The sequence below is a fragment of the Balaenoptera ricei genome, chromosome 5 (genome assembly GCF_028023285.1).
Source record: "Balaenoptera ricei isolate mBalRic1 chromosome 5, mBalRic1.hap2, whole genome shotgun sequence".
Classification (NCBI taxonomy): Eukaryota; Metazoa; Chordata; class Mammalia; order Artiodactyla; family Balaenopteridae; genus Balaenoptera; species Balaenoptera ricei.
Window position 1 is genome coordinate 59469185 of NC_082643.1, and position 144179 is coordinate 59613363.

General features: G+C 32.0%; 1 protein-coding gene across 2 annotated transcripts; it reads left to right on the forward strand.

The window, feature by feature from the left end:
• The first annotated feature begins 10377 nt into the window (after positions 1-10377).
• Positions 10378-117560, forward strand: TECRL (trans-2,3-enoyl-CoA reductase like). 2 transcript variants are annotated; one of them, XM_059922912.1, is made up of 13 exons: positions 10378-10696; positions 45140-45191; positions 73570-73614; positions 78447-78550; positions 85619-85734; positions 90076-90181; positions 91436-91508; positions 94090-94122; positions 97108-97151; positions 107549-107606; positions 115494-115579; positions 116127-116172; positions 117048-117560. In XM_059922912.1, the coding sequence occupies exons 1-13, from the start codon at positions 10463-10465 to the stop codon at positions 117173-117175; spliced, it is 1125 nt and encodes a 374-aa protein (XP_059778895.1). In that variant the 5' UTR covers positions 10378-10462; the 3' UTR covers positions 117176-117560. The 2 variants fall into 2 exon arrangements, with proteins under 2 accessions (XP_059778895.1, XP_059778896.1); XM_059922913.1 differs by lacking the exon at positions 94090-94122 and having other exon boundaries at positions 117048-117558.
• Positions 117561-144179: the final 26619 nt, after the last annotated feature.

A 144179-nucleotide genomic window follows, 5' to 3' on the forward strand; every position in this document is an offset into this window, starting at 1 on the left:
GTAGTTACAAGGTTAAAGAGTAACAATAATAATATAAAGAACATCCTTAACCAAGATTTATCATTTTTTGACTTGTATAAATACATTTTATTTTCCTAAAACTATCTGAGATTTAGTTCCAAACATCAAGGCGCTTTCTTCCTAAATAATTCAGCATTTATTTCCCAAGTACACTTTCTTACATAATTATGTTAAAAATTATTCAACTTAGAACATTAACTATTTATACAAAGATATTATTTAATATACAGTTCAATGTGTCTTCAATTCTCTCAGATTCATCCTTTATAGCATTAACACAAATTTCTACCTTATCCTGCATCCAATTGAGAAGTAAATATTAATTATTGTTCATGTTTCTTTAGTCTTTCTTCATCTGAAACAGCTATTTAGTAATTCTTTTACATTGTAATTTTGAGGAATTTAGTTCAGATGTCTTATTTATTTTTATCTGATATTCCCTTATGATTAAAGTGAACAATTATTTTTGGAAGGAGTACTACAGAATTAATATAGCCTTCTCAGTATATCATATCAGGAGATACAAGATATCAGTTTATGGTATTTTGTTGATGTTAATATAGATCACTTATGGTGATGGCTCCCATATTTCTTCAATGAAACATTACCACTTTCCCTCTTTAATCTGTGATTATTTGATAGACACATTGAAACTATGTACATATCATGTTTTATTGTCCATTGAAGATTCTTGCCAGAAAAATTTTAATATAATGATAGCAAAATGGTGTTTTTGTGGTTCTCTTATTCCTTATTACTTGATATTCTACTGTAAAGAATTACCATTCTTCACTATTTATGTAATTGCATAGACCAATAAGAGAGGAGATACAATAAAAATCCTGTATTTTATATCTTTCTGATATATGATATTTCTTAATTCATCTATTGTCAGTACATTCTACCAGGGGACAGAAATGGCAGAGTTTGAGTATGACTCTTCTGTTTTCTTTTTCTTTTTTTTTTTTACTGGAGTATAGTTGCTTTACAATATTATGTTAGTTTCTGCTGTACAGCAAAGTGAATCAGCTATACATATACATATATTCCCTCTTTTTTGGATTTCCTTCCTATTTAGGTCACCACAGAGCATTGAGTAGAGTTCCCTGTGCTATAAAGTTAGTTCTCATTAGTTATCTATTTTATACATAGTAGTGTATATATGTCAATCCCAATCTCCCAATCCATCCCACCTCCTCCTTCCCCCCTTGGTATCCATACATTTGTTCTCTACAGAGTATGACTATTCTTGATTGGATGTTTCTTTGCTAATATAATCAAAGGAATATTCTGGTCCCACATATAATCTAACCCAATATTGATATTCACTGTACTTATTAACATAAAACTATATCTTACCCATTGTTTTATACCATCTTAAGCATAATTTTTATATTGCCATTCATTTGTACATTCATTAAATTTTTTTGAGCACCTTCCACACTACACACTAGGTATTGTGCTGTATTCTTTCAAAAACAGGTTAAGATAAATACCGATAGTTAAAGAAAATACAATTCCTTTAGAGAAACTGCATAATATACCAAATCAAAAGACAAAAGAACATGGCTCTGAGCATGGTGCAGTTTAATTTCCTTATATAGTAAACAGAAGGATCCTGTGATGGCCTACTTTAATCCTTAAGAAAATTGTGTAATTCTGGGTATCACTATGGCCCAAGTAAATTCCAGAATGGCTAGGATGTAGGAATGGCAGGAAAATTGACTCATGGTGCAAATTTAGAGTGAATTGAAGTCAGAGAAGCAGAAGCCTATATATATATGTCAAGGGACATTATGTTTGTTATTTCATTAAGAGCAAGCTCCCCAAAGAGCAGCATCAATTGTTCTAAGATATCTCACTCACACACACACACACACACACACACACACACACACATGCATTTGTAAGCATAGATATACTCACACATAGATGATATTGTGTGTTTGCCATTGCAAAGTGTGTGTTTATCATTTTGCAGTCACATTTATATTTTGATACTATATACATATAGCTTGTTGAATGACTTTAACTATGCAATAACAAATAATAGATCCCTACATACGTATTTAGCTCTGTATGTGTATGTATGTGGCCATAAAAGGTGATGCTGGAAAGTGATTAAGAACTTGGACTGGTTTGTGACTATGCCACTTTTTGACTATTCACTTTGGTGAAGTTACTTATATTCTCTGTGCCTCTTTCTGCATCTACAATAAAAACTATATTATACAGTTGCTATGTGGATAAGCACTGAGTATATTGCCTGCACCATAATAAGCCTCACATGGTCACTGACTATTATTCTGTGAATACCGAATACTTCACTACAAGCATAACTTCTGCTGTTTTCTAAATAGATTAAACTATGTAAATCTTGTGGCATAAAATGTATAAAAATGAAAACAACATTACAACCCCAGAGAATCACCAGACAAGATAATATTTCAAATAGTGCTAGTCAACCTCTTTCCTTCAAGGTGAAAATGCACCTCAAACATCTCAGGTCATACTACTTAAATTATTTGAAATGTGCATGAAAAACCTAAATAAAAATAATATTATTGACTTTTAAATTATGAGGATGAAGAGTTAATACCCTCACTCTGTTTATACTGTCTCATTCTTATCTTTCTGATGTTTTTAAGTTTTCTTGAAAATCTATGAAACTAAAAAATGTGCTGGCCTCAATTCCCCAAGCCCAATGAAGAAAGAAGCTGTACATAATAAAAAATGAACACACTGAGTCCTTATTTCTCAAATGGAAAACTTTTTGTTTGACCATGATTTCCTCACAACTTACCAAAGTAGAGATAAAACTGCCTAGAAAATGTATGCATTTGCTTCTAAATATATAGACCCCAGGTATTTGGATTTTTTTTTTTTCAAGTTTTTCTTTCAACATTGAGAAAGGAACTCTGTAGTGCACACAGTTCATGGCAACAAATCCCTTATAGAGGAGGAATAGGCATGGCATCAGCTCCCAAAATAAAGGACAGCACTTGCCAACACACATCAGAGAACAACTGCAATCGCGTGGCAGACTCTGGGAAGGGCAAGCCTGAATGTCTGGAAACTCTCCAGGGATGAATCAGAGAACACAGGAGAGGGCACAGCCAACTGCCGTAATGAAAACATAGTGTGCAATCAAGAAAAAATGAAGAAGGCAGAGCTGAGTTAATAAAGACTGAGATTAAATGGTTTGTGGTGAGTTTGTAATTTATGTAAATGGCCCAAAGAAAACATTTTGGTAAATACTGAACTCAAAATTAAAAAAAAATAAAGACAAGTTAAATAGAAATACATGGTCTGCTTGAAACTGAATATGAAGTAAGTTCCATCTCCTTTGTACTTTTCCTTTTCTACAGATATTTTAATTTTACAAGAAACTTGAACCTTGTACACACAAGATGAGACTATGTTTTCCTCAATTTAAAAAAATGATTAAATCTCCGTTCAATTGATTCACTTTTCAGGAAACCATTTAGTTTCACCATAGTCTTAGTGAAATACAGAGACTTCCAATCCAGTCTAATTTATTAGTTACTAATAATGTATAGGATTTCACGGTTCATTTTCACAAACATTATTTTAATGGTACAATAATCTTGTGAGGGAAAGACTACTATGCAGATCTTATTTCTATTTGTTTTTTTATTATAGCTGATTTTAAACAGGGAGCAAACTTTTAAATATTACTTGGATATTATAGTTAGAAGGATCATTAGATATCATTCTGAGCATGCATTCATTTCGTGAATGATACAACCAGTATTAAGAGAGGTTTCCCAGTTTATCCAGTATCACACAGCAGACATTGGCAGAGTTAGACCAAGAATCTACATCTCTGAATTTAACTCCAGAGTTCTTTCCCCTACGTTTCAGCTACAGTCTTTTTTAATAGAACAACTATTATTTATCTATAATCTGAATGAATTTATTCATCATTAATTCTTATTGATGACTGTTTTAGATCAACTATCCTAATCTGTTGGTCAAAACTGTAAAACTGAAACTTTGTCATGGTAAAAACACCTGTTTTTCTCTCTTAATCCTTTCCTTTATTACAAGTAATTTATTTCATATAACCAAAATAAATACTCAATTATTATATAAAATGTTTCAATCATTATCTATTAGTTCAAATGGTAACATCAGTGGTTTTAATCACTTAGTCGTTTCAGGACTTTAAGAAGCTTGTGTAACAAATCAGGATATAAAACATTCTTTTGGGAAAACTCATATCCTCTGGAGACTCAGAAAATAATTTATTTTCATATTACTGAAGTCCTTTCTATCTGCCTTTAGCCTGCTGATTCAGAGCCCATTTCATAGTTCATTGGTATCACTAAAATTGAGAAAATTAGAGAAAAAAATAAGACTATATCAACTTTATAGAGGAAGAGGATGATAAATATACTTGCAGGTATTTTAAGGAGTCAATTGAACTAGGTTAGAAATCTGTCGGCCCATCAGTGTGGTAATTATGAGTAGATTTCATTTTCCAGTGACTGTTACCATTTAGATTTAGAAAAGTAGAGAAGAGGAATAATCTGAATGCTTGAGTAGGGTGATGGGGTAAAGAAAAGCATAGATCTGATTTTGGGAGGTATAAATCTGATTTTGGAGACAACACTGAGAATGTATGTTGTATGTGTATATTGAATGCCCTCCATTTTTCAGAAACTTCTCTATTTACTTTATATGCATTGTCTGACTATATTTCATAAGAGTCTTGTGAAATTCATAATGTTATCAAAATGTGACTGATAATGGAAAGCTTGACATCACATAGCTATTTAACTATTACAAGGAACTTCTTGAAACCATACTATTTCCACTAAAAATGTTATTTGCTAGACACATATTACTTGCTTATATATTTGCCTAGGTCCAAGTATAGTATGACTTGATGCTTATTTTAATATTCTGCTCCCACCTTAACTTCCTAAACTCTAATTCTTGGTACTTTATATATAAAATTTTCTTATGAACATTGACCAAAAAATATCCATGACAAGTGGTTTGTCTTTGGCTTCCTATTTCTTTCTCTTTCACCCAACTAACTCCAGGTTTAGTGTCTTTGAGGATTTACTCAGGTGAAAGTACAGATTAAAGACATAGGTCTTATCATGAAGTTTTTTCTATTATCAAAGGAGTCCAGTGACTACCTTATCGTGATGTCATTGATTAGTATCTCAACTTAAAGAGGAAAATTTATTCACATGATGATTTATTCATTCAACAAACAATGTTGAGTACTTAGTATATGCCAGGAATTATACTATGCCTTGAAGGTAGAGTGATGGACAAAATTAGATCTGATCTTTGCCTCATGAATTTTATGCTGTGGTGGTTAAATATCACAAATATGTTTGGATAATTACAATTTTCATTACTTGACTAAAGTATCAACAAAAAATGTAAATACAGAGAAATGAACTACTCTCCAGAAAAATGGCTGAGAACAATTTATCCAATGATGGGCATAATGTCCTTTCTTTTTACATTTTTGCCATTGATTCAGAGCAAAAGTGTATCAATTCTGTAAATTCCCAATATTATAATTTTATAAGGATATTCATTGTTAACATGGAGATGTTCACATTTAAGAAACTATGAGTTAGAAAATCCACAATGCAATTTTGGAAATACATGGAGTATCTATCATAAAAACTGAACTAAGAAGACCCTCAACATTGAAGAAGAAGAACAAAGTCAGATGGCCAACATTACCAGACATTAAGACTTATTATGAAGTTACCATAATAAGGATGATGTGGTGTTGGCAAAAGAATAGACAGATAGATCAGTGGAACAGAATAGACAGCCTAGAAATAGACCCACACAAGTATAATCAAGCAATTATAGGCAGGCCAATGGAGAAAGGATAGTCTTTCCAACAAATGGTACTGGGACAGCTTGAAACCCACATGCAAAAAGAAAATGAATCTATTCACAGACCTTATATCTTTCACATACATTAACTCAAAATGGATCATAGACATAAATGTAAAATGCAAAACCATACAATTTACAGAAAACAACACACCAAAAGCCCAGTCCATGAATGAGAAAAAGTGGTAAGTTGGACTTCATTAAAATTTAAAACCCTTGCTCTGCAAAAGATACTCTTAAGAGAATTAGAAAACAAGACAAACAGGTAGAAGGCATGTGGAAAACACATATCTGATAAAGGACTTATATCCAAAATACAAAAAGAACTCTCAAAAATCAACAGTAGGGGGAAAAAAAAGCAATTACAATATGGACAAGAGATCTGGACAGACACCTCACCAAAGACGTACACATGGCAAATAAGCATAAGGAAAGATGCTCTACATCATTTGTCATTAGAGAATTGCATATTTAAACAATGAGATACCACAACACACCTATTAGAATGGCCAAATTCCAGCAACAGTGATAATACCAAACACTGTAGAGGATGTGGCGCAACAGGAACTCTCATTCACTGCTGGTAGGAATGCAAAATGGTACAACCGTTTTGGAAGGCAGTCTGACAGTTTCATACAAAGCTAAACATAGGCCTACCATTGAATTAAGCAATCACTCTCTTAGTTCTTTACCCAAATAAATTGAAATTATACTCATACATAAACCTGAAAACAAATGTTCATGGCAACAACGAAGATGTCCTTCAATAGATGAATGAATAAGTAAACTGTGGTACATTCATATAATGGGGTATTATTCGGTGATTTTTAAAAAAGCTCTAATTTTAAATGCATATTGTTAAGTGAAAGAAGCCAGTCTGAAAACATTACATACTGTATGATTCCAACTAATGATATTCTGGAAAAGGCAAAACTACAAAGACAGTAAAAATATCAGTGGTTGCCAGGAATTTAGGAGGAGTGCAGAGAGGGATGGAAAGGTAGAATACAGGACATTCTCAGGTCAGTGAAACTATTCTGTATGTTGTTATCATGGTGGATACATGAATTTATCCATTTGTCAAAATCATAGAACTTTAGTTTAGTTTAGTCCTAAAACACCAAGACTAAAGTCTAAAATAAAGTATGGACTTTAATTCATAAATATCTATCAATATTGGTTCATCAATTGTAACAAATGTTTCACACTAATGCAAGATATTAATAATAGGATGTATAGTGTATTGGGAGGGAAGAGAATAAATACATGGGAACTCCGCACTTTTAATTGCCCAATTTTTGTTTGAACTAAAACTGCTCTAAAAATGTCTATTAATTATTTTAAATGATCTCATAAGAAGTAGCACTTCAAATGGAAAATAAACGGAAATGATATGCTTTCTGTCAAAAAGAAATGAAAAAAAAAAGAAATGAAAAATATGAGGATAAAGAAAAATGATATTGTAAGCCCCCCCTTCACATTTTACTGTAAGTAAATGCAATTGGAATAAAGATTCCTGTTTTATAGTGCATTGTTTTATAATAGTTTTCTATTATAAATATATTTAAACTGCAATCTAGTTTAAAGTGGTATGCCAGGTCTAGTATTAAACAAATAGTAATTCATGGTATTAATTTCATTATGATGTATTTAGCAATAATCTTAAAAGAACACCTTAGCATATATAAAACATTTTATTTTTAAAGCTACTTCAAAATACAAAATGAAAGAATGAATAGCATAATATCTGAAATGTTTTTTATTCTCTTCCAAAATTTTTAACTTAGGTGACCAGCACAGACAAAAATCTACAATTTTCTCCTTTTAAATAATGCCATTTTGCACCCATTTTTTCTTTCTCCATTCCTTTTTTTTTTTTTTTTTTTTGCATGTGTCGGTATATCTTTACTTCATACCTTTTACTTTAGAATAATTTTACAAAAACATTGAAAAGAAAGATTTTTGTGTAGTTTTTACTCAGTTTCCCCTATCTTAACATCTTGCATAACCTTGGTCAAAACTCAGAAATTAATATTGGTATAATACTATTAATTAAACTTCAGATGTTATTCTTATTTTACTGGATTTTCTATTCATTTATTTTCTCTTCCAGAAAACAATCAGGATACCACATTGCATTTTTATTCATGTCTTTACATAGTCTCTTTTGATCTGCCATAGTATCTCAATTTTTCCTCATTTTTTATATTCTTGACAGTTTGAGAGAATATTAGGTATTTTTGTAGAACGTCCCTCAATTTGTGTTTGTCTGATATTTTCTCATGGTTAGACTGAGGTAATGAACTTTTGGAAGAATACCCCAGAGGTGAAGTGCCCTCATCTCATGATATCAGTTGGTACATGATATCAGCATGACTCTTCATGGTGATATTAGACTTGGCCTCTAGGTTAAAATGCTATTTGCCTGCCAGGTTTTTCCACCATCAAGCTTCTATTTTCCACTTCCATTCATTGTGTTACTTAAGTGAAACCCACATTCAAGGGGAGATTTTTATATATAATTTGCAATTCTTGTGTATGAAAATTTCACCCCTTGTCCCAATTTATTTATCTATTATTTATTCAATCACCTATTTATAACAGTATGGACTCAGATATTTACACTGTTCTTTGAGTTAGAATATATTATCATCAGTATTTATGTTCTTACTTGAATTATTCCAGTGTTGGCAATGGGAGCTCTTGCAGTTTGGCACCTGTGTCCTTCAACTATTCCCTTTTATTTTTTTAAATAGAAACTATCTCTGAATATTATATTATATGGGTTGCACAGTTATGTTACCTTGCTATAATGTGCTAGTAGTTTACCTCAGCATGCAATTAATTTACATCATTCTGCCTACACCGTTAAGATACATTTATTGATCGATTATTTATTAGTTGATTATTTGTTTAATACATATGTATTAGGCACCTGCTGTGTGCCAGACACTGTTCTGAGCACTGTGGATAGATAAGAGGATGAGATCAGAGATATAAAAAAATGCTGATGATGCAGAGCCTTGTAGACCTTTTCAAAGGAATTTGGCTTTTTCATTACATAAAATAGGAATCCCCAAGCAGTGTGTTAAGCAGATAACTGCATTACCTGTTTTAATATAAGGATTGATCACTAGCTGCTTCCTTAAAAAGAGACTATAAATTGACAATACTGACAAAGGGAGGTCAGTTTGGAAAAGCAATACAGGTGAGATTGATGCTTTGAAGTTAGCTATGGAGATGGTGATAGGATTGTGTTCTGGGTTTCTGATGGATTAGATCTGAGGTGTGGGAGGAAGGGAAATGTTAAGGGTAATCCCAAGTTTAAAGTCCTGAACAACTGGGGTCATAAAATTGACAATGTGTGTGTGTGTGTGTGTGTGCACAAATATATATACACATACATCCCTGTCTTCTATTTTTAATAATAAATATTAGTGTGCTGGTGGTCTAGAGTATGAAAATGATAACTGAACAATGTGTAAGTGAATCTCCAGCACATAATGTGCAGTCCAAATTTTTAAAACTACATTATTTTATTTAATTATAAAAGTTAAGATTAGTTTCATGTAGATGTTTAGATTTCCCCCTCTACTATTGTAGCCATTTTCTTTTTCATGTTTTCATTGAAAATAACATCCCAGAATACTTTCCTGTAATATTCCTTTGAATCGGTGACACTATAGTTTGGATTTTTGTCAGTTGTTCCTTCACCAGATTTACAGGTCTCAGAGTACCTGGAATCTTTCACAAACCCTTCTTTCCAGTTTGTTTATCACTTAAAGTGTTCATTCTGAATTATTTGAATTTGCCATAACCTAGTTTTGTGAGAAATGTGATGTTCAGTACTGATTTTATATACAAACTTAATGATTTCCTTATGATGTAATGTGCATAAAAATGTTAAAATAAGGTTTATTTCCTTTTCCTTAAATTATAAAGTTCCTCTCTATATATTCCAGTCTCATAGATGATTTGCCATTTTTCTACTCCCTGTATGGAATGAAGAACTTGTCTGTTTTCTATCAGATGTATATGTGTGTATTCAAAACATGGCACAAATCTTTATCCTAGGCAGCATTTACCAAAAAATGTTGTTATGTAATAATGTACTAGGTATTTTAAAATCTAACTATAAGCAATATGCTAATTTTAAATACATCTACATGTGAATGTGTGAATAATAATATATGTGTTTAAAGATTAGTGTATCCAGAATTCAGAGATAAAACTCTTGTCTATTCTTTTCTTACTTTGGAATTTCAGATACTACTGGCCATATTAAGAAGCAGAGATAAAAGGAGAAAGCTAGAAATAATTTGAATGCTGGTCAAGTAATCTACATTGCAGCAATTCACAATAGTGTGTTATATATAGAAAGAGATCAGTCATTGTTTTCAAGCCTGCTAAATAAAACTGAACTCTTGGAATTGCATGCCACTTGACCTTTCCAGGTTTCACCAGCAGTATTTAACTTGTTTGAAGGGAACACACTTGCAAGTGTCTCCTGTTGACAAGACAGATTCTCCTGGTAGTTCACACAATGTTCAAAAGGCACAAGTTCCTTGCTTCAGAACGCAGGAGAGAATTAATTTCCCCAGGAGCTACACGGTCCATACTGAAGAATGACCTGAGAAATTTTCACTCTTTGTCGCAATTTATACTCGCAGCAGGCCCTCTAAGATCAACTCCAGCAGTTAAACATTCAAAAACTACTCACTTTGAGATTGAAATACTTGATGCTCAAACCAGAAAGCAGATATGTATTGTGGACAAGGTGAGTTTTATTTATTTATTTAAACTTCTCTTTTTTGCCCCAAAGATTATTGATCACTTGCTTAATGCTGATAAGACAATACCAAAATGTATCTCTGGATTTTAATATTAATTTTAAGATGAGTGGGATGGATACTTTATAATATACTTTAAAGTATACTTTATATACTTTGTTTCAGTAGAAAATATTCACTGAATTTTCATACTCAATTTAAATGGTACCTAATAATTATTAGGTTTTGGTTTTCCTCCTAACATTGGCCATTGGCAGGAGGTAAAATTTTAGTGCTCACCTTCTCAGCCTACATGACAAAATGTCTTTCTCTTCATGTACTTCCTTGCATATTCAAATTTTCATAGAGTCTTAATAGTGTTTGTAGAAAACAGCAAGCAAAAGGCCCCAAAGTTATTAAAAGTAATATTTAGCATATGTGATAAAATCTAGTCATTTGAAAATTATTTATAATCGATTTAACTGTCTTGAAATATAACCATTTCACTTTTTATGAAAAGTTAACTCATTTCAAAACTACAGTGTTAAAAAAAAAAACAAAAAACAAAAACAAAAACAAAAACAAAAACTACAGTGTTTAAGTTCTTAAAAAGAATGTCTTGCTTAATATGCTATTCCTCTATATTCATATCACATATCAATGTTTCACTAAGGAAAGATAAGATAAATATTTCCTAGGTTAAAAAATTAAAAAAACAAATATATGTGTGTATTGTAGATATACATGTATATGTACAATATTCTAGTCATTTTCAGTTTTTCTAAAGTTTGAAAAAACATTAGTATTTCAATTTATTATGAGAAAGATTGACATTTTTAATAAAACATATCTTTATTTTGCTTTACAGACAGGTTGAATAAGTTTTTTTTCTGTTGTTCTAAAATTAAAATTCAATCACTGATTCCATTTATCTATGCTCTAGCTGTGTTTCTAGATAAAAGGAAAAGAGAAGAAATTGTTTACTTGCTTCTAATTGCCAAGAAGATAATATATACTTTCTTATTTAGTAATTATAACACTATGACCAGCCTATTACTCGTGTAATATTAACATTTATTTACATATGGAAATGAAAAATACAGACCTTTTACAAGTTCATGCAAGTCATATGTGGACTATATGAAATTCAAAACCATTTCTTTGCAACTCTAAATCATATTCTTTTCTATAGTACCACTGGGGCCATGTATAAATGACAAATATGAATTATGTATAATAGACTTTTAAATTACAAACTTCAGGCATGTTACCATTTATTTTAAGTATCTCAGTAAAATGTACTTTTTATATCATACAGGAATAAGACAATTTTGTTTAATTGAAGTATAGTTGATTTACAATGTTGTGTTAGTTTCAGGTGTACAGCAATGTGAATCAGTTATACATATACATATACCCACTCTTTTTTATTTAGATTCTTTTCCCATATAGGCCATTACAGAGTACTGAATAGAGTTCCCTGTGCTACAAGGCAGGTTCTTATTAGTCACCTATTTTATAAATAGTAGTGTGTATATGTCAATCCCAATCTCCCAATTTATCCCTCCCCCCCATCCCCTGGTAACCATAAGTTTTTTTTCTACATCCATAGAATTTTAAAAATAAAATTATCATCCAGAGGTTGTTGATGTTTGCAGTTTCTCACTACTGAAAATTTAAAACTTACAAGGAAAATACAATGAAATGAAGGGGAATAAAACAATAAATGGAATAGATGTTATACTTGTCAAGGATTTCCAAAGACCAAAATTCTAAAATGAGGCTGGTTGTGTCTTTTCTGATATGTGTCTAAACGTTAACACAAAATCTACTTTGAAGTAATGAGAAAATGTTGGGCGCCTAATTATTTTCCTAGTACATTTAAAATTTCTGTTTTTGAGTTTTTATTTGAGGCTAAGACACGGAGCTTTACATTTTTAGGTATTAATTAAACTGCACAAAATTTAAGCATGCAGAAAGCCATCATTCTTTCGAGGTAAGGATTTGGTTACACTTGAACTTTAAGAGTCCTGGTAATTGCATCTCCAGTGGCAAACCTTTAGGGAAACTCAGTAGGCTAGCTAGAGGATTAATTTTGGATTCCTCACAGCCTTTATTGCACAATCAACACCATCTGATGTGCAACTTACTTCATCCAAATCTCTGACTTGTCAGCGGCACAAATTTTGTTTTGTCTTGTTTTAGCTTTGTAATTTGGTAAATTGTCTCATAATAATGGCAAGACATTTAAAAGAAAAAAAAATCTGGATCAGTTTACTTTTTTTTTGCTTAATGATTGTAAACATGAGAAAAATTTTGTTTGTTGTCCAATATATTGTTTTTTTCTTGGACAAATTAACAACTATATTAAGAGTAAGGTCATGTTAATTGCCTCTCATTAGACTTGGTTCTACCCAGTATACAAAAGAAGTGTTGCTTATAACTTAGTCCCTGTCTTTCAGTAACTATAATGTTATAAAGTAGTCAAAGTTCAAGGTCATATATTTTGGAACTAAGTATACCTGGACTGAATCCCTGCTACATCAGTCATATTTATCAAAGGCTTGGGAAAGTCACTGAATTGCTGATCCCCAGGACTCTTATTTAGAACATAGGTTAATAAAATCTATTTTGTAAGCCTAAAGTGAAGAGTAAGATATGTAACACATTTAGCATAGTGTCTTGAACGTAATAGGGAAAATAATTTTTTTAATTCAATAATCACTTGGAAAGAGAAATTTAATTTGCATACAAATCCAAGAAAAAATAAGTGATGAAACTTGTGATACTGGCACAGTCTGTAAATTTGACTTCTTGACAATTACCTATTGACATGATCTGGTATAATGCTTATGTTAGATATGAATTTTCAAATATGAGTAGGATGTATGTATTTTAGTAATATATGCTGATCTCATAAATTTTGCTTGCATCTAGATATTATAACTTTAACTTCAGAATGGACAAAGTATTTACTCAAGATATTCATAAGACAAAAACATTAAATGAATTCCTTGGATTAAAGAGAACATATTGAATCATGTTCTTTTACTTACAAACACACACACACACACACACACACACACACACACCCCAAAGAACCACAAATCCTTCTATTGCCTTCATTATCTTCTCCAGCTTCTATCCCATTTCTCTCCTTACTTTCATTGTGTTCATGTTGTCTGTACACATTTTCCTCTTCTCATTCTATACTGAACCCACTGTATTCAGGCATTTGCCTCTATCACTTCTCAGAATATGAACTTGCTGAGGTCACCAGTGAGGCAGTGATAAATACCTTGCTAAATCCAAAGGTCAGTTCTCATGCTTCACTTACTCAGTATATGGGCAATATTTGCCACTGCTAAGCACATCCTTCTCCTGAAAACATGTTTGCTATTTGAGTTCCAGAATAACACACACATTTTTAAAAAACCCACATCATTGGCTTCTCCCTTTTCTCTTGCTGCTTCTTCATTATTTGACTTATTAGGTGTGGACTGTCACCAACTCAGTCATCAGGACTTTTCCACATCTTTAATCATTTACTTTATGGAATCCTATAGCTTTAAATATCATCTGCATATTCATGACTCATAAACATAAAACTACAGCTTATTCTTTTCCCCTGAAATACAAATCCATTTATCTATGTACGTATCTATCTGTGTATTTATCTATGTATCTATGTATTCATCCATCTATCTATCCATCTATTTGGATGTTTACTAGGCATTTCAAACAGTGTATCTAAAACTGAGCACTTTGTCTTCCCAAAAAAAATTTTCTACGGAGTTTTCCAAATCAACAAGTAGCAACTACATCTTTCAAATAGCTCAAACCAAACACTTAGAGGCATCATGACTCATCTCTTAATCTCAAAGCCCACATACAATCCATCTTCATGGTGATACTTTCAAATATATCCAAACTGACAAATTTTCACCACCTCTAATGCCCGCACTCCTAAATCTTTCCTCTGCTCTGTCCTTAGTGCATTCAATATATTCTCTACATAGCAACCAGAACTAGCCTGTTAAAATCATATCAGATAATATCATTCCCTACTCAGAACTAGTCAGTGTCTTCCTTTAGGTCTTTACTTACCTGTCACTTTTTCCTTGGGGCCCTTCCTGACTACCTGTGTAAAATTGCAAAATCTGCCAGTATCCTCTATTACTCTTCCCTGTTCTACTTCTTTACTAACACTTACCACTATTTAACATACTGCTTATTTTCCTTTTTTTAATTTTGGTTATTATTTGGCCTACCCCTATTATGCCAGTTTCACAAAATCTGGGCTTTGGGTATTTTCACTCCTGTATCTCCAACATTTAAAACAGTGCTTGGCCCAAAGAAAGTGTTTAACCAATATTTACTGAATAAATCGATGCCTGTTCAAGGGATATATGGATTTGACAATGCACTCATGTTTAGCAGCGACAGTTTCTGGATGGAGAAGTATGATATTTGAAAGTACTTTTTACTATTTTCTAAATCTAATTATAAATAAAATAAATGTAAATATATTCACATAAAAGGACATTTAATTAAATCATTCCACTGAATGCCCAAATTCCTCTTGGCTTGCTCCCAACAAAAATGTATAGAATTCAACTTTGTACTGTGTATAATTTACTAACAAATAGTCATGTTCTGATTACAAAGGCTAAACAAGCTCTTCATAAAGAAGGAAATGCAGATGGGAATATTTAACTGACGTAGTTATTTCTCATGAATAATTAAAATAATATAACTATAAAGAATGATGAAAATGGAGAGCAGATTTTTAAAAAAATATTAAATATCATCTTAATTATTTTTTGGAACATCAAAAATGTATATGAAAAATACATTTTAAAAATTTAACAGTGTAAAATGGAATAATTTACAGTTGCTAACTATTCCTGTCTCACTTCTATTTTTTTTTTTTTTTTAATTAATTTATTTATTTATGGCTGTGTTGGGTCTTCGTTTCTGTGCGAGGGCTTTCTCCAGTTGCGGCAAGCAGGGGCCACTCTTCATCGCGGTGCGCGGGCCTCTCACTGTTGCGGCCTCTCTTGTTGCGGAGCACAGGCTCCAGACGCGCAGGCTCAGTAGTTGTGGCTCACGGGCCCAGTTGCTCCGCGGCATGTGGGATCTTCCCAGACCAGGGCTCGAACCCGTGTTCCCTGCATTGGCAGGCAGACTCCCAACCACTGCGCCACCAGGGAAGCCCCTCACTTCTATTTTTAAAATGTCAGAAGCTTATCTAGTGACAAGTGGATGATTCAAGAGCAAGGAAAGAACTCTAAAATGCTAGGGTTGATAAACATTTCCAATACCATCACATTCTTTTTTCTTTAATCTTTTCTTCAAGGAACTTGACCTCAAGAGCCCTCTATCACCTATATACTCTAAGTAAAAATTCTCAAAAGTTTTTTAAAGGCTTCTTATGAATAAAATAAAGTACTCAATAATTCTCCTATCCTTTTAATGATAAAAATACCAATGTTCACCAGAAAACTGTAAAGAGAATTATAGGGTAGTAAGACATAAAAACTGTACTTTCAATACTTCAGTTAGAAAATTTGAGAATTCTTAATGTCTGAGTTTGCCACTTTTAATATTTCACCTTGCGCATGCGATTTAGCATATTTATGCCTTAATTTGCTCATCTGTAAAAAGAGAATAGCACCTGCCTTAAAATGGCCTAATGGCAGTTTTCAGAATTTCATGTATAAGCAAGTAACAATATCTTCTTTCTCTTCCATTACTCCTCTTCTTTCTCCTTCTCTTCTGTTTTTTATTCCTCTTTTCCTCCTCTATTTTGTTACTCTCTTCTTCCCATACCAGTCCCCTTTCTTCTCTCCACCCCCATCCCCTTCATCCTATTTCTTATGATGCAGCATGATATAATTGAAAGTTTATGACCTTTGGATTTACATAGACTACAATTTTAATATAAGTCTGGCCCGCTTTTTCTTTTTCCTTGGATATGGTCCAATACCTCTGCCCCTTATTATCTTTTTCTATATAAGGATTTAGATATTATTATTCTTCCCCTGTGTAGATGAAGAAAAGGTGGCACAGAGACTTGAAAAGAAGAACTTAGTGTGTGTTAGAACCAAGCTTTGAACCTGGCTAATACACATTCTCTGCCTTGCTCTTAACTATTATACACTATAATGTGAAAGATTAATGACCTCCGTTAGTCAAAATTCTCATGTTCTGTTTAATTTCATGATTGCGGCATCTGACTTCCAATACAATGTGTTTCAGGACAGAGGTAGGAAGGATCTTAAGCATTCTATTTTATATATATAAATATAAAATAGCATTAGTTCATATTCAAACCTAGAAATTAAAAATATTTTAAATTCCTTTTAATAATAAAGACAAAATGTGCTCAAATTTTTACATCATTAAAAATTAAGAAATTAAAATAAATAGTTCCTCCCAAAAGAGGTAATTAATATAATCATTTTCTATGAACCCAGAGGATCCCCAATGTCAACCTCTCTTTTATATATACTTGAGAATTCCATAATACAGCATGTGGTTCTAATTTCAAAAAAATCAGTGTTTAATATTATCTGCTCTGATTTATATTTCTCTCAGAAAAGGTGGACCTATTATATATATTTGGTCACAATATATAGTCCAAATATATAATGTGATGAGAGACAATGTGGTAAAATTGTTTATGCTCTGAAGTCAGACATATTTGTGTCTGCATTTGAGCTTTGCAAATCATTAATTGCTTACCACCTTAACATATTACTTAACTACTCTGAGTCTTGGTTTTCCAAGTAGGGTAAATCACAAATCAAAGTAGGGTAAATATCTATCTTCCAGGAGTATCTAAGGATTTTATATTTGTATGCAAAATGTAGCACCTTGTCTGCCACATGGTTATTTTTCTGCTAATGAACATTGTATTTTAGATAGTGGCAATATATTTTAAAATATTATTATTACATTAAAGTGGGAAAATAACTGAATTGATACTTTTCTATTATGACTATAAAAATTTAGGCATTTTTAAATGATAGTTACTATTATCCCTTTCTGAAATGGTTAGGAAGCATTAGAATTAGAAAGCATAGTTACAGGGACCCATCTTTGTAACATCAGTTTCTAGAATTCTATAACCAACTCTCATACTCCAAATAATATGCATTGGTTACTTATACTATGTTATACCATGAAAGATACCAATGGAAATACAAACATTGCATGTCAATTTAATAGTACAGAAAAAAATAAATATACTCTAGATACCTATTCATGAGTGGCATTTACAAAACTAATATATAGTATTACATATAATCAACTAAATTATGTCTATATTTTTCTACTTTCCAATTGTATCACCATCTAAGAAAACTGTTTTTGTTTACAGTTAAGCTAAGAAGATGTCATTTCTATCTCCTAATATATAAGATGCAATGATACTCCATTTAGAAGGTCAACATAGATGAGTAAGTTTTGGAGGATGCCTCTAGAAAGAAAATAGTCAAAACTTATCAGATTCAGTCATTCTCCCATTTTCTATTTTGACATTTTATAGTATCACAATCAAGTATTTATTAGTTCAAAAGATATTTGTTGAGAGATGTGTTCAATGTTTTATTACCTGTTTGAGATAACGCATTAACATAAACAGATACAATTCCTATCTTCATAGATTTTATTCTCTCCTGTGGAAGACAAATAGTGTAGAAGTAATTTTAGGTGCAAAGATATCTACATTGTGAGAGGAAAAACGAGGTAATTTGGGGTGGTAAACAAAGGAAGATAACCTGGTCTGTGGAACAGAAAAATCTCCCTGGAGAAACGGTGTTTATGTGTGGCCCAGATGAATAAGATGAAGAGAAGTAGGAGGATATGACAGACACTTAGGAGATAGAAATAACAGGACATGTTGTTTGGTTGTCAAGAATGAGGGACACGAAGGATGTAACTATGATGTTAAATTGCTGTTTGAGCAACTGTAGATCCTGAGGATGCTATAATTTACTGCATTTTTTTTTGTGGATTCTTATGTTTGTTATTAGTTTTCTTTCCTATTATTTTTCAGACAAGTAGAGAAGCAGAGAGGAAACAAACACTCAGTTTTCTTCATTTTAAGTTGGAGATCTTTGTGAGATAATCAGTAGGCTTTTGATTGTGAAGATCTAGAACTCAGGAAGGTGGTCATAATGAACTATGTTGACTTGGGAATTAAAAACATACAGGAGGGGCTTCCCTGGTGGCGCAGTGGTTGAGAATCTGCCTGCTAGTGCAGGGGACACGGGTTCGAGCCCTGGTCTGGGAAGATCCCACATGCCGCGGAGCAACTGGGCCCGTGAGCCACAACTACTGAGCCTGCGCGTCTGGAGCCTGTGCTCCTCAACAAGAGAGGCTGCGACAGTGAGAGGCCCGCGCACCGCGATGAAGAGTGGCCCCCGCTCGCCGCAACTAGAGAAAGCCTTCGCACAGAAACGAAGACCCAACAAAGCCAAAAATAAATAAATAAATAAAAAACAAAAACAAAAACATATAGGTGGTCTGCATTTCTCTAATAACTATACTTGAATAAAAATTTTAAAAAATACAGGTGGCCTCTGCAGCCATTGGAGTAGAGAAGATAAAATTAAGAGAGAACAATAAGATGGATGGGAAGGGAAAAGAATCAACTATAGAAACCTGAGGAATTCTAAAATGTAAAGATTTCAAATAAAGAAGAGATGAAAAAGGAAACTAAGGAGAAGGCCCCAGAGCGTTAGAAGAAATATGGCACATGTTATGTTACAGAAGCTTAAGAAAAAATATTTGAGTAAGAAGTGAGAGATCAGTAGAGTCAAAAGCAGCTAAGAAACAGAGAAATACTATAAGTATCCCTTGAATCGAATGCTGCAGCGTTCATTGTTGAATTTAATGAGACCACTTTAGGTACAGTGACTTGGGGGGAAATCTAGTCTAGAATGGGGATGACAAGCAATGGAGAATAAGAAATTTGAGTTTCCTGGAAGGCCCTTCTTTTGTAGGTAGGAGTCTTGAAAAACAAACTTGTCCCAAACTCTTCATTCTTTAACTCTATTCTGACTCTTAGGTAAGCCGATTCACATATTTGGGATTATCTCCTACCTTTTCTTTATTACTCCATGTTTCAATATTCTATAATACTCATTAGTCCCAAAGAGTCTTGGAATTGGCATTTCTTTCAGTTTTGATCAAATTTGATTCCTCTGCCTGCAGTGTTCTGTCACAGTCTTATGTCTAATTCATGTTCATTCTTCATTGTCCAACTGAGATGGCAACCCTTTCGTGTGCCAGTATTATCCCCTATAAGCAGATGTGTTCTTTGTCCCAGTAATATCAATAATTGGTTGAAATCTCCATTATGTACATTATATAATCTAGTAGCTGGGAATGAGCATTGGTACCTGTCATAACAATTTGAAAGAGTAATTTTGTGCTTGTTCAATCAAATAATCTTTTTAAAATTAGGATTTATTTGGTGTATCAGTATTTTTTTTTTTTAGCAATTTATTTTCATTGTATTTTACAAATGTATTAGTTCACAACAAAATAGAAATTTTTCCAAAATTATACTTTACCCTACATAGTTTGGGAAGCACTAAACTAGAAGACATGAAAATGACCTTTTCAACACTGCCACGATTCAAGCAGATCAAATGACCTAAATGCTCTTGTACAATAAATGTACCTTGGATGCAAAATTAGAACATGCCATATTCATGCTCCTCTTGGATTTCATTCTAAAGATTGCATTTTCTTGAAAGGCAAAGTATCAATAAAGTAATAACTCTCAAAGTTTGTGTTGTAAATATAGAACAAAACATAACTAAAATGACACATTTTTAGACAAATGAAAGTGAATGATATCTCCCTTGGAAATTTAAAATGAATCATATTTCCCTTGGAAATTTAAAGATGAGGTGAAAAAAGAAAGCTAACCATTAAAGGAAGAAAATTAGGAGGGTTATATTGTGCAATCAAAATAGAACCTGTTGGGACTTCCCTGGCAGTCCAGTGGTTAAGACTTTGCCTTCCAATGCAGTGGGTGTGGGTTCGACCCCTGGTGGGGGAGCTAAGATCCCACATGCCTCGCAGCCAAAATACCAAAACATAAAATGGAAGAAATATTGTAACAAATTCAATAAAGACTTTAAAAATGGTCCACATCAAAAAAAAAAAAAAAAAAAAGAACCTGTTTCCTATTAATTCAAGACTGAATGAAGAAAGTTAATAGTTGGAATCACATGTTTAAAAAATACATAAGACTTAGACAATATTTTCCATGTAAAGAACGTAGCTGTGAAGTGTTGTGAATTGGTGACTATATCCTAGATAGACATGTAAAGGTGAGAAGGTTATGTGTACTTTGTTATTCAAATTAGACAAAGAGCTACTGTATTTTAGGTTACATGGGGTTGAAAATTAAACACATTTCTTTACCCTGATATGCATGAGTCAAATTGGAAAGAGAGATTACACATTTTAAAACAAATTTTATAATATGGCAAAAAGCATAGGAGAGTTTAATACAAATTATACTAAGAAGGTTGGGGAAAGAATACTTTTATCTAACAGAGGTTTAGGCATGAGGATGACAAAGCTGAATTCATTGGAAGGAGGGACTCAAAAAGATCTTTAAAAATATGTAGTACAATACGTTCCCACATGTGGGGTAGAAAAAACATCCTCTCAGAAAAATAATTAGCATAACAAAGGCAAAGAGACAGAAAAGTAACAAGCAAGGTTTCTGGCCAGATGTAAATAAGTCCATGGTGTGATGCTGCAGAACTCAGTGAACTGAGAATAGTTGGTATGAGTGGGACTGATGGTAGGGGGCCTACATGCCTTGCAAAGGCATCTGGACTATTTAATTCTCTTTCAAACCAGAGGGGTAATGTTTTCAGATCTGCCATTCAGAAAATTAAATCTGGCAACCATGTGGAAGACAGAATTAATATTAGAAAGACTGAAGACAGAGAGTTCAGTAAAACTGGGAAGCGAATCTTTTGTGAGTCTGTTCAGGACCAACACATTGGGAGGCAACATGACATCAGAGGATCTGCATAGGCTTTGAGGATACTCAGTCACTTCTCACACTTAACCAGCTTGTGACATTGGGCAATGACTTTGTTTTCTTTGCCCTTATATTTTACTGACACAAGTTATCTCATTGGAGGCACCTGAACAAATACCACCTTCCATGAGGGATTTCCACTAGGAAATGGCTAAGGCCCAGAGCCTTGAATAAAGTAGGCTAACAAAATTTACAAATTTAATAATACTAGGAGAATTCTCAAATCAGCTAAATATACTAAAGAACTATAAAATGAAGGAAGGTTTAACAAAATGTTTACATTGTAATAAAAGTATTAAAGTTAAATTATTTTTTTTTGTATGTATGTGTGTATCATCAAAGTTTGAGGAATAAGTATAAAATAATTCAAATTAAATATAAATCATTGGGCACATCTTTAGGATACATTTGAATCTTTAAGTAAATATACTATATATATGTATATATATATATGTATTTCTAATTTAGTCTTTACTGAATACCAAGTATATAACAAAACAGAATAATTATGTAATGAATATACAGTAGTTTCTATCAAATATAGTTACAGCCCACATAGGTTAGACAAATATATGTATCCAGGTTCAATAGAATAGAATCTGGTATTACAGGTGAAAGGAATATTCCATTGCCATTTTATTTCAGTTTAATTTTGTTCTCCTGGGATTTTGCTTTTTGGATTTGTAATGAATTTATCAAATTAACATTTGTTAAGTGGAGCACATGGTGCCAGATGGTAAGCTGAGATTCAACAACACACCAGAGAGAAACTGAAATTGAGTTTCATACTCACAGGTCCTGGAGGAAGTATCCAGCAGGCTTCAAGGGACTACACTGCTGAGTACAGACAGAGAGAGACAGGACCTGGACACATGCCTTCCTTATGGTCCATGAATGGAGTGCTTTGGGGTTTCTGGGCTAAGGCCAGATTGGCCAATTCAAACCAAAAGAGTGGGGTTTTGGTAATACCTGTGGCAGTCTTATCTAAGGAGCATATAAGGAGGAGGCCTTGGCAGGCAGGTGAAACTGTGATCATAAGAGCAGTTGGGGAGTCATATCAGAAACTTACATTTACTTGTGACTTTGAGGGCTGCTATTAAGGGCATTCTTGTCTGAGGGGCAGGGCAGTTTAAGGTCACTGCAGGCTGGTTGGTCAAACAATAGTGAAGCCAGGCAGCAATATCATGGAGTGGCTTAGCTAAAGTACAAAACCTGAAGATGTGCCTGCTGTACTAATTATCAGAAAGTTCACAATGAAGCAATTCTTAGTTCTTTCACAATCTAACTGTTCAAACAAAAAAGATAAAGACTGTGCTTACAAAATGTGTTTCTGGGAAATATTTTTGGTGTGACCTTTTTATGTTTTTATTAGATTTTTTTAAAGAAATTAAAGGAAATTTATTTTAAGCATGTACCTTGTCCAGATTAACATTTTACTGTACCTTTTGGTAGCCTGACAAAGAACTATCAAAATCATTACCGAATTTGTTGCCATGGTCTTAATGTTACTAAAATATAACAGACTTTTAAAAAATTGTTCCTTTTACTGACCTCAGTGCTCAAAGTTATCTAGTGACAATTTTCCTTTCTGTAACTATTCCTCGTAAGTATTTAACAAATGAGCAATAATTTAAGACAACGTTAAGAAATAAATATTCCATTTTTAAAATATATTTTAAATTAGCTAAAGGCTTAAGGGAGAGGGGACTGAAGAGGCAATATTGCAGCAAGTGGAAACTGATGTTTATATCACATTAAGATTTTTAATATCCTCATGACGCATGTTTTTTGGAATGTGTGTGCTTCCTTGAGGCCTTCAGTTTGCATTAGTATTAGAAATTAATACTAATAAGAGTGATGAAATTTATATTTTTGCTAGAATTTGTATAATGGCAGTATCTAAGCTCCACATGGTCCTAAATTATACATAAATGTAAGTGATCTTAGATTTATGTATATTTACATTGCATCTTACTTTCTGCTGTAAAAGCTATGTTTTTTGCATGGCTACATGATATGAGCTCAAAGGTTTGGAGGCAATCATTGTTTGAAGTGATATTACCCTTAAAATGTTTTCAGTTGACTATTATCAAGTACCTACAAGAATATCTTGCAGGGGCATAATCCTAGAACAGCACCTGCCTTCCATTTCTCTCCTCCCCTCCTTCCTACTTTTCCTTCTTCCCTGTTTTTCTTCATATACGTTGAAGAAACCAGCCTTCCAGTTGGTAGGCCCTTTAATAGACACTAGGAACATCAGCATAGAAACAAATCCAAACCACAAAAAATCTGTTCCCTCCTCTTCCAATGTTCACCATATTGTAATGGATAATTACATGTAAATAGTTCAACACAAGATAATATAACCTAAGCTAAGCTAGAGGTAAGAACAAGGTGCTGAGCACAAATGGATGATTTTTTTTTCTTCTATTGAAGAAAGCGGCTTTAGAAATCTCTTCCAGTTACAAGGAGTCCCAGCACACTGAAGGATCATCCTGGGGATGGCTCAAACAGTAAAGGGCAATCTCCTAAAGTAGAAATTATCTCCTCTAAATGCCTTACATCCTCGGCCTTTCAGGCTTTAACTGAAAGCATATTGCTATAAGCACACCTCTGGAGAATTTAGGAAGGAAGGCAAAGATGAACTCCCTACCTACTTAAGAATTTCAAATGTGCACACTTTTCAGGCTCCATACCATTAGTATACTATATTTTATTAGTGAATTTTTAAACTGACAGTCATTAAATAATTTTCAATCCCTGTTGATCTACTGGGATTCAACTAAGTAACCTGAGCCCACCAGTCTGTCACCACATAAAGCCTATGAATGTCACACAGATTTATTTTTCTATGAGAAGTTAGTTCTCTTTTAGACAGATTTATTTTGAACTGCCTACTACATCTAGCTAACATATATTTTATTTCAGAATTGATCTTACTCTTAAACCAAGGAATGCTGTACTTCTGCCTTCTTATAAACTCATCATTCTAACATCATATTGTAAAAAGACTGAATTAATTATTACCTCTCCTTTTTTTCTTATTGTAGTTTAAGTTTTCTCATTACACATTTTTACTGCCTCCCAAATAACCATGTAATATTACTTCATGTTGGGTGTCTCTGAATTGTAATTATTGGTTATTTGATTTTTTAAAAAAAATCAAAATGTGATGTAGTTAGTAATTTCTTTTTGCAAGACATTTGATGAATTACTGCCTAACTGAGCCCTTTAGTTGTCAATACTAATCTGTGTGCCATTAAATATATATTTATTATCTGCTTCTCATAAACTTTATTTAATAAAATTCTGTAATAGTCTGAATTTAATTTAATTGCAACTTTAACATAGAATCCTGAGGCCATCATTCAGATATAGGCTACTACTTTTTTTTTTTAACATCTTTATTGGAGTATAATTGCTTTACAATGGTGTGTTAGTTTCTGCTTTAAAACAAAGTGAATCAGTTATACATATACATATGTTCCCATATCTCTTCCCTCTTCCATCTCCCTCTCTCCCACCCTCCCCATCCCACCTCTCTAGGTGGTCACAAAGCACTGAGCTGATCTTCCTGTGCTATGCGGCTGCTTCCCACTAGCTATCTATTTTACATTTGGTAGTGTATATATGTCCATGACACTCTCTCACCCTGTCACATCTTACCCCTCCCCCTCCCCATATCCTCAAGTCCATTCTCTAGTAGGTCTGTGTCTTTATTCCCATCTTGCCACTAGGTTCTTCATGACCTTTTTAAAATTTTTTCCTTATATTCCATATATATGTGTTAGCATACTGTATTTGTTTTTCTCTTTCTGACTTACTTCACTCTGTATGACAGACTCTAACTCCATCCACCTCACTACAAATAGCTCCATTTCATTTCTTTTTATGGCTGAGTAATATTCCATTGTATATATGTGCCACATTTTCTTTATCCATTCACCCGATGATGGACACTTAGGTTGCTTCCATGTCCTGGCTATTGTAAATAGAGCTGCAATGAATATTTTGGTACATGACTCTTTTTGAATTATGGTTTTCTCAGGGTATATGCCCAGTAGTGGGATTGCTGGGTCGTATGGTAGTTCTATTTGTAGTTTTTTAAGGAACCTCCATACTGTACTCCATAGTGGCTGTATCAATTTACATTCCCACCAACAGTGCAAGAGTGTTCCCTTTTCTCCACACCCTCTCCAGCATTTATTGTTTCTAGATTTTTTGATGATGGCCATTCTGACCGGTGTGAGATGATATCTCACTGTAGTTTTGATTTGCATTTCTCTAATGATTAATGATGTTGAGCATTCTTTCATGTGTCTGTTGGCAATCTGAATATCTTCTTTGGAGAAATGTCTGTTTAGGTCTTCTGCCCATTTTTGGATTGGGTTGTTTGTTTTTTTTGCTATTGAGCTGCATGAGCTGCTTGTAAATCTTGGAGATTAATCCTTTGTCAGTTGCTTCATTTGCAAATATTTTCTCCCATTCTGAGGGTTGTCTTTTGTTTTGTTTATGGTTTCCTTTGCTGTGCAAAAGTTTTTAAGTTTCATTAGGTCCCATTTGTTTATTTTTATTTCCATTTCTCTAGGAGGTGGGTCAGAAAGGATCTTGCTGTGATTTATGTCATACAGTGCTCTGCCTATGTTTTCCTCTAAGAGTTTGATAGTGTCTGGCCTTACACTTAGGTTTTTAGTCCATTTTGAGTTTATTTTTGTGTATGGTGTCAGGGAGTGTTCTAATTTCATACTTTTACATGTACCTGTCCAGTTTTCCCAGCACCACTTATTGAAGAGGCTGTCTTTTCTCCACTGTATATGCTTGCCTCCTTTATCAAAGATAAGGTGACCATATGTGCATTGGTTTATCTCTGGGCTTTCTATCCTGTTCCATTGATCTATGTTTCTGTTTTTGTGCCAGTACCAAACTGTCTTGATTACTGTAGCTTTGTAATATAGTCTGAAGTCAGGGAGCCTGATTCCCCCGGCTCCATTTTTCGTTCTCAAGATTGCTTTGGCTATTCGGGGTCTTTTGTGTTTCCATACAAATTGTGAAATTTTTTGTTCTAGTTCTGTGAAAAATGCCAGTGGTAGTTTGATAGGGATTGCATTGAATCTGTAGATTGTTTTGGGTAGTAGAGTCATTTTCACAATGTTGATTCTTCCAATCCAAGAACATGGTATATCTCTCCATCTATTTTTATCATCTATAATTTCTTTCATCAGTGTCTTATAATTTTCTGCATACAGGTCTTTGGTCTCCTTAGGTAGGTTTATTCCTAGATATTTTATTCTTTCTGTTGCAATGGTAAATGGGAGTGTTTTCTTAATTTCACTTTCAGATTTTTCATCAGTGTATAGGAATGCAAGAGATTTCTGTGCATTAATTTTGTATCCTGCTACTTTACCAAATTCATTGATTAGCTCTAGGAGTTTTCTGGTAGCATCTTTAGGGTTCTCTATGTATAGTATCATGTCATCTGCAAACAGTTACAGCTTTACTTCTTCTTTTCCTATTTGGATTCCTTTTATTTCTTTTTCTTCTCTGATTGCTGTGGCTAACACTTCCAAAACTATGTTGAATAATAGTGGTGAGAGTGGGCAACCTTGTCTTGTTCCTGATCTTAGTGGAAATGGTTTCAGCTTTTCACCATTGAGGACAATGTTGTCTGTGGGTTTGTCATATATGGCCTTTATTATGTTGAGGAAAGTTCCCTCTATGCCTACTTTCTGCAGGGATTTTATCATAAATGGGTGTTGAATTTTGTCGAAAGCTTTCTCTGCATCTGTTGAGATGATCATATGGTTTTTCTCCTTCAATTTGTTAATATGATGTATCACATTGATTGATTTGCGTATATTGAAGAATCCTTGCATTCCCGGAATAAACCCCGCTTGATCATGGTGTATGATCTTTTTAATGTGCTGTTACTACTTTTTTATAGATAGAAAAGTTTCAAAAAGCTCTCACTCTAAAATCCCTGAGAAACTACTTTTATCTAAAGAGCTATTTTATGTAGAATTCTTTTAACTCTTGACATGATAAGAACACAAACAGCAAGTATAGCCACAAACCCTGAGGTGTTGATTGCTAAAATAAAACTGGCTTTATTTCAAACTGGGAAGAAAGAAATCAAATAGGTTTTTTTGTAATTATAAATAAATAGATCCATAAATTTACTCATTTGCTTTTACTTTTCAATTGGCATTTCTGGCATTGTATAGACATAATGTCTTCCTAGGTCTTTGTTGATAATAGAATTCAATAACTTAATGCTCCATGTCATAGTTTAAGTATGTAAGTACAATTTGGCTAAAATACCTAATTTTCTAGTTAACTGATATTGAGGCTATTCTGTATTATAATAGAAAAAATCTGGACTCAAAGGTTAGCTTTGCTGTTGTACAGAAACACACCCATTTCCCCTTTACCTGATTATGGCTCTTCTATTTACACATACTACTCATCACTAAAATGATGCATAATGTGTATGTGATGGAATGTGTAATTTTTCCATATCTGCTCATTGCCTCAAAGTTATTCATTTGGAGGTTAAAGAGGCCAACAATCAGCAAGTGATTGCAACATGATCAAAGTGTCCCCATCAATAGAGAATTCACCTATGAATATAATTCTTTAATGAACTGATGGAGAAAGTCTCACCTTAGCCAGTTTATCAAGCTGCTGACTCTCTAGAATCTCTCCCTGTTTTTACTACATGCAATCAATCAGTAAATCACTTCATTCCATACACAATATATCTCCTTACTGAACTGTACCCATCCTAGTTTAAATTACCATCATCTCTAACATACGGACTGATCTACACTCTACATGATTCTTCACTGAACACCCACAGTATATGTAGCAAAACAGAGTAAATATACTATATACACTAAAAATATACTATTTCTATCAGATGTAGTTACAGCCCACAGAGTTTCCACAATATTGCCAGGTGAAATAGAATTTGGCATTTGTTATTGCAGGTGAAATAGTTTTGTTATTGCATTATCACTTTGTCACCTAGAGTCTGTTCAATTTACAGAAGCCAGAAAACATATGTCCAGAGGTAGAATTCCTTACCTGTAAAATACTTCTTATTCTTGTGTTGTGGTGTATTTAATGAAAACATTTTACATTTAAAACTGTCAATTGGGACTACAAATTCTGTGCTTGCCTTTTCTACATTTAAGCCTGTGAGATGAGTGTACTCTAGAAGCCTATGCCCTGCATAACTACTGAAGACTAATTTTTCTAGTTTCAAAAGAAACTGATAAAAGTTTCAAAAAAATGTTAACTGTACAACAATGAAGAGAACGATAATGTTATCGTGCCTAATAGCTACCACTTCTGGACCATGAGGAACAGAGACTAAACTGCCTGACATATGCAGTGGGGAAGGAATATTGATTATTATTTGCTATCATGATTTTATGGACACTATATATATGATCACACTGGTGATAGAGGTAACTTTGTAATTCATGTAACAAAATAGTTGATCTTCTATTTATTTAATAGCTGATGAGCTGACTATATTTTATTTCTGTCATGTGCCTAGGAAACTAATGTCTTTCTTGGTCAATGAAGGAAAGCCTATGTCTTATGTAAAGCAGGGAAAATGAATTATATTTCTATTCTGTCTCCCCAACCTGAAAAAAACTAAATTATCTGGCCTCCCTCTCTTCTCTCTTCCCTCCCTCTCTTCTCTCTCTCTCTCTCTCCCTCTCTCTCTATCTAGCATGTATAAAATAATGTTTGAAATATATATGTAACATTATATCTATATACCTATATCTATCTATCATGAGAGTAAAATAACATGCATTGTGTATTCTTACTTAAGACACACAGAGAAACAATGGAAATAGTGCCTGGTTTTATGGAATATTCTAGAATATTCTAGATAATAAAATTTTAATCATTTTGGACACTGACTTTCGAAGCATTAAAAGCATTTTTGGTTTCTCAACATCCATGGGTAGGAAGTGGGCTCTTGGAGAGCAGATACCTTGTCTTTTAGTTCATAGGTCTCTGAGTTGCATAAGTATATAATACCTCACCTCATTCAGACATCTTGGACATTGAGATTGATACCATAATTGAAAATAATTTTTCATTGCTTCTGTGAGGACATGGTGTTGTATTTTGAGTAAATGATAGGGGTGAGTAAAGGATACTCATGAGTAAAGGATAGGGGACCAACTAGTTGATCAGAAGGTAAATATTAAACTCTGGTAAATATTAGTATTGTTTATTAAGATTTTTTCTTGTTCTCACACAGAAACGTGGTAGAATTAAACTTGCCTACCTCTTCGAAGTAACGGATTTTGTTCTGTGAAATGGGAGTGAAAGACATGTATTTATTTCCTGAGGGAAGCTTTAAAAACCTAATCTAATTTCACTACCATTTTTCTCCCTAACTTTTGCCTTGGAAACAAGCAATGTTCCATATGTTGTCTGTTATGTCAATATAGATCCTAGACTAAGGAAAATGCAGAGTAGTTGCATCAGTCAACCTGTGATATACATGTAGTGCATGTGAAAACATAGCATATATTGTTTCAAACCAATGAGTTTTGCCACACAACCTAAACTATTCTGACAGGTGCATTCAATGAAACTTGAATTAAAGATGAGGTTCATGATTTTGTCATTTCAATATTAGTGATCCTTTCATCATTAGAAAAATATAACAAAGAGAAAGAGAGAGAGGAAAAACAGTTATACATATATATATGTATATATATACATATATATATGTAATGTTTCCTCTTCCATTTAAAACTGTAGGATTACAGTAAGGCAGGACTACTCAAACTAAAAAGCTTCTTCATGGTAAAGAAAACCATCAATAAAATGTAAAGACAACCTATGAAATGGGAGAAAAATTTGCAAACCATATATCCAACAAGGGATTAATATCCAAAATATATAAGGAATTCATATACCTCAATAGCAAAAGAATAGATAACCCAACTTTAAAATAAACAAAGGATCTAAATAGAGATTTTTTCCAAAGACATACAGATGGCCAACAGGTACATGAAAAGATTTTCAATATCACTAGTCATCAGGAAAATGAAAATCAAAACCACCATATCACCTCAAACCTGTTACAATGGCTATCATCAAAACTACAAGAGATAATATGTGTTGGCCAGGATGTGAAGAAAAGGGAACCCCTGTGCACTAGTTGGTGGGAATGCAAATTGGCACAGACACTATGGAAAACAGTATGGATATTCCTCAAGAAATCGAAAATAGAACTACCATATAATCCAATAATTGAACTTTTGTGTATATATCCAATGGAAGTGAAATCATTATCTCAGAGATATCTGTACTCCCATGATTACAGCAGTATTATTTACAAAAGCCAAGTATTATTTACAAAAGCAGTATTATTTACAAAGTATTATTTCCAGTATTATGGAAATAACCTAAGTGTCTATCTACAGATGAATGGATAAAGAAAATATGTATATATATTGTGTATATATATATATTCATTGTATATATATTCAATGAAATATTAGTCAGCCTTTAAAAAGAAGGAAATTCTGTCATTTGCAACAATATGAATGAAACTAAAGGGCATTATGGTAAGAGAAATGTCAGACAGAGAAAAATAAATACTGCATGGTATCACTTATATGTGGATTTTGATTTTAAGTTAAACTCATAGAATCAGAGAGTAGAAAAGTGATTGCTGTTGGCTGGGGGTTGGAGGAAATAAAGAGAGGTTGTTAAAAGGGTATGAAATTTCAGTTATAAGATGAATAAGGCCAGAGGATCTATTGTATAACATGATGACTATAGCTGACACTACTGTATCGTATAGTTGAAATTTGCTGAGAGTACAACTTAAATGTTCTCACCAAAACCAAAAAAGTAAATATGTATGGTGATGGATGTGTTAATTAACTCACTGGGGGAGTTCTTTAATAATGTATACGTATATCAGGTCATCGTGTTGTACATTTTAAGTATCTTATCATTTAATTTTTAATTTTACCTCAATAAACCTGAAACAAATTTTAAATAAAATATTTTAATAAACAGGTACAGAAAACTGTAAAGTGGGTTAATAAAATATCTTATTATACAAAGAAGATAATTCAATAAATTGACTATATTAGATACTCCACCTATTCACTGGATATTAATTTCTTCAGTGAATGTTTAATGAGTGCTTAGTGTATTTCTAGTAGGAGATATTGAATAAAATAGGCAGCAGAAGGGGGATGATTCTAAATATAGGAGGTTGGATCAATAGAACTCTGAAATTTCTCAGATAATGAAGTTGAAAATTCATGGTTTATAAAAAAGATTCTAGTTTGAAAAACTCTTTGAATATTGGTGTCATTAATAGAATAGAAACAGTTCTTGGCTTAACCCACATAGCATTCAGTTCTGGATGTTTAAATTTGTGATCACTGTCAGATATCCATGTAAATGTATTAAATATCCAGTTGTATATATACGTTTGCAGCTATGAAAACAAGTTAGTGCTGGAGATATACACCTGAGGGTATGAAAATATATGGCATTCAAAGTCATGAGAATGCATTAGATCAGCTTTACAGATAAAGCATGTCTTATTTTTACCCAGGATGCAATGTAAAATGATGTAATGAAGGTATTGAAGCTTCATGGCTCATTTAATCATCAAACATTTTTTAGATTTTCAGGCATATTAATTAAATAATAAATTTTTCATTGTTCTAAGATGAAATATACTCAGAATTTGTTTAACTGTTGATGAATTTGTCCATGAACATGCAATACACAGTGAAATGTGAAAAGTAATGCTATCACTTTCAGTGGCTGGCACTCTGTAGTAGCATTTATGAGGGCAGTGAGCCAGTGATGCAGAAATAATTGTAGCATCTACCTCTGTGGTTTGATGTCAAACAACTAATTAATAATATAAACTTTCTAAAGTTGGTTTTTCTCCCTAATTATTTTTGCTTGAAACTCATTTCACGTTCTCCACATCTTAAAAACTGTAACATAAATCTTGAAGTAGCTAAAAAGAAGTTTATGACCATGACTTCAAAATTTGAAGTGATCGCTGATGTTTTGGAAGCCATTTTAAATCTACCTACCAAGGTTATAAGATATGGAGTCCTTCCACATCAATAGGTTTAATCTAGTTATCTAAAAAAAGTCCCACGACTTTTTGAACAAGTAAAATTTATTTTATAAAACAAGTAAGAGTGACCTTCAGTCTAGATTAAGCAATGACTCCAACTAATCAATGATGGACAATAACAAAGGTTTACTTCTCACTTGTGGCATGCCAGTGTGGATGAGCTATGGCTGTGCTCTGAGCTCTTTGTTCTGTAACCAGGTTGATGAAGCAGCTCTTGTCATTGTCCTTATCATGTCAGTTTCCAAGTAGAGTGAACAGAGAGGAGGCATCTTAGTTTCGACTGCTCTAAAAAGTGACATAGACGGGGTGGCTTTTAAACAACAGAAATTTACTTCTCAGTTCTGGAGGCTCGAAGTCCAAGATCAGGGTGCCAGCATGGTCAGGTTCTGGTTAGGATCCCCTTTTGGGTTGCAGACTGTCATACTCTTATTTTATTTAGAGGACTAAACGCTCTCTGGAGTTTCTTTCATAAGGGCACTAACTCCATCATGAAAGCTCCACCCTCATGTCATAATTACCTCCCAAAGACCCCCAGCTCCTAATAACATAACATTGTGGGTTAGGATTTCAGCATTTGGATTTTGGGACACACAAACATTCAGTCCATGGCAGTTGGTGAGCCAAACTCTGGCTTGTAAAGCTTCTGCTTGGACATTAAACATTTGTTTTCCTCTCATATTTCACTGGTCAATCTGTGTCAGGGCTGAGTTCAACATGGTAGAGATACCAATTATTCCCTCTAGAAGGCCTGCCCTGGGAAGGACAACAAGTATTTTGAGCAATTATAAATCTACCAGAGTAAGCAGAATCTTTGCAATGAAGTTATTTATTCCAAAATTCATATTCCAAACTTCATTCACTTTAATCATATATGGAGCCCCAATTTCTCATTCAAATTCTACTCACTGATTTACTTAGTTGAAACAATATTGAATGCCTGGTTTATAAGCAAAAAAGAGAAGTGACACTGTAGCAAGAGAATGAAGGGAAAAGTTAAGAAATGAGAGCCAGCTTCCAGAACAGGTACTTGTCATGGTAGAATTCAGTAGCTCCCAGATGGTTATGTGAAAGCTCATAATGCCTTTTAGGACCTAAGGCTTGAAATTGACATTGCCTCATCTGTCCACATTCACTGTACAAAGCAAGCCAAAGAGCCAAGTCCAACACAACGAGCATCACTTTCTAGAGAAGTGGAAATGATGAATAGAACAAATATTTGCTAAAATAACTAATACGCCACAGATATACAGTTTCTAAGAACCATTAAAATTATCCTTCTTTTGGTAGGGCAATAAATATAATATATTTTAGGAAGAAAATTATTCAAAGTGGATGGATTTAAATATTTGATGCATAAAGAGGTAGTTAAAATCCTACATTTCTAGAAAACTGGCCACCCATAATAACTCTTTTCCCAAGAGATACTGTGAATCTTAAACTGTGGATTTCCTTGAATCACCAGGGAAAAAACAACCTCATGTTTTAAGATCTTATGCAGTATAAAATTTTGGTTATATTTTTTGTTACTCTTTTTTGTTTTTTGTTGTTTTGGTTTCTGCTGAAATTCAGTTTAACTGCATTGTGCATCTTTCAAAAGCAAATACTAGGTATCTTGAATATTAAGGTTAAATATTTATGGAGTCATGAATAGTTTCAGATTTATTATAAAACTAAACATATGACATATTTCACAGTGGTACCATGTTAGTTTCATTTTTGCATATAGAATTTGACATTTGAATGTATTTTTTTAAAGTTAATTGACATATCTCTTTAACATCGTCAGTAGAAAAAAGCCAAAAATTAATTACACAACAGAGTTAACATCGCAGGTGATTTACAAACCTGATGCACATATTTAAAAAGTAAACATCACCCTTCTGAATTTGTTTGTAATCTGTACAATGAAATGATTGAGCGATAAATTTCTTTTCCTTGTCCTCCTTACATGATTAATGTTTTTAATAGTTCTTTACCACTTGAGAGAAAATACGCAATAACTTAGCAACTTAAAACAAAGGCCACTTATTTATCTCATTATTCTGTTATTTGGTGATTTAGCTTATAGTTGTTCAGCAGATCTGCTGATGTCTGCTGGGCTCAAGCCCGCTGCCAGGTAGCTGGGTGATTGATCTGGGAGTGAGCTCTAGGAAAGGGTGCAACAGGGCCATGTGTCTGTCATCACTGGGGAAGCTAACTCAGGCTTCTTTATGTGAGGGTGTTAGCAGAAAGAATAGAAATACATGGCCTGTCGAGTCTTAGATTCATGACTTGCACAGCTTCACTTTCAACACATGCTTTTGGTTAAATCAAATCATAAGGCTAGCTTAAATATAACGTCCGGGGAAATAAACTCTACTTCTTGATGGGAGGATCTGCAAAATATTGTGGCCAATTTTACAATCACCACAATAGTATAGAATAATGTATACTTTTATTACTAATAAATAGTATATACATATGTACATATATACAACACAGATTGATAGATACTACTAATACTGAGCCCATTATTACTTATCACTTTCATTGTTATTTTCACTATATTTGAGCCTTTATTCAAAATACATTTCATGGCACTTATAAGTTATAATTGAAGTATTCATAAACATCACCTTTTCCATTTACAACTAAAAGCAAAGCAACTTTGGTAAATGTTCTTGTCATTGTCACTGCAAATCAACAAATAGAAACCAATTATGTTTTAAGCAATAATTTTTCAATGGACTATAAATCCTTACTTCTTCCAAGACTTTTTATTCTGATTATCATTAGGCAATTATATCACTTAAATATGGCCCTGAAACATTTTACAGACTGCAATTAAGAAAATTCAAACTAGATTTAAGATATATCACATGGACTTTTTATTTCCCCTTTATCTGCATTTATATTTTGATGCACAGTATTATTGATGTAGAATATTTTTACTTATGGAAAAATCACGTTTTTCAAAGAAATGAATATAAATTAATTTGGATTATGCATAGATACATTAAGTCTTTTCCCTATGATTATGAAGCTGAATGATTAATCAGTAGGTAGTAGAATATCATTCATTTGTTAACTATTTTCTTCATATAGTTAATTTTCATGTAATAATATGTGTGACTATTTGGAAAGGAATATGATTGTCATTTGATCACTACAGGGTTTTTTTTGTTGTTGTTTTTTTCTTTTTAACATAACAAAAGACACCTCATTACTCTCATCACTTAGGAAGTTCCAAGGGTTTTAGGAGCCAGAAACAAGAGGAAGACAAAATATATATTTCTTAATATAAATCACAATTTCACACAAACCAAAAGAGTTTATAAGAACACATGAAATAACCCCCACTGCACACATACCTTTTATACCTTCTTGGTGGCAATTTGACTGACACAAAGATCTACCTACTTCATGACATATAAAAATAAGAAGCAAAGCTAGATATAGACTACACCTCATGACCAATGTTTGAGCCTCCTATATTACTTAGAAATTACCCAGATATCCAGAATTATACTTACCATTCATAATAGATTTTAAAGTTAACTAAGGGTCTTGGGAATTATATTTAAGCTGACATATTACAGAACTTAATTATTGTTGCTATCAAAAAGTTTGTCAGAATTGTACTTCGGTTTAAATAAGCATACAATTTTTTTCTTACTAGTTATCTATTCTATACACAGTAGTGTATCTATGTCAATCCCAATCTCCCAATTCATCACACCACCACCACCACCCCCACCGCTTTCTGCCCTTGGTGTCCATACATTTGTGTTCTATTTCTGCCCTGCAAACTGATTTATCTGTACCATTTTTCTAGGTTCCACATATATATGTTAATATACAATATTTGTTTTTCCCTTTCTGACATATGTCACTCTGTATGACAGTCTCTAGATCCACCCACGTCTCTACAAATGACCCAATTTCATTCCTTTTTATGGCTGAGTAATATTCCATTGTATATATGTACCACATCTTCTTTATCCATTCATCTGTTGATGGGCATTTAAGTTGTTTCCATGTCCTGGCTATTGTAAATGATGCTTCAGTGAACATTGTGGTACATGACTCTTTTTTAATTATGGTTTTCGCTGGGTATATGCCCAGTAGTGGGATTGCTGGGTCATATGGTAATTCTATTTATAGTTTTTGAAGGAACCTCCATACTGTTCTCCATAGTGGCTCTATCAATTTACATTCCCACCAACAGTGCAAGAGGGTTCCCTTTTCTCCACACACTCTCTAGCATTTGTTTATTGTAGATTTTCTGACGATGCCCATTCTAACTGGTGTGAGATGATACCTCATTGTAGTTTTGATTTGCATTTCTCTAATAATTAGTGATGTTGAGCAGCTTTTCATGTGCTTCTTGGCCATCTGTATATCTTTTCTGGAGAAATGTCTATTTACGTCTTCTGCCTATTTTTTGATTGGGTTGTTTTTTAAATATTGAGCTGCATGAGCTGATTATATATTTTGGAGATTAATCCTTTGTTTATTGATTCATTTGCAAATATTTTCTCCCATTCTGAAGGTTGTCTTTTCATCTTGTTTGCAGTTGCCTTTGCTTTGTAAGATCTTTTAAGTTTTATTAGGTCCCATTTGTTTATTTTTGTTTTTATTTCCATTACTCTAGGAGGTGGATCAAAAAAGCTCTTGCTGTGATTTATGTCAGAGTGTTCTTCCTATGTTTTCCTCTAAGAATTGTATAGTGTCCAGTCTTACATTTAGGTCTTTAATCCATTTTGAGTTTATTTTTGTGTATGGTGTTAGGGAGTGTTCTAATTTCATTCTTTTACATGTAGCTGTCCAGTTTTCCCAGCACCACTTATTGAAGAGACTGTCTTTTCTCCATTGTATATCCTTGCCTCCTTTGTCATAGATTAGTTGACCATAGGTGCATGGGTTTATCTCTGAGCTTCCTATCCTGTTCCATTGATCTATATTTCTGTTTCTGTGCCAGTACCATATTGTCTTGATTACTGTAGCATTGTAGTATAGTTTGAAGTCAGGGAGTCTGATTCCGCCAGCTCCGTTTTTTTCCCTCAAGACTGCTTTGGCTATTTGGGGTCTTTTGTATCTCCATACAAATTTTAAGATATTTTGTTCTAGTTTTGTAAAGATTGCCACTGGTAATTTGCTAGGGATTGCATTGAATCTGTAGATTGCTTTGGGTAGTATAGTCATTTTCACAATATTGATTCTTCCAATCCAAGAAAATGGTATATCTCTCCATCTGTTTGTGTCATCTTTGATTCCTTTCATCAGTGTCTTATAGTTTTCTGAGTACAAGTCTTTTACCTCCTTAGGTAGGTTTATTCCTGGGTATTTTATTCTTTTTGTTGCAATGGTAAATGGGAGTGTTTCCTTAATTTCTCTTTCAGATTTTTCATCATTAGAGTATAAGAATGCAAGAGATTTCTGTGCATTAATTTTGTATCCTGCAACTTTACCAAATTCATTGATTAGCTCTAGTAGTTTTCTGGTGGCATCTTTAGAATTCTCTATGTATAGTATCATGTCATCCAGAAACAAGAAAGGACACTACATAATGATCAAGGGATCAATCCAAGAAGAAGATATAACAATTATAAATATATATGTACCCATCATAGGAGCACCTCAATACATAAGGCAACTACGAACAGCTATAAAAGAGGAAATCGACAGTAACACAATAATAGTGAAGGACTTTAACACCTCACTTACACCAATGGACAGATCATCCAGACAAAAAATTAATAAGAAAACCCAAGCTTTAAAAGACAAAATAGACCAGATAGATATTTATAGGATATTCCATCCAAAAACAGCAGATTACACTTTCTTCTCAAGTGCACATGGAACATTCTCCAGGATAGATTACATCCTGGGTCACAAATCAAACCTTGGTAAATGTAAAAAAATTGAAATCATATCAAGCCTCTTTTCTGACCACAACACTTTGAGATTAGAAACCAATTACAGGGGAAAAAACGTAAAAAACACAAAAACATGGAGGCTAAACAATACGTTACTAAATAACCAAGAGATCACTGAATAAATCAAACGGGAAATCAAAAAATACCTAGAGACAAATGACAATGAAGACACGATGATCCAAAACCTATGGGAGGCAGCAAAAGCAGTTCTAAGAGGGAAGTTTATAGCTATACAAGTCTACCTCAAGAAACAAGAAAAATCCCAAATAAACAATCTAACCTTACACCTAAAGGAACTAGAGAAAGAAGAACAAACAAAACCCAAAGTTTGTAGAAGGAAAGAAATCATAAAGATCACACCTGAAATAAATGAAATAGAAACAAAGAAAACAGTAGGAAAGATCAATAAAACGTAAAGCTGGTTCTTTGAGAAGATAAACAAAATTGATAAACCTTTAGCCAGACTCATCAAGAAAAAGAGGGAGAGGACTCAAATCAATAAAATTAGAAATGAGAAAGGAGACATTACAACGGACACCACAGAAATACAAAGCATCATAAGAGACTACTACAAGCAACACTATGCCATTAAAATGGACAACCTGGAAGAAACTGACAAATACTTAGAAAGGTATAACCTTCCAAGACTGAACCAGGAAGAAATAGAAAATATGAACAGACCAATCACAATAATGAAATTGAAGCTGTGATTTAAAATCTTCCAACAAAAAAAAGTCCAGGACCAGATGGCTTCACAGGTGAATTCTATCAAACATTTAGAGAAGAGCTGACACCCATCCTTCTCAAACTCTTCCAAAAAATTGCAGAGGAAGGAACACTCCCAAACTCATTCTATGAGGCCACCATCACCCTGATACCAAAACCATACAAAGAACTACAAAAAAAGAAAATTACAGACCAATATCACTGATGAATATAGATGCAAAATTCCTCAACAAAATACTAGCAAACAGAATCCAACAACACATTAAAAGGATCATACACCATGATCAAGTGGGATTTATCCCAGGGATGCAAGGATTCTTCAGTGTACGCAACTCAATCAATGTGATACACCATATTAAGAAACTGAAGAATAAAAACCATATGATCATCTCAATAGATGCAGAAAAAGCTTTTGACAAAATTTAACACCAATTTATGATAAAAACTCTCCAGAAAGTGGACATAAAGGGAACCTACGTCAACATAATAAAGGCTATATAAGACAAACCCACAGCAAACATCATTCTCAATGGTGAAAAACTGAAAGCATTTCCTCTAAGATCAGGAACAAGACAAGGATGTCCACTCTTGCCACTATAATTTAACATAGTTTTGGAAGTCCTAGTCACGACAATCGGAGAAGAAAAAGAAATAAAAGGAATACAGTTGGAAGAGAAAAAGTAAAACTGATCATAGTGTTTTTAACAGATTGTTTTCTTAATGATTACTTATTAGTTTACCCATAGGTAATACTATTTTATTGGAAATAGTCCTTCAGTATTTATACAGAAACCACTTCATTTAAATAGGATTTGAGCTTCCTTATTTCAGTAATATCATGTTAAGTCTAAACTTTCCTGAATGCAAGGATTATTTTCTTGACCTCACAAACCTGCAATAGGAAAGCATAATCAAAGTCATCTAAGAAGTAATCATACACATTAATTTCACCAGGCTTTATTTTATTCTTAAATATATGCTTTTAATTTGTGGTCTTCATGATCCTCTCTAGTCCTAAAATATTCTCGCCTAGGGTATAAATCATACATGCTAAAAAATATTCCAGAAAGACTATTCACCATGGAAAATTGTGTGTTCTATAAAACCAGAATTATTTTCTACTTTAATAAAACATATTTCTTTTTCTTTCTTTATTTTGATAGGGTATCAATCTCTAGTTGCAATTTTTAATTTTCTTTCACATTTTCCATATGTTAGAATTTCAAGTCATAAGACAGAAAACAAGTGTATAGAAATAACCATTTATTCAATACATAATATATAAAGACTACCATTTTCATATTGAATAGAAATGAAATGGCTTTGCAATAAATACTATAAATAAATATTCTAGTCACTAAAGGACGTTTAATTTTATTGAAGGATTATAAAAATTAAATATTAGTTTTAGAGTGGTTACTGAGATTTTATTTATGTCTGCAATGTTGAAATAATATAATAACTATACAAAAATTATATACAATAAAATCAGATATTCAGTCATATTTTTCACCATATTTTCCCTCTACTCATATTTATTATATTTATATGAGATATATGTATATGTAATAAGAAAATAAATAATATCTAGGCTATACTCCTAAATAAAATTTATATTTACACATAATTTACTGGGGAGTAAAGTATTTATTTAAAAGCTTATTATTCAAGCTAGTGGGAAGCAGCTGCATAGCACAGGGAGATCAGCTCAGTGCTTTGTGACAACTTAGAGGGGTGGGATAGGGAGGGTGGGAGGGAGATGCAAGAGGGAGGGGATATGGGGATATATGTATACATATAGCTGATTCACTTTGTTATACAGAAGAAACTAACACAACATTGTAAAGCAACTATACTCCAATAAAGATGTTTTAAAAATTAGATAAATAAATAAATAAATTAAATTAAATCAATATCATCAGGGTAATGTTGTATTAAAACAATGTACAAATAGAGTTTTTCCAGTTATGAAACTTGAGGATAATAATAAAGGGTCTTTTTTTTTTTAAAAAAAGCATATTATTTCAGAAGAATACATTTTTGAAAATTTCTATGGTGAAAATTTTAAAGAATTTATTAATGTTTATTTTCTTTTTGAATTAAAAATGAATTGACCAAATGCATTATTGCAACATATAAAGAACCATTTGTTATGATACTAAAAATTGAAAAATATGTGTATATATGTACATATATTATTTTGACATAACAAAAACTCATTTTAAATAATCCAGTGTAGTATGTAAAGAAATAAAATTGATAGGCTAAAAAACAATTATCGAATTTCTTAAATAGTAAAGAAATCCAGTTAAATTTAAAACGTTTAAACCTTATTAAAACTGATATTTCTGCATATCTATCGTATCATGTCAATTTCATTCATAGCAAAAATTCTTGATATTCTATAAAATACCAAACATGTTTGGAATTTATAAGAATGTTTTCATATAGATTGCTTATTTGTATCTTAGTTACAATCTGAAGGTTATTCACTAGTAAAATAATATATTTTTACTCAGAAAACTTCCTGTCCATTCTGAGTAATGTATATGCAACTATATATTCTATGTGTCTTTTTGTTTTATGTATACTATATATTCTCTCTGTGTCTTTAGTAAACACATCTTTTTACAAAGTTCATTAACAATTTTTGGTTTGCACTTTGCAATTACTCTGTCAAACAAATTTCAAGTTGTTATTTTTCCTTACCATTTAATGTTCATTTCTCTAAGCAGGATAAACAGTATTCTGGAGGTATCTGTTCATTTTAAGGAGTTCCTGAGAAAGTTGCTAAAATATAGTTTTAAAAATTAGTAATAGTGCAAAAAAAAGTTTTTTGTGAAATACTGCAGTATCTTCACAGGGGGCAAATTCAAGCAAATCCTAAATTTCACTTGAATGTGAAAAGCTTTTTCTAAGTCCATCAACTTAAGTGTTGAATAAAGTAATGACGGCCCAAAATTCAACTATGATCAGTTGAAATTCAGAGGTAAATTTCTGTTTCAAACATCATTTACCTTGTGTACTTAACATTTTAAGATTAATTTCCTCTAATTAGAATGAAACATTAATGAGGATTTCAGATGACGGAATACTTATTTCTTCCATCTGCACAATTAATGGTGATTTATAAAAGTGAACACATTATTGTAATGATAGTTTGTCCTTTTTAAGAGGTAAAACTGGCTAAAAAGTAGAAGTTACTACGAATAAACTTCTTGATGAAGCTACAGAGTCATCAATTTAGTAATCAGAAAGTCCTATATGCTCTGTTAATTATCATCTTTTCCTCTCTTTGTGCTCTGAGTACAGCTAAAGTACTGAAAGAGTTGATCAAGCATAGTCTTGTGGCTAATTGAGCAACACTGTCTGAATCATTTAATGGTTAATTATATTCTTTTGTGCTGTATTTGACTAAAATTGCTCCAGAAAGGTCAGTTCTCAAAGATTTATGCAAAATCAACATTTTAACAAGTGAAAGTCCAATGTAATTTAAAAAAATAAAAAATAAATTTAAAACTTTGTGAGAAAGCTTTTAGTAACAACCCACTTCCCACATGTAGGTATTTTCAGGAGAACATAATCTTAGTCTTGAAAGTTTGTAAATTCAGAAAAAAATATGCATATGTAAATTAGAAGATTGTCATTTAATGTATGCTGGTTTGGGAAAAAAGCATACAGCTTTTCCATAGTAATCTACTTGTGAAACACTTCATATCAGATCAAGGAGCTTCTGTTTTCATGTGACTGCATTCACAGCTTTATTTTTGACTTCAACAAAAGTGACTTAACACTTCCTTATATGCTATATGTTGTGCTACATGTTGAAACACAAACTGCAATACACCAGATCATTGTTTTCAAGGACCTGATAGATTGTTGGAACCGCCAGCACGTAAACACAAGATTACGTGCCCTCATAAAGCGGAAGCTGAGCATATAGCAAATCCTAACAGAGGAGTTGTTAATCATGAAAATTATTATTTTTTAAAAATTATCTGGCCCTTGAAAAGACTGATGGACCGGTATTTGTTACTCTAGAGATAGCACGTGGATATTAGTCATCCCTGTCAGAGGACACAACATATAATAGTGCTTCATGATTAAGTAACAGTGAGATAAAGCAATGAACATTGTTAAAACACATCATCCCCTTTTAAAAATATAATTCAAATATTAAATTCAATAATCAAAATTAAAATGAAATATGACATGTTCAAGCAAATAAATTTATATTACCCTCTTTAAAAACTTTTTCAAATATTTCCTAACATCTTCCAGAAAAGGACAGTGCTATGAACAATTTAAAATTTCATAGTAACAGAATCATTTAGGGTTCTTTTGTTATTTAAAGCATAACATAAATGGAAATTAATATCATTTTTCAGTGCCCAAATCTTAGAACTTTCTTGTTAGTAAACTATATACATAGAAAAAATAAGAAAAAAATTCTGAATGGTATATCACACACTTGGTTATGGGAAGGAGTGGAATATAGTAAAAGAAATGTATTCATCATCATGCTTCTGATATATAAGACAATATTAAATATAATATAATAATGTAAATAAGAACTGCCTGGAGTGGCATCCCTTTATGCACTTTTTTTTTCATTTTGTCCTCCAAAATAGCCATAAGAAGATTTTTAGTGTAGCAAAAAATAAAATTATGTATGCAATATTCTGTACATGTTTAGAGAAAGGAAATAAATTTGACTTGCATGATCATGAAAACGTCTTTGATGTAGACTTTGAAGGATTGTTGGGTTTTTCATAAGCCAGTGAAGAATCAGAGGCAGAGGGGAATTTCAGTTTGCAAGTTTGATATGAACAAAATCAGAAAGTCAAAAACTACTGTGATGGCTTGAGGTGTTTGGATAAAGCTCTTATCCTCATGAATTTTCCTATTTAGATGAAGAAACATTTTTCCCTTATTCACTTTTCTAACATTAGAAAGAGGTAATTTTAGTAGATTAGGATCAAATAACAATAATATACTTAAAGATTCCAAAATAAAAAGGTATCTAACATAGATTTTTGATGGACCTATTATATTTTTGGATGGAAGTTTTAAAAACATAACTAACGACAGGGCTTAGATAGGATTTTTTTTTTTTCTTATAATATTTTGAAGTAAACATTTCCCTCTTTTGTCCATGTAAATCAATTTTATATTCCTGGCTTCCTCTGATAAACTCTTTTACTATATATTTTTTCTCTTTTTGCATTTACTCATACTTTTAATTGATAGTCTCATCAATTTGGAAACCAGAAATTGAATATTATGGGCAGAGAAAATTCAAAAATATATTTTGAGATAAAAATTTGGATGAACTCACATAATTACACTATTATTATTATATACAAATATAAAACTTTGGAAAAGCTATATTGATGAAAATGTTCAAGGTTGTCAAAGCAGTAGTGCCTAAAGAGCTAAAGAAAACAAGCAGGCTATTTTGTACTTATTTTACATTTTAAATATATTAAATTATGTTTTCTTCTTAAACAAATATATAGCAAACAAATGAACCCTTTTTCCTTATAATTCTCTCTATTTTCTTTTTCAGGTGACACAAAAATCTACTATTCATGATGTGAAACAAAAATTTCACAAAGCATGTAAGTGTTATATACAATTTTGAATTTATATTACAGTCTTTTTTTTCTCAAACTGGTTAAGATTTACCTATAAGAATAAGTTCAATATTATGATGGAAAGAGTGTGTGGAAATCATATTTTTACATGGAACTCAGAAATAATACTATGCTAAATACTTCTTCATTGTGAACATTTTCATATCTAACTTTCTAATTCACATTTTAATCTTCAACACTCTTTCAGTTTTTTATTTGAACTTTTTTCATACTAACAAGAAACTTCCTATATGTGAAAAGCATTAATCAATACAAGATATTTCTTTACATTTAAGCAAATATAGAGCAAAATTTTTACTTCAGTATTTATACTGGTCAAATATCTTCCACATAGGAATTCTTTAAACAATGCATTTAAATTGTTATTTAATTTTATTAATAGCTAAATTTAAGAGATCTCATTAAGAGATCTCCTATTACTATTTATCGGGAAATAATTATATAAGATTTCAATTTTTATTTTTACAACATTTCAATTAGTTTAGCTATAATTGTTAACATAGTGATAATGTCTATAATTATTAGGTAACAATTTTTAAGAAACTAAATTTTTAGAGCAGTTTTAGATTCACAGAAAAATTATGCAGAAAATACAGAGTTCCCATATACCCCTGCCCCACAGGGGTACAGCATTCTCCACCATAAACATACAGAGAAGTACATTTTTACACACCCCCAAACCTACATTGACACATCATTATTAACTAAAGTCCACAGTTTACATTAGGCTTCATTTTTGGTGTTGTACAGTCTGTGGATTTTGCTAAGGAGCATTTTCAATACTTTTGGATTTAGTTGAACAACATTTCTTTTCTGAAAATAGTTAAAGTTCACAATTTAATACATCAAATTGTTTAGCAATGCTTGAGAGTAAAATTGGTAGAACTGTTTTATTATTTTCATTATTTTATTTCAGGAAAAATGTAGACTATTTACTGAATACTTTTTGTGTATATGACATTATGCTAGGCATAATGAATAATCAAATGAAGATAGAAGACATCTTAGCTTTCAAAAACTTGCTCATGAAGAAGATTATATATATATATATATATATAAATAAAACCCAAGTAGTCAATGTATATAAAATTTATAAATATTTGGAGAAAGCTCTATTTAGAATTTTTAATAGGAACATAAAGCAGATACAGGATAAAATAGAATTATTTGAAATATGCTTAGCCAGTTTAAAATTCTTGAGGCAGGTGAGTTCTGATATTTTGCCATAAAGACATGTAGGATTTGGATATGCAGAAGAGAACCAGAAGTGCATTATAGTAGAGAAAAAAGACTAAAACAAGAGAAGTGCAGAGATCTGTCGGGATTAATTCTCTAACCTTTAGCTTAGTAATTAAATTCTCTGTATATTTATGCCAATATTTTCTAAATTATTGAAAACTCAAAATTTGTATCTTAGTACATAATATATGTGAAAGATGTTACCCTGGTTATTTCCACAAGTATTTCCAGTTTATTTACATTCTAAATGCATTTGTTTTGTTAAGCTAGCAATTGAATTTCCATCCTTTGAAAGACTTAGTAATTTTATCTAGTAAAGTGGTTTCAGAAAGTTTAGATTGTAGTAATAAGTGCGAAGACATTTGAAAAAGACTTTTTTACTATAAAGCCGAAAGATACAACAAAATTATTTCATGTAAGTTAATAATGACAATGTAAGAATATATTATTTCTATCACTGTCTGGAAACAAGGAAGTTAATCAAAAGCTAATGTATGTTTAGAAAGAATGTGCAATCACCTTGATGTGTGATATTATGACTCTTTTTATGTTAGTTTGTATCTACATATAGACATAATTATACAGTGACTTAAAATTTTAGAGCCAGTTCTACATTTATGTGGTCTACAGCCTTTTCTAGTAATTAGGAAAGTGAGGTGTAGTAGCTTGTGAAAAATCCTAGTAACATCCAGTTTCAGAACTGGACAGTTGAAAATATGACGATAATATGGTTAGTTTTAATACCTATATCAAGACTTAAGGATTTCTTGACCCCTATTATTTTATTCACTTTTTGAAGCACAGTTCTAAACTTTATCAGCTTTAAATAAATTGTAACTTTTTCTACTTTTTCAAAATTACCTTTACTTTAAAGTATACCCATCACTTAAAGAAAAATAATATTCAGAAGATCTTGTATTTATTATAGTGTATTTCAAAAACGTATTGGTCTTCAGGTTTTACAAAGTACAGAAACACAAAAACATTTTTTTCTGTATCACATTACAGAGAAATATCTAGAAATGAATTAAATCGGACATTATGCTTAATACATTCGCCAAATGGTGAAAGGAAATAAAAAATTATTGCTAAATCTAACAATATGTGACTGTATATATAATGGTAAAAAAAAATTATGTGTTGATTGCCTTAATATTTCATGTTTTTAGCATATTTTAAGATTGACCAATACTGAATAGTTTATTCAAATTCATAAATTATTTTAACAATAAAAATATATATTATATATGTAGTTTTATATCTACAGTTGTTTTATAACTACAGTTTTGTAACAGTAAGGTTTTTACAGTTACTTCTTTACTTTCTGACACCAAATCATTTTTTATTAAGATGTTTTGGATGATGTTTATTTTTAGGCCCTGGAGTTATAATAGGAATTGTTAATCTTGTAAAGAAAAAAAAAAATATATATATATATATATATCAGAAGACTAGGTTTCCTGAGGGGAAAATTCTCCCTACATGTCATTTATCTCTATCCTTTCTTCTCTTAGGTGTTCTGACTGAACTTGATTTCTTGTCTTCCTCCTATTTCTCTGACTTGTGTCAGTGTAACATTTTTCTTAGCTCTATTTTAGAACTTTCTTTACTGTGATTTTTCTTGTCCTATAAAGTGACTATCTTATGCTCTTCCACGGCTCATAATTTTTCAGTTCTGCTTTGTTATGAGTCATATTTTAGATTGCCCCGGTGACACCATAACAATCGGGCTGGTGAAGAGGTAGAACGGGGAGGAAACTACAGTCATAATATTAGCTGTTAAGGCAAAAGGGAAAGAGCAATGGTTTTCATGAAAAAGAGATACCTATAAAATTATAAATTATATATATGCATACACACACATAAATATATACTTTTGCCTATTTCTCCTCTTCTTATTTCATGTACCAAAATGGTAAAAAGCCCTCAGCTGCAAATCCTCCACTAGTCTTTCTTTATCTCCATCTATTTATTCATTAACACTTGTAATTATCATTCTTGTTTGTATCTTGAAGTCTCTCCTGGAGAGCTTCAGTGATTTTCATACTCATGTCTCTATATACCACACTCTAGTCATTCTCATCTTCTCACAAAGGTCTCACAGAAGAATTAAACCTTGCTTTGAAAACTGAGATGAAAAATAAAGAATTATACAAGTCCACGTGACACTCTGCCTAAAACTATGTGAATCTTTTTTAAGATTTCAAGAGACTTAAAAAAAACTTCCCGTATGTATACTATTACATATGCTAGTTGAGTAGGATTATCCTATTTCATGTTACTCAATTCAACACCTATTCCACATATTCTTTATTCCAAAAGTAATTTATTCCTCCCTTGGGATACAATATAACTTTAATAGAATAATAATCGTTACTATTTTTGGAAAATAATAGAACTCACAAAGAGCCACAACCATGTATTTATTTATTTATTTATTTATTTCAAATTCACTATATGTTTTTTATGAAAGTAACTACAAAGATTACTTTTATTTGAAAGTTGTAACATATTTTAGCTTTGTTTCTTTTTTTTTTTGGAATTTTTGAATTTTATTTTATTTATTTTTTTATACAGCAAGTTCTTATTAATTATCCATTTTATACATATTAGTGTATATATGTCAATCCCAATCTCCCAATTCATCATACCACCACCACTGCCCCCTTGCCACTTTCTCCCCTTGGTGTCCATACGTTTGTTCTCTACATCTGTGTCTCAATTTCTGCCCTGCAAACTGGTTCATCTGTACCATTTTTCTAGGTTCCACATATATGCATTAATATACGATATTTGTTTTTCTCTTTCTGACTTACTTCATTCTGTATGACAGTCTCTAGATTCATCCACGTCTCTACAAATGACCCAATTTCGTTCCTTTTTATGGCTGAGTAATATTCCATTGTATATATGTACCACATCTTCTTTATCCATTCGTCTGTCAATGGGCATTTAGGTTGCTTCCATGACCTGGCTATTGTAAATAGTGCTGCAATGAACATTGGGGTGCACATGTCTTTTTGAAATATGGTATTTGTTAATTTAAATCTGTAATGATGTACTCTATTTTGTGGGTTTAATTAATTAACAATCAAAATGTTTGCCAGAATAACAAATAAATTCCAGTAAACAAATTCTGCCTGAATGTTACAAGTTATTTTGTTATGCTTTATCATACTCAAAATTATTTAAATTCCTACAGTCTATATCTCCACAGAAGAGGGATGAATGTGCTAGTTGGCACTGATAAAATTATTATTTTATTTTAATAAAACTAATTTAAAGAATTCTCAAAGCAAAGGCCTAGTGAATGTATGCTTTAGGAACTGTGTCCTTGTTGAAAACCAAGGAATCTCTAACAGAAATTGGAAAAATACCATCGCTGTACAAAAGTTTATAGAGATAGTTTTCATATAAATTTTATTAAAACAACTTTTGTTCTAATTTTTTAAAACTGCTATAGGTTTTGTAGTTCAAATGGTTTGCAATCACAAGATAAGTTACCCCAAAAAGCATTCCAATATCATGCAGAATATCTAAAAAGAAAGTAGCCACCAAACAGTTATTATGAATGTCCACTTTTATGATTGTTTAGTGTAGGTAAATACCCTCATTATATAACTAAAACCATAGTTTTAAAGGTGATTGAGATGTAAATTCCAATGAATATTTCAAGAATATTGAATGAGATTCAATCTTTTTGCAGTGACAGATCATATAACATTTACTAAATAACTTCAAAGTTATATCAAAACATATTTTCAAAGTTTATATCAAAGCTTATACATAATTGACAAAATTAACTGTATGAGATTCTAACTCATGTAAGCATATGTACCAAACACTTGATGAATTGCTTCTAGATAATTCACCATAAATATTTTGGATCCTTATTTGAAACAAAGTTTTATTACTTTTTTATTTAGAAATTTTTAAGTAGTAAATGCTTTTTAGTGTTTCTAGCTCATATTTCTTATCAAAATATATTAGGATGCTGTGATATTGTGATTTATAATAAAATATATATATATATATATATTTGGTCTTCATCCCCTTTTTCTGGCACAGAGCTCCAAAAATCCTTGGAATTTCCTAAGTGATAACAGCAGTAAAGGTGTTTTTTGTCATGTTAATTAGGTGAATTTTGGACCACACCAAAAAATGGGGGTTGATTGTCAAGCTATAATTAGAGGGTTGCAACTCTCAGAGGGGCTGGAAATCGAATCAATTGTCAATGGACTGTGATTTACTCAATCATGTCCATGTAATGAAGCTTCCATAAAATCCCCAAAGGATGGGGTTCAGAGAGGTTGGTGAACAGGTGGAGATTTGGAGAGGGAGCCTGGACACTCTGTGATTTTTCCCCACACCTTGCCCTTTGCATCTCTTCCATCTGGCTGTTCCTGAGTTATATCCTTTTATAAGAAACCCATTATACAGTTAAGTACAATGTTTCTCTGAGTTCTGTGAGCTGCACTAGCAAATTAATTGAGCCCAAGGAGGGGGTCATGAGAACCTCTGAAGCCTCTGAAGTTGGTCAGAAGCGCAGGTTATAACCTGGACTTGCAACTGGCATCTGAAGTGTGGGGGGAGGGGTAGGGCAGTTTTGTAGGATTGAACATTTAACCTGTGGAACCTGATGCTATCTCCAGGTAGATAGCATTAGAAATGAATCAAATTGTAGGATACCACGGTGGTGTCCTGAGCATTGTTTGTTGGTGTAGGGAGGAACTCTGCCTTACCACACACTTGTTGCAGTTGGGTGCAGAAACCAAAATAGATGTTTAAAAATTAAATAAAGAAAACCATCAGAAATAATACCAGCATGAAATTAGAATAGCAATCTATGGAATTTTTCTATTCACAGAGTTTATATGGACTAGCAACATATTTGTCAAAATTGATAAACACTTGTATAAGCAAATTGGAGGAAACCATGAAGAAGGAAAAGGAAAGCTCTTTTCTTGTGACATTTGTCTTGTGGTTTATAATTCTAGCCAACATCAAAGTTCAGCACTTGCTATGAAATACTATGCCTTATAGTATCTTTGCATGTCAAGCTCTAGCTACCTTGCATTAACATTTATAATAATAAAAATAAATATAGTTAGCTTTTATCAAATACTTTATGTCATGAATCCCCTAAGATATTCCCATGTAGCAAATTTTAAAAAATATTCACAACACCTTTATAATCATCTAGTAGTAATATAATGTTCATTTTACAGATAAAAGTCTTAAAAAAATTATTAGGTAACTTGCCCAAGGTCATATAGCTAAGTGGCTGAGCTGGAATTTAAACTGGACTCTATACCCTGTACTCTAACCACTAACCTCCATTGCCTCTGTTTTACTGAGACATATATTTGTTAATTTCTTCAGGCAGAAATCCAAACAATACCTATTTATTTTACATGGGAAAGGCTATTGTTAATCCCCATTGGCAAGTAGGGAACTAGGTAGAAAGTTGGTTTTAGAAATTATGTAATAAATAGTAGTGCTATCAGTCTAAGCATAGTTCTCAATTTGTTATAACTGAAATCCCTGTCTAATGTCATATGACACCATAAGACCAACTACTAAATTAAAAACACCTATTAATATGAATAAAAGGAAGGAATGCAAATATGGCTTAAAATTGCTAATGGAATTTTCTACTGGGAAACTAATCTAAGAATTAGTAGTATATAAACTGAGGTGAAGAAAAAAAAAGAACTACAATCAGCTGAGGTGTAATTTGTACACTGACTCTAAGTCATAAAATTCATTTCTGAAAGAAAAATCATTTTGCCCATGACTTGCATGGTATCAATTAGTTGACAACATCATAAGAAGTTTCAATGATATTTGTAATCTATTGGACCACTTGTCTCTGCAGCTGTCAAAAAGAGCTCTGGGAAAAAAAGCAAGAGAAGGAACAATGGAATTAGCAATCCAGTTGTAGATTCAGCCAGATGAAGGGATATATAATTTATTGTGACAGTATAAATGCATATACATCTTTGCCAAAAGGTCAGGGGGATATAATCAATGCTAAACTTTGAAAGGCTCAAGGAGAGTAACTCCAAACAAAGATAACACAGTTGAAGGATTTATCACATATAGGATAAAATAATGAGCATTCTCCAGGCAATCTGAAAGGAGCCTCCAGGACAAGGCTGTAGAATTCCCTGATCTCTCAATAAAAGAAGCTAGAAAAATGATAAATGCCACCAAAGAAAGAAGTGCCAGAATGCTTTTCTTTAAAAAGCCCTCTACTGCTAATTCAAGAAGCAGCTAATATTCTTTCTCTAGTAGTTTCCTCAGGTAAAGGAATTATGAGCCTTGTCAATAAATTACACGGAGAAATGCAGTAATTTGGCAGCTTATTTATTCTTTGGTAACAGTCAAGGTTATATTCTGTGAAAGCTATGGGAATTAAGTGGCTATTTGCCTTCTAGAAATTTAATCACTAATAGGATCCTTTTACAAGTGGGCAGCAATATCACCAGTTTTTTCATGTTACATATATATTTCAAGACTGAGATAAGTTAATAATACTTGTCAATGCTGATGCTCTGGCCTTTGAAGAAATGCTAACAAATGTGCCACTGGACAAAGAGAAACTGGATTATATGGGCCCCCGTAAACTGAAAATAACAAAAGATATCCATCAGTTAGCTGTATTCCTGATGACCTTCAGAAAAAAAAATTTCAGGAAAAGAGAGTGAAATTTCATGAATCATATTTCACTCATTTTAAAATTTGACAGAATTTTCAAAATATCTCTTCTTCAGCATATTGTATGCTATTGTATTATTTACAATTTTATGCCACATACTTTTCTTTTTCTTCAGTATTAGAGAAAGAATCATTATAATTTTGAAGCCAGTGTATATGGTAATTTACAAAATTCTATTTCACAGATGTTTTCTGTTTCCACATGATTACCTCACAACATAATAGTTTAAATTGTTTCTGTTTTAAATTTTATCCTTAAAAAACACTTTTTGTTTGCTACTTGAGTAACAAAAGATAATTATTTAATTCAATTTAATTCATCAGATACTTATTAAGCAAGTTAAATAATCAGGAACTATGCTATACTACTAAAAAGGTGAATATTCATAGTCTAGCCATCAGGCCTTTCTAGCATGCAGAAACATGCACGTGTGCACGCACACACACACACACACACAAATTGAATAACCTTCTAATATTGATTAATACTGAATGTATTAGTTAGAAATTTCAAAAATTTTACCTTACATTAATGTTAATCAATATTATTGTTTATCCACAGATCCTCTCTTGATCCTCAAAAGTAGTTGACAGGATATTTCCACCTTTCTTTTTCTTAAGCAAATTTCAAAATAGGTCAACAACTTACAAGTTAATAAAGAGAAATGTTAAATCTTTTTTAAAAAGTGATGCTAGATGAAGGCTTCCATAATCTTGAAATTTCAGGAAAATTATAATTTACTTGCTCTTAAGATTGACATATTGAGATAAAAAATAAAACAACTAAATAATATATAATCCATCAACATATTAAGAGCTGCAAACATACTGAAACAATATCTTGAGAAGAAACTCTATTTCAGATCTATCTTATTATGCTATGTGATATGTACTGTAAGTCACAAAGTATAACAAAATGTTCAAAACATATTTTTATGATATGTTTTATGTTTTCTATTTTGAAAATCAACTAATGATGTAAAGAATAGTGCAATTTTGTTGTCTCTAAGTCTTCTTAGCTGACTTACAGGCCCTTGCCATATTTACATCTCTTGAATTTCTTACTTTAGCCAGTGATTACTTTGGGGTTTCAATCTAAACCACAGTATAAACCACTGGCACATATTAATATCCCAGGTATTGAAAATGGACCACTTCTCACTGTGGCTACTTTAAAATATTAGTCAAATTTACACTGCTGTATTCTTAATGTCATTGGATACTCAACATAAGTGTTGAGAATTCTGTTTATATTATGTGACAGGATTGTTTGCAGAATCTTAGGAAATCGAACAGTTAAAGGATGGCCATTCTGCCAGTCAAGGTTCAAGTAATAAAACTGTCATAACTAATAACAATTCAAAAAGTGCATGAGGTGTGATCCTGTGTAAATTGTTCTGTCTCTCATTATGATGCAGCATTTAAGCCTGTGTATTGCTTGCAGTGTCAGGGTTATTTTGATTCATCTTTCATGACATGCTGATGTTTCCTGAGTCTGATATTATGAAATATTTTATTTTATAATCCCCAAGCACCAAAATGGTTGGGTTAGCAATATTTGATCTTGAGCAAGTACCTATATTATAGATGCACCAACTATTAGAAGAGTTAGTCTATCGACAGCAAATTATTGATTCCCAGTTCATATTTGAATATGAGACTACGTGAGAACATTTAAATTTCAAAGAGATCCTTTTTCTTTTCTTTCTTTTTCTAAACTTTGTTTTGTTTTGTTTTCGGCGACTACTGTTTCTGATTAAGTTGTATTCATTAGCAGCATTATGGAAATAATGTATGATAAGTAATGTAAAAAAGCAAGGGAGCCTATTAAGACATAGCTTGAAGCAGCATTAGTCTTCTCTCTTCCCTGGGATTTTCTTCCTTAAGGAAATGTTCCAAAAGACTGGGAATGCATCACCGTGGAATTCTATGTAAACAATCTAAAAACAAGTACATGAGCTTTTAAAATGTTTTATTAATAATGCTTCATTATTGTAAGAAAATGTCATAAAGTGGTTTATTTATTCATATACATTTTCTCATCTATCTAGTTGGTGAAAAACAATTTCATTTTCCACATTCCACAAAACAGGTCATATTCAAATAGTTACTCAGATCCTGTTATAAATCTCTTGAAAATATAAATAATCTCACTGTTAAATTTAGATGTGCTAAATTATAGGACAATATTCTCTATAATCTCAAAAGATAGTAGTGTGCCAATGTCTCATTTTCATGTATGATTTTTTTGCTTAATTTGTATATCCTTTGTTGGCAAAACAACAGATTCAATGAATAAGATTATTTTTGCAAGATAATAATAGCTTCACTTTTTGCTATAATAAAATGATGAGTATACAAGATAAATTTCCAAAAATATGAAAATTTAAAAGAATAAAGCATTATCCACCTATTATTAACATTTTCACTAATATGATGCTGATATCTCTCTATGTCTATATACATAATTTCACGTATTTTACACATTGTTCTCTAATAGCTTTTTCTGTCAGCATATTTTCTAGATAAATTTTTGTGTAAATAGTTTATGATCTACATGGTCAATATTACTGGAGATATACTTTTGCTTGGATGAGCAATACACATTCTCTGGATACATACCTAACGGTTTCCATAATAAAGCAATATTATGTTTGTTTATTCAGCAATATTTGTTGAATGTTGAAAAATATTTATTGAACATTTACCATGTACTATGCATTGATGTATTCATTATTGATGTAATACATTATTCATTATGTATTCATGTTTGTGAACTTTAGTCATACTTGTAAGAATAATAAGCTCATTTGAAATCCTAATTTTGTATTGCAAAATTTACCCTCCTAATTTACAGACTCAAAACAGTACTTCAGAATGTCTTTTTTCCCTTTTCTCAATAACCCTGGCTATTCACAGATATCAATTTTTAGTAATTAAGGACTGGAAAAACAATTTCATTTAGTATTAGATTCCATGTATTGGATCACTAGAGAAGTTTTTCATACTCTTGTTTGTGATTTATATGTATTTTTTCTGGATATTGCCCATTCAAGGTCTTTACCCACATTTTTGTTTATTTAGATGTTTTTATTGCCTTAATAATATATGTCTTTATGAATTGGTGTACAGGCCACAGTCACTGTTTTTTATTTTCTTCTGGAAAAAAATAAATCTTATAAATCTAAATTTGCCAATTACATATTTCATATTTCCTGTTTTGTGTAGCTTAGAATTATTTTTTCATCCTCCAAACTTTAAAAATGTTATTGATGTTTTATTTTCACACTTGTAAGTTATGGTTTTGCTTTTACATAAAATATTTTTGGTATCTGGAATATATCCTGGTATACGGAATGGATATAGGATTCTCACCATTTCAATTGTCTTTGTCATTTTAAAAATTTTAGATTCTACTCACATATTATTAATAAATTTATATAGCTATTTTCTCTCATATAGATATTTTATATATTTTCTTTTTAAAATATCTAAATCTTAGATATTTAAATCTTAGAGAATTAATTCTACTTTAAAAATGTTCCCATGGTCATTTATTTTGTATCATGATTTCTCTGTTTTTCATTCATAATTCTCAGAAGATAACTTCTTGATATCACTTTCATTTATTTTTAGGGTTCTATAAATTTGAATTCTAAACATTTTCAGGGGCATAGTGTTTTACAAAATTATAATCCCAATATTTATATAAATCAGTAATATTTAATTTTTAATAGTTACCAAATATCACCCTGAATAGCACTCTTATCTTTTCACCATATAGTTTATTTTTTTAATAAATTTATTTATTTTTGGCTGCATTGGGTCTTCATTGCTGCGCACAGGCTTTCTCTAGTTGTGGCGAGCAGGGGCCACTCTTTGCCGCGGTGCAAGGGCCTCTCATTGCGGTGGCCTCTCCTGTTGTGGAGCACAGGCTCTAGGAGCACGGGTTTCAGTAGCTGCAGCAAGCAGGCTCATCAGTTGTGGCTTGCGGGCTCCAGAGCACTGGCTCAGCAGTTGTGGTGCATGGCTCAGTTGCTCCGCGGCATGTGGGATCTTCCTGGACCAGGGCTCAAACCAATGTCCCCTGCACTGGCAGGCGGATTCCCAACCACTGCGCTACCAGGGAAGCCCTCACCATATATTTTAATGAGTACTACTTCTCTCTTGAAATGAGTTAGAGTAAACTATTTGTCAAATAAAGCCACACTGAAACAGCTTTTATTCATAGTATCTAAATGATTATAGGGTAGCATTATGCGGTATTATATAAGTATTCTGTGCATTTTAATATACAGAACTTAGGGGTGTGTGTGTCTGTGTGTATGATTAGATGTTAGGGCAAGGCATATCATCAATTGAACATATTGTTAAAATATTTACCTTTTCCACCATAGAGCTGGGAAAGTATAGAGATGTTCCAAAGTCTTTTCAGAAAATTATCAAATGCATTTGTATGAATTAAGCAATCTTTCCTGGCTAACTTATTTAGTATAGACAAAAGATTTTCAGAAACCCCAAATAATGTATATATAATACAAATATATTATGATTAACACATTACTACTTGTTATATCTATATGTTCTTAACAAGAGAATATCTTAATTCCCTATTAAAGTATCACTTGAGTCTAAAAGCCTATCTTGGTCATTTCTGAGCTGTACCTAAATAATGTAGGAGAGTCAAAAGTAAAATGATTTAACCTAAAAAGAATATTTTAGATAGATATATCTATAGTATAATTTGAGGTTGACTGTATGTTCATCAAGCAAAATTCCTATATTTTGTCATAATCCACAGTACATCATTCATCTAGTTAACTTTTAAAATGTAAGTCATTAAATTTTCTTTCACATAAAACTTCACCTTCTGTAAGATTCATGTTATTCTAGTTTACTACCTTTCATTCTTCTTTGTTTCGTACTTACCTACATAACCTTTCTCTATTTTCTTTGATGGCTCTAGAATCTGACTAAAATTACACCTTCATTTGAAGTTCTGGCATTTCATTGAAAATTACATCTAAAATAATAACCATCCAGTATGCTAGTTCCAGAACTACTTGATTTTCTGTTATTTTCACTTCCACTCTGCTTTAGCTACTTACCCCCTTATCAATACCATTAGATTTGTCATTAGTTAGAAGTTAATTTCAATATTTGAAACTCTGAACAAGTCTCTTGACCATCTATTATTCTAAACATCTCACTCTTTTGCTTCAGGACTTCCAGTTTCTGGAACTCAGGGAGATACATAGTCTCTAGAACACCACCTGTCTTTGGATTTATCATCTAGCTTAACACTGCTTTTTTTTTTTTTTTTTTTTGTACTTTATCTAAACTGCTCTCTTTCTGGTTGATCCATATCAAATTCTTAGCTCCACTGTGCAATCCTCTCTCCACATCCTTAAAATAAATGAGATTTATTCCTTTAATCTCATTCTCCCTATATCTTCAAATGCTTCCTCTTTATTCTTTTATCAAGAATATCTGATGAAGCAACTGACAAAGGATTAATCTCCAAAGTTTAGAAGCAGCTCATGCAGCTCAATATCAAAAAAAACAAACAACCCAATCCAAAAATGAGCAGAAGACCTAAATAGACATTTCTCCAAAGAAGATATACAGATTGCCAACAGACACATGAAAGAATGCTCAACATCATTAATCATTAGAGAAATGTAAATCAAAACTACAATGAGATATCATCTCACACCGGTCAGAATGGCCATCATCAAAAAATCTAGAAACAATGAATGCTGGAAAGGGTGTGGAGAAAAGGGAACACTTTTGCACTGTTGGTGGGAATGTAAATTGATACAGCCACTATGGAGAACAGTATGGAGGTTCCTTAAAAAACTAAAAATAGAACTACCATACGACCGAGCAATCCCACGACTGAGCATATACCCTGAGAAAACCATAATTCAAAAAGGGACATGTACCAAAATGTTCATTGCAGCTCTATTTACAATAGCCAGGACATGGAAGCAACCTAAGTGTCCATCGACAGATGAATGGATAAAGAAGATGTGGCACATATATACAATGGAATATTACTCAGCCATAAAAAGAAATGAAATTGAGTTATTTGTAGTGAGGTGGATGGACCTAGAGTCTGTCATACAGAGTGAAGTCAGAAAGAGAAAAACAAACACCGTATGCTAACACATATATATGGAATCTAAGAAGAAAAAAAAAAAAGGTCATGAAGAACCTAGGGGCGAGATGGGAATAAAGACACAGACTTACTAGAGAATGGACTTGAGGATGCGGGGAGGGGGAAGGGTAAACTGTGACAAAGTGAGAGAGTGTCATGGACATATATACACTACCAAACGTAAAATAGATAGCTAGTGGGCAGCAGCTGCATAGCACAGGGAGATCAGCTCGGTGCTTTGTGACCACCTAGAGGGGTGGAATAGGGAGGGTGGGAGGGAGGGAGACGCAAGAGGGAAGAGATATGGGAACATATGTATATATATAACTGATTCACTTTGTTATAAAGCAGAAACTAACACACCATTGTAAAGCAATTATACTCCAATAAAGATGTTAAAAAATATATATCTGTATAAAATAGATAACTAATAAGAACCTGCTGTATAAAATACATAAATAAATTAAATTTTAAAAATAATAAAAAAGAATATCTCAACTTACAAACCACTTCTAGCAATACCACCACTCCTTCTTCTGTCCATCACTTAGCACTCACTTCAAAATAGTTTTCTTTGTCAGCATGCCAAAGACCTATGTAAGGTCACTGTCCGTTTCTTTTTTGCTGAGGCGGTGGATCCTTTTTGGTCATGTGTAACTTGAACTCTCAGTTGCATTTGACCTAATACACCGTTCTTCTCTTTGATTGTCTTCTTTTGTTTGTTTGATTTTAACTCTCTGCCCATTTGATTTTAAGATATTATATTTTTTTGTCATCTCTAACTTCTTGTTCCCAGACTCCTTTGAGGACCGCTCATCATTTTTTGGCCTCTTAAATATTCATTACTTCTCAGATTCTATCTTCAACAATTTCCCCTTTTAATTCTACATTTCTTTCTCTTATGTTCTCAACAATTCCCATGGCTTAGAAAACATCACTAATGAATAAATGAAATCAAAACTGTCTCCTTCTTAGAACTTTCAACTGTATATTAAACAGCCAATCTGGCATCTCAATATCTTGTACATATTGCAAACACCTAAAAGCAATTCATTAGAATTTTGACACATACGCCTGGGGGAATAGACTCAATCTGGAAACATTCAAGGTTTTTTCCAAGTCCTAAGAATTGGTGAAAACTGAAAAGAAGTAATCTTTGGGACAATATATAATAAAATGTACTTCATATTCAATCATCTTGTGATGTAAAAATGTCATTTAAAAAGTCCTAGGGTTTATTGACATGGAAGATTTTCACCTTATGAACTGCTTATCTGCCTAAACTGAAAACTGTGTTTGGATTTCTCAGTAATTGTAGTAGTTTGATAATGAGAAGTCATATATATCCTAAGCATTTTGTTCATATTTGAAGCTATTGGGTTTGGGGAATGACAAATTAATGTAAACTTTCCTAATCCCAAAAAAGGTGAAGTATCTCAATTATAAGAGCAACTATTTGTGTTTGTTTGTATATAGGTATGGCTGTGTAGGCATGTGTATATAAAGCCATATTACAAGTATATTTATTAAAATTCTTAGATTGTGTTCAGAAATTGCAGTGCGATTTTCTGAAAGGGGCCTCTGATTAATAAATAAATACTACTGAAAAAATTACAAATTTGATACCATTGGTATATTTGAAATCTGCAAATCACCGTAATTCTCATAACCACAGTCTAAGTCTTTGTAATTTTTAATCTAGATACCTGCATAGGCTCCTGTTGGATACATTTTCTCATATATTGACCTGCTCTAGTATCTTGTCCTTACTACCTAACTACCTCCAGCATCAGGTTCAAGCTTCTTATGGCACAGAAGATTCTCATAATGTCCTCATACTCTGCATGTATGTGTGTATGTTTATCTTGGTGGAGGCAAAGAAAAATCTATTTAATGTATAATTTGAGGTGTGGGGTGAGGAATGTTTCCTTGGTTTTGTCCCTGTTGAAGAGCAACTGTGTTTTGACTGTGACATTATTCATACTCTATTATTTATTTGCTCTATTTGTTTCTGTAACTCTAGTGAGTTCGTATATGATTGATAAATAGGAGAATTATATTAGCATAGTGTGAAATTTACAATTGTTCATACACATTTTTTATGAGCATGATCACTTTGCACCACTGAGAAACAGTAACTTACTGCAAAGTTAATAACATGAACACATGAAGAAGATGTAGGCAAATAGACACTGTATCACAGTATTTATTTCTTACCTGGCTCAATTTGCCCATGCACTCTGTCTTGGAAATGATTACCATCTATTTCCCCCTTATCTTTGTTAACTTCAGCAGTCACAAATCTTTCTTACACACTTCACATCTTTCAATTAGTTGTTAAGAGTTTTTGGTTATTTGCATGCATTGTCTTGTTGAAGTCTCAAAACATCCCTAAGAGTTAGATAACTTTGTTACCCCTCCTTTATTTGTTTTCAAAAAATTTTGCTTAACATATGAGAAAAATAGGATTCAGAAAGGTGACTTGCTCAAGATAAATAAGACAACTAGTAGATTATAGTCTCAGGATTTAAACCCAGTCAGTGTCCACAGACTTTGCAATTAACTAGTAACAAGACACTGATTCATTATACAGGGAAAATAATTTATTATAAATAACTAATATTACATTTTATTAAAACTCTGGTGCATATCTTCTGCCAATTATTCTTCAATAAGAGGCCATATGTTTATTCAAATCTTATAAATTCACACATTCCTCTGTGCCAGGTAATCTTCTAATCTCTCTATATAGTGGTAATACAAATGACTATAGCTACATATCCTGATGATGTTGCACAACAGTAAGGAGGAATGTATACTAAGCATCTTAATAGCTACATAAAATCATTTCAGATAGAAAGATCAAAAAGCAAGGTAATGGGAAAAAGTAACTGGGAAGTAGTACTGGGATCTGCTCATTCTGATAGTATCAGGGAAACCAGGGAAGTGATAGCATCAGAGGAAAACCATTCAAAAACTCAGATTCAGACACAGAGAATAGAATAGTTGAATATAACAAGGTTTAGCATTTTCTAAGTAGCGAAGTAGTTAATATCATTGATTAGGTGTGATCACAATTATGGATACTAGAATTGAGCCTAGAGAAAAATTTAAATGTGGGAGAAATAAAAAACTTATCATAGTGAAAATAGTAAGATAATTGTTGGGAAGTCCTTGGAGAATCAAAAATTATCTGAGCTAGAAATACTAACTTAATTAAATAGGAAGGAATGGTAGTGATGATGAGGAAGTAGGATGTTGGAAATATGTGTTTTGGAGGCAATGCATTTATTGGTGAGCATGAGACTCTGGGAAAGAGTGAGAGAGTAGACAGAGAATATTTGGATGAGTAGATCAAGGAACTAAAGGATAGGGAATTTAAGTGATATTAAAATCACCTACAATGGTACAATGGTAAATGAGTAGTGGTAAAGAGGTTGCTCTGAGTTAAGTCCTCAGTGACTTAGATGGAAATACCTGTGGATCATAGATGGCAACAAGAAGAAATAATGCTAGGTAGTAAAGTCTGTTGATAGGCATTACCTGAGGAGAATGGAGAAAAAATGTTTTGGATTTAATAGCAAGGAGGATTCCTAATATACTTTTAGGCACACAATTGGGTTTCGCATAAAGAATAAATACCAGTTGAAGAAGATGCAGAAAAGGTTTATATTAAAGTAAGAAGATTGAGGGATCTTTTGAGTGGAAGTTGTTGATTAAAAGTTGTTGCTGATGACAGACTATAAATGCCCTGAAGTACATTGGAGGAGTCTGAGAAAACATGGAGAAGTGGACAGTTAGGTCTGATTAGTTGTTGTACAAAGCCAAATTGGGAGAAGTATCACTCTGATGTTGGATGCTCTGAGACACTTGAACAACTAAATGATATCTAAAGTAAATGGGAGTATAGGCATGATGATCAATCCTGGTGGTTCCTTAGAAGTATGGTGGGTAATTACGTGAACAAACTGGTTATAAACTTAAACCAGGGAAGACAAAGAAATAGTTCAGTTGTACTCTGTATGCTCTTCTTCCTGTCCCACATTTTCTTGATTTGTGCCCTGTATTTTACTGTGAAATTGGCTTGTTACTTTATGTCTCTTGCTTTCATACTCTTTATTTTATAATTCTGAATATTTGTTTATGCAACTTCTAAATATTTTTAGAACCATGTCTGTTTTCCTACAGAAGGCTTGCTTTGTGGTTGCTGATTATACAGCATTATAACACTTTGTCTTTCTTATTTGAGAACTTTGTAATAGCAAACTCTCTAGCAGATGCATTTTCTTTTCAAGGTCAGCAAAATTATACACATTGGTTGATGCTGGTTTCAGTGTTAAAACTTGTTGTTGTTATTGGGTGTAAGATAGGAAATTGTTCTCTTATTTTTCAGATACATAAACACTATCACACATATTTTTACTGGTTTCCTTGATTCCATTTTAGCGTTTTCACTTAATTGTGTAGGTGGCATTTATAAGACTGCAAAGAAATGGTGTACAGGGAATAAAATGGTTCATTTATTTCTAGTGAAGTACTATAAGGAAGGAATCATTTCCCACAAATAAAACAACTGATTCAACAACATTAAATCACCAGAAAGTATTTTAGTACATCAAGGAAGGGTTTTGTATGATACTTGGTGTTTATTTCCAATGAAAAAAGAAACAGAATTCATGTGTTTGCCCTTTTGTTCAGGCTTTTAGGCTTTTACTGTTTGGAAAGAGTATAAAAGTACTACTAAAGCGATGTAGCTAAAGTGATAATTCAATGTACACAGGACATTCTGTAATGCTACCATGTTTCCTATTTAGCATTCCATGGCCTGGTCAATATTTCCTGTCCCTTAATTTTGTTACACATGAGAACTTCCCATTGGAGCAGGGCTCTTGCTGGACAGGAAAGGAGAAAGTTGTGTACATCTCTGGATGCCAGAATAAGGAAAATAGTTGGCCATTATTAAGAAAAAGTTTGGATTCCCAGATGTATAAAATTTTACTAATAAAACTGCTCAAAAATTTTAAAAACCTTTTATCAAAATCTGAGATTAACTACTATTTTTTACATCCTTCTTAAATTTTATAAGGTATTCAGAATGCTTAAATCCAAAGAATACTTTCCACTTTGTACATTATTGCTGTCCAGTATTTTGTTTTTGTATATGAATGTAAATTATTATTTATTTATCATTATTAATTTATATATTCAAATTATATAGATATTCTGCTATCTTATATAAAACATCTACTTATGTGCTAGTTTCTTTGCTCAATATTGTTTAGTTTATCTCATCTCAGTCCTAGAATCAGTTTCTTTTTCTCAAAGTTGGTCCTTTGGATGTTCGTCTACTAACAGACAACAAGGGTCTATTGATGGTAAGATTTGTCAGTCTAACTAATAATGTTACTATTTTATATTTCCTTTAAAAAATACTCCATTTGGAAGCTATTTGGACAATATCTCTTGTTGCCATCATTTTGAAATCTGTTCTCAGTCTAATTGCCCTTCATGAAATTTGAAAATATCAAAAAATGTGAGGTAATTAAAGACTCTGGATAAAATTGTATCTCTCCAGAGATTTACTTTTGCTTCCTCAGGCAGTAGGGCTGGACTTTGGAACTTACAGATCCCTTGAATCCAAACAAGTATTAAGATGATTCAAAATTCAGCTTCATTCCTTGTGAGAATTTGTGTTTCTGATTTGTCCTTATTTTGTGATACCGGTTGAAAAAGTGGGCTTTTACTAGGATTTCTCCTTGTTGATTGAGAATAAAATCTGCTTTTTTGTTTTCTCAGGCTTGTGAGTCTGTGCAAAGCCTTGCTCAGCTGTCTCTTTCAATATAAGCAGATATCCTGAGAGGAATGTGGCTTCAGTTGCTGGGCTCAGCTTTCTGGGATTCCCTTTCTCCCAGATATTAGCTTCATAATACTCCATTTTTATTATTAACTCTATGGAGATTTTGATAAAATATTTTGCCATACTGTCTTAGTTGTCCTCAATAGGAAGAATTGGGTAGAACATATAGTTTACTATTGCAGTTAATGTAATTCTTTGCATATGCTTAAGGATGTCTAATGTATGGAATATCATTCAATTTTCTATTTCTTTTAATGTTTTTTATATTCTCTTATTCCTTTTAATTTTCTACTTTTTGAGTAATTTCTTCTGGTTCATCTTCCAATTGACAAATTCTCTCTTCTGCCTTGTCTTATTGACTATGTCATCATTCCATTATATTTTTATTACTATAAAATTAACTTTGTTTTCTATAAATTTTATTTGGTATTTTATCAAATAAAACTCTAAATGTTTATGGTGCCATGTTCTTTTCTCATGTTTTTGATTCTTTATTTTACATCTTTACTCATTTTTTAATAAATTTAGGTGATTAAGTTTATGAGACACTTTATATATCCGATGCTCTCTGGACTTAATCTTGGTCTTTGATCATTTATTGTATTATATGCTGCATTTCAAATGTTTATTTTAAAAAGTACTGATGGAGCTTCCCTGGTGGCGCAGTGGTTGAGAATCTGCCTGCCAATGCAGGGGACACGGGTTCGAGCCCTGGTCTGGGAAGATCCCACATGCCGCGGAGCAACTGGGCCCGTGAGCCACAATTACTGAGCCTGCGCGTCTGGAGCCTGTGCTCCGCAACAAGAGAAGCCGCTGTAGTGAGAGGCCCGCGCACCGCGATGAAGAGTGGCCCCCACTTGCCACAACTAGAGAAAGCCCTCGCACAGAAACGAAGACCCAACACAGCCATAAATAAATAAATAAAAATTTAAAAAAAAATGTACTGGTGATTGAGTATATTAATTTGACTATTCATATCATAAACATACCTTGGAAGGTTTATTTATTATCCGTGTGAATACATTGAATCATGATCATGGAAATATAGTTTCCAACCAAATGCAATCATTGACTATGGAAAGTCACAAAACTAATTATCCCTAAATGGAATCCATAAGCTTTGTTATCTGCTATTTTAATTTGTTATTTTTAGGGAAATAACATATTTTCTACAAAGTTACATTTACTTCAGTGCATGTATTGAAGATACACACAGATATTGGAAGGTAAATGATTCAATGTATCTTTTTAATTTTCCACATATATTTCTCACCTGACCTTTCCTATTTTCTTCTAATTAGTTATATATTATGTGTTAATAAAGTCTCTGCCCATGAAATACTCCCATGCTTTTCTAGTACTCAGTCACTTCAGCCTTCTCTGAATTCCAATGTCTCTTAAAAATGACACTGTAAAATATGTTATTTGCATCATTCTGAGTCATCAGTTGTTTTCTCTTTAATTTATAAAATACTGAAGAATGGTAATCATGCCATATAGATTCTGATAGTGTATAAGTGTGCACTTAGTACATATTAAATATAATTTATAACATTGCAGTGCATTTCAATTCCTGCATAAACAAGACATAGATAAATGATAATACATTTGGCAAACTTGCAGTAAGTTTCCATCCAGAGAGACTCCACAGATTATTCAATACAAACAGTGATATGTCATTTAAACTATTTATAACTGACATGATTTTTTTGTCCTTTAAATTTGCTACTGAAATGTTTCAATTTCAAAGACATTAACATGCATAACAGAAAAAAAAGAGGAAACAAGAATTTACTTCAATGTTTATAGCAGCATTATTTACAGTTGCCAAGATATGCAAGCAACCTATGTGTCCATCAACAAATGAATGGATAAAGAAGATGTGATATAGATATATGCAATGGACTAATACTCAGCCATAGAAATGAATGAAATTTTGCCATATGCAGCAACATGGATGGACTTGGAGGGTATTATGCTAAGTGAAATAAGCCAAACAGAGAAAGAAAAGTACTGTATGATATCACTTCTCTGTGGAATCTAAAAACATACAACAAACTAGTGAATATAACTAAAAGGAAGCAGACTCACAGATATGGAGAACAAACTAGTGGTTACCAGTGGGGAGACAGAAAGGGAGAGGATCAACATAGGGGTAGAGGATTAAGAGGTATAAACTATTATATATAAAATAAGCTACAAGGATATATTGTACAACACAGGGAATATAGCCAATATTTTATAATAACTATCAATAGAGTACAACCTTTAAAAATTGCAAATCACTATATTGTACATTTGTATATAATATTGTACATCAACTATATGTCAATAAGAAATAAATAAATAAAATAAAAGTCCCAGTTAAGGCTTAGAACAATCAAGGGATTGAGGAATAAGAGTGGCTACGTATATTCATTTTCCTTTCCTTCACTTATTGTTTTCCTTTTACTACTCTTTGACATGCTATTTACTGATTTAAAAGAATCAGAAAAAAAAAAACATGGTATATTAGAAAGTTTAGTAAATTGAGAATTGAGAGGCTTGGGTGCTAGACCAGACTTAACCATTAAATCATTGATTTAATTTAGGCAAATAATTTCATCATACTTGGCCTTATTTTTTTCATTGTTATGATTAATAGTAGATATATTTTGAAGAATTTTACAGTATGAATATTCTATGATGAAAAATTTTGTCTGCTTATTATGCATAAAAGAATTATGCATGTTATGGGTAGTAGTTTATGCTTATTATGCCAGTCATTTTTCTTAATTTAATTTACCTTAAGCAAGGATTAAAACTATATATTATTAGGATGATTGACAAAACCTGATGCAAAGTTTCAGGTATTCATTTTTTTAATAATACGGAATTATTAATAAATGCTTTTTTGAGAAGTGATATGTATCTTAAAAGTTTTTCAGTCCACCTCCCCACCAAATAGAAGAATTTATGCCACATTATCTTTTAAATATTCGCATTACACATATCTATGAGAGGAAACCAGTGGTTAACCACTTTCAGTGAAATTCTTACCTTGCACAAATACTCTTTCTTCCAGTTAACCCTAAAGGTGTTTTTAATAGTCCTTGTCTTTATTCTGCTTAATAATTTTTCAGTATTTAAAAATTACTTTCATTTTCCCCTAAATCTTTTTCTTTAGATAAAATATATACAATGTTTCAGAATCATCTCATGAAAAGCAGCATTTCAAGACCAATCATCATGCTTGATGTTTTCTACAAATGGCCTCTTGCCTGTTATCTTTTCTTCAAAGTGTTGTGTATAGATGTATGTTCAAAACTCAGATCTGGTTTCATAGAATTTAAGCACAGGAGACTACTACCATCCCTCTTCTGGAAAATTAATTTCTTTATTTTACCTCGTGCTTATAGTTCCTTTAACTTATTTCTCATTACACTCTGGTTTTATTTGCTTGCCTTACAAGATCATCCTGAAATGGGATGCCATTTGAAATGCACTTAGCAGCTACTGGTTCACAATTGTTTTTCAATTACACTTGCAGTTATTTTAGTTCATTTCAGGAAATCATTTTAGATTAAATCAAGTTGATTTCATAAGTTTTAGAGATTTTTAAAAAATTGTTTCTTTCCTATAGGATTTTAATGGCCTTCTACTTATGTTTATTTTAGCATTTATAGTATTACTGTCATTTTCTGTGGTAAGAAAAAAGTCCACTGAAGGTGAAATGCAGTGTTCTATGCTCAGAAATTTACCATCAAAACCTCTTCATCAACTATTGATGATATCCTTCCTTTATTAATTTTCATATAGGGAATATCATTAAGAGATTTTGCATTATATTAACTTTTAGTACATATTCACATTATGCCAGACTTTATTATTCCAGATAGAATTCTAAATGGTTCCTTTGTATTAATGTCTTGTTATTCATCCATTCATATAACTATTTTTTCCATTTTTTAATATTTTTTAACCTTAAAATGAATCTGCATTGTTTTATATATATATACATATAGTCATTTTATATGACTATATGTATATATATACATATAGTTTTATATATATATAGTCATTTTATATGTGCATGTATTTGAAAAAAGTAAATATATATAATATATAACATATTTATATTACATATAAACACATTAATTATATATAGTTCACTTTTCAAATGGGTTATTGAAAATAACAATTAATACACTTTAAATTTATGATGCTACATTTTTGAGGCTTTATTACCTAAAGGTTTTGTTGACATGTGGCATATTTATTTTTCTGAACATTTCAAATGTATTTCCTAATATCCTGTATATATAAATTATTTAGAAAATATGGGCTTTCTTTGCTTCTTCCTCTCTGGAACTGTCATCTCCCAGATTAACTCTGACTGCAACACTTGTATCTAGTGGTAGGTCACAGTGAACAATCCAGACAAATTCACTTGTTTTCTCCTACGTGCAGTTATGGAATTTTGAGGCACTGATCTGAGCCACATAGAAACTTGTACAACATTGTTTTATCTTACTTCTGCTAAACTTTGAACACAGCCAGCTCTGCAGAGCATATTTTTAAGAACTGTATTCTATTTTTCTTTACTCTTCATCCCATCTCACCGCACCAGCCACAAAGCACCCAAGATATAAACAACAAAAATAAATCACTGCTTTCTTTCCCCAAACGTCTCTGTGGTCCGCTATGAATATTCCACCAAATTAATTAAGTGGTTTCTTTAATTAATCCTTAACTGCTCTCAGAATTTCTCCCTCCTAGTAGGACTGGTGATCAAGAAAATGGTAGAGGTTAGGGGGCAAGTTTTACCTAGAGTCTTATGTAAGGGAGTCAAGTTCTAGGTCATGAAGGATACTAATTATTTCTGAAAAGTTCCTCCAGTACTTTTTCTTCTAAATTTCTCCTCTTTCCGTATTAATATGACACATATGTTTCATTTAAGTATTCAATACCATGTGTAATCAAGAACTATCAAGAATAATTTTAATACCTTATAAACTATACCACACTAAATAATTTAATCTATGTATGCTTTAGTCTGTATGTTGTAACTACTAATTGGCTCTATATTTTCATATACACAAAGATAGAACACATGCCGTCAGTGAGTCAAGAATAAAATATTTCTCTATTGCTGACTTTTATCATTTCTAAAATTGAATATCTGGAAATATGAATGGTGCATTTCAGTGAAAATTTATACTGTTGATCAATATTCTATAAGAGGAATTCCAATCATAATAAAAATGATGGCAGTCAACATGTTCTTAGGTTAAAAGAAAGTAAGGACAGGCATCTGGCATATGTACTTGAGTGTATGTAGCTTATAACATATTTTAGATGATTTATATCCAGTATAATTTATATTATTGCCCTCTTCCTTTATCTTTCAAAATTTTAAAACAAATCTTTTTGAAGAAAGAAAATATTCAAACCTTTTAAATCTGTTTTATTTATCTTACAGGATTTAATTCAATCACTGATGCCAATTTTTATGAAAAAGCTCTATAATACAGAGCTTTAGGAAATGTATTTTATTTTATAATAAAATACAATATATATATTAGATCCATATGATTCAGAATAAAGAATGTGCATTAATCATATAAAAACACAAATGTATCTCTACAATTTAAGTTATTGAAACAAAAGTTCAAGAAACAATACTGAACCTCTCTATCCAGAGTTTATTCTAATAGATGATATCCAGTGCCATGACAATCCATTTCTGCTTTATTCTATTCTATTCCACTCCTTTATATAATGCTGAAAATAACATTAATTCTATTTTTCAACTTACTAATGGGTCACAACCAGCAGATTAGAAAACCCTATCTTATTAAAATAAATATATTTGAATTACATGCAGACATTACTTATTTAGGATGTTACTACATAGTGATATGAACACTTCCATTCATCAAGGATAGAACGCGAAGTCATGGCTAGAATATGACAGGAGTTACACAAGTCAAGTTCAACATCTTAAGTAATTTAAGATACTGGCAGATGCATTAGATCTACTACATAGTCATAATTCAGCTGTGAGCCAGTTGTCCAAGTTCAAATGTACTCAGCATTATAAATAATATTCTAGACCATTCATATATGCTAAAAAACCTTGTACAACATGGGTCCTTTATCCTTTATAAACTGTCTTTTTCTCTGCTGTTCTTCCAGCCTATTCCATCTCACCCCAAAAATCAGAGCATTTCAGAAATGTATGCTTTGTTCTTTGAAAAGATGACTGAAACTAATCTATAGCTTTAATAGGCAGTTATTAATTCTCTTTCACTAGGACACAGTGTTCAAAGATCGCAACCATTAAGTGCCGGGTTTATTTCATAAGTAGATTTATAGTTTATCCTTGTTGAGAGAGTTGGAAGGACATGGTTTTCCCTGAAGGTGTTCAGAGCTTCTAACTCCTCTGACTGATCATTGTGGATTCAGCCAGTATTGATTCATCTAGTTCATAGACAGATCTATTTGCCTAGAATGATAGAGTTAGTTTTGCATTGGCATTTCCACCATTAAAGGCATCATAAAGTGCTACTGAAAATGATGTCTTACATGAATATTGTTAAAATGGACAGAACTTGACAGCTTATGCACACTAATCATAAGTGCTCAATGACTATTTGTCAAATATAAATGGAATGTCATAAGTTTTGTCTTTTCTTCAATATCCATAATCGGAAACAATTAAAATTGTAGACATCTTTTTGCATTTGTTTCCATCATGCTTCTTTGGCAGCAGATTTTCAGTATGAATAATAAAGGTAGCTATTTATAAATACTTTTCAACAGATAATGTTAACATGCATTTCAGAACAACAAATGGCTATATAAATAATAACAATTATTAGTAAATACAAAATAAAAATAAAGTCTCTTTACCTGCATATTTTCTAATTAAAAAAAAATCAAATGTCAGAGTTAAATGTTTGTCTTCCTCATTTGCCTCGCTATTACTAAATTTTGTTTAGATATAAGCCTAAATAGCTTTTAACTTGTGATTACAAGTTTTGACTTATGAGTTTTTTTGTCCATGAGAACTTGCATGTATAGTTGTCTTTTTTGCAGTAAATTTAGAAAGAATTGATCCCAATAGTCTAGTTATGCCATGTTATCATTAATTACTCTGACACTTTAGAAAGTAATGTTTTGAGAATGAAATAACAACTGTGGAATATTCTTTTGATGATACTCCTCTTTTAATTTATTTTTTATTAACTGAATGTGCTTAAAATTGTACTTCAAAGTTAAGAATTAAATTTTCAATAGAGACTTTAAAATAGTAACATAGAATTCATTTTAAGAGAAAGTAATTATATTCTGGTAATTGTGAACCAACTTTTCTTTATGGCAGTGTGTAATAAAGGTATTTTGATTTTCCTAACCAGATAGAATTTTTAGTAATCTATGTATTACTAATAGTAGTATAAGTAGAAGATACTAAAGCGATGATTCTGCTATAATTAATATGCCCATAATACTAAAAGTCAATGGTATATATTATTCTGATTGAGTGCCTTACTTCTGATAGAGAAAATAACCCACTTTCATATGCTAATGTTAAATAAATCTTAAATGAAGTCAGAGTTCTCCAGTTTTAAATGAAGATGTTTAAGACTATTTTCTGAAGAATAATTTTCAAAAAGCACACAAGTCATAGGTCACTTATTTTAGAACATGTCCACAAATCGAATGCAACTACTTAAAAAGTCCCCAGATCAAAAAGCAGAAAACCACCACCCCTAAAGCTCCCATCATGCTTTCTTCCAGAACTATCCACAGTGCTTCTCAGCACCCTGCAAAGGATAACCACTATCTCCATTTCTGGCACTGGATGATCATTTTTATTCACTTCCTGAGATCTAATCTGTCTTCCGATGGAAACTATTGCTTTTAAAATGTGTTTAGGGCTTCCTGGTGGCACAGTGGTTAAGAATCCGCCTGCCAATGCAGGGGGCACGGTTCGAGCCCTGGTCCAGGAAGATCCCGCATGCCGCAGAGCCCATGCGCTACAACTACTGAGCCTGCTCTATAGAGCCCGCAAGCCACAACTACTGAGCCCACGTACCACAACTACTGAAGCCTGCACACCTAGAGCCTGTGCTCTGCAAGAGAAGCCACCGCAATTAGAAGCCCACACACCTCAATGAAGAGTAGCCCGCTCTCACCACAACTAGAGAAAGCCCCTAAGAAGTAATGAAGACCCAATGCAGCCATAAATAAATAAATAAATAAATAAATAAATAAATAAATACATACATACATACATACATACATACATTTATTTAAAAAATAAGTAAATAAAATGTGTTTACAACTGTGCTTACAATTAAATGTTATTTTTCATTGAATAGGTCCAAAGTGGTGCCCTTCTCGAGTGGGCCTGCAGCTAGAACGTGGTAAGAACCAATTTCACGAATCTATTTATTTAATTTAGAGTCCCTTTGTTGTCTCAATAGATAATATTTATTTATCACTTACTAAATGGCAGGTATTGTAATAAATACTTTAATTATATTATCTCATTTGATCCTCCCAAAAAGGTAGTGTTCCCCTCTTATAGGCAAGGAATTTTAGTCTCACAGAAATAAATTTCACACATTCACTGTCAGTGTGTATTGGAGACAGGATCTGAACTAACATCCTTCTGTCTCAAAAGCTTTTACTGCTATATTCCTGCAATCTACTGCTTCCTAATATATTCTCAGGGATACAGCTTAGCTCTGTTTCCTTTTTTTTCTATTTAAAAGCAGAATAATGGAGGTAAGGAGGAACAGAATGAATGAATTATAGGGAAAAGTATTGTATCCATTAATAACTCTCAAGTATTTCAAAATTTCAAACCCTATTCTCCATTCAGAAAATTTATAAATATACACACTAAAGCGAACCCTGCTTAGAATCATTGTTTTTGACATTGCATCAACTTGACCTTAAATTTGGACTTGTTAAATAAAAGCTGTGGATAGAATATAAATTTGGGAGGGATACTCAGTTCAGGTCCATGATAGTAAATCTACAAGAGGCATCTATTAAGGAATTTCAATATCTAAATTTTTCCATTCAATCGTGAACTGCATTTTATTTTTCTGCAGTTTTTGCTTTTCCTAATATTCAGGGTATCATTTCTTAGATATCACATTCACTTAAGGACAAATGATGATTTTCTTGGATTTCTCTAAGATATTCTGTTGTTTTCATTGTTATCTTAAATATTCCATCTTTCTATGAGACTTCTATGTTGAAAACATAGGAATCCATGTCATTCTTAAAAGTCACACTTTCTTAAGGTCTCACATTTTTCCAAACTCAGTTGTTCAAGACAAATTCCCATCTGGCTAGAGTTTAAAAGAGAATCATTGTCTTGTTTATTTTTGCCTCTGCAGGGCATAGTGTGTGCCAGGCACATAAATACCTTTCAACACACGGATACTGAAATAACATAAAATGAAATAGTGGTTTTGTTTTCTGAACTTGACTCTTATATAAAGAAAACTGAGAATGCCACAGGCGTCAATGTCAAATGTAACTTCAATTTGAAGGACACTATGTGGGACTGGGGGATTTCTGTTACTTCACCCTTTCTGGTGAATGTGACTTTTTACTTTCCCCTCGCTTATATACCTGGTTGAGTGTTCCAGGGTGTGATCTGAATAAAGTATAACTCTCCAAGTGTTCTTTGATAGGAATATGATGGCATATTTTTAAAAATGAATCAATGGATTTAGTAATACAAGCAGGACATGGTGCAAAGAAGAGGTTATTTACAGTAATGCAGAATTTTAAACCTGACTCTTCTACTTATGTTTAGAGTCTTCTTTTATAAAGTAGAGCTAATAAAGAACCTAACTTATGTTTTTTTGTGTGTGGGGGGGCGGTGGGGAGGTTTGTAAGTATTAAATACGATTATGTTTATAAAATGCTATAATGATTTGTACATGGTAGATGCTTCATTGAACATAGTTGTAACTATTAATATTAAGGAAAAAGACTTAACACCAAAACAAAGCAAGGCATGAATATTTACATTATAGTTGCTGCCAGAATATATTTGCCAGAATGACTGCACTATAAGTAATGATGCCATGTGAATTTAGAGTCCTTTACAGTTTCCTGACACAAAAGACTGCTAAAACACAAATAAAAGAGTGAGCGATTGATTTTTATGTGAAAAATAGCAAAGGTTTATTTAGCTCAGTGTTTCTGCTGAGCTGGGCTGGACTTGGCTTTGCTTGGCTAATCTCACTCAAATAGCTACAGTCAACTGGTGGGTTGTTGAAGACTGACCGTTTTAGGATGGCCACGACTACAGTCACTCCTCTCTGCTCTATACTTCATCAGAATATTCTGGACTTGTTATCATGGTGGCGTCAGAGGTGCAAATAAATGAGCACAAGCACTCAAGAATTCATGAGATTCAGGCTTAGAACTGGGATATGATCCCTTGTCCCACATTCTACTCATCAAAGCAAGACACTAGGCTAGCCTATATTCAAGGGGTGGGAAAATAGACACCAACTCTTAATAGAAGGAACTAAAAGTGATATTGCAAATGGTGTTGTTATGGTAATGGTGAATAATTGCAGTCATTATTGCAATAAATCTGTCATACAAACTGGTAACTAAAATGTGCTCTCTCTTATTACTGCGATTAATATACTTCATAATGTCCTGGAAGTACAGGGTTGAATTTCTAATTCTTAGAACCATTAGATTTGTTCAATAGAAAGTTGAAGCATGGGTAGAGTTGGTCCTTCTCTTCCCATCCCGGACTCCAACCATCCATACCCATTATACAACAGCCTTGACAAACCCGTAAGGTTAGAAGTATGCACCTTAGTGCCTGGCCCATTCTTGGGAGAAAATGCCCCCAAAAGATGTATTACTTGAGTTAATTCAGGCAGAAAATTCAGTGGTCTTAAATGGTCAAAGTATCATGTAGATGGATGGGCTTCCATTAGGCATGGTCTCCTGGGCCCACATATTCCTCTCCCACTGGAAAATTTAAGCCAGCAATTGTACAGTGACTCTTCCTAGTGAGACAGGCTGGAGCCTGGGATCCTTTGCTGCAGTGCTGCAATGCTTGCACCTGGACACACCTCTCCTCAAGCAACAGAATACAAATAAACTGTATGGGACTAAAAATAAATTCATGTATGTGCAGTTGGGACAAATTCTGGACGGAAGATACAAAGAGACCAAAAAACCCAACTGCTACTTTTGAAGAGCCTGGAGCAAACGCGGGGGGATCGGGAGCAAGAGCAGGGTACTACGCATGCCCCCTGCACACAACACCACCTAAGAGGTGGGCAAAACACCTAAGCCACCCCTCTGGCCCTATATCTGGACACACCCCTACCCTCACCCCATATAAGGGACAAGCACGCCCCCACCTCAGGGAGCAGGAAAGCAAGGAAATCTTTTGTTTGTTCTCTCTTCCCCCTGCTGTAGCAGGGGTCCCAATCAAACCTCACCTGAATTTCTTGTCTGGCCTCTGATCAATTTCTAGTGATTAAGGAGGCCAGACCCCTGGTCGGTAAAACTAGTGTCAATATATTGAAGCTCTGTATTCCTCTTTCTGACTCCTTCATGCAGATTTAAAGAATTTGTTATTAACTCAGGCCCACCTAGATGATCTCTTCTGAAGCCATATATCATAACCTAATCAAGGAAGTGATAGCCTATTATATTCATGTTGTATTTATCAAAATTAATATATAACAATTTTATATTTTTATCTTACGTTAAAATACCTATAATTGTAATTGTAAATCTATGTGTTGGATTTTGAAAATCATCTAATGATAGTCATAAATTAACATCTTACTCTTTCTTTCAATAATAGAGAATAAAATGAAACTTGTACACGACTGGAGATAATATAAATCACAAATAGATTAGCATAAACTATAATATAAATAAAAACAACAACAGCAACACTAATAGCAATATACTTGTGAGATAAATCCGTGTTGGTACATATAGATCTAATCTACTCATTTTTCTTTCTGTACAGTATACTATTGTTTAAATAAAACAGAATCTAGTTATCCATATCTCATTTATGAACACAAGATTTTTTACAATGTTTTGCTATTACAAACAGTGCTAAAAAGGACATCTTTGTACATATTTTTCAGGACACACTTGCCAGATTTACCTAGTGTTTATTTTTAAGAACATTTCCCTTACACATCTTCCGTACATGTTCTGTTTTTTTTCCTCCTATTTAATGAGAAATTCCTTCTCAGTAATCTTTGCGGTATATATGTCTTCTTACTTCAAAAGCCTGGAGTGCTAGAAATCTCAGTCTTAGTTTCCATCTTTTCTTTTCAAACTGAATGCATGAATAATCTCATCATGCCCCATGGCTTTAACTGTTAATGACTTTTAAATCATCTACAGAGCTACCCAACTACCTACTTGACAGCTCCCACTTGCAGGTCTAATAGATATCACACACTAAGTACACCCTAAACGGAATTTACATTTTCACCCCAAATCCCGCTCTTTCCTCAATCTTCTTCATGACAGTTAATGAGATTACAATGCACTTAAGTGCTCAGGTCAAAAATATAAGCACTGCCTGTATCTCACTGAATCCTTTTCTCTCAAGTTGAACCTGCTCTAAGTTCAAAATATGTCTGGGATTGATGAAATTTTAACATTTCCACCAGTGCCATCTTAATCCAAACAAACCTCATACCCTGATTGACGAAGTTTGACTTCCTCCTAAGTAATCTTGCTCCCTTTCTTCCCAGTTACCACACAGCACCCATAACCATCTTTTAAAAAGGTGAATCATGCCTATCCCCAGGTGCTTTGCAATGACTTTTAAAATCATTCTACTCCAAATAATTTATCTTATAATAAAATCATTTATAGAACAGTTGATATGTATATCTACTGGCACACAAAATTATACTTTAAAAATACCTTGTATCATAGTTGATTATATCACCTAATATTACATTTTCTCAGAACACAATATGATAGTAGCTAGTGGTAGTCTGTACTTTGTTTAAATAGCATTGGGAAACCACTGTGTATTTGAAAATTTGCCAGATATATTTTATAAAATGGGTTTATTCATGTTATCTTACTTTAAAGATCTACTGTAAATTGCAATTTCTATGTAAAATTCATCCTTAGCTTTCACTGGTTTCACGTTAAAATTATTTATCATTATGCCTTGAAATTGTATTAAAATGATATTTCCTTGTTGTTTAAGGTGGGCCCTTTTTGAAGGACTACATAACCATTCAAAGTGTTGCATCTTCCTCCATTGTCACACTTTATTTTACAGACCTAGGTCAACAAGTCAGTTGGACTACAGTAAGTATCGATTTGAAATGCAATAAACATGTCCCACATTTTGACGTAATTTATTGACATAGAGGACATTTTCTGTCAAATAAATTCACAGTGAAACAAAATATTGTACTAAAGGTATTTTAAATTTTCCATTCTTACTATGATCAGTGGTCAAATTTCCATTCAAGAATTGGAGAAATGAAAATACATGGTTGAAAGAAGGAGGATAAATCCCTTTTTAAATGTCACTCTATCTTATGACCGATGGCTTTCTGCTTTCCCTATGCTTTGTCAGTTACATAGTGTTTCTTCAACTTTTCTTTCTAAGAGCCTCGGGATAACGAAGACCCATTTGTTTGGAAAGAGGGGAGAGAGAATATTCAATAAAAAATGTTCCAAGGCAGTGGGGAGGACATTTTAAAGACTGAGAGTGAAGTAGTAAGCCTTCTTTGTGTTGTCAGGGGTGGGGCATTCTTTTGACTTTCTTGAAGGAGGTGTTTTCAAAGTGGTGGCAACTGAATCCAATAACATTAGAAGAATGAAGACCATATTAAAAAACAGGAGGAATAAGAAACATAAAATACTTGACACTACTTCACAAGTATTGACGTATTCATGAGTAACGGAATAGATGGATCTTCAGTAGAAAGAAGCTATGAAGCTATGTGATATTTAGTGACAGGCAGTGAAGGAGTTAATCTGATAAATAATTTTGACTAGTTCAATCATTCTATTATTCAATTAAATTAAACCTATTTTTATATTGTTCAGATTTTTAAAGTTTTTTCTGATTACATTCTATTTCATATTTGTGATATGATTACTTTTAATATTTTCTATTCAAAATGGCTTTCTTTGGCCAGCATAGTGCTTTGAGTTTTCCCTTTATAGTTAAACAATCAATTTTTAAAATTATTACAGACACAGGATAATTTATACATTGTTATTTAATTCTCAAAAGGAGAAATTCCAGTTTCCATTCATTAATCAAAATGTTGTCACATGCTTTACTTTTCCAGCAATTTCTCCTTTAACATACATTATCTTCCTGTATTTAGATAATTATTTTAGTGTGTTTGGTTAAATGGTTCCTTTAGTTTCCAAGATTTTCTGGGCCTTTGAGTACTAATTTGTTGCACTAAAAACTGAGTTTATAGTATCCTGAATCCTTGTGAAGTATATCATAATGTTTACAAAACAATCTACTAATACATACATCATATAAGCAAAGGGCTTAATGCTTAAATGTGATATCTACAGACCTTTGCTAAAAGAGATTTTAGACTAGCAGATTTTGATTTTCAAAGGTTAAAATATTCACAGAGTATTTGTCCACATTTATGATGAAAAGGGAATTCTGTCTACAGAAGTAGTATCAGAGTGAGCGACAATAACTGTGAGTTCATAAGAAATTCCAGCTGCAGCATTTGGATAAGCACTGAGGAGAACAAGTGCTAAGGTAGAATTCTATGACAATTGTACTAGAAAATTATAGCTTATTTGGGAAGAAAGTCATTTAGGTGACAAAGAGAACTCTGAAAATAGTCTGGATATTGTAAAATCAACCCTATGGTTCACACACTCTTTTGCTACAAATGAGTCAGTCCTATTAAATGCTAAAAATATACACATTATATTGCAATCACACCCACTTTATATCAACCAAATTATACAATAAAAGCAATATTTTACCACACATAACATTCTTGCACATTCATAAAATATTAAAATGTACTCCTATAATAAAAGCATTATCATAAGTATTCTTTTTGTGAGAAATAATCTCTTTAATTTAGCAAAGTCAAAATTAAGATTTTAATAATATTTTTCATGAAATAAGAGTTTGTTACAGAATACTGAGAAAATTCTTGCCTCATGGAACTTATTGGAAGACTTAGGAGAAAGGCTTATTATAATAATATAATAATCCCCATCATATAAATCCTATTAACTAAAGATCTTATTCAGTTTTCACCATTTTTATATTCATTCATGTGTGTATATAGTCCTATGCAATTTATCTCTTGCATAGATTCATGTATCCACCACCAAAATCAGATACAGAATTATTCATTCCCACAGAGGAACTCCCTCATATTACCCCTCTGTATTCACACACTCTTTTTCCTATCCTGGGGCAACGACCAATCTGTTTTTCAACTCTATATTTCTGTCATGTGGCAATTGCTATATAAACAGAATCAAATATTTTTTGATTGACGTTTATTTTTCTCTAAGCATAGTGCCCTTGGGATCCATCCTGGCTGTTGCATGTATATCAATACTTAGCTTCTTTTTATTGGTGAGTGTATGTATGTAACAGGGTTTGTTTAATTATTCACCCACTGACAGACATTTGAGTGGTTGTCAGTATTTTGCTGTTACAAATAAAGCTACTACCTATCTGAGTGTAGGTGTTGGTATGAACATAGTTTTTTATTTCTCTGGGACCACTGTTGAGTTTTAAGAGAACTTTTATATTCTACATACAAGTCCTTTGTCTGATACGTGGTTTGCAAATATTTTCTCTCAGTTTTAACTAATCTTTTCACCCTCTTAACAGGACTTTAGTTGCTGTACGAAAAGTTTTCAATTTTAATGCAACCTAATTTAGTAATGTTTTCTTTTAAGGATCTTGCCTTCACTATCATATGTAAGAAACTTTTGCCTAGCCTTAGGCCCAGGAGTTTTTCTTTTATGAGCTCTTCTAATAGTTTAATAGTTTCATATTTTACGTTTTAATCATAGTTTTTTATTATAAAGAATTATCTATTTTTTAATTGTCAAAATTAATGTTTATTTTTAATTTGCCTCATGTGTCCTATAATCTATTTTTGGCTTTTTTTTTTCTTACTCCATATGGATTAATTGTCATACTATCTTTTCTATTAGCCTCTCTGGTATTTTGGTAGTTATATCTTATTTTTCACTAACTCTAGTGATTACCCAAGAGATTACAATGTGCATCTTTAAAATATTAAATACTAATAAAAATTGTTTGTTTATTAATGTGAAAATACTTCACAGAGAGTTGAATACCTTTAAGGTATTTAGGCTCCTCTTGACTTTTCTATTACTGTGATATATTTTAATTATATACTTTAAAGTTAAAATCCACTACTATAATATCATGGGGCCAATCTTTATTTAGATTTATCCTTTTTACTGCAATTTCATTTTTCCTTCTAATACTGAGCTTACATCTGGTATCATTATCCTTCTTCCTTAAAAACACTTTTAATGCTTTATTCTGGTCCTGTCTTTGATGAGTTCTCTCAATTCTTGTTCATCTTAAAATGTATTTATTGAACTTATTTAACTTCTATTCTTAGAGAATACTTTTGCAGAAAAAAATACATGTTGGCAGTTATTTTTGTCCTTACTTCACAAAACTGCATTATTTTGACTTCTGACTCCCACTGTTTTTGTTGAAAAGTCTACTGTACTCAAGTCTTTTCCCTGGCTTATTTAAAATTCTACTTTTGTTTGATTATCAGAAGTTTGATTATGGTGTACATAGTTATGATTGTGGTTTTATTTATCCTGCTTTGGGTTTATGTGTTATCTGAGTCTATGGTTTGACATATATTTAATTTGAAAAATTAGCATAATCTTGTCATCTTTTGATTCTCTATTATTCTCTTTGTATTCTCCTTCTGGGATTCATATTATGTTTTCATACTTTTCTTTCCAGAGTTTTCAAATATCTGCCTAAATTCTCAACCGTTTATTTTTCTTTGAACATTAAAAGATTGTTTTCTAAATCTAACTGATAATTCTGTTATGTGAATCTTTAGTTCTCCTGTTTTCAATGTTCTTCGGTTATGGTCACAATATCTTCACTCCTTGTATACCTGCATATTTCTGACTTAGTGAATTTATGTGAATAAATTTAAAGATAACTTGAGGCCTAGGATGATGTTATTGTCTTTCAAAGATAATCTATCATTCTGCAGATGGACTAATGGCACTATTGTGTACAGGTCATCTCATTCCAATCCATGATTGAAATGATTTCAGACTGAGCTTCAGTATCTATGAAGACAGATCTATTTCTGCCTCATCTTCACTCCTAAATTGTAACTCTTTTAGATCCCAGCCCAAATCCTGGAGATTTTATAGAGCCACCTCTGTCTTTGAAAGATACCAAGCAATAATTTTTGTACTTCCATTCTCAGGCACCCTCAAAAGATTTGGTCTTTTTATCAGGCTGTTACCAAGCTTCATATCCCAGGTCAATCACTACTCTGGAGCTCCATTTAAAACATCTTGACCTTCTAATTCTTCAGTGACTCAGTAGCTCTTTGGAGCATGAAAAACATTTCGATCAATTTTTCTTGCTGATCTCATTAGGATGGTTTGTTTGAATAACATGGGAATAGAACTCTCCATTATATGTTATGCATATAATAGTTAATTTTTCTTTAAAAAAAAAACCCTTCTAGTATCATATTAGCTTCAATAGTATTCACTGAGTAAAAAGTGATATTACTACTGGGAAATGTTTTTGTAATTTTACTTAGTAGCTCTCCTATCTTTGGAAAATTAAGGTTGGCACTACTTTATTTTTGTCAGCAATTTCTAACAACTGTGAAATGTGCAATTTATTTTGCTTTTGACTGTCAATTGCTATTTTAGAAAATAAGTAAAGCCAACACCACCCTAATAATGACAGGACTAAAAAAAAATTTAAGGGAGAATGAAATACATTAAGTGCAGTCTGAGTACAAGGGTCTTAATCAGTTCACAACAACTGCAGCTGAATGTTTCAATTTATATTCTCTAAACAGCTTATTGCCTTCTTCCTTGTCAATTTAGACATATACCAATTTGAATATTCCACAGAAGTTCCAAAAATCCCAATTACATAGCTTGCCTAGTAGAAATAATGGTTTTTACATTTAAAGCAACACCTAAGTTTAAAACAGAGAACTTTCTATAAGGAGAAGCATGAAAATAACTTGATGTTAGAAATAAATTGGAATTTAAAAGTAGTATATATCTTCAAAGTAAAAAGAAAGTGCATCTGCTTATTTTGAATATAGAATCTCTATTAAACTTTTGGATTATGGAGTTCCCAGTCTTTGTAAATTCACCTGCTTTGCTTAGGCTGTATACCTGTAAATATATATGTTTGTATGTTTATTTTGGCTTTAGTCTTGTTTTTACTCTCTTTTGTGGTAGAAGAAGAGCAATTCCTGTTTCAGAAGTCTGTTGTATTAATATTTCTCTACATGGCTCTTGTTTTTCTTTACTCTAAATCTATTTTCTGATTACTTCCTAAATATAATCAAACATCTCTATTCCTTCTATCTGCACCCAAATAGACATTTTGCTTGAAAGATGCATTGTCTAAAAGTTATTTCTTATTATCCTCCAGTGCTTTCAGGTCCGGATGTATCCTTCATACTTTGGTACTCTTTTAACCCCCATGTTTCAGCATGAACAATATTTGTGATAAAATGCTGGGTCTTCTAGAACATATTATTGTAAGCTAGCAGGCTCCCCTGATTTTTTTTAGGAGATGATGGAGATAAGATTGTAGTTTAATTTTCTCTGATCCAAAAAAGTTTCATATTTGTGATAACATTTTTAATAACTTAATAAAGAGTGACATTTGGTCAGGTTAACTATTGTTTACAACACTTTTCATTTCTGACATATTACTATAGAACTTGCTCAAAATTGACTTGACTAGGTCAGAGGTATTGAAATAGATATTTTAAACTTTTTGTTGTAATAAAACAATCACTATCCTAATTATTCTAGAGTATTATTAACTAGATTCTATTATCAGACATTCAAAAGTGGTAAACATTTTTATTCCATATGTGAATAATTAGGAATGTTGTATGCCATAAATTAATATAGTCTCTTCTCTCAGTAAAAATGTTGCTTTAATACTGAATTTATCGGATGTTGCACTGTTCTTATCCTCACATAAACGTCTTTTTTGCCTCATGAGATAATAAATATCATTTAGAAAAAGTATAACTGAAGAAACCTGCATGTATAAATAGCTATTTATATGTGTGTATATATACATATATATGTAATTATATATGTATGTGCATATATCATATATCTTAACCATGTAGCTACACAAAATTCTCACCAGAGATAAGAGCATAATTAATAATCAATGTGAACACCTGTATTTTTGAGCAAAATGTGTACAACTTCAAGTTTCCTACCTTAGAAAAACGAGGAAAATTGGCAAAGACAAAGCAAAGTAGTAATGGCAGTCGAATTTATCATTGTCATGTTTGTATTCTTTCTCTTCTCTTTGAACACCTGTAGGGGAAATTATTTTCGCTTTTCTGTCTGAAATTTTCAGAATGTGACTTTAACCTGGTTTTAGCATCAAAACAAAACCAAATAACTGACAGTCACCAGATTCAGAAAACTATTAGAAAACAAGTCAATTATCTTTCTGCAATCACAAGGTCTCATTTTCAATTATCTTTCCAATTTTTATGATTGTCTCTCTGTAGATTGGATATCTCTCTCCACATACATGGCTGCCACTTAGCTCCAGAATTCAGAAGTCAATCTTATAAAACTACTCACTCAGACTCATTAGAATTAATCTAAAATTTCCAAAAGAGAGAAATTATTTCAATCTGAATAAGTGTCAAATCAACTGAGTTCAAAATGACATGGCCATAAAAAGATTAAAAGAAAGAAAGAGAAACTATTTCCCATTCCATTCAATGACAAAGACAGTTAACACAGAAGATTCATTTGTATGGGGCTGGAGAGACATGAGAAATGCATTTATGACTGTTTGATTAAATAAAAATTCCTGTGTACTATTTATGAAGAAATCATTATGTTCAATATTTTTAGTTAAATTAACCATTTATGATTGTCCTTTTCCTTAACACTTGGCTAATTCTTCCAAGGAAGACTTCTTGCTATTTGCGATAGCACTTAATTTAGTTCTTTTTCAAGAATAGATGCTCACCTGTCCATTTCACCAATTTACGTAGCAGGCTAAGTCTGTGGACATGCTTATTATGGTCCTAAGTAAATCTTAATCATATCTATAAAATGTACTGTTTAATCTAAATCACCTTCTTTTTTTAGGTATTTTTGGCTGAATACACAGGACCTCTGCTAATATATCTCCTCTTTTATTTGAGGATCCCATATATATATGACATGAAAGAGAGCTCTAGAAGATTACGTCACCCAGTGGTACAGTAAGTAATACATATACATGGAACATACAGATTAAGGAGGAGACAAACTAGTACACAGATATTATGCTAATAAATATTTTTTGTAAACGCAATTATAGTGGATTCAATTTTAGGGTAATATAATTTAGATAACAAGAAATAATGTATGCATGCCAATTTTTAAGTTTATAAACAGGAACTATTACTTAATATACTTAATACTTTAAGTATACCTTAAACAGAGGTAATTTCAATTAATTATGATCACAATCAACAAGAGAAAAGCTTAATATTACAAAGTTGAGAGGCCATATATAGGACTCAAAATATTAATACTTCTCTAAAAACATGGGCAACATTGCGTAGAAAAGAAATAATGACTGAACTAATGAACTGGAAGAAAAAGGTTTTAAAAATTACAAAATCAAATTTTACTTTTAACCAGGACAGTTATCAAAGCAGAATATATAACTATAGTTCTTCACGTATTGTGGAAATAGTCTCCCTTTCTCTCTCTCTCTCTTCATATCAAATAACAAATTAAAGAGAAAGAATAATCATTCAAGATGCTACAGTGACATGTAGAGTTAGCAATTTGTTAAAAAAAAAAAAAAAAAAAAAAGGAACCTGGGCAAATGACTAAACTCTAAGTGAATTAAGAAGCAAAATTCAGGTCATAAGGATGCCAGAAGACAGAGAATAATTTGACTCCTGGATTTCTCATCTCAGATTTGTCTTTCCTTCACTCTTAATTCTGTACTCCAGCCACAATTACCACCCTTCTTGCCCTGATACCTACCATGCCCTTACACACCATCCTTCTTCCTCCATCCTTCCTCCACTGCCTCCCTCCTCTTTATTTTTTCAAACTTCAAATAGAGCTCAATATTACTTAGTATTAGCCATTCCTATTCCTTCAATGAGAAATACGTTACTAAAATGTTTTTCCTTTATACAATTTATTACTTTAAAATTATATATTTACATAGTCATTTGTGTCCTTCCCTCTATAGAGTTTAATTTCTATAATGGGTGTCTTTTGGTGTTCAGTCAATTTTGCTGCTTAACGCATTACCTGATTTATAAAAAATACTCAATAGTAATGCTCTGAATGGATAAATACATGAACCAGTTACATGAAAATTTATTTTACATTAGGTACTTTTATAGTATAAAAACAGAGGAACCTGATCTGGATGTGAGTTTTGAGATGGGCTTTTCTATGAAAGTTATGTCTGAACTTTTTTCTTTGTTTTCTGAAGGGACATGTCAGATTTTAACTAGTAAATCTGAGGAATCTTCATATGGAAATTATCTGTGGTACATAGCAGTTTGATGCTTTGTAGGAGCAGAGAGAAAGCTAGTAGAGCAGAGGTACAGAGAAGCAAGGGGAGATTGGATCTCAGGGATCATAGTCAGGTCAGTACCTGGCAAGTTGTTCAGGGCCTTTTGGAATGTTAAAGCCTACCTTTCTTTTTCTTAAGTTAAGAGAATGCCTAATTCATTTAGAAAGAGTCTGGGGTGGAGTGTTCATAGGAGAATGTAATTGCCCTCATTTTTTAGATCAAATATATAATGTGTACCAGATATATATCACAGCATGAAAAAAGAACACTTTTTTTTTCCCCCAGCAGCATTCTCAAAGGAATTGACCGATAGTTGGTTATTATTCTTAAACACAAACACAGCATGTTTTGTAACATCTCAGTGATAAATGTATCTGTGCCACATTCTTCCTAAGGAGCAAATATGTTAAGTTTATATTAAATCATTCAGAGGAGATACACACAAACACATAAACTACTTTTGAAATTTAAGTGTCTAGTAGAGGTCAGGTCATCCCTCATATCTCACACTCCATCTAAAAAAACTCTAAAATCTTCTATTTTTTGCCTTTACTGAGCCCTTCTCAACTCCGGGAATCCTTCCACTGTGCCCTTTGCAATTCAAAGTCCACTGTTCGCAAAATTTCTTATATCGTCAACCTTTTATCTGAACATTGCCTTCATATTCTTCCTCAACAGAAACCTGGTACACTGCCTCCCTTGCAGCTCTATAAAGTGTCTTCTTTCACAGCCCTCATACCTTGAAACTTACTTGATGAAACATAAGATATTTTCAAATATTACATTTGGAAAAAAGAGACCCAAGCCTATTTATGGATGTTCAATTAGTTTAGTACTGGAAAGAGAAAGAGTTGATGTTTGAAGGGAAGTCAACCATAATTAAATAGAAAGAATATTTTGGAATGAAATCAAACTTGGTAAGTGCAAAGTCCAATAATGTGCAAAGTGGTATATATCCAGATATTAAGTCATAGCTAGCTGCTATGCTAATATCTATGCCCTAATGGTGTAATATAAATTAAATATGTGAACTAATTTAATCATAGTTTAAATTAAAATTTCTCATTCAGTTCTCTGCTACATTGCTGGGCATAAGATAATTTTTCTGCTTTCTTACAAAATGGAAAATTCTCCTACTCAGGTATTTATATAAATATTCTGCAAAAGAACCAACAAGTTAAGAGAGATGCTGATTCTCTTACCAGTCCTTTGAACCCACATGCAAACTTCTATATCAGGATGTTTGTTTTTGCTTCTCTTACTGTCTAGAAAGCTCTGTCCCCAAATATCTACACTTTGTTTTCTCACTTCTTTCAGAATTTGTCTATTGTTCTTAGATATACACATCACACAGAACATGTCTCTCCCATAATAGGTGCACAATTATATTTTTATGAATTAATGAATAATGATATATTCCCTAATGATTTAGCCAGGTTGGTTTGTTTTTATTTGATTAATTATTTGTTTTCCCTAAAGTCATTCTTGTTAATACCAGAAATCATTAATTCATTGTGTTTAATATAAACTTACAGTGTAGACTCAATGTTTGATTTTACATATTGTAAATGAAATGCTTATTTTTATGCTTAACCATTATATATTTAAGTATACAATCTTTAATTCTTATTGATTTTCTTGAATAACAATTATAGTTTTTGAAGTTTTACAGGTTTATTTATAATAAAATAGGTGTGTATTTTAATAGAAATATATTTTAAATATAAACAAGAAAACATGCTTCTATAAATCATATTTGACATTTACTTTTTAAATATTAGTTATATAAATGACAAGAAGAGGTGATACGTTAGAACAGCAACAAAAACAAAGCAACCAAAGCAACACATAATACTGCAATATGTTAGGCAGTCAAAGACCAAACATAAAACAAACTAAACAAAACAAAAGCTGCATTGACTCCATAGGAAAGGAAATTCGAACTTTTTCAGTCTATGGTACTTGCTAAAGGACAATCAGACAATGAAAAAAGTATTTTGAATATTATAAAATGTCAAATGCATTGTAAGTATCTTTTGAATACTTTTAAAGTTGTAAATTTTCTGCTTCAATCTTAAGCCATTTTGATATGAGCATATTTACAATTATTATATTGATATATATATTCCTTGGGCAGATGTGAACATACAGTTTATGACTGTTATTATGAAATATCATGAGAGTCATCAGAAATAAATTTATAGAAACTGTTGTTACAATACTTTTATTATTAAATAACTTTAGAAATTTTCTAGAATAAATAAAATAAAAATATCAAAAAAACTTGTGTTTTGGTTACCAGAAACAATATTTCCTGATAAATAGAAAGTTGTAGCATACAAATGAACCTATTTACAAAACAGAAATGAAGTCACAGATGTAGAAAACAAACTTATGATTACCAAGGGGGAAAAGTGGGGGAAGGATAAATTGAAAGATTGGCATTGACATATACACACTACTATGTATAAAATAGATAACTAATAAGAACCTACTGTATAGCACAGGGAACTCTATTCAATACTCTGTAATGATCTATATGGGAAAAGAATCTAATAAAGAGTGAATATATATGTATATGTATAACTGATTCACTTTGCTATACAGCAGAAACTAACACAACATTGTAAATCAACTATACTCCAGTAAAAATTAATTTTAAAAAAGATGTAACTTCAAAAATAAGAAAAAGGGACTTCCCTGGTGGTCCAATGGTTAAGACTTTGCCTTCCAATGTAGGGGATGTGAGTTCAATTCCTGGTCAGGGAGCTGAGATTCCACATGCCTCGAGGCCAAAAAACCAAAACATAAAGCAGAAGCAATATTGTAACAAATTCAATAAAGACTTTAAAAATGGTCCACATAAAAAAATAATAAAATAAAAAATAAAAATAAATAAGAAAAAGAAAGTTGTAGTAAACTAAAAAAAAAAAAAAAAATTAAAACATCTTATGTATAAGGTGACCCAGATTTTTGGAAGGGAATTTAATGTGTTTGTGTTTTATTCTCTTTCTAGCTTGGCCTGCTTCTGTCATTGTATACACTATATCCGATACCTTTTGGAAACCTTATTTGTTCACAAGGTTTCCGCAGGACATACACCTTTGAAAAATTTGATAAAGGTGGGAACTGATATGTTTTGTAATTTTAATTGTTATTGAGAAATTTTACATATTGGATCATCTGCATCATCATTAAATCATGTTTATTTCTCTCAAGCTTAGATTTTTCTATTCAGCTGTATCAGTATATCTTAAACATTCTGCCCCTGAAATGCCATTTCCTGAGCAATCTAGTTCATTGGAGCTGCCCTCAACCAATAACATCACATAAAATATTTGGCATGACCTTACGTTACAAGTTACATACTTTTAGGCACCTTTAATTTTGGAAATACTTAGCACTGAATTCAGATTAAGTGCCACTTGAAGAGGAAGAATCTCATATATAAACCCTCTTATAAATATACATTTGTGTGATTAAAATGATGATGCTACATCCTATATTTGTGATGGGTGTCAGTGTAATGACAATATCTTTGCTCTTCCCCAAAATGGTAAATACAAACGTTATTAACCATCAATTAACTATCAAGAAAACGGGAAATGTTCTGGAACATTAAAATGGAAATGTACATTAGATAACATGGTGCAATTCAGTTTTCCAATTCAAATTAAAATTTATTTTAATTTATTTTCCAATTTAAAATTTAGTTTCAGAATGAATTATTTCTTTACTAAAATATTCCTGAGTTTTAGCAAATATCTGTTTTCTAAAAATTTCAACAAGCAGACATTCTACTGTTGTCATTATAATGAAACAGTAAACTCTAGAACTTTTACAAACCTCAAAAAATCATTTAGACTAGCTTCTCTTTCGAGAGAAGGTATTAAAATTCGTCATGTAAGATCAGCATCATAGCCTAGTACACCTAAAACCAGGCCATTTCCCTCTATAATCAATCAAGAAACATTACTACTAATGATTAAATAATTCATTCTTTTATTCATTTACTGTTGGAAAATAGCTATTTATTATTTTTATTACTTCACTCCTATTTACTACTTGATAGACAAAAGCTATTCTTGAAAAATCTTCATACAATACATTGTTACATTTCTCTATATCCTAAATACTCATTTATATTAACAAGTGTTGAGCAAAGAAATGCATTTTCTTAGTGATATCAAATAGGTACTTTTAAAATGCTACTTTACTGAATGAAGAAGCATTCCATTTAACTAGCTTAGAAAATTTATAACAGTTTTTATACCAAAATGCTGCAGTGTGGCATATAAATGTATGGGGTGACTTCAAATGATGCGATATATATTATATATATATATTCCCTAACTTTTATTTTGTTTTATTTGTAGAGTTGTGCCTTTTATTGGGGATTCACTTCTTGGATTGCCTACTACATTAATCACCCACGGTATACACCACCATGTATGTAGAAATTATTCTTAACTATACCCATACTAAATTGCCAACATCAAAACTCTGTTCTAAACTACATAGAGATGATGAACGACATGGAACATATAAAGGAATAAGAAAATAATGAAAAAATGTCAATTTTAAATTGCTTTCATAATACTCCATTAAATTTTTATGTAGGCTTAAAAGACCATATTTGACTGACATATTTTGATTTATTTTCTTTCCATAGAAACTCTAGCAAAAAATGTAAGTTGATTATAAACCTTCAAAATGACAGATAGTAAAATGAAAGAGGAAAGATGAAAAAGAAACATGCCATATGATCACATAATCATGTACAACCATCAGGATTTTTAAAATAAATAATTAAATTATTCTTTTAATTATAACTTCAAAAGAAAAAAATAGAGGCTTTTTTTCCTGTGGCATATTGTTCCCTATTTATAACTTTATTAAATCTTGTCCCTTGACTCAGATGAAGCAATTTAGTGAACTGCACACTGGAACCAAATCTAAATCCTCAATTCCTAATCTTGGGGGAAACATACCTGTCCTGATCAAAGAATTCCATTTCTTTTATCTTCTGTGGACCTTTCTCTTCTCAGCTTTTACTGCAGCTCACAAGGCACACACAGCAGAGCCCTAGTGTTATGTGTTGACATTTCATATTTAACTGAGAGTTATTTTTTTGTGGTCTATTTCTAGTTTATAAAGTTTGAAAATAAATGGATATAAATGATGTATTCAAGCTTTATTTTAGATTTTATAAAATAACATAAACCTTAAAGACATTAAAATAAATTAATATCTTTTCTTGAAGCACTGACACAGAGAATTACATTATTCAGGGTTTTTGCCAAAATCAGCAAATCTAGTTCAGCAATCACAGTAAATGATTGCAATGTTCAGAACTTTAACTCTTCTAAATACTAACAAATTAACTATGAATATTGAAGGAGAAAATTTCCTGATCTCACAAAACTCTAACTGATTTTTAAAAATATTTTAACAAAAGATGTACATTCTAACTTTAGAACATGAACAGAAAATTTTTTTTAAAGATATTTTTTATCCATAGTATGTTTAAACAGAGGAGCCTCTGAAAAATGCTACATTCTTATAACTGATACAAAATAATAGAGGTTAACTGTGTTAATATATGCAAAATATTTATGGAAAACTTATTGTTTGTCAAGAACTGCAAAATTGCTATTTCTTTTGTAATTAGAAACAATATTATTAGGTAGGTGTTAATATTCCCCACTATATATTAGGAAAATAAGGCTCTGAAAGTTTACTTTTACTGTGCTTAAGACTCTTAAATGAATATGATGTAAGTAGGACTCAAACAATGTGAAAATATATAGAGCATTACAATACCTATTCCAAGTGGAGAGTGAATATCATCTACAGGCACTGCATGCTTTGCATGGCTCTGATATGCATGGATTTCAGTTTTTATGGTTTATTTAAATAATACCAGCCCCTAAAACCATGCTTCAAATTCAGTTACCACATATGCTAATTGCAATTGCACAAAGTACAAATTTTGCAGCTAGCTCTTTAGTCCACATATCACTCTATAAATAACGGATGCACATCATGGTCAGTGACATCTGATGGTGGTTGATAACTGCACGTCTCTTATTCATTTCACTCACAACCAGCAAATAACTGGAACAATTGTGGAGTCTGGGAGGTCCAAGATCAAGGTGCTGGCAGATGGGGTTCCCTGGTGGGGACTCTCTTCCTGACTTGCAGATTGCTCCCTTCTGTGTGCTCACGTGGTGGAGAGAGAGAAAGCAAGCTCTCTGGCATCTCTTCTATTAAGGACACTAATTCCCATCAAAAGGGCCTTAACCTCATGACCTCATCTAAACTTAATTACTTCCCAAAAGCTCCGTCTCTAAACACCATTATATTGAAGGTTGTGGTTTCAACATCTAAATGTTGGGAGGCACCATTCAGTCTATAGCAATAGTGGTGGGGGGCCTAGGATAATTAGCCCACATTGCAGGCAAATAATGGGATCTAATTTGTCATGTGATTATGACATTTGTTAGGTTTTATTTTTTCCTTAGAATTTCACTTTTCTGCTAAATGCTACAAAAAGTTCGATCCTTGCATTCATTATCTCTGCCTAAGATTTTTAAAGATTGTTCTTCCCCTTTTATAACTCTTTGATTAGAATTTATAGATTAAAATTTTTGATTATATATTAGATTGTAAATGCTGTTCCTTCAAAGTAGAACTAGTACAAACTACACTATCTTTATTTTTTAAATTAATTTTATTGAAGTATAGTTGATTTACAATGTTGTGTTAGTTTCCACTGTGCAGCAAAGTGAATCAGTTATACACATACCTGTATCCACACTTTTTTAGATTCTATTCCCTTATAGGTCATTACAGAGTATTGAGTAGAATTCCCTGTGCTATACAGTATGTTCTTATTAGTTATGTATTTTATATATAGTAGTGTATATATGTCAATCCCAATCTCCCAATTTATCCCTCCCCCCATTCCCCCTAGGTAACCATAAGTATGTTTTCTACATCTGTGACTCTATTTCTGTTTTGTAAATAGGCTTATATGTGGAATCCAAAAAGAAAAAAAAAGGTACAAACTACATTATCTTTAGATGAGATGAACTAAACCTGAAAACATAGATAAGTACAAAAATTTTAAACAAAAATTTTAAAACTAGATACTTAAAAACCTATTCCTAAATAACTATTGAATCTAAAAGTAAAAATACTAACATTACAGCAAAGACTATGACAAAGTGACAAAAGAGTAAACAGTACACATCAAAGCTTTTTTTAGCCAAGTAGTTACAATCTTATTAAATAATCATATTTAAGGAAAATGAAACAAACATACTAATTAAACAAGTTAAAAATTCCTTTATATTAAAACACTGTACTCAAACTATATGCCGCGTTAAGTTCAGGTACTTAAGAGTTGTAGAATAGTTGAGCCAATTTTTAAATTATTTCCCTTGAAAATTTTCTTTAAAACCTGAATGCTTACAATGTAATCTTCCTTCATTTCATCCTTACAATTAGAAGAAAGAAAGAAACAGTGGTTGTATTTTTTATGTGTGTTTAATTTTTTCATCATATTTTTCTGTGCTTTCACTTTGTATATGTTCTTTTGACTTACATACTCAAGTGTTTAATTCAGGATATTTTGTCCTTACTACAGATATGATAATTAATTTTCCGTTATTTTTATGTTGTCATAATTTACATTGTGCTTTGCCCTTTACATCAACTGGGTTTTTTTTTTCACCTCTTTCTGTATTCTCTGCATTAACAATTTCACGTTTTTTATAGCCCTGTTCTCAACAGATTTGACTGCACAAAATAAACAGCATCTGCACATTTACACAAAGTACTTAAATGAAAAACAACATATTGGTATCTATTTCCAACACATATACCATTAGGGAGGTCACTTTACATACTTGAACAATATTTAAAATAAATAAGAAAAATATATCATAATTGGACTGCCCAATGGCAAGAATATTCCATTAACCATAAACTGGAATGCATATGTTCAGGAAGTTTAATAGAAAAATATTTAGTATCAAAAACATTCAAGGAAAAATGACCTACATTTTTGCCTATCTAAATCTGAAATATTATACAAATTATAAAAACATTATAGGAAGTTTTAATGGTGTCTAACATTTTTTTCTAGAAAGTTTGTTTCAAATTATATTATCTGCAACTTTTTTTGGAAATAAATATAAAAATACTTTAAAATTACACTCTTTGGCCCAGTACCTTTTTATCACATCATTATTTATTCTCACTAAAAAATGAAAACAAGGCATATCTTCACAGTCTTGATGCATGAAATGTTCTGAACCCTCTCATCCTTGTGTTAATATCTATTCATCTTTTTAGATAAAAGTTCAGTCATGTATGCAAAGTTCTCCCTGATCTCCCTGATTACAATAAATCCTTCTTTTTAGCTCGTATATTAAATATTGCATAGATCCTTCTCAGTAACACATTAAAGTTGCATGCTTCTATTTGTTAGCATGTGATGAGTATTTGTTTCCTTGTCAGAAAATAATTTCTATTAAGATAAGGGTTGCATTTGTGTTTATTTATAATTAATTTCTCCACAATCACACAGCCTGCCATATAAATTTCTAAAAACTGGTGTTGAATTAGTGAAGTTTAGTCTAGTAGTAGATACAAATTTTTAAAAATTATGGACTATAGGGATGAATACCAGCTAATTATTATGATTTAGCTAGAGAAAAATGTTTAATTATATGGCAAAACATGTATAACATAATATTAAGGGAATAAGTGATTATAAAATAATTCTATCAAATATGGTAAAAGTATATAACAAATATGTATATTTCCAAAGGGAAAAATCTGAATATTAACTGCTTTTCCATGGATGAATTTTGTTTTCCCTTTACGCTTTTATCTCTTTCAAAAATGTGTCCATTAATATATTTTATTTTATAATAATATATATGTACTTTATAAAAACAAAACTTCCAATACATGTACATGTTTTACATATATCTATGCATAAATACTTATATAAAATTTAACTATATTACCCTCTTAAGTTTCTAGCCCATGGAAATAGAACTTAAATAAAAGATTTATATGGAAAGATGTTTGAAACAGTACTGTCTATTATTTATAAAATTAAAGTAATTCTAATTATGCAGCAATTGGATAATATTTAATGTTTTAAGACTAGCCACATTATACATTATGATGTAGTTTCTACCATACCTTTGACAACGAATATTTAATAATATCGTAAAAGTCTTTAAATATATTCTTACGTTAAAAACCCGATTCAAAATGAGTAATTATATTAATTTTTATTTGTAGATGTGTTTATATAAATAAATGCAATTTACATAAAACTAGAAGAAATGCAACTGTTAATGCAGATAATGAGCTTATTAGATAATTTTATTTTTCATTATTTTTGTATATTCCAAATTCTCCACTATAAACAAGGTGAATTTAGAACTCTGTTTCAAATTCCATTTTGTTCATTACTCTTTATATGATTTGGCAAGTTATATAAAGTATAATTTTTTACTGTAAGGTGAGAACAATAATATTTGCGTCATGTGTTTGTTTTTATGATGAAAATATATAAAACACTTAAAATATTGCCTGTTGCAAAACATCAATGCAAAAATAAAAATTACTATTATTAGCATTTTTCTTTCTATTGTTGAACATTAAAAGAGACATTATTGAGTGCAATTACACACTAGGTCATACTAATATGCTTTTAAAATGACGAACAAGGTAAATTAAATCTGCTTTCAAAGAGTTTACTAATAAAAATTATAAATAGACTCCATTTATATTCTAAATATCATTAGGTCACTGGAAGAAAAGTATATATAGAAAGCAAAATATTGTCATCTCTTTAGATTGCAAAAGTATCATTCCAAAAGGTCAGATAGTACATATCACATATCACATAGTACTTTTTATTAGAGGGTAGTGATATCCAATAAATCTTTCCTGAATTATATCTATAGTTTGCCAATCCAAAAAAATGAGTGTTTACATAATATCTTCTTTTGCTTTCTAGCATTTGGAAACAGGCAAGTCACAGTATCTGCTATCAATTTTCTGGTATGTATTATTTATATTATTTGCTATTCATGCTCTAATTGTGACATTATTAAGCATTCAAATAGATTGCATTTAAGGATTTGTCATGTAGAAAATATGGTTTATTTTTATATTATATGCATAATGGCATTAAATGAAATAAATCAAATAACTTCCCATAATCAAGTCATTAGCTCTCTAAATCTTTTCATCATAATGTTCTACTCATCTATAAAGGATGATTAGAATTATTTGAAATATAGTAAAATTTGGGGGAAAAATTAAACTTAGTAATTCTTCCAGTTGTCTGCACATTTACCAACTTACAAACTGCTAAGAGCAGAAAGTTTTACAAGTCTACCTGATGATTATCCAGAAAACTTTGGCGTAATTGTTAAGTAATTCTGAATGAAAACAAAGTCTACTTTTATGAATGAAACAGGGCTCTATACTAATTGTCCTCAGTCCAGTTCTTTAGATCATTCTATTTAACTTCACATATGCATTGTCTGAATCTGATACAAACCAATCTGACTACAAGATTCTTTATTATTTCTGAAATGCATTAATTATTTTCTTAGATATATATTTAGCTCCACATGCCATATAACTCCATGATTTCATTCTTTAGTCGTGTTTTCCCTCATTCTTGCACTTGATAGATTAACTCCCACTATTCCTGTCCCTGATACATTGATAAGCACCCATGATTCACGTACATGACAAGATCCTTTGTGAAGTTTGTATTGAACAACTTATATCCCACCATTTCATACAAGGAACAAATTATACACTACACTTTGTAAAAAGCTCTCATATGAACCTTTATGTGTATGTGTGTGTATATACACATAGATATATATGTATATAGAATTAATAATTTAGTTAATTACATCCACTACTGTGTTGGCTGTGAGAGGGGCAGGTTATGCTTTTATCATTTTAGCACCTAGTATTGTACAAGTGTACTCACCACTTGCTTGAATAAATTACAAATTATTTTATTTAGAATTTTAAAGCAAATAGTTTGTAAATATATCACTGCCTTTTAATTTTCCATGTGTGTATACTGTTTATAGTCAGCAATCTTGCAATTCATTTATTTTGATGCCTTCATTGTTAACCTATGTTGAACCAAGTCTAATGTTCTCTGTATATTAACTACTCAGTAAATGTAAGCAAATGGAAGAATAAATTGATGAGTGAAAAAAATAATAACCACACACTTGGTATTTATTCAGATATGTATTTAGATTAATATCTGATTGTTTTATTTTTCCTCCTTAAGATATCTCCTACTTTTTTTTGCAACTCATTTACTGTCATTTATTTCATTGTAAATATTTACACAGCTCCCATTTTATATAATATTCTTGACTTCTTCCCTTTTTTCAAATGTGATACGGTTATAAATCCATGGCTCTGGTGTGAAAGAAAAATTTTAAGAAAAATTGTAACTTTTTAAAACACTATATGTCATAATAGTTATAATATTTTTCTTAAAAAGTGAAAAGAGACATAACTGGAAATAATCAAAATTCGAATAGTTTGTTATGTACACTTTCCCCTAAAGGTTTTTTAAAACTCTGCCCTTTTTATTAACATACTAGTTCTTCCTCCTCATACATGCCTTTATTAGTCAGTGCTATTTTATACATTATCCACTGGAAAACATTCATTAAATAATAACAAGAAGAATTAGGCAAATAGGAAAACTTTACCACAGTTGCTGTCTTATAGGAGCCAAGGCACCAAACTACACAAATACCAATTAATAGTAGCATAGACTATGTCCAATACAGACGTACTAGGTAAACGTAATAACTTTAATTCCACATTTCAAAGCAACATAAGTTCCACTGTGGCTCTGTTAAAATTGTAAATTGTGATGACAAATATAAAAGGTCTCTTAGCATAACCCTCCCAGACTTCAGACAAGACTACAAAGCTACAGTAATCAAAACAGCATGGTACTGGCACAAAAACAGATATATGGATCAATGGAACAGAACAGAGAGCCCAGAAATAAGCTCCCACACCTACAGTCAATTAATCTTCGACAAAGGAGGCAAGAATGTATAATAGAGAAAAGAAAGTCTCTTTGGCAACTGGTGTTGGGAAAGCTGGACAGCGTCATGTAAATCATTGTAGTTAGAACACTCCCTCACACCACACACAAAAATAAACTCAAAATGGCTTTAAGACTTAAATATAAGACATGACACCACAAGACTCCTAGAAGAGAACATAGGCAAAAGATTCTCTGACATAATTTGTAGCAAAGTTTTCTTAGGTCAGTCTCCCAAGGCAGTAGAAATAAAAGCAAGAATAAACAAATAGGACCTAATCAAACTTATAGGCTTTTGCACAGTGAAGGAAACTATAAACAAATGAAAAGACAACCTATGTTCAGGGAGAAAATATTTGCAAACGAAGCAACAGACAAGGGCTTAATTTCCAAGATATACAAACAGCTCATACAACTCAATAACAACAGCAACAAAAACAAAAAACAACCCAATCAAAAAATGGGCAGAAGACCTAAATAGACATTTCTCCAAAGAAGACATACGGATGGCCAATAAGCACATGAAAAGATGCTCAACATTGCTAATTATTAAAGAAACGCAAATGAAAACTACAATTATGTATCACCTCACACCATTCAGAATGGCAATCATTCAAAAGTCTACAAATAACAAATGTTGGAGATGGTGTGGAGAAAAGGGAACCCTCCTACACTGTTCGTAGGAATGTAAATTAGTGCAGCCACTATGGAAAACAGTATGGAGGTTCCTTAAAAAACTAAAAATAGAGGTACCATATGATCCAACAATGCCACTCCTGGGCATGTATCTGGAGAAAACTCTAATTCAAAAAGATACATGCACCCAATGTTCACAGTGGCACTATTTACAATAGCTAAGACATGGAAGCAACCTAAGTGTCTATTGACAGATGAATGGATAACAAAGATGTGGTATATATAATGGAATATCACTCAGTCATTAAAAATAAAATAGTGCCATTTGCAGCAACATGGATGGACCTAGAGATTATCATACTAAGTGAAGTAAGTTAGACAGAGAAAGACAAATATCATATGATATCACTTTTATGTGGAATCTAAAATATGATACAAAACGGAAACAGACTCACAGACATAGAAAACAAACTTAGGGTTACAAAAGGGGAGAGTGGGGTGGGGGAAGGGATAAATTAGGAGCTTGGGATTGGCAGATGCAAGCTATTGTGTACAAAATAGATAAACTACAAGGCCCTAATGTATGGCATAGGGAAATATATTCAATATCTTGTAATAAACTATAATGGAAAAGAATAAAAATAAGTAAATAAAATAATAAGGCCTGCTAATCCTGGAACTTCTTAATGTAGGCAAGACACATTAAACTTTTACTAATAAAATATGATAGTAAGATATGAATTTTAGGAAATTTATTCTAATACAGAATATAACAACTAGTGAGTTTATTGAGCTTGTATATAATCACCTGAATTGAAGATTCCTACCATATTATTATGAGCATAACACCCTATAGTTCAAGGTTAAATTTTTCATTCATAATAACTGAAAACATATGTGTGAGTTTCAGGTTTATCACAAATACATATGTGCAAACAGTTTAGAAAGAATAAGCAAACTGTTTTTAAGTCCAATCTATTTTAAATTATTTTATATTAAAATTACCAGTATATAGTAGAATCAATTATATAGAAGAAACAAAGGGGAAATTCGTGGGTCAATCTTGTATAATATAAAATTCAACCAGAAAATGTGTATCCTATTTGCAAGTGCTAATGTTTTTGCTAATAAAATGTTATGTTTGCAAAACATCATGTTCTTCATTTATTGATCTATACACTCTTTCAACACAGAAGAAGAAAAGTATTATTCATTAAAGTTGGTTTAGCTTCTGTAGTTATGTAGAGCCAGATTACCACTTGGTAAGAAGAAAATATGTTAGCACTGTGTTTAATATGATTATAGTTAATTATTAATGGATGAATCATCCCTTTTGCGGACTAACAATTAACAGTTATAACTTTTTCTTCTACTCCCTCCATTTTCTTTCTACTAATATTCTGATTTCCCTAATACACTAAACAAAATATGTCAAGCAAAACAGGACACTTCACAATGTGTACATAATATATTCCAAAATTAGGTAATGATTCTTTGTGGAAAATCTTTGATTTTGGTGAGTTTTGACATGTTTAAACTATGTTCTAAGAAGTATTTTATCACCTCTCCTTTTGTATAAATTCTTTTTGACTTTCAACACAATTTACTTCCCTTGAATATATTCTGGTATCACAAAATCTACAAGGAAAAAGTCAAATATATGCAACTCTATAAGCACTTTAGAATATCTCTCTCCAAAACCTTTAGATGTAATTTTGATTTTCTGCTGCAAATATTGTTGAGACACACTATAATCCAGGCTCTTCATATTTCTATGACCCCCCCTAATTATCCTCTGAACCCAACTTCACCCACAAAACACCAATTACCATTGCAAAACAATATATATTTTACATAAAAAATAATCCTGTTTCCTTTATCCACTCTTTCTTTCAACTTTATTTTTGCTCTCCAGAAGCAATTGACTGTCAATTCTTTGTACATTGAGCATTACATCAGAAATTTTTTTTCTTGCTTTTCGTACTGTCTTCAATAATGTACAAAATGGGAGGAATAGATAATAATGCATAAGACATGGTTTGAAAAGTGGTGACATTAATTTTTCTCCCTGGTTTTACCTCTGTGTCCTCATTCTCACAATTAGTTATTCACTCATTTAGGTTGAGTTTGTTTTCTCATTATTAAAATGCAAATACTCTTGGAGAAATAATAAATTAGGCTCTTATCAAGAAGTCACACCTGCTCTGGTAGCATTTAGCTGAAAAGGACATTGTACATAGCACAATAATTTTTGATTAGGGGAGAGGATTGTGGGAATGATATATCATAGCTTTTAATAAGGGTGGAGGAGAGTGGGGCCCTGCTGTGGAAACCACAGAAAAGCTAGTGAAGTGCTTGTGAGTATTTAGTATTTGTGGATGAGATGAATGAAGGGAAAAAAAAATGTACCAAAGTTAAATATTTTCAGCAGTTTGCTCAGATTTGGTCATGACAATTTTTTTCTGATCCTCTGCCAACTCTTGAGAGATACCAATAAAATGATTTACATTTACTCCTTACTGCACACTTAAAATCTAGGACTATGTTTTCTCATCATTTTCACTTCTTCTCAAAGCCCCTGAAATATCTGACATAAATAATAACATAAATAGGAATCAACATTTATACCTAAATTTGAACTCACTTCTTCTTAAATAACTTATTTAGAAAACTAGTTTTAAGAAATTAATGATATAAAATTAATACATATTATATTTTGCTATTTCATTATAATTTGTTATAATTATTGTTGTTTTTCAGCTAAAACTGACTTACTCTTAATTATAGTAATGATTTAAAATAAAATCAGCAGTTACTATAACCATAAAAATTGTCATCTTGATATATAATTATCAAAATATATAATCATAAATTATATATAAATATATAATATCAAAGCTAATGTAAAAGAATCCCCAAAATAATGACAAGTGTTTTAACAATAATTAACTACATAGTATATATTTATTTTTTTAAAATAATATTTATTTTTAAAATTCTACTCTATTGTGCTATTCTTAAACTATATTGTTATGCTATATGTGCACACTCTTATGTTATATAATATTTCATGAAAGCTCTATGGATTAAAAAAATTCAGATATCCCCAAAATTGTGGTAATGAGATGGATCAGAGAAATAAAATAAACTATTTTTAAACATTAAATCAATTCCAAATCAGACTTCGAGTTGCAATTTATGAGTGAAAATATCCTCTCCTATAGCAAAGTTTAGGCAATAAAATATTAGTCTCATGCAAAAAATAAATTACTAAAAGAACTAGTAAAATTTATCATTCATATCATACAATAATATAAATATGATGTCTGAAATTTTATTTAAAATCCTTCAGTTTTTCATTTTCAAAAGTATATTGGTTAAAGCAAAGAAAATACAATGGAGCAAAGACAGTCATAAGTGGTGCCGAAATGACTAGACATTTACATGCCAAAAAAAAAAAAAACAAATCTAGACCTAGAAATTACACTCAACACAAAAATTGACTCAAAATGGATCACAGACCTAAATGTGAAACACAAAACTATAACATCCTTAGAAGATAACATAGGAGAAAACCTAGATGATTTTAGGTATAGCAATGACTTTTCAAATACAACACCAAAACACAATCCATGAAAGCAATAAATGGTAAGGTAATTTATTAAGATGTAACACTGCTTTGCAAAGACAATGTCAAGAGAATGAGAAGACAAGCATAGACTGGGAAAATAATTTGCAAAAGACACGTCTGATGAAATACTGTTACCCAAAATATTTTTTAAAAAAACCTCTTAAAACTCAACAATAAGACAAACAACTTGATTAAAAAATTGACCAAGACCTTAACCAATACTTCACAAAAGAAGATATACAGATGGAAAATAAGCATATGAAAAGATGCTCCACATCATTTGTCATCAGGGAAATGCAAATTAAGACAACAACATGATACCACTATACACCTATAGAATAGCCAAAATCCAAAACACTGATGACACCAAATGCTGGTGCGGGTGCAGAGCAATGAGAACTATCATTCACTGCTGATGAGAATGGCACAGCCATTTTAAAAAGACTGACGTTTCTTACAAAACTAAACTTACTCTTACCATGTGACCCAGCAATCATGCTCCTTAGTATTACCCAGAGGAGTTGAAAACGTATGTCTATACAAAACCTTGCACAGGGATGTTTACAGCAGCTTTATTTATAATTGGCAAAATTTGGAAGCAGTAAAGATATCCTTCAGTAGGTGAATGGATAAATAAACTGTGGTATATCCAGACAATGGGAGAGTATTCAGTGTTAAAAAAAAAAAGAGCTATCAATCCATGAAAAAAACATGAAGGAACCTTAAATGTATATTTAAACCAATCTAAAAAGCTTATATACTATATGATTCCAACTGTATGATATTCTGGAATAGCCAAAGCTCTGGTGACAGTAAAAAAAAATCAGTGGTTTCCAGAAGTTGGAGGGAGAAGGATGAACAGGAGGAGTACAGAGGATTTTTAAGGCAGTGACAATACTCTGTATGATACCATAATGATGGATAAATGTCATACATTTGTCCAAACATAGAATGTTTCACACCAAGCAAACTGTAATGTAAACTGTGCACATCGGTTAATAATGATGTGTCAATGTAGGTTCATCAAATGTAACAAATGTACCAGTCTGGTGGTGGGTATTGATAATGAAGGAGGTTATGCATGTATTGGCAGGGAGTCTGTAAGAAATCTCTGTTAACTTCTCCTCAATTTTGCTGTGTACTTCACACTGCTCTAAAAAAATTGTCTTAATGAAAAATAATCATAGGTTGGTATTCATGTACTTTCTGTTAAACCAATAATTAATATATTGAATATATTTCTTCTGAAACACATGTATATTATCCTTTTTAAAAAATGGAATCACATATAAGTGGGTTTCATAATAAAAGAGTAGAGATTAGGAATTAGAATAAAGTTCTATAATTTTATGATCATAGTAATATAAATTATCATAAGTTATGACTTAATGAATGCTGAGACAGTATAATATTGGCTTATATTAGCAAATAGTATTTCAGTGTGTGTGATATACCTTATCCCTTAAAGTAGAAACTAACTCTCCAAAAAGAAAAAAGAAAAGAAACTAACTTCCCAAGATCAGAAGAGTTGATATATTTTACAGGTGAAACTTTTTGTAATTATATATTTAGCCTAGATTTTCCTTATTCTTGAAATATTTATTAAGGTAAAATAAATATAACAAAATTATAATTATTGTTATTATCATTATTATAGAGAAAAGATAGCTGAAACTCAAGCTTAAGAGTGTTAGAAACATTTTAGCAGATTCTGTTTCATATAAGTTAGTAAAATGATTATCACATTGTTTAAATGATAAAGTTATAAGATATTAGAACTGCAAATAATTAATAATAATGCATATAAAAATGTAGGGATAACATATGCAGAAAAAAGAAAGATTATGGTCATCCTCTAAAAATATTATGAGATCATAGAATAAAGGTTACTTGTTTTTGCTGTGGAAACTAAAAGTATTTTACTCTGATAATATGACAGCCTGACTACTTGATTGATGGCTACAAATTCTATATTAGGGCATTTGTCTGCTGTTGTTTGTTTTTCTATAGACACATCATTTTCACTATTTAAAGCAGAGAATGCTTAACATGATGAAACTTGTTAGGAAGAGCAAGATATATATCTCCCTGCAAGTTGGTCTCCCTGGAACCTTTGTTTTGGTCATTGGCCACTGGCATATTTGCCACAATGCCAACATGATATGACTGAGGCACAATACAGTCATCTCCCCTTATCTGTGGGGGATACATTCCAAGGCTCTCATTGAATGTCTGAAACCTCATATAGTACTGAACCCTATATATATCATGTATTTTTTCTTAACATACATACCTATGGCTAAATTTAATTTATAAATTAAGCACAGCAAGAGAATGTCAGAACAGATTAGAATGGCCTGAGGTTTCATCATGCTGCTCAGGATGGCGGGCAATTTAAAACATATAAATTAATTTCTGTAATTTTCCATTTAATATTTTTGGACCTCAATTGACCGTGGGTAACTGAAACCACAGAAAGTGAAACTGCAGATAAGGGGGAGGGGCTACTGTGCCTAGTAGTAAACAATAAGAATCTTACTGCTGAAATTTTATATATTCTGATCCAATCATGTCTTTCAATCTGCAAACAGTGGAATTTAATCAGGAATATTTTCAGAAAAATCTGTGGAGTACAATGTGATGCATGATATGTCACTTCTAATATATTAACCAGAGTCCTTTGTGGTTTATTAAAATTTAACATTCCCCACATTGTACATTGTTAAATGTTTAGGTGTACTGATTAAAAATAAAATTGTAATCTCAACGAACTGAGAGTACAAAGGGTGCTGAAAGAAGTAAAAATGTTTTCATTACATTCTGAATCAAAACGTTTTTTAAATGATGATTTTTTCCATGTAAAAACTGTGATTTTTTTCAATTCTGTTAGCTGGAAATTTCACATTTCTTATTTATCCACCTAATGATAACTCTGAAGAAGACAGTGGACTATTGAATGACTTTTCAAATGAATGCTAGTGTGAAGCAACAAGTAATCAATAAAGTTTTTATAAAATCAAGCACAAATGAATATTTTAAAATTTACTTTAAGCCACCCATATGCAACCAGGTACAAGTCTATTTGAATTTTTATCATTTACCATTCTAATGTTCTTTCTCACTTGAAACACTTTACCTAGTGGCTTCTTTTACTTTTAATTGTGGTAAAAAGAAAAATAGCATAACATTTACTATCTTAACCATTTTTAGTGTACAGTTCAGTAGTGTTATGTATATTCATACTGTTGTGCGATAGCAATTTTAAAATCTAGACCATCTTGTTCTTCACAACTAAAGCAATTTTGATAATATCTGTGGGTTGCTTATATTTTGGATAGCATAACCTGCTATTAATAACGTAGTATGTATATATTGAATACATAGTTTGCATTAAATCAGGTAAGGTGTATATGACAGACAAAGGAAACAGTCCTATCTTCAGAGGCTACATGTTGCAAATTCAAACAGTATTAGCCCAGGAGATATTGTTAACCCTGAAGCTTCTTAGAGGTTCATAGTGGTCTACTAAACAGGGACAACTAGTGGAGTGTACATGATTAAGAGGTCAGGTGACAGACAAGCAACAAGTGACTTTGTGGGGCAGTACTGCTTACAATACATTTTCTAAACTGAGCTGAAACCAGTCAGGAACCATACTACTACCCTTGCAGTGGAAGGGTTGCTACTGTGTTAGTAAACCTGGAATATATAAACCTATGCCAAATCTATCTTCAGTGATATGGCTTGTCTCTTCATGCTGTGAAAATTTACCTATTGTATCAAATACAAAGCAGATAATCAACAGGACCTGATTAACAAGGCAATTTGAACATAACTATCAAAAGGGATCAAGAATACCTTCAAAATCTCTACCTCAATGTGACTCATTCCTTTGATTCTACATATGTCCACAACAGCTTCTTTCATTGTTAAAATACAAAATTTCTTCTTCTTACAATTAGAGTAATAGTATATTTTTGGATCTTTAGAATCAATATATTACATGGATATTTGTATATCTGAAAATGTATTTTTAAAAGAGACCCAAGTATATCACACTGAAAAGGTTGAAATGTTTTGCAGATTTGTGAAGCTGGAAATCATTTCATCAATGTAGTGTTGGCTCATCCCAATCACACAGGTTAGTCACTTTTTTTAATCTCCTCTAGATTGAATTATGCTAATTGTTATTTTTTAAAGCAATAGTTGGAAACATTTAAGATTAGTATTCCCCAGTTATTGCCCTTTTATGCTTAAGTTTTCAAAATATTTGAACTATATTATATTCCCTAATTATGGTTTCTCTAAAGTGAAGTGTGCATATACAAACACATACACACACACACACAATCTCTCTCTCATTTAAATATATGCAGAAACAAACATGATTAAGAAGTAAAGAAGTATGAAATCCTTTGATGAATATCCACATTTCTTAGCTTAACTTTCAATTCTTCATCTAATTTGCACAGTATGTTACAATCCCACTGTATTTCAAATGACTTAAACTTTTTCTAATAAAAGTGAATTTTCTCTGACAAATTCAATGGCAGCGAAATAGCAATGTTTGGGAGAACATTTTGAATTTAATGGTTTGCCAAAAGATTTGAAAAAATTTACAGTGCCTATATAATTTAAAGGTATTTTTGGTAAATCAATACTCTCATTCAGGTTAAATTATAGGTAGGGATTCACAATGGCTTATTGTACATTGTACATAATTTAACTGTAATTTCCAATAACAATGGTCAACATTTGGATTTCATGTTTTTAGCAATCTAGTTGAAAATATAAAGTTGTGTCTGTCTCTTCAAGTTTGTTTTAACATCTACCTGAATTTCTTAACATTTTCTTGTCTTAAACAGTTCTGGCAGGCTGGGGAAATATATGACACACTTTCCAGAATATTTTTTCCTATAATACATAAAATTACAAAAGAAATTTATTATATTAGAATATTTGTGAACACATAAAAAGCTGTAATATATATAATAACATAAATGTTTCGATTCCTACATTACATAACACTTTGATCAGTACCATATTGATGACCATAAATTATATATATGGAAATCTAAAACAACTGTAATATTATTTGAAAATATCTCTGCCTGAAAAAAATTAACAGAATAATGCAAATAGTATTGTGTTTTGTTGTCTGCATTTGTATTGAAGTAAATCTTACATTTTATTAAGAGGTTAAATGCCATTTTTATCTAATCCAAATTCATAGATCTACTGATTTCTCTTTGGAAGTATGTGAAGCCCAGATGAAAAACTTCTGAGAGTCTGATTTTTTTAAGTATAGAAGCAGAACACAATACAATTTTATAAAAATGCTAACATTGCCAAAGTTATGAATATCACAACTTTTAGTCTTGACCCTGACCCTCTAACAATGTGACTTTTTGCTCAAGTTTCTTCATCTATCTGGAATACGCAGTCATTATTTGAAAATGAAAATTTTAAATCATCATGTTTTCAAAGTCAAACTTTGGAAATGTTTATGTGAGAAAGACTTTTCTATGTGTGTGTGTATGCTTTTACTCCACCCTTTACCTTGCTTTGTATGTTGTTCTTGCCAAGTCAGAAGCCAATCTAATCTTCCCTCCTTGATTAATTGGCTTGGTCTTTTGCCTCTAGACTCAGAACACTTTTTCTTTATCACTAAAGTCTATTAATTTTGTACAGAGTTTTGTAGGAAGTGTCTTAGATTTGATAATTCCAGATCAATTTTCCCAGAGACATGATGTAATCTTCTAGTAGGTTGACTCATGTCTTTTTTTAAATTCTAGAAAGTTTTCTTGTATTATAGTTGAAAATTTGGTTTTTTACATTGTGGACTGTGAGGAGAGGGTGGGGTTATGTTACACACGTGTTACATCTGCCTCTATTTTATATATCTATCACTTTCTGTTTTTAGCTTTTTGGTTTTTTTTTTTTCACTGTTTTTGTTCATCTACTTAATATCCCCTATTCTACTGAACATTCTACCCTTAGGCAAACTGAAATATGTACCATATTAGTAATGTGATTTTTTTCTTTTTCTACAATTTAATTCTTGAGAAGAATCAACTATTTTTTTGTTCCTGTTTTGTCCATGCCTATTTTGAGTTCTGGGATTTCTTAACGGTTATGTTCTTTGTTATCTGCAAATGCTTCTGTGCGTTAAAATTTTTCTCTGTTTTAATTTTTGGGGGAGTTATTTTTATCAGTTGGAAAAAATTCTGGCTTTCGTTTTTATTCATATAGAAGCCTTATGTGAATATTGATCAACTTATGTTCAAGTGTGTAGATTGTCCCTGAAGAGAAATAACAAGTGTTTTTACAGATGGGGTGAGTGAAGTGAAGTCTCTAAAGAATAAAGTGTGCTCTGGAGGGGATGGGGTGTTTCATTGTGTCTTTTGATCCTCTGTACACTCCTTTGTTTTCTAAATTCCTTAATTCCCAGAAATACTACCTTCTTTCCCTTCCCCTCTAAGCCTCCGAAGCATTTTCTCCTTTCTTAGAAGCAGTGCCTTCTAATATGTAAACCTCCGGACTCACTACTCTCACATCATTTCATTTCAGTTCTCTGTATCCAGTGTCCTGATAACCTCAGGTCTCAGACCTTTTCTCAGAGTAAACCCTCTTCTTTTGATCATGAATTCTTGATATCTACATACACAGTGCACTCTTTTTCCTTACATAAAATCCTTATCCAACTCTCAGTTCCTGTGTCAGGTCTAAATGAGTCTCTGTTGCTCTTGGATATTTATTTCCCCACTTACATATTAATTGAAGTTTGTAGTAATATCTGTACCTTAGATGTGCTTTAGGCATGAATTATGGATTGGGGGACCATTTTATATTGACTGTTTAAGCAAGATGTCACAAAATGTGTTTCCCCAGAAAACACAATTTGATATAGAACACATTTTTAAAACGCTTATTACAAAGTACTGAAAAAAAGGGAAGAATTGTGCCTAGTAGGAAACTGAGTTGTGATGTCTGAAGGGTGGCCTCAGTCATTTCTCTAGGGTTATCTGAAACTAGGATAACCCTTCTGAGTTACCCTAAGTTGGAATGACTAGAGAAAAGGTAGGTTGGATTTGGGGCTCCCTGGGAATGGGGAAATTATCTAGGATAAGGCAGTTCTCTTTTGTCAAGGCCATCCTTTCAGAGGGTATAATAGGTGAAAGCTTTCTGCTACCAGCAGAAATTTAAAAGAGACATATTAGTGGGAAATTACACAGCCTTCACTGCTGCACATGGCCTTGATCTAACAACTGATTTGCACCATTTTCCTCCTCCACAAACTTCTAGATTCCCTTCACCCTCAACTGACACATTCAACATCTCAGGGATTATCTGTGGTATGACATGGACCCTCACTTGAGGGTCCTTATCAGGACATGGACGTGGCCCCTGTCCATGGGTCAAGGGAATACCAGAGATGTCCAAATACTAGAGGCAAAATATACTCTGCTTACCCCACTGTATAACAGCAGGTTTACCTCCTTTTCATGATCAGGATCAATTACTCTGCCAAGAGTAGGGATTCATTCCCCACAACACTGGGGTCTTCAGGTTTTAAGATCCTTGTTTCCAAGTGGGGAATTTTCTGTCATGGGACGTGGGTAGATTCCCATTCAACTATAAACCTTATCTTATAGATTTAAAGGTGTACTTTGCCCTAAATCAGCATTTCAACTGTGCCTTCAACAGATTAGCCAATTAATCCATCAGGTTGGCAACTTTTTGATGATGCTGTATTTGATATAAGAAATTGTTCCTTTGGTTATGGGCCCACTTCTGTACCTCCTTTTTGAAAAATGGATTTCTTAAAGTAACAGTGTATTGTGGATGGACCTAGAGTCTGTCATACAGAGTGAAGTAAGTCAGAAAGAAAAAAACAAATACCATATGCTAACACATATATATGGAATTAAAAAAAATGGTTATGAAGAACCTAGGGGCAGGACAGGCATAAAGACGCAGATGTAGAGAATGGACTTGAGGACACGGGGAGGGGGAAGTGTAAGCTGGGACGAAGTGAGAGAGTGGCATGGACTTATATATACTACCAAATGTAAAATAGATAGCTAGTGGGAAGCAGCCGCATAGCACAGGGAGATCAGCTCAGTGGTTTGTGACCACCTAGAGGGGTGGGATAGGGAGGGTGGGAGGGAGACGCAAGAAGGAGGAGATATGGGGATCTATGTATATGTATAGCTGATTCACTTTGTTATAAAGCAGAAACTAACACACCATTGTAAAGCAATTATACTCCAATAAAGATGTTAAAACAAACAAACAAACAACAACAAAAAATAGTGTATTGTGGAAGAGATGTGTTAATTGATCAAATACTGTGTAAATCCTCAGATAATAGGACTGACTCAGGACCTAAAGTAAGGAAAGGGAAATCCATTCACAGAGCATGTGTCTTTTCCTGCAAATATGAATTGCTGCCTCTTTCAAAATAGAAGGTGTTCAATAAATCACCTTGCCCTCAGTTTACTAGATCATATCTGTGCAGAATGGTGCCTTGTTACGGTCTTACTGGTGCTCTTTATTGGTGGCAGTTTGGACACTTGGTGGCGGCAGCAGTTATATCTGCCCTGGTAAGTGGGAGCTCATGCTATTGAGGCCAAGTATAGCTTCCATCCCTGCCACCATACTCCATTCATGCACCCGTACTAGCAATAAGTAATCCATTACAGAAACAGGCTGACAGTGACTGGCTAAGTCAAATTTTCTACCTGTTTTTTATTGTCTCTTCCATCACTGATGCTCCCTTTTGGGCATTAACATGTGGTACATATATCTTCATATTTCATAGCCACTCATATTCATGAGCAGTCTTGCAATCCTTACTAGTTGTCCATTTGACACTGCCTGTTATTTTACGTATATTGTAGGTTGGATGTATTTTGTTCAACTACAGAGACTCTGCCCACTGGGAGAATTTACCCCTCACTACTGTCTTTTAGGGTGTGACCCCTAAACGTGACTCTATTGTAGCTGCTGTGCATTTCTGGCTTCCTCCCACATGCCAGCCAACTCATCCCTGAACTAAGCTCAAGGTCTTCCTCCTTTTCAGCTGGCATGAAGGGATACCTAAAGTTTTCATGCATGTGAGTTAGGAGACATGGCGGCTCAACAGTGGTGTGTGACGTGTCTGGATGCCTGGTAATGCAGCTTGTTTGTATCCTATTGCCTATTTATGTTTCATTCTGAATATATCACTTCTATCTTACAATGAATTATTACTAGTCTTACCTAACCTTATGACTTGGTACATCTAACAGAACTCAGTTTATAGTGCTCAGTTAGGACCACATGGTCACTTGGTGTCCCTAGAGTAGAGTCTTATTTATACCAGGATTCAATAGCATTCCAGGACTATCTCGTCAAAGAGATATAATTCTGTGCTACAAAGCCATGGCCTGCTCTAGAATACCAAGGTTCAGGATTGTGATTATTCCATTGGAGCTAACCATAAGTTCCACACATTAACTTTTTCCACCACTGATAAATTTAATATGTAGAGTCTACCTGATTATAAGTCCAAGCGCAGGAGTGCTTGCACTAAAACTTGAACCTGTTGCAATTTTCTGCCTTGTTCCCTACTAAACTTTCACAGCTTTTTGTGCTCCATGGTGTGCAGTTCAGAGGAGATTTCCCTGGTGTATAATATGATACCTGCCAAACTAGAAGAGGCCTACAAGGCATTTTGCTTCCTTCTTAATGATATGGGTTTGAAGTTGCCACACATTTTCTCTGTTTTGGAAAGGATGCCCCACAATCATTTGGCCCCTAAATCTTTGTAGTGTTTATTAGCAACACCCCTTCTGTGGACCACACATGTCATAGTAAGGCCACCAACATACTAGCCACTTCTTACTCATTCAGTATGAATAGCATAATGTTATTGATCTAGTGATTTTCAGTGAGATGCCCAACCAACCTGGGTCTTGAGCTATTTTATAGCAAAGGGTGGGAGTATTAAACAGTTATAGAAAAAAACAAAACAAAACAGAAACTCTATGCTATTGCCCATTTTAAAGAAAAGTAAACTATTCTGGCCTCCCTTTCTACTAGAGATGGAAAATACATTTGTCAATTCAGTGGCTATATCCATAGACCCAAGTTTGGGTTAATCTGCTTTAGTAAAGATATCATATCTGGTAATAAATTGCAATGGTGGATAACGTGTGATCAAGTTTGCAGTACTCCACTATCACCCTCCTAAATACATCTGGCTTCTGCAGGACCTAAAGAGGTGAATTAAATGGAGATATAATGGAGAATATCATACAAGCATACGTTAGATCTTATTTTTGTAGCACTAATCTCTCACTGGGATGCAGATTGTTTATATTTACAAAAGAATGAGTGCAGTTTCAGAGGCTTCCACTTGGATTTCCCCACTAGCTCTTGCCCCAAAGGCCAATAAATCAATGCACAATGGGATTATGCAAACTACAAAGTATGTATATCCCAATTATTCATTCAGTGTCTGGGGAAATAACCCCTGTGAAGCAGTGGACTAACTGTGTTTAGCAGTCCTTAAAATGTAGGGATAGTCTACTCTCACTAGTATACAGTTCCCCAGACAGATGACTGTAGATAGCTTAGTGAAGTGATTCTAATGAATGATTGTGAGACTCCTTATATATATATATACAGTTATTTCCATGCTGCAGTATTTCTCCCTGGGGTCCCAGACTGTTCTTCCATCAATGAGTTTAGTGTCTTACAACTAGTTTAAGTCCAAAAACTGGGAAAGAAAACTAGGTTTTTCTGTGTCACAAGACACATTGGTTATTTAATCTGCAAACCACATCTGGAAGAAATGTGTGTTTGTGGATCCTGACCATTCCACTACCTCCAGGAATTGAACAGTCATAAACTGGCTTTAACCCAAATTACCTTGTGTGCACATTCTGCATCTGAAAGTCAGTTACTATAACGTGGGCAGGTTCCTAAATTATCTTTCTTTTGATGAATATATGGATGCTACACAAAGGTGTTTACATAAATGTTACCAAGAGAATCTGTACTATTAAATGGCATACATATTTATCCTTACCTTGAAATGAGCAATGCATGAAATCTGCACATTGCCTAATATATTTTTCACTTTGATAGTTCAACAATAGTTACAATTTTGAAAACAACATACTGACATTTCATTATGACTTTAGAATTACAACTAAAAGAGATTAGTTGATGTGTTATCTGATTAAATCTTGCTATGGAGAATAAACAGTAATTTTATAATTCATATTTACTTTTACAAATGTAAAAGTTTTACAGCTCAAAGTTCAACTTGAAATCATTATAAATTTGTTATCCAAAATATTTCTCAAAAAAATTTGAAAGGCAAAAAGTAACTAACAAAAATCAAGTGACAATATGCTAAGTATAATGAGAGTTATAAATAACAATCCTGATTACTGAGCAGAAATAATTTATATGGTATTTCTGAGTATTAACTTACTGATATTCACTGTAATCCTCTTATGAGCGATTTTCATACTTTTCTGATATAAATGACATAATTATGAACTTCCCTTTGGATTTTCACTAATTTGATAGAAAGAGGTTTGAGGTATTTAATAATCTCAACCAAAAATATATTCTTTGACACTAAAAGGAGAATAGGAAGAGGCATGCAATTGTGAAAACACATTTATGAATCTCAGTATGCAATACTGCTGCTCTACTTTGATAAAGTAATATCTATATATTGTTTGATTTTAAAACTTAAACAATTGATTATTGTGGTGATATTCTGTAATGTTACAGCAACATAGCTGTAGACATGGAAAGAAAATGGTAGGGATTCTATTTCAGTCAAAAGGTTATAACATTTGAAACTGGGTCTCTTCTGAGTAATTTGTGAAAAAGGTTTCTATAAATATATGATGACATTTCATGTGGTATATAGTTGTTCTAGGGAATTTAGAATTATACAATAAATATGTGATCAAATTTGCAATATATAACATCATTGACATTTTACTCTCCTTTTTAAAAGGAAATAATGCCTGTTTTCCAAGTCCAAATTATAACCCCTTTACGTGGATGTTTTTCCTGGTTTCATGTCCTAACTACACCTATGAGGTATGCTAGCTATGTATGAAAATAACTGAACTTTATTTGATAATATACTAAATACATGTATTTATGTACTTACATGTATTATAGATTAATATATATATGATAATATGTGTATATGTTTTGTCTGTAGATATAGGTATAGCCAGAGATATAGATGATGATATAGATTTCAATTTAAGTTATAGGCATAGGAAACTGGAATAGTTCAACCACAATTTTCCCTGCAGAATATAGAATATGTGTGCATATATTTATCTAGATTTAAAGAAAATTTTATAATCATCATATAAAACATCTTGAGAAGCTTCAGGATTTTATTTTTATCAAAACTTTTGGAATAATGTCTCATTTTCTTATGACTATGATACTGTATTATGGGATTGTTTAATAACTTTATTATATTTAACAATGAAATTATTGTCTTTAGGAAATTTATTTCTACTTAGAATTTTCCTACTGTTTAGTTTTTAAATTACCTATTTAATGTCACAAGTGAACAAATTTCTAGACTGACTATAAATATTTGTTAATTTATGTTTTAATCTAACAGATTGGATCATGGATTAGTTTCACAGTCATGACGCAAACATTGCCAGGTGAGATCTATGTTTACTGACATTTAATTGAAGTAGATACACCTTTAGGAGAAGTGGTTTCTGAGAACAGATTGCTATAGTACTAAAATTAGGCATGTTTGTAAAGGGATTTTTTGCCTTTATTTTTATTTTGGATTTTTTTAGCAGTATTAAAATATATTGGAACATTATTTACTATGCATCTCTATATAATTGTGGCTTAATCCAAGCTAGAAAATGTAGTCCAAATATACTAAGCAACAAGTTTTTGTTAAAAAGAAGTGGTAATAATAATAATACACTTCATTTTAAACTCTCTCTTGTGCATGTGCACAGACTTGCATGTACTGTGTCTTCAAGCGTTCATATGCATCTGTGAAGGGAAAGCTGGGAGCATGAGTGTGTAATCTTGAACACTGGTCATTTTAACAGACAAGGAAGTTAAATTGTAATGAACTGTATGTATTAAAGGGATATGTGTTATATCCTTTTCATCAATTCTTTGTTCCACTGTACAAAAATGTGGATTAAAATTAATGTTGCTTGTCGTATGTGTGTATGTGTGTGTAGAAGTATTTTATACACATATGAAAAACAATTATTGAGAAATTCAAGGAGTTTTTAAAATTCCTTATTTGGGAGTATTTTGTGGCAGTGGGATGTAAAAAACAGATTTATTTTGATCTCTATATACTTTTTATGTTTATTCAGCTATGCAATAAATATTGATTGAATGTATATGATGCTAGGCAATATACATGAGTAAAGAAAATTGACAGAGAACTATGCAACACGAGAAATATTTTAAGAACTATATATGATTTTTTTCTAATATAGCTTGCTATATCCATAATAAAAATAAGAAATAAAGAATAATTATTTCTTTTTTCTTCTAGTTGGGATTTTTACACTTCTGATGAGTATCCAGATGTCTTTGTGGGCACAAAAGAAACATAAGATTTACCTGAAGAAATTCAGTTCTTATATGCATAGGAAATCAGCAATGATTCCATTTATATTGTAAGAAAAAATAAGTGATCTTATCTCATATACAGAAAGCAGTATATAAACTCACTAAATCAAACTTGATAAAGGATAGATGCCTATTATGCTCCAGAAATTCACAAACAACAGTATTTTTGCTTGAGTAAAAATACAAAATGGTAGAATCTAGCTGAATTCAGAGTAATAAACTTGAGGTAAATGAAAAGTAGAAATTATTGATATAACTAATGGTAAATAGCATCCAATATGTTTGCAAGGGACTGATCCTTGAATGAGATGTTCTTACTGCATTAAATATTTCATAACTATTTGCTTAAGACCATTTAGAATATCTGAATTCTAAAAAGTAAATATTTTAAAAAGTTGTAACATTTAAATCACTTGAATTTTACATATTATTTTGATAGTAACTTAATTTTTTTCTTTATTGTTCAATATGTTATTGAGAAATATCAAATGTCTTATGTCAGTAGTTCAATTTCCTATATTACAAGTTAAATATTTTTAATTAGCCATGCATCTTATTCATAACATATACAATGTATATCATTCTGAAATTATAACAATCAAAATATTTTCTAGACATTACTTATTAAATCATTTGAATATACTATATTGAAATATATATTTATATTTATACATACATCATGTTTATATATGCATATATATAGAAATATATATATATTTCAAATGGATTATATGTGATGATGAAGAGAGAGTGCATTGGAACTTTGAGATTTAGAGTGGAAAGATTTTTTGCTTTATTTTCATATTTTTAAATTCTTATGTCTTCTCAAAGCCAGTTTGGTATGTGTATGAGTGTGTATGTAAATATGCATATATATTTTGACAAGGAGAGGGATGATATTACAAAAATTAAATACATGTTAGGTAAATATTTTTTAAAATCTTAGTTTATTCATATTTAAATTGGGATTCTTTACATTGGTTAATTTCTAGAGCCTTTCCAATTATCAGATATAAATGTATCTAGATAAACAGATGGATAGATAGATGATAGATGGATATACATATATCAATGTATCCTCATTAAAGCATTTAGATATATACATATATGACAAAATATACTTGGTAAAGGTAGGTCTATATGCATTTTGTGGGTGTTTACTGTTAATATACGTGACCAACTTTCAAGATATAACAAAAGCACCCATTTAAAAGCTTTATCATTCCCAAATGCACAGTATCAATATATCTCATGGGAAGACAACAACAAAGTTTAATTTACTAATATTCATTCAGCAAAATAGCATGGAATCATAATTATTTGTTGATGTAATAGGCTATCCCAAATATGTTTCATTATACTATATTCCCGAAAAATGTGACTACTCTCATCTTATAAATAAGATGTAATTACATTATCAAATTCTAAAGTTCTTTTGCGTGTATTTTCAACAATTGTGATTTTTATGTCAATGTAAAGATTATGATGATATTAGCAACTCATAAATTCCCTGCTTTCAATGGAGAAAGACAAATAGGTCTTATTTCTAATTTAAATAAGGTATGTATATGCATGATATCATCATCAAAGTCATATGGGATTGGTCAAAAGAAGTCTTGTAGTGTGGGAAAGGAACAAGTTAAATGCTATGATCAGCCATATCAACTGGGAAACAGTACTAAAATACTGCCACTTAACATTCAAATTTTCATACTCTATTTATTGATAGATTTGTTAAAGGAACTAAATGTCAACTGTAGACAAACAGTAGATGAGATTAGAAAAGGGAATAAATAATGCAGCCCTTGCTTTTTAGATAGTTTACTTAGTTAAAAGACAACATAATTCTTAAAGATAAAATGAATTGTTAGTAGCATTAATTGAAATTAATTAAAACATGTATGAAGACAATATTAAAGTTAGCCTTTGTTCTTTTATTCCTTGGGCTACATGGGATATAAAGGAATGGATATTACCTCAACCTGTATATGCCTGTTAAAAATTATCTGCCCTGGTTGTATTAAATGTCCTGGTTCACATGATCAGTCTTCTCTCAGGCCATTTCTCCATGATAATATATTAGAATGCATTTGCTCTCCATTTCTATCATTTTTGCAGAACATACCATTAATAATCAAAAAAAAAAACTCTCAAAAGTTTAAAAACTGAAAATATACCATTACTGGTTGGTATATAAAAATATACTATGAATCTTTCTTCTGGAAAATGCATAGATATATGAATTAATGTCCAATGATATCTTCATAGATTGAGTTATCCATTCATTTACTTTGTGTTTAGTAACACTCTTCTACATATTTACACATGAATCAGTTTAAGGGGTCTTCAGGAGGAAATTACTCAAAGTAGACTGGACCAAGTAGGGAGTGAGTTTTTCACATAAATCTACCCCTCATCCAAGTAGAACTTAAAAGGTCCCATTCCAAACAAATACTGGAAATAATCTTAAGCAGGAGTGGAAAAATAAAATCACAGGTCACAGATATTAGCTTCTGCCTCCAAATCATTTAATGTAACAATTAGGATGCCTGGCAAGCTATAGTTTTGCATCTTCAATTTAAATTAAATATTAATTTAAATATTAGGATGGTAGCTAATAATGTATTTAAATTTTATGAAAATAAGCATTCAAGATTTAATAAATTAACATTAGAATTTTCTGACAGATACTAGATTTGTGATTACATATAGTATTACAAAGAAGCATCATAGTTAAATTAATTTAGTCATTGATAGTTAATTTTTAAATAATTGTCTAGAATGATATTTTTTCTATCCAAAAATAAAAGCTGAAAACAGTGCTTTTAAAATACCACATCTTCATCTTTTATACATTTCTTATAAAAAGTGCTAGAGAGGGAGAGAAATCAAAAGAAAAACAAAAATACAAAAGTTGAATCAGCTGCTATACCACCCCGTATTATCACAGCCTCTTGCCTCTCTTCCCCACCCCTTCATCATTTCTCCCTCAAGCTACTACTTTAAAGGTGTTTTTGGTTTTTTTGCATGTGTGTTTTTTTGTAATTTCTGGCTAAGTTTAAATAAAAATAGACTCAACACATTTTGTCTTTTAGCAAGAATTTTGTGGAAAATTATTCTCTAACTCATACGCAGACACAGACACAGAAATTTTAAGCAATATCATTTCTTAAAAGAGACAATACAAATATGGTAGCATCAAATTTTTTTTAAATAAATGAAATATATTCTTATTTTATAAATGTGCATGTTCAATTATATTTCTCTATGAAAAGATATTATGCCTAATACTGAGGGGTAATCAAATCATAAAATTCAACATTATAGCTGAATATCTTGTATATTGACCTTTAATCATCTTCCAGTAATTAAACATATTTTCAAGATATTTTAAGTTCAATTTTGAGTAACTATCGTTCAATGCATGTTAAATTTTAGCAGTTGTTGTACTTCATTTATAACATTTGTGCTCATAAAATAAAATGACCTGTGAATCAATAATGAGGGTTACTTATATTTTTATTTTAATAAAAAAGAAAACTGTTGTAGTTGCTCCTGGATATTAGAGGTGATTACAGCAAATGTTACTTTATAAGTACAATTAAAGGCATTTATGCAGCTTTTGCATAATGATAATAATTAAAAACCGTTTATTTTAAAGGCTGCTTAAAAGTTAATTTTCACCCAGGTGCATATTGAAGCCTATAATTAGCCTTCCTTCAGAGGAGGTTTGATCATGGAAACGTACAAAAGCATTTTTGGAGGCAGAAGTTCCCTGCTAAAATGGGATTTTGGCTTTTAACTGTAGTTCTATAATGGTACTTAAAACATGTAAGAAAAATATGCTCAGAAATATTTTTTAAAATGAATATAATCATAACAGATTTTTTTTCTTAAGAATATAGAAGACGTATTTTCATATTATTTGACTGAGTAATATGAGGGGCAGGATGAGTCAGATGGTGAGATTGTGAATTTTCTCTCTAATTGGGTGACCTTTCAAGTGACACTTCTAGGGTATTTAGCCAGGTGAATGATTACTGGAACAATGTTTTAGACAAATAAAACTGATTTATATAAGGCACTGAGACAGGAAAACCTTGGTGTGTTCGCAGACCAGCAAGTCACCCAGTGTAGTTGGAACATACTGAGTAAGAGAAAGAGTCATTCATCCTGGATTTGGAGAGGTATTGAAAGGACATGTCATGCATGGCTCTTAGACCAGTCTAGATCTATGTTACTTTGATGTATTATTTTAGAATATTCAATTTTGTCATAGAATACAAGAAAACGAGGAGTTGGAGGAGACACATATGAAACTGCATCAAGATAATTTCCAAGAGGATAGTAGAGAATTTATATTTTATTCTAACCGAAAGAAAAAATTTTATTCAGGGCAAATAAATATTATAATGCAATCTGATATGCTTTTTAAAATGTATTATTCCATCTCTTATCTGGACAAATTGTTATGGGTAAAGAGATGACATAGGAGTGCATTTAGAAGAATCCAGTAATATCCAAGGGGAGAAACATTTAGTTGTCATGAATGCTCTGGGTTTTGCTTTTGTTATAAAGAGAAGAAAATTTATGGGATCCCCACCACCATCTATGGGACATTCTAGATTACAGGGAAGGATTGGAGTGAGGGCAAGATGGGCCTAGATTTCAAGTCTTATTTAAGAAGCCCCTTTATTGCCCTGAGTAAGCAGACCAAAAACCACTTCAGTGTCAATAACCTCTCCTCGAAGGGTTAGTAAGAGCTTCCCATGCCCATTCACATACCTATATTTGCCAAAAATGCCCCAGAACAACATTCTCAGTTAGAATATGTAGGACTTTATCAAAGCCTATGAGCCTGCACAAATGCATCTGTCTGAAAAGGCTGAAAGGACACAAAACCTGATTTTTCCAGATACACAAACTGGTCTTGAGGAAGATACCACTCCAGACAATTCTGATGAGTCCCCCACACAAACAATTTTATATGTACTGACCTGTCTGAACAGTGTAACCATCAAGATAAACTGTCCTGATCTTATTAGCCATATGAGACTGCTACATAAAAAGCTGGACACACTGAGTACATAAAGTGCTACAGCAGGTTCAGAGGTAGAATAAATTCATCAACCTTCATTAAATTTTAAATTCTGATTTTAGATCTAAAGAAATCTCCAGTAATTTTCCCACCAAAATCAATCAGACTTATTACGCCCTAAAATTATGATACACAGTTGACCTTTGAACAAGGTGGAGGTTACTCTGCATATAACTTATGGTTAGTTCTCCTTATCTGCAATTCTTTTGTATCCCTGGATTCAACCAAGTACAGACTGTGTAGTACTCTGGTATCTACTATTGAAAATATCCCTGTATAAGTGGACCCCATGCAGCCCAAACCCATGTTGTTCAAGGGTCAACTATATTCAAATTTAGCACTGTGCATCAAACACTATTTTAGTATCGAGAATTTTATCTAGAAACAATTGAGACAGGCATGATAATGTATATATGTATGCATGATAATGTTCAGGCAGATATCAGGTGTGGACTGAATGGATAATGGATCCAACAAATCAATTTATGTTATAGCTAAATAATGGAGTTATATGTAGCCTTTAAAATACATATTCTAGGAATTTTAATTGGCGTAATTAAATCCTCATATGAAAGATTAAATAAAATAGAATGTAAAAATAGGTAAACAATTATCCTGTAGGTATTTTACAAAACTAAAATAATAAAAAAATAAACCTACCAAAGAAGACAAAAGAAATTTATTTACATATGAAATCATAATATAAAAGCAAGAATACCACAAATGATATCAAAATATTCACAATGATTTTAGGCTAGGATGATTAAAAAACTTTTTCCTGTCTGTTTTATGCTTTCCAGATCATTTTCCATGAACAAGTATAATCGATTATAAATTTTTAAACAACTTTATTAAACACAACAGATTCCTTATGGACTGGTTCCTGCATTTTTTCTCTCGTGTAATCTCCACACATATTTTCTCATACTCCCTATGTTTAAATAATAACTGATCAACATAAAATGTATTGAATGTTTCAAGTGATTTTATATGGCTAAATTTCTGTATATGTTCTTCATTTTATAATCTGAACTCAAAGATCTTCTTTTTTATTTTACTTTATATTAAAATTCACCTTTGTACATAAAATATGTAGCAAAAAGTATACATTATGCTAAGTATAATTTTTCAAACTGCATATAGTCAGATTATTTCAGAAACAGAATGTTCCAGCATCCCAGAAGCCCCCCTTCTTGCTACCTTGTAGTTACTAACCTCCCCAAAATTAAAACTAGTATGACTTCTAATATAGATTAATTTTACAATTGCTGTAATTTATTCTTTTTTTTTTCCTTTTTACTCAAAACATGCAAGATTAATATTGTTATATGTAGTTTTGCACATAGTTTTCTAATTTTGTATGTGACATCCTCATCCCTTTCAATATCTTGATCAGAACCCTATGACACTGGTACCCTGATCCCAGCCTTTAGAACTGGCAGAAATATTTTTCCCCCCTAAGGTACTCAGTCTATGGTATTTTGTTATAGCAGCCCCAAGTAAATAAGACACTGAAATTCTTATTTCCCAGCCATAATACATATAGCTACCCCTTCCAGTAACAAATGAGAACAGGTAAAAACAGAGTTTCTTTTAGTTTTGAGGCTCCATTTCTTTGACGGTAGGTCATAATCACCTGCAGTCTAGATAAGATGCAAAAACAAACAAACAAACAAAAAAACAATGTGGAGTATTGTTTATATCAACTAGAGAACTGTAACAACCTCTCTCTTCTTGGCATCTCTTTTCCAGCTCCAACATCTATATTCTTATTTCCCTAATTATTTATTCAATACACACCTATATTTACTACCTATTTCCATTATGTAATTAGCATATCTTTATTTAATAGAATTATTCAGAGTTTTCCAGTTTCACAAGAATAATTATTGTTTCCTCTTGGGGCTTTGCCATCTCCATCATCTCAAAACACAGAGCTGTACCCACCCACTTGAGTAAATCGTCTTCTCATTCTTCCATTTCCCACAAAAACCTAACATAATCACAACTTTCTTTATTCATAATTTATTTTTCAAACAGGTAGAAAAAACATATATGCATAATTTATATATAATAAAGTAATCCTTTGTGAAATATATACCTCTATAATTTATAGATATATATTTCACAAAGAAAAAACACATCTATATATTAACATTATTATGAAAAAATCAAAATAACATGAATAGCTAACATTTATTGACAATCGGGAACTACATATTTTCATTTAATGTGCTCCAAATCTTCACAGTATTACTGAAGACATTGAATTTTGAGAGGGTATACATCAGTGGCTTGCCAACAGGGTGCTTTTCTCCCACAGGAAATATTTTACAATATTTGGGACATTTTTGATTGCCATGACTGGGAGGTTACTACTGGCACCTAGAGAGTAGACGCCAGAGGTCCTGCTAAGCATTCTACAATACACAAGATACACCTCCTCCAACACCCCCCACATATGTACAATAAAGTATTACCCAGTTAAAAATGGTAATAGAGCTGACATTGAGAATCTCAGATATATAGGGTAGGTAACTTGTCCACAATTACACCGTCTGTAATTAGTAGAGCTGAAATCAACTTTTTCATAGACTCTCTCTCTCTATATATATATATACACATATATATTATAAGTCAACTAGAGAAAGAAGAACAAACAAAACCTAAAGTTAGTAGAAGAAAAGAAATAAAGATCAGAGCAGAAATAAATGAAATAGAGACAAAGAAAACAATAGCAAAGATCAATGAAACTAAAAGCTGGTTCTTTGAAAAGACAAAATTGATAAACCTTTAACCAGACTCATCAAGAAAAAAATGGAGAGGACTCAAATCAATAAAATTAGAAATGAAAAAGGAGAAGTTACAACTGACATTACAGAAATACAAAGGATCATAAGAGACTACTACCAACAACTCTATGCCAATAAAATGGACAACCACAAAGAAATGGGCAAATTCTTAGAAAGGTATAATCTCCCAAGACTGAACCAGAAAGAAATAGAAAATATGAGCAGACCAATCATAAGTACTGAAATTGAAACTGTGATTAAAAAACTCCCAAGAAACAAAAGTCCAGGACCAGATGGCTTCACAGGCAAATTCTATTAAACCTTTAGAGAAGAGCTAACACCTATCCTTCTGAAACTGTTCCAAAAAATTGCAGAGGAAGGAAAACTCCCTAACTCATTCCATGAAGCCACCATCACCCTGATACCAAAACTAGACAAAGATACCACAAAAAAAGAAAATTACAGGCCAATATCACTGATGAACAAAACTGCAAAATTCCTCAGCAAGATACTAGCAATCCAAATCCAACAGTACATTAAGAGGATCATACACCATGATCAAGTGGGATTTAACCCAGGGATGCAAGGATTTTTCAATATCTGAGAATCAATCAGTGTGATACACCAGATCAACAAACTGAAGACTAAAAACCATATGATCATCTCAATAGCTACAGAAAAAGCTTTTGACAAAATTCAACACACATTTATGATAAAAACTCTCCAGAAAGTGGGCATAGAGAGACTTACCTCAACATAATAAAGGCCATATACGACAAACCTGCAGCTAACATACTCAACGGTAAAAAGCTTTCATTTCCTCTAAGATCAGGAACAAGACAAGGACGTCCACTCTTGCCACTTATATTCAACATAGCTTTGGAAGTCCTAGATATGGCAATCAGAGAAGAAAAAGAACTAAAAGGAATCCAAATGGGAAAAGAAGTTAAACTGTCACTGTTTGGGGATGACATGATACTACACATTGAAAATCCTAAAGAAGCTGCAGGTTGAAAAATTTGCAGGTTGCAGGTTGAAAAGTTGCAGGTTGAAAAATTAATACACAGAAATCGGTTGCATTTCTATACACTAACAAAGAAAGATCAGAAGCAGAAATTCAAGACAATATATTAGTTCAAAATGTATCTCAAAACTTATTTCCTAAAAGTATGTCATAAATTGTTCTTCTCCTTATATTCTTTTGTGTTTATTAACTTTCACACTCTGTGGCATTTTTAAAACTACTCCTAGTTGATATACATTTTTTCAACAAAATGGATAGAGTCAGTTACATCAAATGGTAATCTGGACATATCTCTCCTATTTAAAGCCATTAAGTGGTTCTCCATTAATACTAAAATTAAGACCAAGCTGGTTGCTTTGTGGGTTTTTTGTTTCTTTCTTTTACTTTTTCCTGTTTTATTGAGCTATAATTGGCATGTAACATTGTGTAAGGTTAAGATATACAACATGGTGATCGGATATACATATATATTGCAAAATGATTACCACAGAAAGGTTAGTTAATACATATATCACCTCACATAAGCTTTTTTAAATTGGTTTTCTGTTTGTTTTTTGTGGTGAGGACATTTAAGATCTACTCTCTTAGCAATTGTTAAGTATAGAAGCAAGCTGATTACATTGGTACACAGGTCTCTCCATAATCAGGCCATAACTATCTCAATTCCTACTCAGCCAGAACAATCATCTACAGTTCCTCAATCATAATATCCTATTTTCAATATGTCTGCTTTCATTCATGCATTGTCCCTGCTTGTAATACACTTGATCTCATCCCAAGTTTTTCTAATACCCAAGATCCAGCTCAAGGTTTATGGTCTCTAGAAATTCTTTTCCAAATCTTTTCTTCTCCAGTAAGTTTTATATTTTCTTTCTCTCTTCCCCTAATATCATGTGCATATCTATTTATTTGCTTTGTATTTAAAATCATGGAGCTAAAGATAGACAGACAAGGCTTTAGATTGTGTCCTCATATATATTAAATATGTGGACAAATAACAAACTAAATAACTTTGGCAAAGACATTGTAAATATAGTCCAAATAAGAACTAATAGAGAACATAAGTCAGTGATAGAAACAATTTTTTGGAATCAAAATAGTAGGATACTTTTTCTCATTCAATATCTGTCTCAATGTAGATAATCTGCCTCTGTATAACTTAGTTTCTTCTACAAGACACAGACATGTTAATTTACTCAAATAAATTTATCTTATAACTATCTTATAGGACTTATCAGGATATGGTTCTGATATAAAGCTACTGTAAAATATTATATACTATAGGAATTATGATTTGAAAATTTAAATATAAATACTAAATCTAATTCACACCAAATTAGTGTTTAAATTAGTATTAAATACTAAAAATATATTTAGCATTTACTAAAGTTAGTCTTTCAATACTATAAAGATGATAATTTGGAAATTATAAACTAGTAAACTGGTCCTAACTGTCCTGAAATTAATTACAGGGTATATGAGAAAAATAATATAATCATTATAGATTTTAAAATAGTCTTCTATTACTACTTAATAGTCATGAAAAACCCCATCACAAATTGTGTTTAGAATTCAAGGGGGAAAAAGATATCTGTATCCACGAATTTTTCATTTGGAAAATCTCTCCAAACTACTTAATTCATAAGCATCAGCAATAGGCACATCACGTGCATTTGGTGACTTTCTATGTTGGTACCATTGTGCAGTTTCACTTTGACTTTTCACTTCATGAGCAAAAATTTATTTTACATACATATAACCTATGTTATTCTCAGAGTACTTTCCAGTTTTTATAAATTATCCTGCTAAGCTGATTCTAAACCCAGTACCTGAAGTCATCCCACAACAGCAGCAGATCTTGATTACAATCTACCTTCTCATTTCTGCATACTCCAAGCCCTTGTATCAACCGGAACATTTCCACATTATTCACCAGTGTATCCTCTGTTGGTCCAGAAAATCTGTTTATTGATTCATTTGTGCACCTTCAGCATTTGAATACATATAATCTCCCTAAATAAACTAACCTCATTACTACCCAACAAAGTTTCATCAAGAGAAAAAATGAAAGCAAATGACTCTTTTAGCTCTTTTGCTATTTAACATATTTTGTTTTAAATAGCTGTTTCTCCAACTGATTCTCCACACTTGTGATTAATTGGAGAAGAATAGGTACATATATACTTTTAAATGTTAAGGCCCTGATTATAATTACTTGTCACTATTTATTAAGCACTTACAACTTAATTAACATGTGGATTTAAGTTAAATTTAAATGTAAGTGAAAATAACGTTCTGCCTTCGGGTAGTACTAGCTTCTGAGCCAACCAAACAGTATTGGGCCAAATTTTAATTTTCAAAATGTCCCTTGAAGGTGTTTGTCTAATCTGACTTTTAACAGCCTTCATCTCCATTACAATTAACTCTGTGTGTGTGTGTGTGTGTGTGTGTGTGTGTGTGTGTGTGTGAGAGAGAGAGAGCGTGTGTGTGTGTACGCACACACATGTGTGTTTATCCAGAAAGGGGAAAAATTTTATTTCATAAAGCTATGAAATCATCTTTAAAGATGAACTGAATTGACAGCTTCTCTATAAAACTTTCCATAACCTGACCCTTTCTGTTTCTCTTCTCTTCTGGCAGGTTCTGGTTGTTGTTTCTTTTGGGCACCCAAATATGCTTACTATACTCTGTTATACTCAAATATACTCTATTAGAGCAGGTTATCTATCTTATATCATATTACATGTACTTATTATCTTCCTGCATTAATAGATAGTATACTCTCTGCTTTTCTTAAAGTCAAGAATCAAGCTTTAATCATCCGTGCATCTGCAGTGATGAGTAATTATTCAAGAATACTATAGAGGTTTCAATCTAGAGATGACACACTTATAAAAGCTCAATTTTAGGGTTCTTTCTTTCCCTTTCTTTTTCTCTCTCAGTTGGAAATGTTGAATCTAGAGTTCTTAATGTGAAATCAGTTTTTGTTCTACGATAGTATGATTCAGATGACATCTTTTCTGGCAACTGCTACATGGGGAAAAGCTCAGTTTTAAAAGACTGACAATTGGACTATCATTGAGTAAGTATTTAGAGAAAATGGTCACTTTTGTCTACTTGAACTCAGTTCATGTAAGAACACTACGTCTGTACATGTGCAACAGGCTACTGGGAAATGCAAAGCAAAGCAAGCAGTTTTATGTTCTAAGGACTATAAAACATATAGCATGTGAGAAAAAATTTTTTTAATTTTCTCATTCCTAGAGTAGGTATAGTGAATGATCACACTGCTTCTACACTATTATTTATGAATAGTGCATTATAAAACATGATGACAAGACATTTACCCCTGAGAAACACTGGGAATGTAATTTTTCAGAAATATTTTGAAAATGTAATTACAATTTTATTTCTCTTGTTGACATATACAATCTACAGACAATAACACACGAAAAAATTATAGCATCAAAAGAAATGAAAGTAGACAAAGGAGAACAGTCATTTAGGATTTGTTTTGATAGATTAAATAAACTAATGGGCTGGGGATATACTAAACAGATTACTAAAATTTGCCAAAATACTATTAAATGTTTGTGGTATTGAATGGAAAGTCTAGGCAGCATTAAATAAAATTAAACTTCAATTAAACATTTACCTTCAGAAATCAGTGATGTGGAACGGAAAGGTTAAATAAATCTATGGATAGATGTTTCTGGTCTACCAGAGATTAAAATAACATATTTCATTTTGGGAGCTTTATTTGAATTGTGTATTTTTCTGAGTCTTTTTAAGTCTTCCATTTCATGGAAGTGTAGTTGATTATTTTTTTTCCTCCCAAAGGATGATGGTGTAAATGTAAAGGTAGATTTCACACATGTCTTTATTGGCAAAATATGTTCATTAGAAACTATATAGTCTCAGATTGATTAGTTCTCTTTTTAGCCCACTGAATAACAAGGTTTCTCTGAAGTACAGAGACTATTTTAAAAATCAAGAGAACATTTTTAAGAGACAAATGGAAATGTCTTTGGTCATATGAATTATGAAATACATTTGAAAAGGCAGTACCATTTCACATAAATTTAATTCAAAAATATGGTGAAAAACCTGAATATAAACATCCAAAAAGTTCAATGAACTCCATGTAGGATGACCTCAAAGAGGCTCAAACCAAGACATGTTATAATCAAATTGTGGAAAGACAAAGACAAAGAGAGAATATTGAAAGCAACAAGAGAGAAGTGATTCATCACATACAAAGGATCCTCAGTAGTTTTCTCACCAGAAACATTGAAAGCCAGAAGACAGTGGGTGATATATTTAAGTGCTACAAGAAAAAACTTCCAAGCAAGAATCTCATATCTGGTAAAAATATCCTTCAAAAATGAGGGAGAAATTAAGACATTCCCAGATAAACAAAGCTGAGGAAGTTTGTTATCGCTAGGTTTATTCTGAAAGAAGTTCTAAAGGGATTCCTGCAGGTTGTAATAAAAGGATACCAGACAGTAACTAGAAAGCCATATGAAGAAATAAACATTTCAGTAAAGGAAAATACATGGGCGATTATAAAAGCTAGCGTTGTTGTAACAATGGTTTATGACTCCATTTTTTGTTTTCTACATGATGAGACTAATACCTTACAAAGTTATTGGTCTAAAAGCTAGTATTATTGTAACTTTGGTTTATAACTCCGTGTTTTGTTTTCTAAATAATTTAAGAGACTAATGCATTAAAAATTATTACTTTATGATTTTGGACACACAATGTGCAAAGATGTAATTTTGTGGCGTCAATAAGTGAAAAGAGTAGGGACAGAGCTGTAAATGAGCAGAGTTTTTGTGTGTTATTGAAATTAAGCTGGTATAAATTCAAATTAGAGTGTTATAATGTTAGGATGCTAAATGTAATCCCCATGGTAACCAAAAATATAGTTATAGAATATACACAAAAGGAAATTAGAAGGGAATTAAAACGTTCCACTAGAAAAAATCAGCTGAACATAAAAGAGACAGTAATGCAGGAAATGAGGGACAAAAAAAGTTAGAAGGCATATAGAAAACAAATAGCAAAATGACAAAATTAAGCCTTTCCTTATCAGTAAGTAATTTAAATATACATTGATTAAACTTTCCAACAAAAGAATGATATTGGTAGGATGGATTTAAAAAAATTACATGAGCCAACTATATGCTATCTACAAGAGTCTCACTTTAGACCCAAAGACATAAATAGGTAGAAAGGGAAATGTTGGAAAAAGATATTCATTGCTGGCGTGGCTATATTAATATAAGACAAAATATACTTTAAATCAAAAATTTTACTAGAGACAAAAAAGACATCATCTATTAATAAAAGTTTCAATATATTGAGAAGACATAGCAATTATAAACACCTATGTCCCTAATAATAAACCATCAAATTATATGAAGCAAAAAGTTACAGAATTAAAGGGAGATATTGACATTTCTACAATAATAAAGGTTTCAATATCACATTTTAAATAATGAGTAGAGCAACCAGCAAGCAAATAGAGTACTTGAACAACGCAACCAACTAGATCTAACAGACATATACGGGATACTCTACCTGTTGAGCAGGAAGTTCCAAACTACCAATCACAAGTGAGGATTCCCATGGTGTGGAAGATGGCAAAAGTCATAATGCCAACCTCCAGAAGTAGGTGCTTGCAGATATAGGTCCACGGCATATTTTACAGGTTTGGAATCTCCAAGAAAGACTCAACTCACAAGTCACTGGTGGAGCAATGTTTTACTTACAGAAAGGAAAATAAATAAAACAATTCAGTGTTTGTAGTGTGTGCAGGTCTCCCACTAGCCAGCAGGCCCTCCCCATAGTTGATTCAGGGTGATGGACAGCATGTACCCCTCTTGTGATGCAGGTGAATATACCATTCCCTTCCTGGAGGGACAGATATATTGGTGAGACTGGCCAAAAGCCATGTAATGCACACTCTTACACAATACAAAGAAATTCACTGTGTACCCAGAAAATGGGAAAAGTTTCCCCTAATATGGAAGAAGAATCTGTTGCCAAGCAGCAAACAAGCGCTCAGCTTTCATATAGTGGAATGTTCCAAATTTGGTGGGTTTTTTGTTTTGTTTGTTTTGTTTTGTTTTACATATAGGTAGGGATTACAATATGTACAACTAACCTTTGCAATCTATTTAGAGTTGTTTTATTATTTCAACTAAAATATATAACACTTACAAGTCATATAAGTCCTTTTATTCCCCCCCTTTATGTTATTGGTGTCATATATATTTCATCTACATAAGTGAAAACCCCAATGTTCTAATTTTGTGTTAAATAGTAATATGTATTTTAAATTATTTAAAAGAAGAACATTAGTCCTTTATATGTATCCAGATATTCACCATTTCTTTTGTTTTCTTTTCAGTTTGGTGTGTAGAATGTCATATAATTTTTTGAAAATATTTTTAAGTTGTTCTTTTTTTCTACCTCCCATGTTTCTGGTGATAAATCTACTGTAATTCATATTATTGTTACCATATGTAATATTTTATTTTTCTCTGCCTGATTTCAGGATTTTAAAAAATTTTCAGCAGCTTGTTTATAATATGTCTTTGTATTTTTATATTTGTTCGTTTCTTGTTTATTGAGCATTTGCCTTTTATAAGATTTGGGAATTGGTTGATGTCATACATTTTTCTTCTCTGTGAAGTCTCTGCTGAAGGCTACTATGACATGAATGCTAGATCATTTGACATTGTCTCATATGCCCTTGAGTCTTGATTCATTTTTTTAAAAATACCTTTATTCTCCATTCTTCAGATTGAGCAATGCTCATTGATCTATCTTTCCAAGTACTCTCTCTTTCATCAGTTCTCTATTTTGCCATTTGACCCATCTAGTAAATTATTTGTTAAACTTGAAGTATTTGTTTTTCAAATCTTAAAATTCCGTTTAGTTATATTTTATAGTTTCCATTTCTCTGCTGAAAATTTAATGTCTTTTCATCATTTCAAGGTTGTATACGTTTTATTACTATCACATCCAAAATCTTTTTTTTTTTAAGAAATTCACGTTCTTTTATTTATTTATTTATGACTGTGTTGGGTCTTCGTTTCTGTACGAGGGCTTTCTCTAGTTGTGGCAAGTGGGGACCACTCTTCATCGCGGTGCGCGGGCCTCTCACCATCGCGGCCTCTCTTGTTGCGGAGCACAGGCTCCAGACGCGCAGGCTCAGCAATTGTGGCTCACGGGCCCAGTTGCTCCGTGGCATGTGGGATCTTCCCAGACCAGGGCTCGAACCCGTGTCCCCTGCATTGGCAGGCAGATTCTCAACCACTGCGCCACCAGGGAAGCCCAACATCCAAAATCTTATTGAAATTAAAATAGTCAAAAAGGACAATGGTTATTATAATATGTATATTTTTATTTTGCCATCCATCAATTTTGCTAATTTATCCAAGATCCCCATGGATACCAAAATCTTCTGATGTTCAAGTCCCTCACAGTTGGCCCTCCATATCCACGAGTTACACATCTGCAGATACAGAGAGCCCACTGTATAAAATTTGGGCCCCATCAGTCTTCTAAATAGAGCTACATAGAAAATCCATGGTTTTGTAATTAATAATTTCACACACACGTAAATATTTGCACTTTAGATTCTGTATGTTCAAATATTACATTTATGAGTACTTTCTAATCCTATTTAATTTTGAGATAATTTTAACAGAAGAATATTTTTTTCATATTTCCAGTTTGGGGGTAAATTTCTAAAATCTCTAAAGATAACATACTAGATTTTCAAGTTTTTTCAACATTGCATGGAAAGTGAATGTTTAATTTACACAGAGTTTGTGCTTCAGATTTGATTTTTATTTGGAGAAGAAAGGATGGGCCTGCCAAGAAGAAACGTATTTGAGAATTTAAAGAAAACTCACTTAAAACTCTTCTTAAATTGGAATGTCATTTTTGTCTTCCCCAAACATGCTTAGTTGCAGAAGAACTTTAATTGACACCTTCCAAGTTGACCTCTAGATGGGATTTTAAGTGTCCTCATTGTTATCAGCACATGGAATCTTTAAAGTAAACATATCTTTGATTTCTTATTTATAAAAATGGGAATTACGATACTAATTATTAGATTAAGTGAAACATTATATGCATAATGCACCTGCCACATAATAGGAACTCAATAATACTAGTTACTTTTCCATTCATCCCCACTTAAGTCTGACAATTGATAAATTTCCAGAGCCTTAGCCAAGTTTTAATCTCTTACCTTAACCTCCACACTCTGTTTCTAAATCATGTAATAAGCATCATCTTTATTCATGATTTATATTCATTTTATTTTGGTCTTAAGTCTTGCCTGAATGCACAGCCCACTTGTTGTTACAGAAAGTATTTATTGAACTCAGAGTGCTTGGGACCTTCAGTTCACATATCCAAAGATTGATTATGTATTAAGTTAACCAAATGGAGTGTCTGGAAGCTACACTACAATGCAGCACATAATAAATATCTCTATAGCCTCAAAATTTCGATGTTCATGTTCTTGCATTCCTCTGCCAAGAGAACTTAGTAAGCCACACAACTAAGTCCACTGGGTTGAATGAAAAGGTTTGCTGTCTGCACAGGAAAGTTTTGAAAATAAATATTTTTATGTCAAAAATATTTGTACTTCAAGCTGGTTTTTTCTTATATGAAAAGAATCAAGGCAATTTAGCCAGGATTTGAAGGGTGTTGTGCTTTAGATTATAACACTTTCTACTTCCTGTCTAATCATTAGATTCTCAATCACAGGTAACCCTTGAAACTAGAAAAAATCACTGAAATGGAAGGCAGAATTTTTATTTCAGTTAAATAATACTGTCCTTTAATAAGACAATTGTTACATCTCTATTTTCTCATAAATAGAGACTTTTGAACTAAATCAGTTATTTTAAAAGATCAAGTATTTTTTCCTAACAAGATCTTATGATACTCTTGGTAATCTGAACAAAATTATGTAATCATAAAGAAAATTTTCATGGTTTTCTACTTAAAAACTCTTAAATCAGATATCTAAATATTATTGTAAATTAATTAACATATTTTCCGGGTTCCCTGAAAATGCACAAAATAGAGGATTGCGTCTCATAATAGAAAGCAAAAGCACCTAAAAATCTAAGTCATTCATTTATTTTTTCAAAGGCTTCTTTATAATGGTAGTTCCTCTCAGAAAAATATCAATTTAATCTTCTCTGTTTCTCACATTCTAGATCTGCCATTTTTCTTCAATAAATAAATCTGATTTTAAATGTAAATCTGTTTAGATGTTCAATTTATATACTCATTTATATGATTACTGTGTATACCTTCCACCTCACAAAATTAAACCATATTTCGCAAAGTTCCTAAAAAGACTAATATTAAGACAAAAAATCTTATAATTTTTCTAGTAAAGGTAATCTAAAAGCACATTCTGACTGACCATAAATGACTGCACAGAGAAATATGCTGTAGTTATTTTTATCTCTTACATTTATAATTACTTTCCCTGGGTGTTTTGTATTGTTTGTATTTCTTAATCTTAATTGCTCATGTTTATTTTTAAATGATGTGATGAAGGCAACTTTCTCATTAGCATCCTTGAACTTACTTTTAAAATATTGACAGTTGTAGCTGAATATCATGTTTCTAAATATGAGCAATTATTTGTATCATTTCACTGAAATAGGAGGGGTCAATTCTTCTGGCATGATCATATAAGCAAAAAGATAAAGCTTCCAGAACTAAAATATCTATACATTTTTATACTGGATAAATAGCCAAGTGTTAAATATAGTTAAAAAATAAGAGAAGTTGTGTTATTCTTTTTCAGCAGACTCTCAGTTTAGAAGCATTCACATATTTATTTCAATTCAGAATATTCATGTCTCTGATACACCTCCACTGGGGTCTATTTCTCCTCTTGCTCTATGGCAGTGAAGAGTGGATCATCCCACCAATTATAATATTTAGCAAGTATTGTTCTTAGGTCAATCCAATAAGCCTGGAGGAATAGATGGGTTATCTGCCTCATTAGCATTAGACACTATACCATAGTGTTTTCACTGTACATTACTGAGTCAAGTACACAGGCCCAGATTCTGCTCAATTAAATTTACCTAGTAGCTGAAGTGAAAATATCTGAGTAGCTGATGGCTGAAATCGACCTTAGGTGTTTAATAGCTTGATTCCACTGAGAGGGTATCACCGATACTCATTACATCCTTTTCAATCCATTATCCTGATCAATGCAGTATTGTTTTCATGGTTCATTTGCTAGACTTTTCTTGAAACTGAAATCACAGCAGTTTCAAGCTAAAAGAGATTTTACAAATGATAAAACTAAAGAATCAGGAAGGTTAAGTGTCTTCCTTTTAAGTCATTCTTCTGAAACTGGTTTCTATTTTATTTTTAACTTGAATGTTATGTAAGGATAATTAGAAATATGCCCTATTTGCTAGCTCTCTTCTAGCCTAACCCAGACCGATTTTTTTAGATGAACATGCTCCAAAGACATGATTTTGTGGTTTAAAAATTCATTGAAGGAGAAAGCCTAAACAACAAAATCAAGCAACCAATAAAAACTTGTTTGGGACTTTACAAATGGTATATAGTAGAAAACAGTTGGTGCCCTGGCACAGACCCAAGCCTGATTACATCAAAACCTTGAAAGAAGTTCTTATAGCTCTCCTATGTCATAGGGCCACATGTCATTATTAGAAGCACAGTGAAAAATTCTGGTTTACAATATATTTGCCACATAATGTTAGTTATTGACTGATTTCAGCAAAAGGCACTGATTCTGCTGTCATTTCTTTTAAGTCTTAGGCAATGCCTTTTTGCGTGTGATATGAAAATTGTTTTAAGTGTTACTTTAAAGCCTTTAAATCCAGAAACAGAATTATTTTTAGTGTCTAAGTTTTCACAATAAAGTTCAAACATATGTTGTTATTATTATATGAAAAACATGGGGAAAAGTTATATTTTTTTATCCTAATGTCATAGTAATCATTTTCCTGTTAATGATCATTTTGGTTCATGGTTCCATTTTTTAATCTACTAATATCTATAGAGGTTTTTTCACCAGAAAAAAATCACATGCACAAGCATGCATACAATTTCAGGGGATTTAAGGACACCAAAATATGTCCATGTATCTCAGTTAAAAATACCTGCCTGAATTAAAATCAAAGATGAAAATATCATCATTTACTTGGGAAAAAGGATGACATTCACTTTAAATGCTTAAAATTTAAGCTCAGTGTAAACTGAACAATCAACAGCTATAGTTGACAGTGCTTTAACATTTCTAATAATGCCATTTCACATAGGGGAAAAAACAAATCTTCTTAACCAGTCACTGTTCAAAGTCAAAACATAGTGACATAAATATTCAATAGTATTTGAAATTTTGTATACAATTAAGAATAGATTTTTTAATTTGAAATGTAATTCTTCTCTCAGAGAAGCATGTCATATTACTCAAAATTCACATTAGTAATATTTGCAGATGAATATTTTTATCATTTGAGTGACAAAAATGTGTGTGGATTTAATACAACTAATGATTTACTTTAAGAAGTTCATTTATGGAGATTGGGATTGAGACATATACACTAATATGTATAAAATAGATAACTAATAAGAAATATATATATATGAGAAAAAAAGTTCAGTTATGGTATAAGAAAGAAACAGCTGGCTGTCAGAAATGTTTACTGTGACTTTAACAGACAACAGCAGCTACAGAATGTAGAGTCTTAATGAAGGAGAGGCTCTAAGCTGCCTGTGGATAGAATTACAAATGTTTCAGGAATGTCACAGTAATTTGTTTTCTTCTGAGGGTAACCAAATAAATCTGAGATTACATTGCCTAAAAGAGGTAAAGTCCACAAGATGTGAATGTTAACAAGTTCTTCAGGCTCTTTGAACTAGTGTTTCATTTATTCTTTCTATTTTTCACTCTTTAGGTGTTATATTATTTGCAAGGAGCAAAGGGAATAAATCCTCACATTTGCTTTACAAGCTGAAGTTCAGTATTGTGGGGCTTAATCAATTTAAATTTCATGTACCACTATTTCCCTTGACATTTTACCATGGGGGATCCCACACATTTACCATGTTTCCATAACAAATATGAGAGGATATTTGGAGCATAAAATGAGCTGATACACAAGAGATTGTGAGAGTTTAAGTCTATGTAATTTGTCAACTGATATGTGGAATCAGAGTTTAATTGGAAATGAGTTGTACATTACAAAAGTCAAAGTGTAATATCTAAGATATTTAGTGTCAGAAGAAAAATGCATGTGTGATAGAAATTAGGAAGTAATGAATGGTTAAGGCAGGAACATGTAATAAAATATGGTTTGCACATAGCAGTTTTGTAAGTTAATTAAGGAGAATCCAAAGTAGAATAGATTCTCAGATTCTTCTCTTTTTAGTTGTTTCAACCTAATTCCATAGACCATGTTCAGCAAACTATGGTCTGTGGACCAAGTCTGGCCTGTTAACAGTTGTTTTGTAAATAAAGTTTTATTGGGACATAGGACAGTCATTTTTTATGTATTGTCTATGGCTGACTTAACACTGCACCTGCAGAGTTGAGTAGTTGTAACAGAGACTATAAGGCCTACAAACTCTAAAATATTATCTCATCCTTTGCAAAAAAAGGTTGCCAACCCCACTCTAGATGTATGAAAATCCTTGAAGGTTAAATATACATTGTTTGCTTTGCAAATTTTTTTATGTTCAAGATCTCTTATCCAATGATGTAGCATCTAATATAAGCTAGAGAATTAAAAAAAGGTTTATATTTCCCAAAGACATTTTTTTATATAATAGGTGATAAATTCATGGTTGTATTAATCAGTGTTTAATTAGGACATAACTATTTAAAATGTTATAGGGCTAAAGAGTTTACTGTAGAAATTAGGACTGACACAAATGTGAGTGAAATTGTCTAAATGAAATAAGAATGATGGGAATTGGTAATAAGGTACAATCACTGTCAATAACAGCCTGAGTCACGGAACCAGTTGGGCAGATTTGAGCTTTAAGGGAAATCCTGGAAGTCACGCATGTCTAGCTGTCAAAGTGAAACCATGAAGGGAAATCTGGTGGAGATACCTGTGGAATTTGCTATTTTTCAACTTCAGTGAAGGGTTTGGCAGCTGTCTTGGGTCCACAATTGGCTGCTGGGGCCAGTAGTCTGAAAGATCACCTGGATTCTGGAGTCCTCCAGAATAGGCACCTCTATGTCTAGCTCTGACCTGCTCCTAAGGTCTTTGGAAAGTAATGCTTCTTTATTTCCAACTTTTAATTCTTATTCATTTTCCTGTTTTGGTCAACTCTAACTTAGAAATATATATGAAAGAGGAATATGGAAAATATAGTTTCCAGTTTTAGCTAAGTTGTCAACTATTTATTATGCTCACAGATTCTGTGAGCCAGAAATTTGGACAGGACACAGCAGGGAAGACTTGTCTCTGCTCTACTTGGCATCTCCTATTGCAGTTTGAAGGCCAGGACGTGGAATCATCTCAAAACATATTCATTTACAAGTCTGGTGGTTGGTTCTGGGAAAACTCAAAGAGCTAAGGGCCAGTAAGGCTGAAGCTCCTCGGGCATATTTATTTTATGTGGTGTCTACATGTGACCTCTTTAGCATAGAGGCTTCAAAGTATTTGGACTTTTTTGCATGTCCACTCAGGTATCCCATGGCACCTATCATCAGAGAGTGAGACGTCATGTGGAAGGTCTATGCTTTTTATGACCAAGCCTTAGACTTGACAGCATCATTCCAATATCCTCTGCTTAAATGAATAGTCCTGAGTTTCTGTTGAGATTCAAGGGAAGCAAATGAAGACCACACCTCCCTTTGTTGGGAGAAGAGTCAGTCATATTGTTGGAAGAGCACATATTTCTTCAACCAGCTTTAGAAAATAAAATCTGCCACACTTTTAAATTTTGTCATTCTTTTTGTAACTTCCTACAAGCACATTTAAAAATACATTTTTAGTGTTTCTAAATTTTTTGATATTAGCACTCAAGAATATACATTTTCCTCATGGAAGAGCTCAAATTATTTTAAAATTTGATTATTGTTTCTTCTTTGAATCATGAGATATTTACAAATAGTATTCAGAACTGTAAATTTTTTTATAGCATAGCTTACAGTATTTTACAATTTGATTGCTATACTTTAACTCATGCGTTATTTACAATGGTGTTTACAAGTTTCCAAATGTATAATTATGTTCTAAATATATCTTTCTTCATTATTAATGTCTATCTAAATTCTGTTATTATCAGAGCATGTTATTTAATGATATCAATGATTTAAGTTTACAAACTTTCTTAAATGGTCCAGTTTGCTCTTAAATTATATAAATATCTTTTGTATGTTAAAAAGAATGCATATTCTTCAGTTGTTCATTTTATTTTTTTAATACACAGACGCACTAAATTATGCTGTTTAAACTTGGTCACGAAAGAAGTACTTACTGGTACCTTCTATATCCTGAGCCTTGGCCTTTATGCTTGGAAAATGTGAATGAAGAAAATTGACAAAACTTTTAATGAGTTGAATTCTGTAATGACAGGTAAGGAATGATCAACATACTAACTAAATAATTAAATGGAAATTAGAGATGATAACTTGCATGAGGGAAACATGAGGTAATGTGTATCATTAACGTTACATAACATTTGCAACACTGTATAACCTGATTAACGTTGACCTCATTGAAAGGCAACTTCTGTACACAGATGTCTTAGATGTGAGGGAGGGAGCCAAACAGATACTCTTTCCAGTCAGGAGAGACAGTACAAATCCCCTTATTTGGGAATATCCCTGGCAGTTTTGAGAAATAGCAAACATGACCTTGTGTCATGAATGAGGTAATGAAACCTGAGTGAGGGTAATAGCAGATGAAGTCAGAGAAGAGACATGGAACTAAACCATGTAGTAAGATTTGGGCTTTTACTCATGTGAAATGGTGAGTTATGACATGCTCTGCTTTCTGTTTTAATGGGATTATCTGCTCTTTGAGAATACACTCAGTGGAAAGAGGCAATCATGAGGCAAGTGCAGAAATCCAGGTAGAAATGATGGTGACTAGAACTAGGGTCCTAGAAATGGAGATTGAGACAAGTAGCCAGGTTCTGAATATATTTTGAAGACAGATTTAATAGAACAGTCTAATAGGTAGGAATGGGTATGAGAGAAAAAGAAAGAGGAGGACTCTACAGTGATTTTTTTTTTTTTTTTAGTTTGGCCAACTGGAAGGATGATACTGTAATGAACTAAGTAAGGAGGACTGCATATATAAAATGTTTTGGAAAATACCAGTGGCTCTGTATTTGGATATTGTAAGTTTTGGATGAAATTAGACTTCCAAATGGAGATATTGAGTAGGAAAACTCTGGAATTTAGAAGAGTTGTATGGCCAAAAGATATACAACTGTGAGCTGAAAAAATATACACAGTATTTTATAGCAAGAGACAAAATGAGTGCACCCAAATAATGTTTGTAAATAGAAGAGAGAAGAAAATATCTTGATTCTGGGACACTCCAATGATTGTTTGTCAAAAACGTAAGATGATTCAGCAAAGAAAATTATGAAGGGCTTGCTAAATTTTTTAGAAAAGAAAGAGCACATGTGTTTCTTAAAAGCCAAGTTAAAAGTATTGATTTATCAACGAGGTGTGTTTGTCAATGTTAAATGCTGCTTATAGGTAAAGTAAGATTAATGAGATTTAAACAAATATTCTGTTTTCTCTGCTTGGCAATCCTTATATGACCCATGGGTATAGAAATATCTACTTCTTATAGTAAATTTGTTTCTTTTTCTACCAATTTATAAGATTTTTATTTTGAAAATATTCAAACATTTATTAAAGTTGAAAGAATTTTACAGTGAGCACATGTATACTCATCCCCTAGATTTACTATATTTAGCTATACCCATTTATTACATACATGGCCATTTGTTAAACTTCATATAAATGGAAACATGCAGCATTTGCTCTATGTAAAAGGTTGATCTCAGTCAGCATAAGGTTTTGAGAGTCATTCAGTTTGCTGTGTGTTTTCCATGTAAGCACACTCTCCACCTCATACAGATGGATGACAAAGTTTTCAGGTTTTGGCTATTAAAAATAAAGCTTCTATGAACATTGTAGTATGAAGCTATTGTGAAATACATGTTGCATTTTCTTGGGTAACTACCTGAAAGTGGAATTGCTGGGTCATAGGGTGAGTTTTATAAGAAATATTTGAAATATTTAAATATTTAGTTTTATAAGAAATGGTTAAAATGTTTCTTAAAGATGTGGGAATTTTTACACACCCACAAACAAGCTATAACATTTCCAGAAGCAACTGGAAATTTACCACCATTTAGTAATGTTGGTGAGTGTAAAGTAGTATTCCATTGTGGTCTTACTTCACATTGCCTGATGTCTAATCATGTTGAGTAATTTTGCATGTGCTTGTAGGGCATTTGAATCCTTGATAAAATATCTGTTAAAATACTGCTTATTATTTAACTAGATTCTTTCTTTTGATAATATTGACTTTAAGTATTCTAAGTATATGTTGTATATCAGTATTATATATATGTATAGTATAGTAATATTATATATCATAGTACATATAACTATGTACTGTAAATATTTATCATATATATTATCTATAAATAATTTTATTCCTGTATGTGGCTTGTATTTAAAACTTCTCAAATAGTGTAGGTTGATGAGCCAAAAGGTTTTAATTTTGATGAGGTCTAATTTATTATTTAAAACAAAAGAAAAATAAGCATTATTTCCTTCTGTAATTTTTCTAGATAAATTTTACATATTTCCAAATCACTAGGACCTTATGTTTTCTTTAAAAGCTTTACAGTTAATTTATAGTTAAATTACCCTCAATTTTTTTTTTTTTTTTTTTGTATATGGTATAAGGTAGAGTCAACGTTTTGTTTTATTTTGTTTTGTTTTATTCTTTGTGGGTATCCAATTATGCCAGCACAATTGCTGAAAAGGCATTTCTTTCTCTATAGGATTGATTTGGTGCCTTTTCTAAAAATCAGATAATCATAAAAGTGAGGATCTATTTCTGAGCTCTCTATTCCAGCTTACTGATCTATTTATCAATATTTATGCTAATACTACTCTGTCTTGATTAATATCATTTTATAATAGGACTTGAAGTGAGGTAGTTTAAGTTTTCTAAGTTTGTCTTAGTACTGTTCCTTGTATCATTACAAACAATGTTCCTCTTTATCTCAGGAAACACTTTTTGTGTTAAAGTTTATCTGATATTAATATTGCCATCTCATTCTTCTTATTCTTTTGGTTTGTATAACATTTTCCTTCCTATTTGTTTTGAAAACAACTATTTTTAATATTTAAAGAGCATTTAACATACGCAGCATTTAGTTGGAAGTTGATTTCATGTCCTTTTCGACAGTTTTAAGAGTAAATGTAATTATTGATATGAATAGATTTACAACTACCATTTTAAAATTTCCTTTCTTTATTCCCTCTATTTTTTGTTTCTGTTCTTCCTTTTCTGACTCTTTTGTGATTATTACTAATATTTTTTAGAATTTCTTTTTAGTTTGTTTTTTAACTATACCTATTTGCTGCTTCTCCCTTCCTTTTTTTCCTTGTTCTTCCTTCTTCTTTCTCTCCTTCCTCTCCGTCTTCTCCTTCTTAATTGCCCTAGGGATTATAATATGCATCCTTAAATTTTCATAATGTATTTATAGTTAAATTTTTCTGCTTTATGTGAAATATACGTACCTTACCACTCTACCTATACATTTTCCAGTCTCACCACCCTTTATGCCACCTATGTTATATGTATTACATCCATATGTATATTATGCTATTAAATTTGCTTTGAAAGGATATATGAGTGTTATTGGAACTAAGAGGAAAAAACAAGTATTTTCTATTTACCACAATACATGCTATTTCTGATGCTCTTCATTTGTTCCAGAAGATTCGATTTTCCCTCAAGTGTGATTTCCCTTCATCTGAAGAATGTCTTCAGCTTTTTTTATAATCTACATCTGCTGGTGATAGATTCTCTTGATTTCCTTTCATCT

Bases quoted from the DNA above. Each gene is read 5' to 3' on its own strand.
- TECRL (XM_059922912.1), top strand. From the start codon at position 10,463: ATGTTCAAAAGGCACAAGTTCCTTGCTTCAGAACGCAGGAGAGAATTA. The intron at 73,615-78,446 runs GTAAGAACCAAT...TTGTTGTTTAAG, and splicing joins GGGCCTGCAGCTAGAACGTG to GTGGGCCCTTTTTGAAGGAC. The intron at 85,735-90,075 runs GTAAGTAATACA...TTCTCTTTCTAG, and splicing joins TTACGTCACCCAGTGGTACA to CTTGGCCTGCTTCTGTCATT.